At 38.0% G+C, this 125032-nt stretch overlaps 1 protein-coding gene, 1 long non-coding RNA gene and 1 pseudogene across 8 annotated transcripts; 1 reads left to right on the forward strand and 2 right to left on the reverse strand.

Annotated features, from left to right (window-relative positions):
* Positions 1-6658: 6658 nt before the first annotated feature.
* LOC120103327 (small nucleolar RNA SNORA17) lies at positions 6659-6779 on the reverse strand (annotated as a pseudogene).
* Positions 6780-46634: 39855 nt separating this feature from the next.
* Rasef (RAS and EF hand domain containing) lies at positions 46635-117799 on the reverse strand. 6 transcript variants are annotated; one of them, XR_015619504.1, is made up of 17 exons: positions 117311-117799; positions 98089-98235; positions 96591-96681; positions 80480-80575; positions 77984-78061; positions 74010-74125; positions 72661-72729; positions 70945-71029; positions 69990-70078; positions 66975-67209; positions 66540-66677; positions 66305-66445; positions 62541-62622; positions 61249-61363; positions 58179-58298; positions 54773-54849; positions 46635-48218 (listed from the first exon to the last, which is right to left on the reverse strand). XR_015619504.1 is itself a non-coding variant. In XM_087548036.1 (17 exons), exons 2-17 carry the CDS (start codon positions 98115-98117, stop codon positions 48113-48115), a joined length of 1671 nt encoding a protein of 556 aa, XP_087404162.1. In that variant the 5' UTR covers positions 98118-98235; positions 117255-117799; the 3' UTR covers positions 46635-48112.
* LOC120102901 (uncharacterized) lies at positions 98054-101321 on the forward strand. Of its 2 annotated transcripts, none has more exons than XR_015620263.1 (3): positions 98054-98510; positions 98726-98979; positions 101111-101321. It is a non-coding gene; the product is annotated as an uncharacterized LOC120102901 (long non-coding RNA). The 2 variants fall into 2 exon arrangements; XR_015620262.1 differs by having other exon boundaries at positions 98060-98510; positions 100321-101321.
* Positions 117800-125032: the final 7233 nt, after the last annotated feature.

A 125032-nucleotide genomic window follows, 5' to 3' on the forward strand; every position in this document is an offset into this window, starting at 1 on the left:
ACAGAGATCTTTTGTCTTTACAGAAAATCCGTTTTATTAGTTGGGTATGATTCTAGATATAGGGTTGTTATGCTCTCTATCTTTAAAGTAATTTTAAACCATTGGGAAGCCAATTAATGGACATGTGTAATTGAACCTTTTACAAGACAATTTGTTCACAAAAAATGTCTAATAGGGTAGTTGGTCTGCTTCCTTAATAAAGTTTAAATAGCTTTTGCTTCAGGTCAAAGTGAAGTCTTATCTTCTAAGAGGAATTTATCTGTAACATGCATAATTACTTCCCATATTTGTGATTACTGCTTCTGTCAGGACAACAAATATGGAAACAGATACAGACGTGGCAGGAATTAGGAGGAGGGACAGTAAAGAAAAGCTTTTGAACCATACCTTGACTTAGTTTTTCTTTTATGTCTCTGTCTTGTGATGACCTGTCTGGAGAGCTCAGACTTCTGCTTCCTCTTGGGTTTGTTTGTTTTTTGCTTTTTGTTTGTTTGTTTGTTTTTTTATAACTTGTGATTACTTTTTCACTTGCTGTGGTGTCCAGAATGATATATACATGAGAGCCTAGGTTACCATCCAGAACTTCAAGGCTTTGTAGATGTCAGGTTTTTTTTAACTCTTTGTCACCTTAATCTGTTACCTGTGATCTGCAGTGGTTCTGTAGTGGTCTTTCATTTTGTACCTTTGAACTACTTCTATGCTTCTATTGGCCCTCAACTGGAATTCTGACTTATGATTTTCATTTCTGTCTGTTCCCCCATGTTGTACATAGATTCTATGTCCCCTTCAAGGCTCTTACCACACAGTTGCTAATATTAAATTAGGTAATAACATATATGAAACACACACACACACACACACACACACACACACACACACACCACTTGGGAAAGCAAACACACACAAGGAAACACATATACTTATTAAATTACTTGTCATATATGGTTGTTTTACAAGCAAAGCTCAGATTTCCCAATTGTTTCCTTCTCTCCCCCCATCCCTTGACTCTACTCTTTCTGTGGGTACCTTTGAGCCCCATAGCAGTTGGGTAAAAAATTAGCTATGCAATTCTATTCATTTTTCTATTTTCCTTTTATTAAAAGGAGAATATTCTTATACAATTTACTCTGATTACAGGTCCCTCTATCCCAAATCCTCTAAGGTCTTCTTCACCTCCTCTGCCATCTTAACCCCTGCCCTTTCTCATGTCTTTCCATTTCTGTGTCTCTTCTTTCTCTGTCTCTGTCTGCCTGTCTGTCTGTCTGTCTCTCTCTGTACATCTGTCTCTCATAAGAAAATGGACAAGCATCTAAAGAAATATAAAGACAGAAAAACAAACAAGTGAACTGCAATAGGACAAAACAAACAAAAGAAAAATAGTCAAAGAAACAGCACAGGGAACACATAAAGACACAGAGAAACATGTTCACAGTATAGAACCAAACGCCATAATATTGTAGTTAGGATTTCTATAGCCACAGTGAAAAACCACGATAAAAAGCAAGTTGGGGAGGAAGGGATTGATTTGGCTTAAGCTTCCACATCACTGTTCACCATCGAAGGAAGTCAGAGTAGGAATTCAAGCAGGGAAGGCACCTGGAGGCAGGAGCTGATCAAGGAGTATTACTTACTGACTCATTGCTTGTGTTTTATAGAAAAACAAACTCAGGGTTGGCAGCACCCTTGATGTTTTGGGATCTCTCCCTTGAATCACTAATTTCAAAATGGCCCACAGTCTTGCCTACAGCTTGATCTTATGGAAGCAGTTTTTCAATGAGACTCATTTCAGATGGCTTTAGCTTGTGTCAAGTTGACATAAAACCAGATGAATCACATAAGATATGCACAAAAGATCTGTACAACAAAAAAGAAAAAAAGAAAGGGGAAAAAAGCCTTGGCAAAGCTGTATGAGACAAGAACCTCCAAAAATGCTATTAGGACCATATTATGTTAGACATTTATGGTTGGACATGGGGCCTACCATTAAGAGTGGCTTATGTATCCAGTGAAATATGATTAAAGAAAATTAATTTTTCATTTTTCATTAATTTTTCATTTGTAAGTGGTATCATTTGGATATTTCTTCTGAATTAAGGATAGAGCCTTGTATCCCATTCTCCTCCATGTTGTGTACTATGACCCCATCTGTCCTAAACCTGTGTAGGCCCTGTGCATGCTGCCACAGTCTCCATCATTTCATATGTGCATTCTGCTATGTTTAGAAGTCCTTGTTTTCCTTTTGTTACACTCCATAACCACTTGTGCTTGCCATCTTTCTACCTCTTTTTCCTTAGAGTTCCCTAAGTCCTGAGGGAATGGATTTGATATAGACATCCAATTACAGGCTGACTATTCTAAGATCTTGCTCTCTTCATATTGCCCAGCTATAGGTCTCTGTATTTGTTTCCATCTACTAAAGGAGGAAGCTTCTCCAATGATGGCCAAGGAAAGCATTCATCCATGACTATGGCAGTATAGCTCTTGGTGTCATTTTATTACTGTATTCTTTTAGCATAACAATAGTATTTAGTTTGCCCCCTCGATCCCTATTTTATTCTTGGCCACCCAAGCAGTGTGGAAACATCACATGGTTTGGGCCTTAAATTCAACTAGATAATGGTTGGTTACTCTCCAAGCAAGATTTGTGCCACTATTATAGTGTTTCTTCCAGTAGTCTGAACACTAGTCAGTAAAAATAAAGGCTCTAAGTAGGCATCATATCAACTTTTCATGTTCAATGATTTGTGTGTGTGTGTGTGTGTGTGTGTGTGTGTGTTTGCTTTTTATTGGTTCTTTGTGAATTTCACATCATACATCCCAATCCCAATCACTTCCTCTTCCCCTCATACTAACCCTACATCCTTGCAGCCTTAACCAAAATAGAGTGGAAGGGGTAGTATATCACAGTATATTCCACAGTATACCCCTCTGTTCATACTTCTTTACTTGCAAATGTTCATTCCAATGACTCATTGGTCTGGTACCAGTCCTCTGGCTTCTGCTTTTCTATCAATATTGGAACCTCACTAGAAGTGATCTTAGTTATCCTGTTGTTCTGTGTCAATGAGATCCTGTAAGTTTGTATCTGTAGGATTTCATATATTCCAGCAGTTTATCAATGGGGTAGATGTTGGGGTGGGCCCATTCAAAGCCCTGGATCTGCTCTTAAGATATATCTGATATGGTCAGCCCACACGCTCTCCCCACCTCCCACCCTCATCACCAACTCATGAACAACCCCAGGAATCAGGACTAGCTCTGCTCTGCTGATCAGCCAATGTGCTGAGCCCACGATTCCAAGTATTGCAGCAAGTATACAACAGGTTCAGTTCTTCTCACTCTCTTTAGTTCTTCTGCCTGCCATAGGTAGGGAGGGACAAGGGAGAGGAGGAGGGAATCTCACACTTGTCCATAATGTAACACATCAGAGAAGAAGCAGAACTGCCTCTCCCAGGCTCATATCTTCAAACTAGCTGACCTGCAACCATCATGTACAGGAATACTTCTAGGCTGGGCAAGAAAGGTGTAGAACCTGTTCCACCTAGTGCTCAATAGGTGAAAGGCAGGAAAAGCTCTCCTACCTTGATGACATCAGGGCCAGCTCTGCTGTGAACATGTCCATCTCCTTGCATGCCTTTTCTCCTTCTTCTTCCCAGGGTTCTTTTCTACATCCTAGGAAGTTCCACCTTCTACTTCCTTCCCGGTTAATTAGCCATCATATTTGTATTAAAACCAATCAGAGAATGACTTTGGTAACTAGGAAAGGACAGAGAGGCAATTTCACACAGTGTACCCCAACATGTCTCACAAATGTCCAATGAAGACTCTTTCCCTTCAAATTGTATATATTAAAATTTGTACAATACAAAAAAACTATATACACAATTTTAAAAGTTACAAGATGAGGTAAGAATTACATTCACAATGTTCAGTTCACTTGTATTTGGCAATCTTTAGAGAAACAACTCTACTATCTACCCTATATTGATGAGTTCAGAATTCTATCTCTAATTCAGCTTCTATTCTAATTCATATTATCAACCTAAAACCTATTTTTTATACTTTCTTCCAACATTTATAAAGCAAGTTCTGGACCATCTAACCTTCATTTGCTATCCTTAAAACATCTCTTTAGATCCTAAATCATTTTCTTAGATCCTTCAAAATTTAAGCCTAAATTAAGAATATGATTATTTAGTTTTCAACCCCATCAGAGACCTGAGAAGGAAAAATATTGTCTGAGCATACAGAAAGCACAGGGGTGAAGCTTCCAAAAATTATAGAAAGGATAAACAACTGAATGTCTGGGCAGTCCCAAATATTCTCTAAATATTTGAGCATCATCTTCAGACTTCTGGCCCAGAATATCAACTTCCACGTAGAATGGGGGTACTCCCAGGTGTTGGTTGACATTTCTCAATGTCAAAAACCCTTAAGTCAATAAAAACAAAAAAGTCATATTTCGTAAGTCTCTGAGATTTTTGAATACCATTTATTTATAGCATACCTGAACAAACAAGTGTTGTTTTTATCTAGCTATTTATAATCTATTTAACATAAGGTGTATTTTTCTGTGATAATCTAGCATATAACATAACCATGTATTTGACTGTGTGACTATTCACTTTACTTCTTAAATATCCTAAGAAGGATTACAATATTAGTTTTAAAAGAACTTGAACTAAAAATTCACTGTCAAGTGAATTGCAAAAATCTAATACCTTATACAAATATTAAAAACTTTTATACCTAGTATGTTTTGACAAAAATAACCTTAAATTTTCTATCAATATGCAAAGATTTGTAGTAATGAAAAACTTAAACTTGTATCAATATACAATAGTCCATGTAAATTTAAACAAAATAATCTTTTTTGAGGGTAACAGCTTTCAATTAAAGAATAGATTCAATAATCTATCCTTTTATTCCATCATTTCTATGATATTCCCTCATCCCTCTTCTTAACCCCTTCCCCCTTACCTAAGAAAGAAAAAATAGAGAAAATGAAAGGAAAGAAAAATATTTTTGGGTCTGAGTTCCTAAACTTTGCTTTATGCCTAAGACCATAACTGTTTGTAGCCAGCCCCTTTATAACAACAAACATTCATAATCAACTGAAAGACCTAAGAACCATCTACCCCATCAATTGGGAATGGGACAACATATTATTTTTTAAATTGCTTCTTACCATTTTGTGGCAATGACAGTTTTTGGCGACCCTAAGAAAATTAGGATATTGGCCAAGTCATGGGAGAATCAGGTGTATCATTTGTTACCCAGTTTCTGTATGCTCAGAAAATTAAGGCTTAAGTGAAGTCCTGACTGGATCAGTGTGTAAGGCTGGAAAAACTGAGGTCATCTGAGACCAGCAGCCTTCCTAGTTGTTTTAATAGAGAGTTTAGCATTATACATTACCTGTCTGTTTGGTTCTGATTTTTCTCCTTTATGTAGCCACGATCTTCAGATCGCAGTCAAGTCTGATTCTTATTATTTTTGATAGAGTTCATTTTTTTCTTTGTTTGTTTTGTGTTGACACAAAAACAAAACCTCTCTTCCAGAACAATATACCTTTTGTCAAGAATTTTGAAGTCATCGTAATTGTAGATTGCTCTTATATAGCAGTCTCTTTTCTATCCAGGTCTGCTCCTTTTTGACGTCTTTCAAAGATGATGTTCAATATCACCATTACATTTGATCATATAACTCTTTACATATTGATAAATCAAAGCATGACTGTATGGAATCCAAATATCTTCCTCTACAGTGATACACACACACACACACACACACACACACACACACACACACACACATGCATATATGTGTGTATGTATATATATGCATATAGATTTACTATCATTTATTATGAGAGTGTTTCTCTGTATAGTTCATGCTACCTTAGATTTGCTCTGTAGACCAGGCTGTCCTTGAGCTCAAAAAGAAACTATCTGTCTCTGTCTTTGGCTCACAAGTACAAAGATCAAAGGCCTGAGTTTATTTAGCACCTATGTAACTTTGAAAAGATTTGTAATAATTTTTATCTCCTTTTCCTTACTTTCCAGATTACTCTTTATGCATATATCTTTTTTCCTTTTTCTCTTTTAACATTATGCCCTGCTTTCAACTTTATTTAAACTCTTTTCCATCTTACTGCCAAAGCATACTCCATTGTCTTCTGGTGAAATGCATTCCTCCTATTTCCAACAGTTCCTCTCTCCTTCCTAGGAAGCCCCACCTTCTACTTCCTGTCCAGATAATTGGCCATCAGTTTTTTTTAAGCCAATCAGAAAATGCTTTACGTATGTGAGGAAGGACAGAGACAAAATTTCACACAATGTACCCCAACATCTGGTGCATTATGACATTGGCAAGGGTCATTTGAGACATAGTCTTGCCACCCTAGATTTCAGTGGCACGTGACTTGTGTTTATCTCAGTCTAGTTCTCTGTCTGGGTTCCATGGCTAGGTGAGTTTGGTGACTCTCTTGGGTTCGGTCCTCACCAGACCATCGGAGTGGTACTATATGAGGGTTATCAGTCTTGGACTAACTTTCACCCAGGGCCACACCCCAGACAGATAGTAGTCATCTCAGGTGAACTCCCTTTCCAGCCCATAGTACAGACTAATGGTCTTCTCTGGCTTCTTTTTTTCCCCATGGAGGGTTAAGCTACTAATCATTCAGATATTCACAGGTCAGAACCCTGAGCATTGACATAGTCTCTTTCCTCTCGACCACCTACTGACACACATGACACAGCAGCTATACATGCAGGGACAGGAATATTGACAGGAATGCCTCTATGGGCAGGTATTGTCTTTAACAAAAGAGTCTATCGATTTGTAAAGTGCAGTCAATAGCCTTGGATGAAACATGATCAGTTGTTACCCATTCCTGGAATTCAAAGCTTCATTTGGTGATGAAAAATGTCCAGTTGGGGTTCTGTTCCCCCTGATAGTTAATGCTTTTATTTAGATTGCCTTCATATATGTATATATTTTAGGAAGCTCCCATTGTATTAGGTTTCCTGTGCCAATACAACTCTAACCATTTTGAATTCAAGTCCATTAGGAAAAAGTTGCTTTGTCTCTAATTTCCAGAAAAACATTTGGTTGTATTTTTCTAGATTTGAATTCCTAATGTTCCTTGAACCAATTGTTGTAGTAAGATAATTCAAGCATTGATACTTCCAACTTGCTTGTGGGATTTAAGGGTAGATGGAATTTCTAGAAAAATTCTTCAGGAATTGATGGATAATAGAAGAAGAAAATGTTGGGGCAAATGATGATATAGTACTATATATAGGTAACAAGATTGTTTTATTTTTATTTTGTTTATTTAAATTAAATACTTTAAGATGTTTAAAATATAAAACAGATAATAGAAACTCTCAATAATCATGTAGATTCTAGCAATATAAAATGTACTTGATGGATCATTCCCAGAATATTACCAGGAAAGTCACTGGACAGAACTATCTGGTACTGTTTGGACTGAATGAGTTAGCTGAATTTCAACAAGATGTCCAGTACACAATATAAAGTTTAAAAAAAGCGATGATCGGGCTTTACTTATAGATCTTAGATTTGGGGCTCATATACATGATGAGTCTTATTCAAACTTGTACAATTTGTAGGAATAGAATGCAAATCTCCTATCATCCATAGATATCTTCATTCCAAGTTGATAGTATTTTATAGAGCAAATGTTTCTTTTTTCATATTTTACTTTTATGTGTAGAGGAATTTTGAATTTATGTCTGTATGTCACTTTGTGCAGTGCAAAATGAGGCCAGAGGAGGGCATCAGATCTCTAAAAACTAGAACACTCAGGAGCTGCCACGTGGGTTTTTGGAATCAACCCTGGGTCTTCTAGGGGAGCAGCCAGTGCTCTTAAACTCAGAGAATTCCAGCTCCATGCTTTAATTTTAAATTATGTTTTTCTAATCAAAGTCTACAAATCAGAATTTAGGACACTATAATGTATTGGTTCACTGTATTGGTGCAGGAGACAGGTTCCTGAAGACATTCATCAATGTTTCAGGCTCTAAGATCAACAATTAATAAATGGGACCTCATGAAATTACAAAGCTTCTGTAAGGCAAACTATGGTGTCAATAGGAAAAATCAACAGCCTACAGGTTGGGAAAGGATCTTCACTAACTCTACGTCTGACTGAAGGCTAATATCTAAGATTTACAAAGAACTCAAAAAAGGCACCAAGGACCCAAATAACCTAATTTTAAAAATGTGCTATGGAACTGAACAGAATTCTCAACAGAGGAATTCCAAATGTCAGAGATGCATTTAAAGAAATGTTCAAAGTCCTTATTCATCAGCGAAATGAAAATCAAAATTACTCTCAGGTTCCATCTTGTACCCATGTGGTGGTTTAAATATGGTTGGCACTATTACGACGTGTGACCTTGTTGAAGTAGGTCTGACTTTGATGGAGGAAGTGTGTTCCTGTGGGAGTGGGCCTTTGAGACCCTCCTCCAAGGCATGTGGGAGACATGTCTGCTCCTGGATTCCTTTGGGTGAAGATGTAGAACTATCAGCACCTCCATGCCATGTCTACCTGGAAACTGCTATGCTTCCTGTGATGTTGATAATGGACTGATCCTCTAAACCTGTAAGGCAGTCTCAATTAAATGTTGTCCTTTAGTTGCTTTGGTCATGGTATCTGTTTACAGCAGTAAAATTGAAACTAAGAGAACCTATGTGAATGGCTAAAATCAAAACCTCAAGTGATAGCACATGCCAGTGAAGATGTGGAGCAAGGGGAACTTTTCTTTATTGCTTGTGGGAGTGCAAAATTGTGCCACCTCTTTGGAAACCATTTTGGCAGTTTCTCAGAAAACTGGAAATAGTTCTATGTCAAGACCCAGCTATACCACTACTGAGCATATACCCAAAGGATGCTCTATCATCCCACAAAGACACTTACTCAACTATGTTCAAAGCAGTTTTATTTGTAATAGCCAGAAACTGGAGACACACTAAATGTCCCTCAACTGAAGAAAAAGTGGTACCTCTACACAATAGAATACTATTCGTCTACTAAAAACAAAGACATCATGAATTTTGTGGGCAAATACATGACAGTATTAACCTGAGTGAGGTAACTCAGATCCAAAATGACATTCAGGGTATATACTTATTTGTAAGTGGGTGTTAGCCAAAAACTACAAGCACCATGCTAAACTCCACAGACTCAAAAAATTTAAACAAGAAGGAAGTCTCAAACAAGGATGCTTGAATATCAATTAGAAGAGGGAATAAAATAGTCATAGGAGTCTGGAAAGTAGAATGGAGGAAGGATAGGAAGGTGATGGGAGGACAGCAGAGATGGCTAGATTTTCATGAAAATGAATGGAAATCTACAACTGATAAGAGTGAAGAGGTGGGGGCATCTCCAGGATCAGAGATAAGGTGCATGCCCAAGAGTCAGTGGGGTGACTTTAGCTATTACTCTCTACATTGGGGATATTGAACCTGAAGAGGCCACCTACTGTAGCCAGGCAGGAAACCCAGTAGAGTGAAAGAGATACCAAACCAACCATAAAATATTCAACCCAAAATTCGTCCTGTCTACAAGAAATGCAGGCATGGGAAATGGATCAGAGACTGGGGAAATGGCCAACCATAACTGGCCCAATTTGTGATTCATGCCATGGATAATCACCAATCACTAGCACTATGAAAGATACTCTGTTATGTTTGCTGACAGGAGCATGTTGTCCTCTGAAAGATTTCATACAGCAGCCAACTCAAAAAGACACAGACACCCTCAGCTAAGCAGTGGATGAAGCTTGGGGACTCTCATAAAAGAACAGGAGACAGGATTTCAAGTTCTGAAGGGGATGAGAACTCCACAGGAAGACTAAAAGAGTCAATTAACCTAGACCCTTGTGAAATTCAGAGTCTGAACCACCAACCAAAGAACATACAGGAGCTGGACTCTAGGAACATATGTAGCACATGTGCAGGTTGATCTTCACATGGGGCCCGGACAACTGGAGTGGGGACTAACCAAAAAGCCTCCATGCAGGATATGTTCTTATATCTGGGCTGCCTTATCTGGCCTCAATGGGAGAGAAGAGCTTAGTCTCCCAGAGACTTGAAGTGCCAGGGTGGGGGAGATAGCTAGGGAGACTCCCACTAGTGCAGAGAAGGGAATAAGAGAAGGATTGTGGGAGTGGGTGACCTGGAGGGGGTCAGTGATGTAAAGTGAATAAGTAAAAAAATCAATAAATTAATTAAATTTTTATATGAATAACTTATCAAAGAACTGAATAGGAAGTGCAAGCATTTTAAAAGATAATGATCACAGTTCTGGGGATACTAATGAAAAAGGACCATGAGTTCATGTCCAGGATCAGCTAAATAGGATACACTAACTTAAAAATAAATTAAAATAATGGCAAAAACAAAACAAACCAAAACAAACCAAGACAAACAAAAACCTAGTTATTTGATTCCTATTCAACACAGCCTTCATTTACCTACTTCACAGATTTCACAGGAATTGAAATTCACAAGATGTCTCATTATCTTATATATGATAAAAAACTTTATTTTTATATCATTATTAGTTTGGAATGAGGATAGAACCTAGGTCTATCCTCAATAATACTTCTATCATTGTTAGAATTTATAGATTAATTTTTCTATCCATTTATTATTTTACTTTATATGTACTGACAGTGGCAGCAGGTTGAGAGACTCAGCTCCATGGTGTTGCTACTAGCAGCTTAGATTGTTCTCTCTTTTTTCAAGTAGGTACACTCAGGCAAAACCAGGACTTTGTTACCACAGAAAAGAATGTCATTATCAGTTGAGATGAAGCATAGTTCAAGTTTATTAAAAGACATTTTTAACACATGTCTTAAACACAGGGCTTAATACAAAAAGATGCTCAAGGAGAGAATAAAACACATCCAAGTGTGACTGTAGGCTTCTCAAGGGAGAGTTGTCCATAGTTGCCTTCACAATAGGCATGCATATATATATATATATATATATATATATATATATTCCCCCCTTAGGTCTCTAGTTGCATCTCTAATAGTAGCTAAGAGCCCTTGTCCTTTTCAACAGTGCTCAAAGAGTGTGCTTTTTAAGGGTAAAGTGTTCTGAAGAGGTTGTCAAAATTGATATAAAGGTAGAGAAGTGTCAAAATGGATAGTTGCAAGTCATTCTGGGGATAGGTCAGTACAAATGGCTTTAGGAATCTGAGGAGAATGTGAGAACTCAATATTTCGTGTCATTCTGGCCTCAAGTGGGCACAAATGGCTTTAGGTGTGGTATAGAGTCCCTGTAGACACTTTTCCTATCAGTCATCTTTGAGATTTCCTGGCTATGTGACTGTCCACATGAAAATCAAGCCAAAGTCTCACGTTCCCTTGGTTTTCTATGTTTTATCCTGCCTCATATACTATTTTAGACATCATCAAAAATATAAAAGTGGATAAAATAAGCTTGTTATCAGGAAGGTCATTCTGTACCAGATGAGGTGAGGAAGCAACAAAGCTGTCTATGATCCACACAAAAACACCAGTGTGAGTACAGCTCACCTAAAGCAGAGATGAGGAGCAATTGATTTTACCCACAATAAAAGAGAAATGATTCATAGAAAAAAATGTGCAAGGTTCTGTTTTGATGAAAGATTGGAAGTTATGAATGTACCCGATCAGTTCAGTTTCTGAGAAGCTAAAATGCATTTTATGTTGCCAGTGAGGACATTCAAAAAGGAGAAAGACCTATAACCACCTCCAACCACAGAGTCTTATAATGCAGAGTTAAGATCACTTAGGAGAGAGTTTCTCATGTCTGCCTGCAATTCTTCTACTTCTTTGCAGAGAGGTGGGAACTTGTAATTGGCTCTGAGCAATGGAGTTATAGTCAAGGTTGTTGGGTAGAGATAGTTGTAGGAGGTAGGGGAGGAAGCAAAATTAATAACTCGTAGCCTCTGGTCCAGATGGAACATATGACAAAAGGCCAGAGAACGCATACTACAGGTACAGTTTTACCTCGTAGGTTTTCAATTATATCATAGAGCACTGTCATTGTGGACCAGTTACAAGTATTATATGAGATACAACTGGTAAGGTGAATCGGTTGTTTCACTCCAAACTCAGACTATCTGCCTTGATACCTGGATATTCATGTCCTCAGAGAATGACTTCTTACTGACCGGGGACACATCATGGATGATGTAGGGAGTCAGGATAACCTTGGCCTCTTAAAATAAATTGCACAATGTGCATTCTGTTTCTACTTTATGAAATAATATGAGGAGGATTCTTATAAACTCCTTTGAAAGTCTGGTAGAATTCTGCATTAAAATCATTTAGCCCTGAGGGGTCTTTGTTCTGCTGGTTTGGTTTGTTTGTTTGTTTGTTTTTTTGTTCTGTTTTTTAGTTGTGAGACTTTTTAATGTCTGCTTTTATTTCACTAAGGGTTATAAGTTTATTTAAATTGTTTTGTCTGACCTTGACTTAACATTGGTGTTATCGATCAAAAGAAAATTACCCATTTCATTTATGTTTTCTAATTTGGGAAAATATAGTATTTTCAAATATGTTCTTATGGGTCTCTGGATTTCTTTGGTGTCAATTGTTATGTTCGCAATTTTCTTTTTGGTTTTGTTAATTTGAATATTCCCTCTTTGCCTTTTAGTTAGGTTAGATAAGGGCTTTTCTATGTGGTTGGTTTTCTCAAAGAAACACATATTTGTTTCATTGATTATTTGTATCTTTTTGTTTTTATTTTATTGATTTCAGCTTTCAGTTTGATCATTTAGTTCCATCTTTTGGGGGAGGGGTGAAAATTCAATGCAGTGGAAACTTCCTAGAATCTATATTGGGTGATTGTAATGAAGACTCCTAGTAATTGGGGATTACTGAGTCTCAACTGACCATCTCTTATAGCCAGTCAAGGCTTCCAGTGGAGGGACTGGATTGTATTCAGATGAATTGTTGGTCGAGGAGGAGCCATGTAAATCTGAAACAATAAAGGCTAAGAAAAAGTCTAGCTCTCCACAAATTGACAGTGGGGTCCCCATTGCTGAAGACAATGTCTACCAAACTGATTAAACATGGAGAAGTCAAACTGGTGCCTACATGGCATCTTTATCACTAATTTCTAGTCTTTTTGGCAGGCTGTGGAAAGAAAAAATGTGGACACCAACCAAGCCACAAAATCTCAGACACACAGTCTTCCCTGACTGCAGAATACTCTATGATAATGGTGACACAGAAGTTAGAGGAGTAGCCAACCAATGTCTGATTTGACTTAAGGCCCACTCCACATGAAGGAACACATATCTGACACTGCCTGGGGAACAAAGAACCAGAGATTAGATAGCCAAGAGGTCTAGATGTAAACCAAACATGACTGGTCTAAAATAACAAAAAAATCAATAAATAATTCCTAAAGATCTTCTACTATATTAGTAGTAGAATGGAGTAGTAGCTTTATCTACTCATCAGAGAGTATTTCTCTGGTAGGAGATACAAACACATGCAGAAACCCACAGTCAGATATTATCCAGAATTGGAGGTCTCCATCAAATCTCTCCCATCGAAGCTCAGAGACTCCCACAGAAGATGAGGCAGAAAGATTGCAAGAGTTATAGAGCATGAAGAACACCAGGATGAAATGGCCGTCTGAGTCAACTAAGCAAGGCACATACGAACTGTCCAAACTGAAACAGCAAGCACAAGGCCTACAAATGTCTACAAAAGGTCCGCTGCACATATGTTATAACTATTAGCTCAGTATGTTTAAGGGACTCCTGACTAGCAGAAGGAATGGATCTCTGACTGTATTGCTTGTTCTTGTGAGTTTTCCTCCATTGATATGAACATTTTTGCTTCATCTCATCCTATTTTAATTTGTCGTGTTTGGTTATTATCTCTTAGAAACCGGTTCTTTCCCAATGAGAGGCAGAAAGGGAGTACATCCAGGGGAGAAGGGAGGTGGGATGAATTGCAAAAAGATGGGGGGAAGTAAACTATAATCAGGATATGTTGTAGGAGAAAAGAATCTATTTTTAGTTTTAAAAAGAAAAAGATGTGGGGAAACACTGGCCTCAGGTAAAGTTGAGATGGAGGTTGGTGCTAAAAATAACTGGATTTTAATTTCTTTTTTTACTGTGCAGTAGTTTTAAATCATTCCTCTTACGCATCCCAATCATTTTTCAGAATTTCAGTTTGAAGTCCTAATAAAGCCATACACTCTGGTATGGCCAATGGAGTTGCAGCATATCATTGGGTCACAGTATATATACTTCAGTGTGGCAGAAACAATTATGAATCACCTGAAGCAAAACAAATCCTCAAAGATATGCAATATCTAAAATCAAACTTAAGAGGAAAAAAAAAAAAAACATGCTTAAGGCTGGGTGCCAGCATCACTTTTAACCTCTAACGTATTTTTATCATCTAACAGCAAACTCTGCCCAATCAACATTTCTAATGGGAAATTGATATACTTCTAACTAAAGCAGTTCCAGTGTACCACTATAATAACCTACTCCTTTTTATTGAATTTCTTTTTAATGATTATTTTCCCCATGCCAATCTAGTCTCTGCTGCCAACAGTGGGAGGGAAGGAAAACCCAGAGGCCTTGGAAACATCATGTTTATGCTGTACTGCCACCTAGCGGTGCTAGTGAAGACATGGTCTGTTGCTTTCATGGGAAATAGAGCCCAGTATTCTTCCTTCTAGAATGGAAACTTCACTCTGTGTTAACTACACACAAAGGCAGAGGGTTTTAGTAAATACGGAAGATTTTAGTAAACACTAGGAACATGTATTTCATGATGGATTCTTCTTTTCAAAACTATTAGTAAAACAAACACTGGTCTGGGAAAGATTGTTAACTGTGACTGAAATAAGAAATGAAGAACATTGTAAGACCAAGTTTTACTATGACTATTTACAGTACAGAAACTTTGTCACATTTTAAGCCAAATGATGATGGGCCCCTATTTCAATTCAGGAGCACATAAAAACTCAGTGTAGGCAACCACGTATATTGAAATTCCTTTTTTTAATACCTTCTTTGAGATAAAAAGATGGAACTTTTTGAAGGTGAGTTGGTGTTTCCATACCTCCACTGCGGGCCCTGTCTAACTACTAGAGACAGGCTCTTCGGGTTCCGTCTTCCCATTATTGGGCACTTTCTCCTAAGATCACCTCCATTAAGTCCTGGGATCCTCTCACATTCCAGGTCTCCGGGACTTTCTAGAGGTTCTTCCCACCTCCAAATCCCCATCCCTGGCAGCTGCATATTTCCATCAATTCTCTTGGCCCTGTGGGCTTCTCTCCTGGCTCCCCCCCCCCCGATACTTGCCTCTGCCCCATCCTGTCACCTCTCTCACCCAGGTCCCTCCCTTCCTCTGCCTCCATGATTACTTTGTTCCCCCTTCTAAGTGAGATTGAAGCATCCTCACTTGGGCCCTCCTTTTTGTTAAACTGTTTATGGTATCATGGGTATTCTGTATTTTTTGGATAATATCTACTTATCAGTGAGGAGTACATAATATTCCTGCCCTTTTTTTAGCTCCATCTATTTGCCTGCAAAATTCATGATGTCCTCATTTTTCAAAGCTTGATAACCTGCAATAAATGCAGAAACAAAAATGGAGCAGGACAAAAATGAAGGAATGACCTACCAGTGACGGTCCTAACTTGAGATCCATTCTATGGATGGGCACCAAACTCTGACACTATTCCTGATGTTATGTTGTACCTTCAGACAGGAGTCCAATATGACTGTCCTTAGAAAGGCTCTACCAATGCTGCCTGAAACAGATGCAGATACTTACAGCCAAGCACTGGACTGATGTCAGGGGCCCCGATGGAAGAGTTAGAGGAAGGATTGACAGAGCTAAAGGGGATAACAATCCCATAGGAAGACCAAGGGTGTCAAATAGCATGAACCTCTGGAAGCTCCCAGAGACAAAGCCACCAACCAAAGAGCACGCATGGACTTGTCTGAGGCCCCTGGCACATATATAGCAAAGGACAATCCTGTCTGACCTCAGTGGGACAGGATGAGGCTAAATATGTAGAGATGTTTTGGCCCAAGGAAGGGAGATGCCCAGGGATGTGGAGGGGGAAAGAGAAGGGGTGTGGAGGGAAGACTTCTGGGAGGGAGACAGAGAGGGGGACAAAAAATAAAGCATGTAGTGATCAAAAAAATAAAAAGGATGTGGAAAGAGTAATGGCACAAAGCCACAAAGTTTTGAAGTATTCTGTAAAGTAAAATCTTACTGCCTATGCAAGTGCAGAACTCAAAATTAAGTAAGTTAACAGTCCTATTTCTGAAAAATGTGGACCTTTGAGGATGAGAAAAACTTAATAACCGCTAACATAACTGCTTCCATTTGAAAATATTTACTGTGGTTCTACCACTATTTTAGGACTTTGACTCAATTTCAACATAGCTCATATGGAAGATACTGCTATGTCACCATTTTACAGATGGGATTGTGAAGCACAGAGGGAAACAACCTGGGTCCAAACTTAGATTGTCTTTCTCTTATAAACTCCAAGTTTAAGAGAGTTAAACTTGGGACATTCCAAGTAACAAATACGTAGTTCTGTGTCCTGTTCAATATGGTATCACTGTTGCCTTTGCATGCCTTTTCTTTACTTCTTGGGAGACCATTCCAATGAGATTGTATAGCTTTTGACAATGGTCATAAACCTTTATTAGTGTTCTCAATCCAGCATCTTTTTCTTCTGGATTGCTCTTGTTTGGAACTGAAACATCACTCATTTGTCAGTTCTTACTATGAATTACACATAAGTAAGTTTTCTTAGGTCAATTAATATCTCATGTCTGAGGTGTGTATTCAATACATATTTGAATAGGATAATTGGATTCATTTCTGAGATATCAAACCAAAGTCTCTTTCATATTGATGAGATTCTGGACAAAATTTCTTACCTTAATCAACACACCTGGTGTGTGAGGAATTTTTCCTCTATATATTTCAATAATGAGAATCTTACTTGTGAAAAAGAAAAACACCTCAGCCAGCAGAAACAAAGCTCATCTGCAATGGTCACTGAACTAAGTATCTGTTTGTTGTACCTGGAAAAATGATCATTAAAGCTCAGGCTACAATAATAAGCAAATGTGGAAAAAATGAAGGGACATAAAACTTCTAGGTCCATTTCTAATATTAAAGTCTATTGAAATATGGGTACTGCTTCTCTTGTTCAGAAGAACTGAATGAATAAATGAACAAAAGCATCAACAAATCAATGAAGGAAGAAACACATGGATAAACAATATCAACCAACCAGACCTCCTAGGGACTAAACCACCAACTGAAGAGTACAAAGGGGGTGCCCATGGCTCCAGTTGGCTATGTAGCAGAGGATTGCCTTATCTGGCATCACTGGAGGGGAGCCCCTTGGTTCTGTGGAGGCTTGATGACCCAGGATAGGGAAAAACTAGGCTGCTGAGGCAGGAGTGGGTAGGTGAGTGGAGTAGCACCCTCATAGAGGTAGGTGGAAGGAGGAGGGGATAGGGGATTTGTGGAGGGTAAACTGAGAAAAGGGATAACATTTGAAATGTAAATAAATAAAGTAACCAATAAAAGAGAAAACAAGTTCTCCAATAAGGATTTAAAAAGTTGCCATTGACATTCTTACTTATGTATCTGTGCTATGACCAATCATATAGATCGTTTCTCCTGGTATCCAGGTAGTTTCTGAGACTGTGAGGTACATGATTCTGTTAACAGGACAAACCTGGCCTCAAGATGGTAGGCTCTAGCCAGGTATGTTTCAAAGAGACAGGGCACTTTGCATTATCTCAAGCAATGGATGCCAGAGAAGTAAATTTGAAGAGTTGTCAGAACAAAGGAGACTAGTGGAGCTAAAGAGAGGGAGAACTTCCAGGGCCAACAGGATTTCATATCAGTAACAGAGAAGTCAAGTAAATTGGACTAAACACGCAGGAGTTAAGACAGGCAGTTTTAGGAACCACTATACTTTACTTGGCTGTGCTTTCTTTTGTTTTGGTCTTGTTTTTTTGTTTTTTAGTTAATATCTAACTCTAAAGAAAATAAAGATTTGGGGCTGGGGATTTAGCTCAGTGGTAGAGTGCTTACCGAGGAAGCGCAAGGCCCTGGGTTCGGTCCCCAGCTCCGGAAAAAAAAGAACCAAAAAAAAAAAAAAAGAAAAGAAAATAAAGATTTGAGAGCATACCCCAAGCACCACAAAATCTGAAAATGGCAAAAATGCAGGTCGCAGTAAGACTGAGCAAGCCAGTAATCTCTGTCATAACTCAAGGATTCCTGCGTTCACGTCTCATTTAGATTATGAACTATCAACAGAGTCCCCTAAGAGGCGGAAGGTTTTTGTGAGAGATGGAGGAGGACAGGAAGTCTTCTTTAGTGTATAAAGCATGGGTATATTCTGTATGTAGGAGACATGAAGTGTAGCTGTGGCATTAAATTATTATGGGGATGAAATGATTGAAAATTATGTCTATTATTGGAATAGTATGTGTGTATGTTGGGTATGGAAATTTTCAAAAACACTGATGCAATATGTCCTTAATTGGGGGTAGCTTCTTCTTTGTTCCTTTTATTCCTCCCTCTTCATTTCTTTCTGACAAAGAAGCACCTTAAAAACTAAGGTTTTATTAATATCAAATAGTCCATTAATGGGCTGATAACTTTAAAATTAAAATCCTAATAAATGTTCTGTGATGTTCAGGTTGGAAGGCATTCACATAAGAGTTTGTTGAGGTACTACCCTAACTCCAGGTTTCCCCAGGACTAAAACAAGATAACTATCTCCATTTGATTGGGCCCAAGCCATCTCCCTATCCTCTCCCTGTTGCTCTTTACTGATTCCCCACCTTTTATTTCATCTTTCTATGAGACTATAAAGGAAATGGATATGATTTGCCATAGAAATGAATTTTGCAAGAACTTTCATTTTATTTAATTGTATTTTGTATTTAATTTCTTCAGACCTAATCATCTTGGATAAAGATTCCAATAAAAGTCAAAACAGAAATCTAAGGAACACTATCATTCATTTGGTAATTCAAATGTTGACCTTCAGTTCTCTGAGACCAAATTCAATTACTATTTGAGTCTTAAGATTATTAATGTCTATGGGTATAGGAGGCTGTCATTAAGAATCATTTTATTGTTATGTTCCTTTGGCATAATAATAGTATGTTTTCCCCTAGGTTAATGTACTATCTAGTGTCAGGTTGCAGGACACTTTGGCGAGGTCAGACATGTATTCCATCTTATTTAGTGAGCTGTAAATCTAACCACACAGTGCTTAGTTATAGGTGACATTATTGCACCTGTATTTATTACAGACTAGTCACTATTGTAGCTGGGAGATGCTGATGATTTTCTCCTCCAGTAAGGTGCAGTACCTTTTAATATAACAAACAGCAGTCAGTAGGGATGAAGTTTCTAGGTAAGTATCAGCTTGGCTTTTCCATGTTCCATGAAAATATATATATTTCACAAATAAGCTCGCTCAGCCCTCCTCATCAGAGAGGTTTCTTGCAGTAGATGGGAGCTAATGCACAGACATACAACTGAACAACATGCAGAAAGTGAGAGATTTTGAAACACTCAATCCTAATAGAAAGTCTTTATCAAATACCTACCCTCAGAGCTCAGTCAATTGTACAGAAGAGGATACAGAAAGGCTGTAAAAACCAGATGTCATGGATGACATCAAGGAAACAGTGCCTTGCAGAAACAATAGGATTGATGCTCAGATGAACTTACAGATACTCTCAAGGCATGTACAATACCTGCACAGGTACAAGTCAGATGAAATCACAGTACTGAGATGGGGAAGAAGACATAGGCTTCTATCATTACCAGTAAGTTATCTGAAATTGATATCTGGTATCAAAGAAAACTCAATATCCTCAAAAGGATTCTCACTGGATATATTAACTAAACTTCGGTGTAGGCCTTGTATCCAGGAGTAGTTTGTCAACATAAAACTAACTTGTTGGTGGTTTTATAAACTTTTGTCTCTTTTTGCTTTGTTTAGACATTCTTTTTGTATAATTAGTCCTTTGCTTATTTATTTTAATTTCTGGTTTTGTGGATTTTTTTTGCATGTCTGTCTGTTTTTATTTTATTCTTTATTCTGAAACAGAGACAGAAAAAAAAAGAACATAAAGTTGCCTGGGTAGGAAGGTGAGAAAAACCTGAGAGGAATTGTTGGAGAGAAAAATATATTAAAAATATATTGTATCTCAATTGACAATTTTTAATAAAATAACCTTAAAAGGCAATTAATCAACAAACATGTCAGAAAGAGTATTAATGTCTCCCTTCTTCATCATTTGTCCTTAAAGCAATCCCTGTTTTAAAAACATAACACAGATATCATTGTAGATATCATCTGTTCTTACTTGCTGTCCTGAAAAGGACTATACCTATTCACAATTTGATGATTGAAAGAGAAATGTCCCCAGTGCTCACTTGAATATTTGTTTCCTCATCAGTAGTATGGGTTGGGAAAAATTATAAAACTTTAAGGAAGTGGACCCCTGCAGGACATAGTACATTATAGGAGGCTGACTTTAAGGATTTATATCCAATGAACCTGGTACCAGCATTTGTCTTAGGTAGAGTTTCCATTCCGTACAAAATATAGTGACTAAATTCAACCTGGAAGAAAAGGGTTTATTTCATTTTAAATCTTGGAGTCCATCAGCCAAAGACAAGGAAAAACTCAAGGAACATGGAGACAGGAACTGGAACATGGAGGAATGTTTACTGGTTTGATATGCATGGCTTTCTTGCCCTGCTTTGTTATAGCACCCAGAAATACCATGATATGTGTGAAACCCCAACAATGGACTGGGCCCTCCCATATTAGTTATCTATTATGAAAGCAATGCTCCACAGGTTTGCGCAAAGGCAAGTCTAGCAGGGGCATTTTCTCAGTTTAGGTCCCTACTTCTTCATAATGACTCTTGCTTGGGTCAAGATAGCATACAACAGCCAGCATAAGAGGTAGGTTATTTATCCCTTTATTTACTACAGTGTGTGTGTGCTGGACTGTTGTTTAATGTTGACCAAAGTGCAGCTTCATTCTTTATTATCAAGGCAAAGTCAAAAGTTGCTTGTAAAATGGAGCCTCTTGGAGCAACTACTATTCTATACAATATAGAATAACTTATGACTAGGTAATATGACATCAGTTTCTCTGGTCTTTTTCATAAAGATACTGAAGAAATTTTTCCTGTTGTAATTGCTAGAAATATGCTGGTACATATAAAATTATCATTGTTGTTCCAAGGTCAAGACTCTTCCTTATAGGGAGGCACTCCGCCTAAAGGATAGCTTATTCTGCTAGAGTCCATAATTCTCTCTGGAATGAAAGGTGACTGTAATTAGAATATAACTATTCTGGTAGACATTTTACAGAGACATTTGTTTCCTTCCCTTGCTATCAAACTAGTGAATAAATACACCATCTTAATATGGAATTTAGCCCAGGATTCTCATTCTCTAAGGAGACAAGGCTGCAGCAATGTGCTAGAGCTTGGCTCTAGGAGAGAGTTCACATAGTATTGGCAGATGCCATGCAGGAAGAGCTTCAGTGAGAAAGTGAGCTTCCTGGAGATGGCTGACCATTTTGCTTGGCTGCAATGGGTATACCCTGGAGAGGTTCAACCCCAGAGGCTTTGTCCCAGGAATGTTACTTGATACTGATGTGCCCTTTCTTGTTTGTCATTGCCATATTCCTCATTTACTGGGCTTGGGGAGATCCAGTGTGATTACTTCTTGGGTGACATCCTGTTCTGTTGGGCAAATTTCCTGTTGTTCAACATGAAGATAAATGTTCTTGAGATAATGCTGTTTAGATGAGTTAATGACTTTATGGAATTACTGTTTTGACCTAAGTAGTTTTAGGAAGCTAGTTTGGTTTAAATATATTTGGGAAGTTTCGGCAGTTGATAGAAAGTTTAAAGTGAGAGTCAAAAATAGAGTGTGCTCTTGCCTCATAAAGTAGCAAGGGTTGCATAGGATAGCAAAAGAGAACAGTGAACTTTCATGCATTGTAAACATATAATTGTAGGAGCAGGAAAAATTGGCTAGGAACAAGTTAATGATCAAGGAAAAATTGTTCTAAGTTGCATTTGAGTTCTTGGCTTTTGTATCTAGGGATATGACCACAGGTTTCATTGTGCACCTTGAAAAGGAAGAAGAACAGGTAATTCTATTGTATATGTAAGAACAGAGAACAGAGGATCAGCCAGTTTAGTTTATCAAGACTTCAAAAATAAAATGTAAGATAGATAATGGTCTGTTTCTTCATAAATTCAAATTGTTATCAGCTAAGCCTAGAAAAGAACTTACTACTAGAGACTGTCTTGCTTAAACTGTTCATCTATGAGAAAAAAGTTATTGCTTTGGAGATATTATGCACTTGTGTAGAGAAAAATAGAATTGTTAGGTATGAGTTTCAAATAAAGAATATAGTCAATAATTTTATAATATTTTTGTGTAATAATTTTAGTCTGTTTATGAAGAATATTTTTGTGTTGAAAGTTTTTTAGAGAATATATAATATAACCTTTGGCTATGAGGTAATTTTGTTCTTTCATAGAAAACTTTGTCTTACGGGGTATAAAAGGCCTAAGGAAAAAATAAAGTTGTTCAATTCTGCTTGTTGAAGTTCTGCTTCATCCACTTTATGTATGAATATGTATATGTCTGTCCATCTATCCGTATGTATGTATGTATGTATGTATGTATGTATGTATGGTATGTGTATGTGTAAAGCTATTAGGGCTTTGTTCTATCCAACAAATATGTATATGTGTATGTATGTATAAATGTATGTATATAAAATTATTGGGAGTTTGTCAGAACTTGCTTGATCAACAATGTGTATGTTTGTTGCCCCAGAGAATTGTTTTGCTCCCTCAGAAGAAGACTGCTAAGTGACTAATCACCAAGTCTAAACTCAGCCTTCCTTGGTTTACCCTGTAATGTTGAAGGTGGCCTTTGCACAGTACACTGGAGACAACCATGGGTTTCTCTGTCAAATGATGGACAGAACCACACCTTGACAGGACTGCTTGATTATGCATGCTATTTATAATCTATTTAAACCCAGATATCTGAGGACTCCAAGATGGCTTTGTGTAAGTTGGAGAGGAGGTAAGGGATCACTCACTATTCATTACACTTCCAAATGCATTTCCTTTCTCACATTTTCACTATTACTTGTTTTAATTGTCTTATTGAAGACAGGTGTGAAGCACTAGCTTATTGTAGCTGCACAGGTTCAGATTTTGAATGTAGAAACTCTGGCAACATTATTTACAGTTCCTTTAGACTTTAAGGAATACAGAATAGGTTAGGTAGACTGATACTACTTGAATGATTAACCAGCATGTGTAGAATCAAGCAGGAGTGTGAACCAAAGGAAGAGACCCAAGGTAAAGGCAGAGATGCCAAGCTTCATCCTGTACTCATCTCTACCTGTGAGGAGAAAATGCTTTCAAGCAGAAGCAGCTTATAAATTAAGAGTTATAAACTGAGACACCGCCCGAACCTGAAGGGACAAGATCAACAGTTGTCTGCACCCAAATCCCATGGGAGGGAGAGGAAAACCTTCAGAGGGGCAGAAATGCTTGGGAAGCCTGAAGAGACTACACTCTGCCCACATTTCTGATGCCAGAGGAAAACACCTAACGTCATCTGGGACCCCAGTACACGGGGACTCCCAGAAAAGGCAGCGCAGGCCCTGCTGGTCACCGCCCTCACAGAGAGCTCAAAAGCAACCACCCACGAGAAAACTTGAGCCGTGGGACCACAGGTAAGACCAACTTTTCTGCTCCAAGTCAACTCTCTGGTGGTCTAAGGACACACAGAGGCAAAATTCCTCTGGGACCAGACACTTCCGTTTTTTAGCTGGAGCCCCAACCTCTCTGGTCCCAGCCCAGAGCTCACTGCTCCCAAACCCATGGAGAGAGAGCTCACCGCCCAGACAAGTGAGCACTCCTGAGACTGCAGAGCAGAAGAAACCACCAATACTGCCCACCCCTACCCACATCCCTAGCCAAAGAGGAAACTGTATACATCCTCTGGTAACCAGAAGATAGGGGCACTGGAACTGCAGGCCCCCACGCTCCAGACACCCACAGGACATGAAGGGACCAGATCAATAGTTCTCTGCACCAAATCCCGTGGGAGGGAGACCTAAACCTTCAGACGGGCAGACATGCCTGGGAAGCCAGAAGAGACTACACTCTGCCCACATTTCTGACTCTAGAGGAAAACACCTAATACCATCTGGGACCCTGGTGCACAGGGGCTCCGGGAAAAGGTGGTGCAGGCCCTCCTGGTTGCTGCCCTCACAGAGAGCTGAAAAGCAGTCCCCCATGAGCAACTTGAGCAGTGGGACCACAGGTAAGACCAAATTTTCTGCTCCAAGCGACCTGCCTGGTCGACTCAGGACACAGGCCACAGGAACAGCTGAAGACCAGTAGACAGGAAAGACTACACGCCAGAACGCAGAATACTCTGTTCTCATAATTGGCTGAAAGAAAACAGTGTCTACAACACTCCTGACATACAGCCTAGAGGACGGTCTAACCACTGTCAGAAATAGCAGAACAAAGTAACAACAGAGGCAATCTGTGGGCGAGAGGCAAGCACAGGAACCCAAGCAACAGAAACCAAGACTAAATGGCATCATCAGAGCCCAATTCTCCCACCAAAACAAACATGGAATATCCAAACACACCAGAAAAGCAAGATCTAGATTTAAAATCATATTTGATCATGATGTTGGAAGACTTCAAGAAAGACATGAAGAACTCCCATAGAGGAACGCAGGAAAACATAAACAAGTAGAAGACTATAGAGAGGAATCACAAAAATCACTGAAAGAATTCCAGGAAAACACAATCAAACAGTTGAAGGAATTAAAAATGGAAATAGAAGCAATAAAGAAAGAACACAGGGAAACAACCCTGGATATAGAAAACCAAAAGAAGAGACAAAACCGCAGATACAAGCATCACCAACAGCATACAAGAGATAGAAGAGAGAATCTCAGGAGCAGAAAATTCCATAGAAATCATTGACACAACTGTCAAAGATAATGTAAAGTGGAAAAAGCTACTGGTCCAAAGCATACAGGAAACCCAGGACTCAATGAGAAGATCAAACCTAAGGATAATAGGTATAGAAGAGAGTGAAGACTCCCAGCTCAAAGGACCAGTAAATATCTTCAACGAAATCATAGAAGAAAACTTCCTTAACCTAAAGAAAGAGATGCCCATAAACATACAAGAAGCCTACAGAATTACAAATAAATTGGACCAGAAAAGAAACTCTTCCTGTCACATAATAGTCAAAACACCAAATGCACAAAATAAAGAAAGAATATTAAAAGCAGAAAGGGAAAAAGGTCAAGTAACATATAAAGGCAGGCCGATCAGAATCACACCAGACTTCTCACCAGAGACTATGAAAGCCAGAAGATCCTGAACAGATGTCATACAGACCCTACGAGAACACAAATTCCATCCCAGGTTACTGTACACTGCAAAACTCTCAATAAACATAGATGGAGACACCGAGATATTCCATGACAAAACCAAATTTACAAAATATCTTTCTACAAATCCAGCCCTACAAAGGATAATAAATGGTAAAGCCCAACATAAGGGGGCAAGCTACACCCTAGAAAAAGCAAGAAACTAATCGTCTTGGCAACAAAACAAAGAGAGGTACACAAACATAACCTCACATCCAAATATGAATATAACAGTAAGCAATAATCACTATTCCTTAATATCTCTCAACATCAATGGTCTCAATTCCCCAATAAAAAGACATAGATTAACAAACTGGATAACCAATCAGGACCCTGCATTCTGCTGCCTACAGGAAACACACCTCAGAGACAAAGAGAGACACTACCTCAGAGTGAAAGGCTGGAAAACAACTTTCCAAACAAATGGTCTGAAGAAGCAAGCTGGAGTAGCCATTCTAATATCAAATAAAATCAATTTAAACTAAAAGTCATCAAAAAAGATAAGGAAGGACACTTCATATTCATCAAAGGAAAAATCCACAAAGATGGACTCTCAATCCTAAATATCTATGCTCCAAATACAGGGGCACCTACATACATAAAAGGAACCTTACTAAAGCTCAAAGCACACATTACACCTCACACAATAAGAGGAGGAGATTTGAACACCCAACTTTCATCAATGGACAGGTCATGGAAACAGAAATTAAACAGAGACATAGACAGACTAAGACAAGTCATGAACCAAATGCACTGAGCTGATATTTATAGAACATTCTATTCTAAAACAAAAGGATGCATATTGTTCTCACCACCTCATGGTACTTTATCCAAAATTGACCATATAATTGGTCATAAAACAGGCCTCAACAGATACAGAAAGATAGAAATAATCCCATGCATCCTATCAGACCACCACGGGCTAAAGCTGGTCTTCAATAACAATAAGGGAAGAACGCCCACATATACATGGAAGTTGAACAATACTCTACTCAGTGATAACCTGGTCATGGAAAAAATATGGAAAGAAATTAAAGACTTCTTAGAATTTAATGAAAATGAAGGTACAACATACCGAAATTATGGGATACAATGAAAGCTACGCTAAGAGGAAAACGCATAGCTCGAAGTGCCTGCAGAAAGAAACAGGAGAGACCATATGTCACCAGCTTGACAGCACACCTAAAAGCTCTAGAACAAAAAGAAGCAAATACACCCAGGAGGAGTAGAAGGCAGGGAATAATCAAACTCAGGGCTGAAATCAACCAAGTAGAAACAAAAAGGACCATAGAAAGAATCAACAGAACGAAAAGTTGGTTCTTTGAGAAAATCAACAAGACAGATAAACCCTCAGCCAGATTAACGAGAGGACACAGATAGTGTGTCCAAATGAACAAAATCAGAAATGAAAGGGGAGACATAACTACAGAATCAGGGGAAATTCAAAAAATCTTCAGATCCTACTACAAAAGCCTATATTAAACCAAACTTGCAAATCTGCAGGAAATGGACAATTTCCTAAACAGATACCAGGTACCGAAGTTAAAGCAGGAACAGATAAACCAGTTAAACAACCCCATAACTCCTAATAAAATAGAAGCAGTCATTAAAGTTCTCCCAACTAAAAAGAGCCCAGGTCCAGACGGGTTTAGTGCAGAATTCTATCAAACCTTCATAGAAGACCTCATACCAATATTATCCAAACTATTCCACAAAATTGAAACAGATGGAGCACGACCAAGTTCCTTCTATGAAGCCACAATTACTCTTATACCTAAACCACACAAAGACCCAACAAAGAAAGAGAACTTCAGACCAATTTCCCTTATGAATATCGACGTAAAAATACTCAGTAAAATTCTGGCAAACTGAATCAAAACAAACATCCACCATGATCAAGTAGGCTTCATCCCAGGCATGCAGGGGTGGTTTAATATATGGAAAACTATCAACGTGATCCATTATATAAACAAACTAAAAGATAAAAACCACATGATCATTTCATTAGATGCTGAGAAAGCATTTGACAAAATTCAACACCCCTTCATGATAAAAGTCCTGGAAAGAATAGGAATTCAAGGCCCATACCTAAGTCTAATAAAAGCCATATACAGCAAACCAGTAGCTAACATTACACTAAATGGAGAGAAACTTGAAGCAATCCCACTAAAATTGGGTACTAGACAAGGCTGCCCACTCTCTCCCTACTTTTTCAATATAGTTCTTGAAGTTCTAGCCAGAGCAATCAGACAACAAAAGGAGGTCAAGGGGATACAGATCGGAAAAGAAGAAGTCAAAAATATCACTATTTGCAGATGATATGATAGTATATTTAAGTGATCCCAAAAGTTCCACCAGAGAACTACGAAACCTTGATAAACAACTTCAGCAAAGTGGCTGAATAAAAGCCCAACATAAGGAGACAAGGTACACCCTAGAAAAGCAAGAAACTAATCGTCTTGGCAACAAAACAAAGAGAAGTACACAAACATAACCTCACATGCAAATATTAATATAATTAACTCAAATAAATAAAATTAACTCAAATAAATCAGTAGCCTTCCTCTACACAAAATAGAAACAAGCTGAGAAAGAAATTAGGGAAATGACACCCTTCATAATAGTGCCAAATAATATGAAATACCTCGGTGTGACTTCAACCAAGCAAGTAAAAGATCTGTATAATAAAAACTTCAAGCCTCTGAAGAAAGAAATTGAAGAAGACCTCAGAAGATGGACAGATCCCCCATGCTCATGGATTGGCAGGATTAATATAGTAAAAATGGCCGTTTTACCAAAAGCTATCTACAGATTCAATGGAATCCCCATCAAAATACCAATCCAATTCTTCAAAGAGTTAGAGAGAACAATTTGCAAATTCATCGGGAATAACAAAAGACCCAGGATAGCTAAAACTATCCTCAACAATAAAAGGACTTCTGGGGGAATCACTATCCCTGATCTCAAGCAGTATTACAGAGCAATAGTGATAAAAACTGCATGGTATTGGTACAGAGACAGACAGATAGACCAGTGGAATAGAATTGAAGACCCAGAAATGAACCCACACACCTATGTGCTCTTGATTTTTGACAAAGGAGCCAAAATCATCCAATAGAAAAAAGGTAGCATTTTCAGCAAATGGTGCTGGTTCAACTGGAGGTCAACATGTAGAAGAATGCAGATTGATCCATGCTTATCACCCTTTACAAAGCTTAATTCCAAGTGGATCATGGACCTCCACATCAAACCAGATACACTCAAAGTAATAGAAGAAAGAGTGAGGAAGCATCTCAAGCACATGGTCACTGAAGAAAACTTCCTGAACAAAACATCAATGGCTTATGTTCTAAGATCAAGAATGAACAAATGGGATCTCATAAAACTGCAAAACTTTTGTAAGGCAAAGGACACTGTGGTTAGGACACAACAACAACCAACAGATTTGGAACAGATCTTTACCAATCCTACAAGAGACAGAGGGCTTATATCCAAAGTATACAAAGAACTCAAGAAGTTAGACCACAGGGAGACAAATAACCCTATTAAAAAATGGAGTTCAGAGCTAAACAAAGAATTCACAGCTGAGGAATGCGGAATGGCTGAGAAACACCTAAAGAAATGTTCAACATCTTTAGTCATAAGGGAAATGCAAATCAAAACAACCCTGAGATATCGCCTCACACTAATGAGAATGGCAACTCAGGTGACAGCAAATGCTGGCGAGGATGTGGAGGAAAAGGAACACTCCTCCATTGTTGGTGGGATTGCAGACTGGTACAAACATTCTGGAAACCCTTCTTGAGATTCCTCAGAAAATTGGACATTGAACTACCTGAGGACCCAGCTATATCTCTCTTGGTCATATACCCAAAAGATGTCCCAACATATAACAAAGACACATGCTCCACTATGTTCATAGCAGCCTTATTTATAATAGCCAGAAGCTGGAAAGAACCCAGATGCCCTTCAACAGAGGAATGGATACAGAAAATGTGGTACATATACATAATGGAATATTACTCAGCTATCAAAAACAATGACTTTATGAAATTCATAGGCAAATGGATAGAACTGGAACATATCATCCTGAGTGAGGTAACCCAATCACAGAAAAACACACATGGTATGTATTCATTGATAAGTGGATATTAGCCCAAATACTTGAATTACCCTAGATGCACAGAACACATAAGACTCAAGAGGGATGACCTAAAGGTGAATCCTTCACTCCTTCTTTAAAAGGGGAACATGAATACCCTTGGCAGGGAATAGGGAGGCAAAGTTTAAAACAGAGGCAGAAGGAACACCCATTCAGAGCATGCCCTACATGTAGCCCATACTAATACAGCCACCCAATTAGATAAGATGGATGAAGCAAAGAAGTGCAGGCCGACAGGAGCCGGATGTAGATCTCTCCTGAGAGACACAGCCAGAATACAGCAAATACAGAGGCGAATGCCAGCAGCAAACCACTGAACTGAGAATAGGACCCCCGTTGAAGGAATCAGAGATAGGACTGAAAGAGCTTGAAGGGGCTCGGGACCCCACATGAACAACAATGCCAAGCAACCAGAGCTTCCAGGGACTAAGCCTCTACCCAAAGACTATACATGGACTGACCCTGGACTCTGACCTCATAGGTAGCAATGAATATCCTAGTAAGAGCACCAGTGGAAGGGGAAGCCCTTGGTCCTGCCAAGACTGAACCCCCAGTGAACATGATTGTTGGGGGGAGGGCGGTAATGAGGGGAGGATGGGGAGGGGAACACCAATATAGAAGTGGAGGGGTTAGAGTGATATTGGCCAGGTAACCAGGAAAGGGAATAACAATCGAAATGTAAATAAGAAATATTCAAGTTAATAATGATAAAAAAAATATCAGAACAGAAGAAAAAAGTATAAAGTTATAGTAATAAACATAATGAGGTATTTGCACTTGAACTTACATTTAGAATAATGAAATAAAATTTTGAATTCATAAAAAAAGTTATAAACTAAAGAAAGGTGAGCTCACAGTCTATTTCCTTAATTTTTGATAAATTGTACAATGGTCAACGGCATGCAAGGAATACAATTTGATATCTTTCCCAATTTAGTTTAAATAAATTATAAAGATTTTTATTTTCTTCCCCATACTTCTTCCTGATTCCTTTGAAATATGAGGAAACTAATGTGGCAGCCATTTAGATCCAAATGATAGTGCAACTGTTTATAAGATTACTCAGGAAACATTAGTGTTCAACAAATGTTCACTGATTCAATTATCAGTCAATGGTCAGGCAGAAGCTAAGTCACAAACCATGCTATTTTCTGAATTTTACTGAGTTAAGTAACTATTTCTTTAATAATTAGCAAAAAGTACCTATGGCAAATTTAATAATATTTTGTCACTAAAATCACATTGAAATCATCCATGAGATTCTCCCTAGAAGATTCTTTGTTCCTATCATGGTTGTTGCATAAAGATAGGAACTGTGCAAGTAAAAAAGTTGGTGGGAAGATATTATGAAGTCCAACACTAAAGATGATAAAGAACTCTATGATCTACAACAAAAAAGCAAAATTGGTCACAGGTTCCATGGGGTCAGCCCAAAACTCTTGCATCTGAGACTCAGAAAATATTATACAAGAGGGAGGACTAGAGGAGCAGGAAGTCTTCTAAGATTGAGTGTCCTAGAAATGGCTGCCTGTATGCCTGGGCAATGACAATATCAATAGGTAGAATAACATTGAAGGGGATAATTTTACAGAATCCCACCCTAGACAAATAACTATACATAAATAATGACTGCCCAGAAAGGTAGAATCAGCCTCTCCCAGGGATAAGGCTGCTAGTTGGCTGACAAATACAAAGTGGTCAGCCCTGAAATTATATACACAAAAATAAAAATAATAAGCCCTTGTATTTACATATTAGTGTATTTATCATATATATGTATATATATATGTGACACAGTAATAAAGAAAAAGAGGTTGTTGAGCTCAGACAAACATGGAGAGATGGAAAGAATTGGAGGGAGAAGAAAAGAGAGGCGTTGGATAGAAAAGAGGAAGAAGAGAAAGGATATCTACTATCTCCACTACTTTTCAAAATTGTGCTATAGCAATAATACAAGAGAAGGAAATTAAAGAGATATAGATTTGAAAGGAATAAGTCAAACAATCCCAATTGGCAGATGACATGATACTATACACTAGAGATCTTTAAAAAACACTATCAAAAATTTCAAAAAATGATAATCAAATTTATCAATGTGTATATACAATCAACTAGCACAAAATAATAGCTTGTCTATTCAGCAAGAATAAACATAAAAAGAAGTAAATCATGAACACATGGCCTTTCAAAAGCTGAAAATAACCCAGATGTCCCCCAGCTGGAAGAATGGATACAGAAAATGTGTATCCATTTGTGTGGTACACAAAACCCAGACACTATTACTGAGGCCAAGAATGTGTGCTCACAGGAGCCACATATGTGGTAGAGAATGACATTGTCAAGCATCAATTGGAGGAAAATCCCTTGGTCTTATGAAGACTTGTTTCCCCAAGGGTAATGTCAGGGCATTGAAGTTGGAGTGGGTGGGTGGGAATGAGAGCATCCTCATAGAAACAGGAGGAGGGGGAAGGGGGTATAGGAGAGGGGGAAAGGGGAGAACATTTGAAATGTAAATATGTAAAATATCCAAGAGATAAAATTATTTTTAAAATGTGGTACATTTACACAACTGAGAACACCACAAATTTTGCAGGCAAATGAATGCAACTAGAAAATATCATCACTAATGAGATAACCCAGACCCAAAAGAACATTCAGGGTATATACTCATTGATAAGCAGATATTAGCCCAAAAGTTCAAAATACCCCTGGTACAACTCATAGGAAGAGCATATGAAGACCATACAGATGATGTGAAGCTTAACAAGAAGGAAGCTAAATGTGGATGCTTCAGTCTCACTTAGAAGGGGGAACAAAATAATCATAGGAAGCAGAGGAAGGAAGGGACCTGGATGGGAAAGGGTAGGGGTAGGGAAAAGTGGGGCAGGATCAAGTATGGGGATAGATAGAAAAGAAGCTCTGAGGGCCAGGAGAATGAATAGAAGTATGCAGCAGTGTGCTGTGGGGAATGGATGGAACCACTAGAAGTTCCCACACACCAGGGATGTGGGATGCTCCGAGGACCCAATGGGGATAAAATTAGCCGAAACGCTGAAGAGTAGTGAGATAGAATCTGAAGAGATGCCCGCACTAGATAAACATGGCTCCAGTTGAGGGATGGGGTGACCCAACTTCAAAATTTTTGACCCAGAATGGTTCCTTTCTAAAGGAAATGCAGGGGAAAAAAATGGAACGGAGACTGACAGAAAGACCCCCTCACCCAGAGATCCTCAGACACTAAATTTCTACACTATTGCTGATACCATGATGTATTTGCAGGCAGGAGCCTGGCATGGCTGTCCTCTAAGAGGCTCTGCCAACACCTGACTGAGGCTAATGCATATACTTACAGTCAGCAATTGGGCTATACCTGGGGATCCCTATGGAAAAGTTAGGGGGAAGAACATCAGTATCAAATAAGGAGACTCCTCAGAGTTCCCAGGAACTAAGTGATGACCCAAAGAGCTTACATGGGCTGGTTCGTGGCCCCCACTACATATGTAACAAAGGACTGTCTTGTCTGGCCCCACTGGATGTAGAAGTGTTTGGTCCTACAGAGGCTTGATGTCCCAGAGAAGGGGGATGCTAGAAGGGTGAGGCAGGAGCAGGTAGGTGGGTGGGGGAGCACTCTCTTAGAGGCAAAGGGAAAGGGGGATGTAAAAACTTGTAAAGGGGAGGTGGGAAGAGGGACAGTATTTAAAATAAAAATAAAATATTTTATGAAATAATAATAATGATAATAATAATAATATCCTAAAATTCATATGGAACCAGGAGAGGCCACATAATGTGATAACAATCAAGAGCAAAAGGAAGAGAAAAATGATGGAGAGATTACTATTCAAGATGTTAAGATATATTACAGGGCTATAGAAATTAAAACAATATAATCTTGATACAAAACAAAATATGGACACCAATGGAACAAAATTGAATACCCAAGTATGATTAAATATAACTCGTTCTATTTAATATTTGACAAAGATACCAAAAACATAAGATGAAGTAAATAAAAAGAAAAAAGAAAAAAAACTTCAGCAAACAAACAAATGTTGCTGGGAAAGAAAACTGTATGTCCATATGCAGAGGAAACTTAGCCATTCAGCTTGCACAAAATAAATCTCCAAATGGATCCAAGACCTAAACATGAACTCTGAAATAGTGAATTTGTTAATATAAATCATAAGAAGTACCATACATGTTAGAAGTGTCAAAAAGAGTTTTGAAATAGGACTCCATTTGCTGCACAATTAAGACCAACAATCAACAAGCAGAACTTCATAAAATACTTCTGCTGAGCTAAAGAAACAACTAGGTTAAGTTGAAATGGAAGACAATCTTTGCTAGCCATACATCTGCTAGAAGATTAATATCCGGAATATATAAATAATTCAAAAACCAAAGCTAAAAAAATTACCATTCAATGAATATACCTTGGACCTAAACAGAGACTTCTCAAAAGAAGGAAAAAGAAATACTACAATATGGTAAATCTCCAAATGTCTTCATTGTTTTTATCAATTAGCAAAATGCAAATCAAAACAACTTTGAGACTTCATCTTACCCAGTAAGAATAACAAAGATAGACAAAGCAACAGACAACAAATGCTGGAGCAGATATAGGAAAATGGGATCTTCATTCATTGTTGGAGGAATTGTAAACTGGTCCAGAGAGTATGAAAATCAGTGTGGAAATTTTTCAAATAGATCAAAATAAATTTTCAGTATGACCAAGCGATACTATTCCTTGACATATGCTCAAAGCACTTGATGTCCTACTCCACAAATACTTATTCAGCCATGTTCATCGCTGCTCTTTGCACAATTGTTAGTAAATGGTAACCATCAAAATGTTCTTCAACCTACAACTATATAATGAAAATGTGGTACATATACACTCTGGAACACTATTTGGCTATTTAAAAAAAAACTCATGAGTTTTGCAGATAAATGGATAGAACTGGAAATGTTCATATTGAGTGAGGTAAGCTAGTCCCCAAAAGACAAACGTTACATTTTATCTCTCACTTGAAGCTCCTAGCTCCATATGTTCAGATGTGAGTACATTAAACTGGACGAACTGAAGAATCCAGCAAGTAAACCAGGACCATGGGCAGGAAAGGAAGATTGAGGAGCAATAGTAAGAGGAAGAGTAATATACAAGTGACCTGATCAGGGAAATGGGAAGGGTGCTCTTAAGAGAGGGGGAAGATAGAAAATACAAAAAAGGAGGGAATGTAAAAGTGAAGAGATATGAAAAAAAAAACATGGGAGTTGGAGATCCTCAGACCTTCCAGTTCCCACCATTAATGGGAGCAGAGCCCCATATCCCACTTGCAGCTCCACTCCCCAAGTATTCTGACACATCCAGGATCACAGGATTGCAGGATCACAGGTTTTCAGGAAGGACAAGCTCCAGTCAGAGACAGGGAAGACAGATAACACCAGAGATAACCAGATGGCGAGTGGCAAGCATAAGAACATAGGCAACAGAAACCAATTTGACTCGGCAACATCAGAACACAGTTCTCCCACCACAGCAAGTCCTGGATACCCCACCACATCTATAAAGCAAGATTCAGACTTAAACTCTCATTTCATGATTATAACAGAGAACTTTAAGAAGAACATAAATAACTCACTTAAATAAATATAGGAGAATACATGTAAACAAGTAGAAGCCCTTTAGAAGGAAATACATAAATGGCTTAAAGAAATACATGAAAACACAAAAAAATGTGAAGGAAGTGAACAAAAGCATCCAGGATATAAAAATGAAAATAGATTCATTAAAGAAATCTCAAAGGGAGACAGCCTTGGAGATGAAAAACCTAGGAAAGAGAACAGGAGTCACAGATGCAAACATCACCTACAGAATACAAGAAATAGAAGAGAGAATCTCAGGTATAGATGATAGAAAAAAAGATATTGACACAATAGTCAAAGAAAAATACAAAAGACAAAAAGCTCCTCTCTAAAAACATTCAAGAAACCCAGGACACAATGGAAAGACTGAATCTGAGAATAATAGGTATAGAAGAGAGTGAAGATTCCCAACTCAAAGGGCCAGCAAACACCATTAACGAAACTATAGAAAAACAAAACAAAACAAAACAAAACTTTCCTAACCTAAAAAAAAAAAAAAAAGAAATGCCCATAAACATATAAGAAGTCTACAAAACACATAACAGATGGGACCAGAATAGAAATTACTCTCATCACATAATAATTAAAACACCAAATGCACAGAAAAAATAAAGAATATTGAAAGCAGTAAGGGAAAAAAGTCAAGTAACATATAAAGGCAGACCTATCAGAATTACACCAGACTTCTCACCAGAGACTCTAAAAGCCAGAAGATCCTGGGCAGATGTCTTACAGACCCTAAGAGAACACAAATGCCAGCCCGGACTACTATACCGAGCAAAACTCATACTTACCATACATGGAGAAACCAAGGTATTCACAGACAAAACCAAATTTAAGCAATATCTTTCCACAAATCCAGCCCTACAGAGGATAATAGAAGGAAAATTCCAATACAGGTAGGGAAACTACACTACTTGAAGATTTTATCACCCCACTCTCACCAATGGACAGACCACAGAAACAGACACTAAACAGAGACACAGTGAAACTAGAAGTTATGAACCAAATAGACTTAACTGATAAATAAAGAAAAATTCACCATAAAACAAAAGAATATACCTTCTCAGCACCTCAGGATACCTTCCTACATATCCACCATATACTTGGACAAAAAAAAAAAAAAAAGATGACCACATGGTCATCTCACTAGATGCTGAGAAAGCATTTGACAAAATTCAAGATCCCTTCATGTTAAAAGTCTTGGGAAAATCAAGAATTCAAGGCTAAAGCCTAAACATAGCAAAAGCAATATATTGCAAACCAGTAGCCAGCATCAAACTAATTGGAGAGAAACTTGAAGCAATCCCACTAAAATCAGGGACTAAACAACGTTGCCCACTCTCTCCCTTCCTATTCAATATAGTACTTGAAATCCTAGCTAGAGCAATGAGACAATAAAGGGAGATCAAAGGGATAAGAATTGGAAAGGAAGAAGTCAAAATATCACTATTTGCAGATGGTAAGATAGTATATTTAAATGACCCCAAAAGTTTGACAAGAGATCCCCTAAACCTGATAAACAACTTCTGTAAAGTGGCTAGATATAAAATTAACTCAAACTAATCAGTAGCCTTCCTCTACTCAAAAAATGAACAAAGAGAAATTGTGGAAACAACACCCTTCACAAAAGTCACAAATAATATAAAATACCTCACTGCGCTGTAACCAAGCAACTGAAAGATCTGTATGACAAGAACTTCAAGTCTCTAAAGAAAGAAATTGAAGATCTCAAAAGAGGGAAGGACCTCCCATGCTCATGATTGACAGGATTAATATTGTAAAAATGGCCATTTTGCCAAAAACATTCTACAGATTCAGTGCAATTCCCAACAAAATTCCAAATCAATTCTTCATAGAGTTAGAAAGAGCAATTTGCAAATTCATTTGGAATAACAAAAAACCCAGGATAGCAAAAACTATCCTCAACAATAAAAGAACTTCTCGGGGAATCACCATCACTGACCTCAAATTGTAATACAAAGCAATCATGATAAAAACTGAATGGTTTTAGTACAGAGACAGGCAGGTAGGTCAATGGAAGAGAACTAAAGATTCAGAAATGAACCCACACACCTATGGTGGATTTTTTTACAAAGGAGCTAAAACCATCCCAGGGATAAAAGATAGGCTTTTCAACAAATGGTGCTGGTTCAACTGGAGGTCAGTATGTAGAAGACTGCAAATCAACTCATGCTTATCACCCTGTACAAAACTCAAGTCCAAGTGAATCAAGGACCTCCACATCAAACCAGATACAAAAAAGAAAACAAATAGAAGAAAAAGGGGGAAGAGCCTGAAAAACATGGGCACTGGGAAAATTTTCCTGAACAGAACACAAATCAGTGGCTTAGGCTCTAAGATCAAGAATTATAAGGCAAAGGACATTGTCACTAGGATAAAACAGCAACCAACGTATTGGGGAAAGATCTTTACCAATCCTACTTCTGATAGAGGGCCAATATCCAATATATACAAATACTCAAGAAGTTAGACTCCAGAGAATCAAATAACCCTAGTTAAAAAATGGGGTACAGAGATAAACAAAGAATTCTCAGCTGAGGAATATCGAATGGCTCAGAATTATCTAATGAAATGTTCAACATCTTCAATCATTAGGGAAATAAAAATCAAAACAACACTGAGATTCCATCTCGCAACAGTCAGAATGGCTAAAATCAAAAACTCAGGTGACAACAGATGCTGGCAAGGATGTGGAGAAAGAATAACACTCATTCATTGTTGATGGGATTGCAAGCTGATTCAACCACTCTGGAAATCAGTCTGGGGGTTCCTCAGAATCATAGACATAGTACTACCTGAGGACCCAGCTATACCATTCCTGGGCATATACCCAAAAGATGCTCCAACATATAACAAGGACACGTGCTCTACTATGTTCATAGCAGTCTTATAATTGCCAGAAGCTGTAAAAAACCCAGATGTCCCTCAACAGAGGAATTGATACAGAAAATGTAGTACATTTACACAATGGAGTACTACTCAGCTATTAAAAACAATGACTTCATGAAAATCACAGGCAAATGGATGGAACTAGAAAATATCATCCTGAGTAAGGTTACCCAATCTCAAAACACACACACACACACACACACACACACACACACACACGGTATGCACTCATTGATAAATGGATATTAGCACAGGAGGAGATATGGAGACAAAGTTTGGAACAGAGTCCAAAGGAAAGGCCATTTAGAGACTGCCCCACCTGGGAATCCAGTCCATACACATACACCCACCAAACCCAGAAAATATTGCTGATGCCAAAGTGAATGCCAACAGGAGCCTGATATTGCTGTCTCTTGAGGGACTCTACCAGAGCATGGCAAATATAGAGGTGGATGTTCACAGCCAACGATTGAACAGAGAATGGAGTCCCCATTGGAGGAATTAGAGAAAGAACTGAAGGAACTGAAGACCCCATAAGAACAACAATACCAATCAGTCAGAGCTCGCAGGGACTAAACCACCACCCAACATGGACACATTGACAGACCCACAGCTCCAGCTGCATTTGAAGCAGAGGATGGCCTTGTTGGGCACCAATTGGAGAAACCCTTGGTCCTGCCAAGGCTTGATCCCCCCCCCAGTGTAAGGTAATATCAGGGCAGGTTGGTGGGAAGGGGTGGGTGGATAGAAAGGAGAACACCCTCATAGAAGAAGGGGGAGAGGGAGTAGGATAAGGGGTTTATGGACAGAAACCAGAAAAGGGGATAACATTTGAAATGTAAATAAAAAGTACCCACACCCCCAAAAAACACTCAGAATATACCAGAACATTGCATTAATCACATGTATTCTATCGGACCACCACAGACTAAATAGCAACAAAAACAACAGACAGCCTACATAAACATGGAAGCTGAAAAACTATCTACTCAATGATAACTTGGTCAGGGAAGAAATAAATAAATTAAAGACTTTTTAGAATTTAATGAAAATGAAAGAACAACATACCCAAACTCATAGGATACAATGAAAGCAGTGCTAAAAGGAAAACTCATATCTAAGTGCCTCCATAAAGAAACTGGAGTTATCATACACTAGCAGCTTAACAGCTCATCTGAAACATCTAGAACAAAAAGAAGCAAATACACCTAAGAAGAGTAGACAGCAGGAAATAATCAAACTCAGGGCTGAAATCAACCAAGTAGAAACAAAAAGAACTATACAAAGAATTAACAAAACTAGGAGTTTGTTCTTTGAGAAAATAAACAAGATACATAAACCATTAGTCATACTCATCAAAGGGCACAGAAACAATATCCAAATTAGCAAAATAAGGAATGAAAAGAGAGATGCAACAACAGAAACTGAGGAAATTCAGAAAAAGTCATATTCTACTACAAAAGTCTATATTCAACAAAACTTGAAAACTTGAATAAAATGGATGATTTCCTAGAGAGATACCAGGTACTAAAGTTAAATTAGGATCAGATAAACCATCCAAACAGACCCATGACTCCCAAGGATAAAGAAGCAGTCTTTAGAAATCTCTCAACCAAAAAAAAAAAAAAAAAAAAAAAAAAGCCCAGGGCCAGATGATTTTAGTGCAGAATTCTGTGAAAACTGCAAAGAAGATCTAATACCAATACTCTGCAAATTATTCCATAAAGTAGAAACAGAAGGAACACTACCTAATTCTTTCCATCAATCCACAGTTGCACTGATACCTGGACCACAAAAAGATCCAACAAAAAAAAAGAGAACTACAGAACAATTTCCCTTATAAATATCAATGCAAAAATACGCAATAAAATTCTTGCAAACAAAATCCAAGAACACATCAAATGATCATCCACCTGACCAAATACATTTCGTCCCAGGAGTGCAGGGATGTTTCAGTATATGGAAATGTATCTAGGTAATCCACTATAAAAACAAACTCCAAGAACAAAACCACATGATCATCTCATTAGATGCTGAAAAAGCCTTTGAGGAATACAGCCCACATTTGTGTTAAAAGTATTGGAGAGATCAGGAATTCAAGGTGCATACCAAAATGTAATAAAAGCAATATAGAGCAAACCAATAGCCAACATCAAACTAAATGGAGAGAAACTTAAAGCAATCCCATTAAAATTAGGCACAAGACTGCCCACTCTCTTCCTACCTATTCAATATAATACTCGAAATTCTAGCCCGAGCAATTAGAAAACAAAAAGAGACCAAAGGGATACACATTGGGAAAGAAGAAGTCAAGGTATCACTATTTGCAGATGATATGACATATACATAAACAACCCCAAAAACTCTACCAGAGATCTCCTACAGCTGATGAACTTAAGCAAAGTGGCTGGGTATAAAATTATCTCAAACATATAAGTAGCCTTCTGCTCCTCAAAGAATAAACAGTCTGAGAAAGAAATTAGGGAAAAGACATCCTTCACAATAATCACAAATATTATAAAATACCTTGATGTGACTCTAACCAAGCAAGTGAAAAGTGTATGACAAGAATATCAAATCCCTGAAGAAAGAAATCAAAGAAGACCTCAGAAGATGGAAATATCTCCCGTGCTTATGGACTGGCAGGATTAATATTGTAACAATGACCAATTTATCAAAAGCAATCTAGAGATTTAATGCAATCCCCTTCAAAATTCCATCTCAGTTCTTCATAGAGTTAGAAAGAGCAATTTGCAAATTCATTTGGAACAAGAATAAAACAGGATAGCAAAAATTATCCTTAACAATAAAAGAACTTCTGGGGGCAATCAGCATCCCTGACTTCAAGCAGTATTACAGAGCAATAGTGATAAAAACTGCATGGTGTTGGTACAGAGACAGACAAGAAGATCCATAGAATAGAATTAAAGACCCAGAAATGAATCCACACAGCTATGGTCACTTGATCTTTGAAACAGAAGCTAAAACCATCCAGTGAAAAGAAGACAGCATTTTCAACAAATGGCGCTGGTTTAACTGGAGGTCAGACTGTAGAAGAATGCAAATTGACCCATCCTTATGTATCTTCTTATACAAAACTCCAGTTCTAGTGGATCAAGGACCTGCACCTAAAATCAGATATGCTGAACCTAATAGAACAGAACGTGTGGAAGAGCCTCACACACACAGGCATGTGGGAAAACTTCCTGAACTTGCTTTCTTTTGTAAAGCAAAGGACAGCAACCCACAGATTTGGAAGAGATATTTACCAACCCTCCATCCAATAGAGGGCTAATATCCAAAATACATAAAGAGCTCAAGAAGGTAGACTTCAGAAAACCAAACAACCCCATTAAAAATGAGGTGCAAAGCTAAACAAAGAATTCTCAGCTGAGGAATATAGAATGGCTGAGAAGCACCTAAAGAAATGTTCAACATCCTTAGTCATCAGAGAAGTGCAAATCAATAGGATCCTGAGATTCTACGTCACACCAGTCAGAACGGCTAAGATCAAAAACTCAGGTCAGAGCAGATGCTGGGAGGATGTGGAGAAAGAGTAATACTCTTCCATTGCCAGTGGGAGAGCAAGCTGGTTAAACCACTTTGGAAATCAGTCTGGCAGTTCCTGAGAAGACTGGAAATAGTTCTGAGGACCCAGCTATACAACTCCTGGGCATACACCCAAAAGATGAACCAACATTTATCAAGGACACATGCTTCACATGTTCATAGCACCCTTATTTATAATAGCCAGGATCTAGAAACAAACTTGATATCCCTCAACAGAAAGATGAATACAGAAAATATGGTACATATACACAATGGAGTACTAAGCAGCGATTAAAAGCATTGACTATGAAATTTACAGGCAAATAGATGGAACTAGAAAATAACATCTTGATGAAGATAACCCAGACACATAAGAACACACCTGGGTGCACTTACCAATAAGTAGATATTAGTCCAAACCCCACAATGCCCATGATAGAATTCGCAGAGCATATGAAGCATAGAAGGAAGGAAGACCAGGGTGTGGATGCTTCAGTCCTGAGTTGAGTAAGAAATAAGACAATTGTGGGAAGTGGAGTGAGGGGGTGACCACAGAGGGAGAAATTAGGAGGAAAAAATAAGGGTGGCAGTTTCAGGAAGTGGAGGAGATACAAGAGGGGTACAGAGATCAGGAAATCAAACAAAAATATTTAGGAGGGGGTATGAGGAACTGGGGATAGCCACTGAAGTATCCCAAACACCAGGCAAATGTGAGGCTCCGAGGACCCAAAGGGATGACTTTAGCCTAAATGAGCACAGAATAGGGAGATAGAATTTCTTGAGACCACCTGAAGTAGATAGGCATCTGGTTGGTCGAGGAATGGGGCCACTCACCCATCTCAAAGTTTTTAACCTAGAAATGTTCCATTTCAAAGGAAGAATTGAGACAAAAAAATGGAACAGAGACTGAAGGAAGGGCCAGCCATTGGCTATCTCAGGGGATCCATTATGTCGGCAGACACCAAGTCCAGCACTGTTGCCATGGGCAAGAGACTCTTTCTGACAGGAACCTAGTGTGGCAGTTCCTGAGAGGTTCTGCCAGCAAGTGACAAATAGTTGGAGCCAACCATTAGACTGAGCTCAGGGAACCTGGTGAAGGAGCTGGCAGAAGAACTGGAGGAGCAGAGAGGGATTGCAACCCCATTGGGAGAACAACATAGGCTGGCCTGACCACCCCATTCTCCCAGAGTCTAGTGGGAATCCCCTTCGTATATTTATGTCTGTGTATCTCTCTATGGATGCAGTAAAAGCACAGAGAGAAACTTAGTCCTTAAATTTTGCTTTATTCAAAGAATGATCAATTTGAAAAGACAGAAAACGAACAACCTAAAGAATTGTCTTCCTTCTCACATTCAGAACAAAGGGAAGAACAATGGCTGCTAAGTCTTGTGTTCTTCTCCACTTGTGAAATAGTAACTCAGAACAGGTTCATCATTAGCAACATGTAGATTCCTTTCTACAATATGAAGTTCAAATGTGGCATTATAAAACAGAAAGGTCTTCTGTCAATTTTGTCCCCTATCAATGTGGCTGAGGGACTGTCGGAGAAGTCACAGTTAAAAGACTTTTATTTACATTATCTCTTTAGAAAATTATGAAACAAATTCGTAAATAAGCCTGACACATAAAAAAAATAGCAGAAAAAGAAAGAAAAATGGTGTTCCTAGAATTTTGCACAAGAAAGATTTTTACCCTACAATCACAAATATTTTTTACTCCCCTTTAAGTTTCAAATAGGAAAACATAGCTCAGATTAAAAATCTGAATAGAAAATTATTATTTCAAGGCTTGCGAATGATATACTTCTCTGGGGATTTACTCCTTTGTGAACTTTTGACTATCTCATGTAGTATAATCATAAAGGTTACTTCTGCTTAGTAAAGCCCATTATGTACCAACACTTTTATTGTCTTACAGATTTGAGGTCTCAGCCAGAGTCCTCATTTTCTTCATCCCTCCACTGCTTGTCACTGGTTAGTGAAGATCTGAGCTCAGTCATGATTCCATTCACACCCCTCCATTCTGATATTCAAACCTTCCTTTTCCTCCTCTTCAGTCCCTCCCTATACCATATTCTATAGTATACGATATCCTAATTTGAATCTTTTGAAACACCAAGAATGTATTCGCGAGAAGGTCAATTAATAGAGGAGATATTCTTCTATATGCTTCATTTCCTATGCTATACAGAAAACTTACAAGTTTAAGTATGCATGGCTGCAGAACCTCTGATCCTAAACCAAAACAAGCAATGATGCTTAAGGTTTCAACCTGAGGGAGATCAATGTACCAGGAACAATTACAGACAATTATAAACATGAATTCACTTAGTTCTCAGGAAAACTCCATGAGAAGTGTCTGCTATTGTGCTTATTTCACTGATAAAAAAAACCTGGCATTTAGATGCCCTGTTCATTGCTCAGTTGCTCTTCTGTAAAATGAGGCCAAGCATGCTGACTGCAGAGTCCATAACTGTGGCCATTAAGACATATTGTTGCTTACTGAATAAATACACTGAATGGTTATCCAATACCAAGTGTTCATTCCCCCATAATCCCTAAAAATCTGTTTATAGAGAAGCAATACTGCACAGACTCAGCAGCACTGTGTGTGTATAAAAATAATTACAGTATAAGAGTTCATGAATGATGCCATGAAGCAGAAAAGACATGGGAGGAGAACAGAGGTGAAGTAGAAATGTAAGTACAGTACACATATGAAATTCTTTTCAAAAATATCTAAGAACATATATAGCATATCCAATAATATTACAGAATTCTACTATTGGCCTTCCAGTTTCCTCAATGAGCTCCCTGCTGCCCTGTGAGGAGGCACCAAATGCACACATTCATTCATTCTTTTCTCCCACTGCTAGAATGGCATGACCAGAAAAGACAAGTGCAATAGGAGTACTGTCTCCGGCAGAAACTGTGGAATCAGTGGCTTCCCAATACCCACGCGAAGGCTCAAGAAACTGCCCAGGGGCCAAAAGAAGAACTTTATTGTATTTTTAAGGCACAAATTTTGTAGTTCCTTGAATATCTACACTGTAATGCAATTATATTTTATGACATCATTATCAATTGTTTGAAAAGATATAAACAGTATGATGAAATACAGCTCAAACTGAAAAATGCAAACCATATGAATCAAAATCATATACATAACAGTGACTCAGTTCTCACTTGCTTAACTGTCATACACATACTTAATTTCTTACACATATATACAACAAAAACCTACAAAAACAATATTCTGAGGCTAATCACTACATAAATATGAAATTGGGTCTTTACTATTAACCTCAGTTTTATCTTCAGAGGAAGGAAAACAGTTTTTATTTATTCAAATCATACCTAATATTAGTTAAATGTTGTATAATATTGTATAAAGCAGCAAGAAGAAAAATAAATTATGAAAGTAAACAGACCTAGAAGTTAACAGTGAAGAAATGCCTACTTCTACAATATTATTTTTGATAATTAATATATTATCCAATGTGTTAGAGTGTATTTAAAAGGAGGATATAGCATCATTGGGTTTTTAAAAGTTGCCTAAGGAAAAATGAACACAAAATATGTTATTTGCAAGAAATGTGTAAATATATCAAAGTAACTTTAAGCTGAAAACATTATTTTTGTCTTTACTTAAAATATACTTTAAATTTGAGAACACTTTCAAGAAATCAAAATACACTCTCCCAACAAATTAGATAAAAATATTTTAATTATTTTCTCCTTAAACAAGTTTGTTAAGCTGAGATAGTAGTCTTTAATTTGAATATTTTATATTCGGATCACTGAATGTGTAGGCTTATTGGTCACATTACCTAGACAACTTTCTGATAAACACAGCTGCTCTGGTCCCTCAACTAGAGACAAAACCCCAGGCAGAACATCTGCATTAATAATACACAATTTGTTACAGAGCATAGAAGACAAAAGGACTTCAGGGGAAATAAATAAATAAAGAGAACATGGAAACGTGCATGCTAGCAGAGTCTGTTCAGTGAGTGCAATCTATCAATGTGTAAGACAGCCTTGTCTAGAAAACCCACTCCCGAAGGTAAAACTAATGGCAAACTTCTAAATGTGACACATACTACAAAAATGACCACCAGTCCAACCTGTGTGTCAATTTCTTTGTCCATTTATCACAATGAATGTATTCTTTTTTTTATCAGAAATGTAACTTTTCAACTGAAGCTGGAAACCATTAATCATAAAATAGCAATTCATAGGTAGTTACTGAAGATTAAGTTTTCTTGTTAAAACCCTAGAGTCTTTTTCCATAGGAATAAGGTATGGAACTTTTGTGTACAATTGTATCTAGTCAGCTCCCATTTAGAAAAAAAAATGAAGCTCAATTTAAGTTTGAAGGGGTTGTTTAAAGGAAGTGTTATTTTTTTAAAAATCTACTACCCTGTGTATGCATGTGCTTATATCATTGGTCACTAGAATACACACATGAAGGTCAGAGAACCATGTACACGAGTCAGTTCGGCCCTTCCACTGTGGTTCAGGCACCAATCTGGAGTTGGCAAGCTTGTGCAACAAGTACTTTTACTTTCTGAGACACCTCACTAGCCCAAACAACTGTTTTAATTCAACAAAAAGAATTTTTTTGAACATACACTACACAACTTACATAAGTAACAGCGAGTATTTATGTTTTGGGTAAGCTATTCAAAGCCTAGACCTTTATGAACCAAGATATGTAAGTCTCTTACTAAGAATATTCTAATTGGTTCATGCCACTGGAAATTTGTTTTGTTGGCCCATCCTGAGTCAGGTAGTGGAGCCTCTGGCTCTTGGAAGACATTTTGTTCAGGAGGAATGGAAGACACTGCTGGTTCCAGGAGAAAAACCAAACTAGTGATGAGCAGTCACAAGTTACATTATCTAAAGGCCAGACTCAACTTTTTAAAGGCTGGTTCTCTTTTAAATACAGCACTTCCCAAAGCTATGCCTAGTAACGAGCTTGCATTGCTCCTCAAGGAGGAAGTTAATGCTTGAAGTTAGGGGCTGAAGGACTGGCATAATGGTACAGATAATACATTTAAACCACAGGACAGTGTGAAATAGCAAAATATATTCATCTGGCAAAGTATCGTTATTTTAGTTACCATTATATTTTCCATGAAACATAATTCACATTCATAACACTTATCCTTTTCAAATACTAAGTTTGGTGGCTTTTACTAAACTTAAAATTATATCACAACTACTGTCACAATGACTCCATGAGACTGAGGACATCCTCCTAAGAAGGCACAAACCCCCTAGCCATTAGTGCAAACTTCCTACTTCTCCCAGCCACTGGCAGGCTCTATGTGAGATACATTTTGGTGGCATTGTTCTTTAAACAGTATGTGTTATACATTTCCTTACTAAAATTTTCACATATGGTTTAAGCCACAGACTTCACAAGTCCTCTTGAAATTGTATTTTTTGTTATATATATATTTTCAAACATAATGGTTTTTTTTCATGAAAAAGTAGTTTTTGTTGTCACTGAATTCAAAAAAATATTTTCATTTTATCAAATAAATTATATTCATCATTCCGAAATTTGAAAAACCAATTCTTCCATAGCAAAAGGTAGGATTCACAGGCTCCTTCATAACTGTGGACCCCTGAGCCCTTCCTGCTTCTTAAAATGCTACAGAATCTGAAAGGCCCTGGAGATCAACCTCCTTGTTTTACAGAGGGGAACGCTCTAATGTGACCTGGCCATGCCCAACATTGTCAGGCTAGGTAAGAGCAAAGCTGATATGCAAATGATAATATTCTTGCTACCTTATACTAGCCATAGTTTAAAACTGTAATATATAATATACTGCCAGTCTTTAAAGCACTGACTTCCATAATACAGATAAAGTATTAAACTCTTTTGTCCAAAATTTTAAGTAAACACTGTCACATGATAACTACAAACTACAGGTTTTCTTATGAAGCAATTTTATAAGTGGTTTCTCAACAGCTTTGATCTGAGAATGTTATTTTATTTTACTATATCACATTAAAAACATTAACACATTTTCTCTCAGTGAACTGTAAGGCCAGACGTCCCAAATAGCTCACTGAGATAGAACAAAGCAAGCCTGCGGTTGCTGTGAAGAGGGAAGAGCAGTACATTTTGCCAGGCTATGATTCTTCAGAGGCCAATGTCATTATGATGCACTGTTTCTTTGAGAGTCAGTGTCCCACAATCAGTAACCTGGAAGCAAAGAGTTTACGAACAATGGACAGCTGGGCTTTAGCCATTGCAACAGTTCTTCATCTGCAGTGACTTTCTGGAAGTAGAAGTGGCCAGACTGGTGATGGATTTGCTGTCATCATTCTCTGCCCTTTTCTTTACTTCCCTGGGAAATGGGAGGAAAAGATTAAAACCAAAGGAAATTACTTATTTACTTGCCTGCGAAAATTAATTACAGTGCCAATAGAAAATTAACACAGTTTCCAATGTAAAGCCTTGGTCATTCTATCATAAAATATGCCCCGTCTGTGCTGAAATGTAGGCTGTCTTCTACAAAGCTCTGAGGAAGAGATAGATATCTACATCTAACTGCATGGTCACAAGTATGTTTCTAATACACGTGTACAATGTCTTGTAGGAAACAAAGGTGCTTCTAGAGGAAGCTGACAGTTGAAGAACTTCTGTAGTTGTTTGAGTTAAATGTTTCTCATATTGCCAAGCATTTGAAGACTTTGTCCCTAGTTGTTAGACTGGGGTTTGAGCAGAGCTTTGACCTTGCTGGAGTCTAGCATTCAGAGCAGATTTTGAGGTTTCAAAACCTGGGTACCATTCCATATTTGCTCTCTGCTTCCTGTTTAAGATATATCTTTTTAGATATATCTAAAGAGGCATATCTATCTAATTCAAGGGGAGAAGAGAGCTGAGGAAGCCCTCAGTTATGTTTCCAATCTCCAGTAACCAATGCTGATTGCTGCTATGCATTGCTGCTATGATGATGATAATGGACCAAAACTTTTCTTTCTAAGAAATTCCCTTCTTATGGTGTTTTATCACAGCAATAGAAAATTAACTAAAACAGCCTCTTAAAAGTAAGTATCAAGGTTTCCTCTTTCTTAGAAGCCATGGATTATTGATAGCGCTTCATCTCGAGGTAGTGTAAACTCTATTAGGTCCTTTTCAACCCAAAGTGGACAATTCTAAATATATCTACAAATAGGAAACACTAAAATGGCTCAGTAGAAGTGTGTGCATCTGTGTGAGAGGGTGTATATGTGTGTGTGTATCTTGTATCTGTGTGTGTCTATGTGTGTGTTTCTGTATATGTGCATGCTAACAAAAACTAAGGAAATCATAGATTTGAAAGGGAGTCAGGAGAACATAGAAGTAGTAGAAACAAAGATAGAGATAAGGTAAATACAGGATTTAAGTATGTAATTCTCTAAAAATATTAAATAAATTAAAAAAAAAGAAAATGACGTTCACCTGCTGTCATTTCAGCAGGGAAATCCCAGATTCAGAAACAGCATGCACAAAGGCTAAGTAAGGCCTAAAAGAACTTGGATTTTACTAGACACAAAGTTTGCTGTGTCTACAAATTATTATGCAATTAAAAAAATGGTTCAAGTAGAGAGGTAGGTGAAGCAAGGCCATGAGGATTGTTAGCCACATGGGAACAGTCTGGACTTTATACTTTACATAAAGTACAAGGTGGGGCCTATGAGCAAAACCAGAAATTGCAGTCCTAGTTATAAAGATTATTCTAGGGCTAGGTATATCTCAGTGGTGGAAAACATGTGCAGTTCACAAAAGGTCCAGTTCAGCACTGGTAGAAAAAAAAATGGAAAAGCAAAATCAGGCAACCAAACGAACACACATACAGTGATTAGGGAATGTAGAGTGAAAGGATGACGAAGGAAATCTGAGTACAAACATTTGCTTCCACAGAGGAAAGTGTAACACCCAGCCCAATTCAAGGGGTGGAGAGAGGAAAGGATAATTCAGGAGACATACAAACACCAATCAAACAACAGTTCTCTGGCAGTAAAGGCAAGTCAAGGTCAACCTGTGTGACTAGGCTTTAACTACAGCTGTGTATTATGGCTCCAAGTCATATACATAATGTTCTTACATATAATGTTAAACTAAAAGTTGAAGATAACATGGCCCTCGGTTTCTAAAATCTACCAAAAAGGCAGGCATATACTATGTTGAGGACACAGTGATAATAAAACTAGAAGTCCAAATTAGGTCATAATACAATAAAACTTACAACAATGAAAAACCCCAGTAAGTGACTCATAAGAAGCCATCTGATCTTATAACCTAAGAGCCTACAGAAGCAGCTATGGCATGACTGTAACATGACTGAGGTGACCTTTCCATCAAAATGTCTTGCCACCAGTTGTTTTTAAAGACATTTCTGTATATGTGTCTTGCATGTATATATTTCTGCACCTATACACATGGTGCCAGTGGAGACCAAAAAGGGCATCAGATTCCCTAGAACTAGAATTACAGATAGTTGGAAAACACAATAAATGGATACCAACAATTACAGCAAATGTTCCTAATCAATGAACCGTTTTTCCACCCTTGCACACAAGTTGTTCTAAATAAATAAATCTGGTATCTAAACTACACTGCAGCCCACATAGGAACTGACAAACAGCAATGGCCTTTCCATCTTTATACAATAAAAAAGAATTTAGCCTATAGTTTGGATATGACTAAGATACTCTATCCATGTGATTTACTGTGATCCCATGAGGCAACTGGCAACTGTACTATTGAATAGAATGCAGGCTATTACACAGAAACATATAGACCCTGAATGGGATTTTGAGACCATCATATCCAGTTCTCATTTTTCATTTTAAAGAATAGAGATGTCTACAGTAAAGCAAAGATATGTGGGAAGCACCAGAGCTCCAGGACTACAAAATTTTATATATAAGAAAAGATGTTGAAAGCCAGTGAGAGATTCTGAAGTATAGCACCTTTCACACAAGCCTGAGATCTTAAATTTGATTACCAGAATCCAAGTAAAGGTGAAAGGAGAGCGCTAACTCCACACATGTACACCATGGCATGCGCATGCTAACACTCACAAGCGTATCACACACACACACGCACACACACGCACGCATGTACACACACAAATACAAATATAAGCATGCATGTGTGACATATAACAAATGATGATGATAAAATCATTTTAAAAACTGAGCTTTTGTGTCTCACTTTACTATTCCCTTCCAGTATGTGGGCAGCAGCTTGTTGCTATAAACAGGTTGTGAGTATTTCTTCTCTGAATGCTTGTGCCCAGAAGTGTTTCAGATTTTGGAGTTTTGCATGTTTGGGAATGTTACATACATTTTTACCAGATGAGAATCTCTAATTAAAAAAAAAAAAAAAAAACAAGACAGTCTAATCTGAAATTCTCCAAAATTAAAATGTGTTGATCATCGTAACAATACCCACAAGTGTTTAAACTAATTATAAGGACAATGCCAATTCTTATAAGTCTTGGTCAACCAATTCTTTAAGATCTTTGGGTTCTTTCCTACCTATATGTGCTCCAGAAGCTTCATCTTCTCTACCCATGCATTAACATAAAGACTATCCTTTTAAAAAGTTAAAACCTACTACCTGCAATGAGTTATATACAAACTCTGTATTTTGTTGAAACTCTCCCCTTCACTATATGTAACTTGTTTAGACAAAAGTGTTGATGCTCCCCCATGGTCTCAAAGCGCATAATCTTCATTTGGGTCAATAGATAAAATTGTGAAAATGGCTACTTTCCGGTACATGTAACATTAGATCTGGACAAAACAAAACAAAAAGTCACATGTTTGGAAGACTGAGTTTAAATATCCCAGTTTCTGCATATTCTAGGTTATATATAACACAAAGCTGCTTTGCTTTAAACAGATGTTATTGGTTGAGGTGGGAGTCCTTGGACTGTTGCTAAAGCTAAAACTATTCAATGACACCGAGTCTGAGCCTAGGACACCTTCTGTTCCTTGCCACAACAGATGTTCCTTGGACCTCTGGAAGACCTGAGGCCTGTTTCTTAATTTCTTCAAGTCAGGGTAGTTATCTTTGCCAAGACCACACTGGAAGCATTCTGTTGATAGGAGTGTGACTTAATACATGCTATAAACTCAAGTCACTAGTTAAAATATAGCAAGAAAAACAGGTCACTTTTCACACCAATGACTCTTAACACTGATTAAAAACATCAGAAAAAGAATTGCATACAGAAAACTATGTTGTTGTTTGTCTGTAATTAGATATTACTGTCCCTACTGAGATTCTCTCGGGTTTTTGGTTTTAGTAGATACATAATTCCTTTATTGTAGCAAGCAATCATGTTTCCATTCGTGGCAGACTGTATTAGTTAAGAGTTTCTATTGCTGTTTTAAAACATCATGACCAAGAGTAACTTGAAAAGAAAAGAGTTTATTTTAGCTTACAATTCCACAACATAGTCCACCATCCAAGGAAGCCAGGGGAGGAAAGTGGAGGCAGGAACTGAAGCAGGAATCATGGAGAAACGCTGCTTACTGGCTTACTTCCCATGGTTTTCTCCACTTGCTTTCTTATCTACCCCAGGACCACTTGCCTAGGATTGGCACCACACACAGTAGGCTGTGCCCTCCCACTTCAGTCACTAATCGAGACAATGTGCCACAGGTTTGCTTACCAGCTACACTATGGAGGCCTTTGCCTGATTGTGCTGTTCTCTTTCCAAAGTTTTTTGTCAAGTTTACAAAAGAAAGAAAGAAAGGAAGGAAGGAAGGAAGGAAGGAAGGAAGGAAGAAAGAAAGAAAGAAAGAGCAAAAGGAAATAAAGAAAAAAAGAAAATAAAGAAAAAGAAAAGAAAAAAGAAAAAACAAAAGAAAACATCCTAGGGAGGATAACTGCCTCCTTATCAACTTAAAATACAAACACACTACTGTTAAATCATAACCTTTCCTTTCTTTTTCATCCCCAAAATCTCAATATTAGTGTAATAATATAAACAATTCCAACTTTTAAAATTCTAAAGTTTTTAAATTCAAACTTCTTTAAAATTGTCTCTTTAGCACACATTTCAAAATTCTATGTTTCTCAAAAATATCCACTCTCTCTAAAATTCCAAAGCCTTTAACAGTAGAATCATATTCAAAGGAGGGTAGACACACAGCATGGCTCACAGACTAAGGGCAGCTACATGCTGAAGCTGCTTCTGCCTTTGATTGTCACCCCTATGGTATTAGCATCTCCAAAATGCTGGGTTCCTGCAGCAACTGGGCTGCATTTTCACCAACAGACTCTCCATGGCTTTCATCGGGGACTCTGACACTGCCACAGGGTACTGAGCTTCAACTTCTCTCCAGGACCCCATTAATCTCGGGGTTTCTACTGCAACTGAGGCTGCACCTTCACCAATACCCTCACTTGGCTTCTCATAATACCAAGCCCCAACTGCTCTCCATGATCCTTTCATGCCATAAAAACAAGTACTACCTGGGAAACATATTCAATTTGGTTGTCAGCATAAGGTATAGCCTCCCCTGGTTACAGACCAGAGATTCTATGTGCAGACCCAGATTTCACCTTAATACTAATCTTTCATTAGTCACCACTAACTTGTCAGCTCAAGCTGACCAGTGCTGATTCTCCGCCAAAAGGCAAAGGTTTCATTTTAGTGTTTCTGGTGTCTTCTTAATCACAGCCCTAGCTGAAAAGAATTATATATTCTCCATTCAAAATATCACATGAACAGTCATGATAGAGTCTTGGAAGAACTCTGAAACTTCACAACTCAAGATCCTATCATCGGAATTACCCTCAATATTCTCTTCCAAGCTCTCAAAGAAAAGTCCATTAAGATTTGATGATTAAAGGTTTTTCCATTCTTTCACAGTCCTCCACAAAAGAATATGGTCATGTCTATCCCAGCAACAGTTCACTCTTTGGTACAAATTTTCCTTAGTTGGGTTTTCAGTTACTGTGACATAATTACCAAATGGAATGTGGGAAGAGAAGAATTTATTTTAGCTTATAGTTCCACACCACACTTCATCATGGGATTCAGAACACAACCTGGGCAGAAACTAAAGATCCAGTGGAGGACTGTCACCTATTGTCTTTCTTTTCACAGCTTGCTCAGCCTGCTTTCTTATATATAACCCAGAACCAAATGCCCAGAGGTGGTAACACACATACTGGTACCAAACCAATTATTAATAAAGAAAATGCCCTGGAAGTTTGCCCACAATGAGTTTGGTGGGAGTCTTGTCTCAATTAAGTTTCCCTCTTCTCAAATAGCAACAGCTTATGTCAAGTTGACAAAAACCTAACCAGGACACACACCAAACAAAAAACAAAAAAACAATGTACATATACAATGCACATATACAAGTTTTCTAATGATGAATTTTATTCTAGTCCACATGCCAAATTGCTACATGTTCTCCACCTTTGCCTTCTTCTAATAATTACATAGTGAGCAAATCAGACAGTGATGCAAACTGGTATGATATGCAATCTGAGATTTTGGTTTTCTGTACCCAATTTGATCAGCAAAATGCCCCAATATATAGTTAGATTAATAACTGTTGTTATTACTGTTATGTTTATATTTTGGTTTCAGGGGATGATTCAATTAGTCAATTATTATATTTCTTAGTGATATTTTGGGAAAAGTTTAAAAATACTACAACTATATCTCATTTGTTTGGTAGGAAAATATTTAGACAATGTTCACCATGAACAAGCAAAATTATTAGATTTTATAATAGACACATGTAGTGTTTTCATTACCATGGCAGATAAAAGTATGCTTTGCAGCAGATATTTTAACTGAATGCTATAATGAAGGAATCTGACATATCCATTAAGTAAGGGAACATTTGCTTTCTGAGATTTCTAAACACAAGTAAACTTTACCGAGCAAGATGGAGAACAGCTTCCACCACATTGGAGCCATCTTTCGCGCTTGTTTCACAGAATAATGCCCCATAGGTCTGTAGAAAAAAAGCACACACAATCCAATGAAGGCTTTGACAAAAATTTCTGAAATTTGATGTTACATTAAAAACCTTGTTAAGGACAAGCACAGTGGCACACACCTTACTTCCAGCACTTGGGAGGCAAAGGCAAGCTGATCTCTGAATTCAAGGCCAGCCTGGTCTGTAGATTGAGTTTCAAGACTATCAGTGCTACACACACACACACACACACACACACACACACACACACACACACACACACACACCTATCTTGAAAAATGAATGTGTATTGAATGTGTGTGTCTGTGTGTGTATGTGTGTGTGTATTTTTATAAAGAATGCTAAAAGTAACATCTACAAAAAGAAAACTCCAGAGATTCAAGACTTATGAACAACAAACAATAAAAAACTACTCTGACTGTCCACATGTAGTAGAATATGCCTAAAATACCAGTATTAAAAAGGGATAAGCAAATATTCAAATCCAACCTGATACATCGACCCTGGCACAAACAAGCAAAAGACAAATGCTAGGAATAGTTCCTAATCAGAAGATTTCTATTTTACATTTAAAAAGTCTAAAGTTTCATTATTATTTATAATAATCAAGCACATGTATTCTCTTCAAATAATTTGAGACAGATGAAAATGACAGTTTAAGGTAGCCATTCAGAAATTATATAAATATCAAAAGGGTGTTTGCAGTGTTATATCAGTTGTAACTACTAGGATTGCCTTGACTATATAGCAATATCTGGTCTCACTGAGGGGGAAAGGATGTGATTTCTTAGTCTAGTAGCTAGGCTTCCTCCTTCATACTCTTCCACCAAAGCTCTTGTGTTGCTGAAGTGAAATGTTCCCATCCATAGACAAATCCCAATGGTTGCTCATGTATAGTTGCTTATGCTCCCCTGCTTCTAACCTTTAAAAGACTCTCCTTTTTATTAAATTATTTTTTATTTATTTACATTCCAAATGTCACCCCCCCTTCCATGTCCCCTCTCCCTGAGTACTTCACCCTATTCCTCCTCCCCTTTGCTTCTGACAGGGTGCTGAAATAATCTTCAAGTGATTTTCCACAGCCAACAAGACAACGCTTAATGTTGAGTCGAATTAATCTTCCAGCTTTACCTTAGGTCATATTCTTTAGCTCATAAATCTCTTCCCTAGTGGCCCAAATTTCCACTGATCTCAGAACACTCATACCTATCCCTTCTAATAGTTAAATTGCCCTTATTAGACTTCAACTACTATTTTTTTATTTGATTCTTTGGTGATCATTAAGTTGTTCCTAATTCTGAATAGTATGTCTCAAATCTTTCTGTCATAAAACCGCACAGGTTTTTGTACTTGCAGCAATTCCAACATTCGAACAGTTATTTTTATATGCTATTGTAAATCAAGATGAAGACAGATTCTTTTAGTAAAGAATTTGTATCCAATTAGAGGTACAACCACATTAGATGAATATCACATAATTCAAGGCAAAGATTTGAAGGCCACTCTGTAGCACCTAGAGAGAAAAGTTGTCAATAAAAAAAAATTCCACCAGGTTTATATAAGCAAACTGACAGGAAAAGCTACACAATTCACAAACGCACATGTAGTAGAAACAGCACTGTTGGTGGTTATGCATGACAGGGATGACAGGAAGAAGTAAAATAAATCTGGAAAATGACAGGATTAAGTCATAGGATGTATGAGGAAGCAAGTTGAAAACTCAGACTGGAGCTAGCAAATGCCAAGCATAGATCCTAGGTGTGAAAGAGGCTAAGTAGAAAACCTCTGGTGTATGAACCAAAGAGGTAAGATCACATTAAAGAACAAAACAAATAAACTTTGCATAAAAAAGACTGTTCCTGCGACCAAAAAGTACAGGCAGAGGATTGTCTCATAGGTGAGGACTGTTTCCAGCAAGTGCAATGTACTGGATGAGAAACATCTCCAGTATAGTGAAGTGCATGAGAATACGATCTGTGTCCAAAACTGCAAATGACACAAGATAAAGAACTTCTCCAACACAATGAACTACACAGAGGAAAAGTACTTTCTCAAATACAAGGAACTGGAGAAGAAAGGATGACTGTTTCAACTCAGTAGACAGGTATGAACTGTTCCTAAAACAGCCACCTACACATGAGAGGACTATGTGTAACACAGTGAATGACTCAAGTTGAAAACTATCTCCAACAAAGTATAGGACTTAGGGTTAAAGACTGTGTCCAAAACAGTGAAGTATACAGGGGTAAAATAAAAATATCTAAAGGGTATATCCAAAATAATGAACTACACACACAATAGGACTGTTTCCAAAATGATGTACAACATAGGGAGAGGAATGTTGCAGCACAGTGAGCTACACACACACACACACACACACACACACACACACACACACACACAATCATATACGCACACTCAGTGGAAGACTCCAATATAATACAATTCAGAGTAGTGGAGTAGTGTGGGTTTTGATTTGTTCAGCTGTGATTGTGTGTGTGTGTGTGTGTGTGTGTGTGTGTGTGCGTGTGTGTCTCTGTGTGTGTGTATGTGTATAATGAAGTATTCTACCACAGCATTGATCTTCTGTGTCTAGTTTTTGTCACATTTAGCTTCATTTCCTATTAACTAATACACAGTTCTTTACCTTCTCATAATTATTTACCCCTATGAGCTCTTTGTTTTGATAACAGAAGTGAATATCATCATCAAATCACATTTCCATCAGACAACCTTGTTTGGCTCTGTTGCATGGTTTCCTACTATGAGCCAGAAGAGTCAAGAACACAAATCATCTTTCAACAATGAGAGCAACAACAGGATAACAATGCACACACTAGCATTCAGAGGAGGAGTGCACCTCATTCCCTATACAAACCCAGAGCTGCAAACAACTTCAGATAATTCCTACTAAGAATAATTCTTAAAGAAAAGAAGCAAGTCTTCAAATTCCTTTCCATCAGCCAAGATATTGCTACACTTCTATCACTGGCAAGACAACTCTTAGGAGCCAATCACCTCCTGTAAAATAACTTTGTTTTCTTTAGGATTCCTATACTACAGAAAGATCCCGACAGCCAGCAGTATCTATCCAGAAAAGTGGGAAACATTTCGCCTTATCTTCACAAATTCCAAACACTAGGAAAACAGTGATGGGGTCATCTGTCCTTCACTTGAGTTCCTAATTATAGTTAAGTAGAATTAGAGAAATCTACTGGTCTGAAGGGCAAATGCCCTATCAGACCGAGTACAGTTTTGTCAACGGCTTAAGTGTTTGTTCCCTGATTCTGAGAACAATGAGCTAGCATAATATTGCCTCATTTTGGACAACCCCCGACTCTTACCATGGCCAGTTTTTCTCCAAGATGTGATGAGATACACTTTTGATTCTCTGCAGTAGCAGCATCACGAAGATCAGCCTTGTTTCCTACTAACATGATAGGAACGGATCTGTGGGTTCCATCCTTTAGGAAGGAAAATAAGTAGAAATACATCAATCACTGAACCAACTATGATGCTGTGACAATGATAACAGTAGCTATCATTGTCCAGTTGTCTCAAGATGCCCAATTTAATATTCATAATCATTTAGTTGTAGAACAAAATTCATAGCTATTTTCATTGTACATGTCTTAGTGCTAATTAAAAATATTAAATTGCTCAAGTTTAAGATAGTATTTTTAAAACTCAATATGCTTTGAAGTAGAGTCACCCTTCTTTCTCCTTTACAACTGAGAGTTATGAAATTCAGAGAGGTGAAATAAGAATATGTAAAGCAGAAGAGTTGTGCCCAAAGAGACTATATTGACCCACTTAGGGAGGATCCCATTCCTGGATAATAGTAAAAGTAAAACAATGGTAAGTCTACATCAATGGCTTATCCCATGTGCAGAGCATAGGTAATTCTTCATCTATCCTAGAATAAAATTGGGTTCAAGGTTCCAGACTCATTACTCTAATTTACAACAAAGCAAAATAGTCCTAATAATCAATCTTAAGTCATAGATTCCAAAACCACTCAACCCATAGAGGAGCCAGAGGCCCACATCTGGATGTGAAGACCTCATAGAGCGTATTTCATCTTATCATGCTACAATGTAATTAAAAGTTGACTACACATGACAAAAGAGAAAGACAAGTTCAAGGTCCATAGCTAGGATAAGCATCAGTCCTACCACAAACACATAGGAATTAAACTAAAGAACATAAATGGCATGCTCACTCAGTTTCTACGTTCCTCATACAGGATCAAGACAGGCCAAACATCAGACTGTATTTGACTTTGTATCTTTGACTTAAGTCATATAAATGTATCTAATGCAAAATACAGCAAAAAGCACATGGCCCTCCTCCATACTTGTTCCACAAGTTCGGATGCTCATGAACTATGTTCTTTGGTGATCTCCTCAGAATTCAGTGAATACAAACAAATAACTAGTCACACTAGCCAAGGAGCTGAGTGTCTAAATAAGTTTCTAATGTCTTATAAACAGAATGTAGCACACCTTCAAGTACTGACAAACACTGCTTTCTCAATGAAGATCTCTTGGTCTCACTGCCTCTTCACATGCTTGGATTCTACCTTCTTAACTCTTCTACAACACTTGTCCCTTCTTGTCATGCCATTTCTTTAGTATACTTTTACTTTAGCCAACTGTCTTCACCATGTCTGCTACTAGGAATGGCTGCACTCTTTTTAATTAGTTAATAGGGACTCATATAATTTCAATGCCTCACCTTAGAACAAGCCTTAGGGAAGGCTCTTTCTTGCAATTCTCTTTCTACAATGATACTTACCTTATATCTCATAAAAACTCTAAGAGCTCATGTTCCTATCTTCCTTTTCAGACCCCATAAAAAAGATATGGAGGGCTGAAAAAAATCTCACTTATATTGTGTATAAGTAGTACCTCACTTAGTGTAATGACATTTTCCTTACTGGCCGCACTTGCCTTTTCTGCCCTTGTGATTTTCTGAGCATGCTCTTCAGCATATACAAAGCCTGAAAACAGAGACTATGTCCCAAATATTAATGATAAGATGTTTGTCAGAGTACTCTTTGCTCACTGAGTTCTATTCAGTAGTAAGAGGCTCTCTTGCTCACTCCTTAGGCTTCCTTTAATTTCATCAAGACAACTGCTATTCATTTGTAACTCATTCTTGTTCTTTACCAAAGTAATAGACGATGTTGAATCAAAAGGTTCTGAGCTCCACTCCATCTCTTCATATATGAACACAAACAAGTGTCATTTATTCCCTATGCCCCAGGGTACTGATAATATGTAAATTTTATTTATTTTTGTCTTATTTTTCAGAAGTTGTAGAAATAATGTAATATATAAATAATTTTATCAAGTAAAAAATTACAGAAATGAGGTTAATTGAATTTATAGTGTCTTTTCAGATAGGGTGGTTTATACATGGACTGACCCTGGACTCTGACCTCATAGGTAGCAATGAATATCCTAGTAAGAGCACCAGTGGAAGGGGAAGCCCTGGGTCCTGCTAAGACTGAACCCCCAGTGAACTAGACTGGTGGGGGGAGGGCGGCAATGGGGGGAGGGTTGGGAGGGGAACACCCATAAGGAAGGGGAGGGGGGAGGGGGATGTTTGCCTGGATACTGGGAAAGGGAATAACACTCGAAATGTATATAAGAAATACTCAAGTTAATAAAAAAAAAAAGATAGGGTGGTCTGGTAGAACAAGGACATATTTATGTTTCACATTTTAAAAATTCCAATCACACAATATCTCTTTGATTAATGCTGTAGTCAGAAAGAGAATATTAATCCACAGGTACACTTGAGATCAGACAGCACTTGTCTTCAGCCATGACTGTAACTTACTGTTTAAAATAAAAGTGTTATACTTGATTGGGAAGTTGTATTCACCACTCGTTTATATTTTAAAGAAAGCACCCTATTGGTTTATGATTGTCAGTAACACTTATTAATATACCTCCTATTTTAAAAAATTCTGATTGTGAAACTAAATGATATGAAAGGTCCTTAAGTGGAGACATAATAATCTTGACACTGAAGTCATTCATATCTGTGATGTCTAAAAATCCCACATTGCAACTAAAATAAGGTCAGCTTTCAATCTTAACCCTTACTAATACCCTGGTGGTAACTCAACTGTTTATAAAATTCCTGTGATACTGTACATCCAATTCTATTACTTTCATTTTTGTAAAAGTTGCTTTTTTAGCTACTTGAGTCCCCACTTCATTACACAAGGTTTCTTTATTTTATTTAGCAAAGAACCCAGAAGTTGATTTCAGAAACTACTTCAAGAAGTATCTTCAACTTCAGAAAAGTCCCTTGGTCCTAATCATCTTCACTCCAGCACAAAACAATGACATTTCTTTACAATCTATGACTCCCTTGTGTAGTTGTCTATTTCTTCCTTACCTCAACCATAGCTACCCATTCTCGTACATTAAGAAAGCTTTTCTCACAAGTAACATCGTACAGCAGTAAGACACCATCTGCTTTTCGGAAGTAAGACTTGGCGATACTTCTAAATCTGGAAAAGACAAAACAAAATCTCATTGCCATCCCACCATATCATTATTGCTGTGCACCCGATCTCTCCTGTGCCTTCCAGTCTTTACTTTCTATAACCAATTCTAACAAATAAAGCCTTAGTAATAGGCATTACTGATTAGTATCATTAAGAACATTGAAGAAGCCCATCCTTTTTCCATCAGACAATCCCATGAATGTCTCTCAAACCCAAACGTTAGCCACAATGAAGACGAAAGCATAATGACAAAATTCAACACCAGACACCAGCTACCAGGCAGGTGGAAATCTAAATCTTCTTCAAACTGAGGCAGAGAGTAACTGAAAAAGAAATCTGTTATTGAGCAATATGAACTTCACATGCACATGTGTGCATATGTTTATACATATACCCCAAATTTCTAGATGCTGGGTAATAGTGTTCTGAAAGGGCTGTATTGGGTCTTGTGCTTGTTTTGTTTGTTTGTTTGCTTGTTTTACATGAAAGGAGATAATTTATTAAGGGGCCGACAGAGAGGAACCTGGACATAAGTTGAATCATGCTTGTAGCCTATCTTTAAAGGCTAAAAAACAAGAAACACGGTGTAGTGAAATCTGTAGTGACCAAGAACAGGAATCAGTCCCCTATGTTCATCACTAAATCTTAGTACAATGAATAGAGCCTGGTATAGACACAGGAATCTCAAACACTCATTGTCTACTTCAATAGATTTTGACCTACAGAGAACTAGATAAAAATCAAAACTTGTGCTTCATACTTCTGGTCCTGGGCAAGAATTTTAAGCTATGGAATCACTAGAGTGTGCCTTATCTGGTGTCACTGCCCTTCAATCAAGAATAATTAACAGAGTTTCTTCAATCATCATTTACTGCTCCAAAAATAAGTACCCCTCAAAGTGATGGTGCATTCAGAAATGCTGGCTCCTCTCCACAGCAAAGTATAATGTACCAACCAAACATCATTTCAGTAGAAGATCAAAGGCCCTCTTCTCGTACAAATGATATATACAAATAGGAGCAGATATTGGAAAGATGAGCTTCATTATTACATATATACCTTACAGTTATACATTCAATATTTTAACACACCATAATATATTGCAAATAATAATAGTATAGCTAAACTATGAGGCTTGTCATTGTATACCTTAATCCAAAACACTATGAACAGCACTTGCCTTTCTTGTCCAGCTGTATCCCAGAGCTGAAGGACTGTTGGTTCACCATCTACCATCAGAGTTTTCATTTGGAAATCAACTCCTGAAACAGAAATACAGGTAATTCTGTAAGTTTGTGACTTAAATGATAGGAAAGGTAAAGCCAAAGTAGAAAGAAATACACTTGGCTTTCAAAGACTGAGGTTCAAATAAGTTAGATCACATATGTATAGATAGATGAGGTAGCTGAAGCCAGGCTGATTCAAGGAAGGACTGGCTCTATGGAATAGTGAAAACTCAGTTCTTTTTTCCAAGATGATTATACACAAACCCATATGTGTGCATGCAAAGCTGTATGTATCTGTATCCACATGCATACATACATATATATATATATATATGTTATATGTGTTCTGTTTATATATTTTAAGTATATACATGCATATAACATTGTATGTACAGGTACACGGATGCTCACATGTGACCACTACATACACAAAAACATGTATGTATATGTATATATATACATATATATGTATGCATATGTGTGTATGCATATGGTTGTGTATATCACATGCACGTCAGGGTCTCTAGCAACCAGAGCAATATTTTAGTTCTTTTATGAATTAAAATGAAGTAAACTTCCAGTTTTGTAATCTCAGAATTTATCAGTAAATTATAAATTTATAATTACAAATTGTAAAGGACCAATGTGATGAGAGCAATCAATTTGTTTCATCATTTCTCATTGTCTAAATAACTCTTCACATGAAAAACAAAAGCAATTGATAATGTGTTTCAAACCCCTTCTACTGATTATTTTGTAAATTTGAAAATAATGGTACTAAAATTTCTAGTTTTTGTTAGTTCCTTGTGTAGCTTTGGTACCAGGATAATAGTGGTAAGAAGAATTAGGAAATGCTTTCTCAGTTTCTATTTTGCAGAATAATTTGAACAGTATTTGTGTTAGTTCTTTAAAGATCTGGCAGAATCCTTTGCTTAATCCACCTGACCCTAGATTGTGCTTGGGAGATTATAATTACTGCTACTATTTCATCAGGGGATATAGGCTGTGTTAAATTGTTTATTTCATCTTGATTTAGCTTGGGTAAGTTACAAATATGAAAATACTCATTTCTTTTATGTTTTTCCAATTTGATGAAAATACAGAATTTTATTTTATTTTTACCTTTTAAATTTAATTTTTTATTATTTTGTTTGTGGACATATAAATTCTCAACCTGTTGGTCATAATTTCTTTGGGAGTCATGACCCTTTCACAGGATTATTCACTACAGGTCATAACAGTAGCAAAATTACATTTATGTAGTAGCAAGGAAAATAAACTTATGGTTGGGGTCACCACAACATGATCAACTGTGTTAAAAGGTTGTAGTATTAAGAAAGTTGAGAGCTACTAATGTGGAAGAATGATAATAGATCCAAACTATCACATAGAACAAAATGCAGATATAAGTGAATTAAGTTGCTTAATATATCACCAAATACCCCAAATAGACAGGAGAGTAAGGGGAATAAGGTCGAACTCACTGACACAGGAAAGAACTTTCTGAAAAAATACATCAATAAAATGGTTATTGTGATTAACAATTAATAAATGAAACCTCATGAAAAGCTTCTGTACTATAAGAACACTACCATTTTAGCCCACACGATGATTAAAAACTCCTCACCAATTATATAACAGATAGAGAATTAACATCTAGAATATATAAAGAATTAAAAACAATTAAACACCAGGAAAACAACTCAATTAAAATACATAATACAGAATGAAGTGAAGAGTTCTCAAAAGATAAAGCACATATGCCTGAGAAACATTTAAAGGGCATGTCCAATATTCATGGTCATCTGGAAATAGTAAATAAGAACAACTTAGAGATCTCATCTTACCCAGTCAGAATAGTCAAGATGAATAAAATAAATGACAGCTAATATTGGTGAGGATACAGAGAAAGGGGAACACTTAATCATTGCTGGTAGGAGTGCAAACTTGTACAGTCACTATGGAACTGAGTGTAGTAGTTCCTCAGGAAGCTGGGACTAGATCCACCTCAAGACACAGCTATAGCATTATTAGGCAGATAACCAAACACTGTATGACCTACTACACAGATAACCTGCTCAGTCGTGTTTTGCTGCTCTAATCATAACAGTCAGAAACTGGAAACAGGCCAGCTGTCTATCAACTGAGGATAGATAATAAAAATGCCAAACATTTATTACTTATTACAAAAAGTGAAGTTATTCAATTTGTAGGCAAATAGTTGGAGGTAGAAAAAGATCAACCAGAGCAACACCCAGACACCCCGAAATAAATATTCCACATTTTCCCTTATATGTGCCTATTAGCTTTTATACTTTCAATATGATATAAAAAGGCAATAAAATGACTCCTAATAACATATTGCTACATCAACAGATAAGTGTTTATGCTACACACATCAGAGAAGACTCTTCTTAGAGTAGATGGCTATTAACACAGAGATTTACAATTGGGTGAGGTACAGCAAGTGAAAGATTTTGGAGCACTCAGTTCTTAAAGAGATCAAGGCTCAGTAATCTATGTGGAAGAGGTGGCAAAAAAATTCTAAGAGCTAGATTGGATGGATATCTTCAAGGAGTCTGAGTCGTCCAGAGAGAGTAGAACTGATGAACACATGAACTGACAGAGACTGTTAGCATGCGTGGGATCGGCACATTTTCAAGCCAGATGAGGTCCCAAAACAGAGAATATTGGACATCATGAGGTCCTACCCCTAACAATGAAGATATTTACAATTGATACCTGTTGGCCAAAGGAAAATCTTTCTCTACAATGCTGTGTTACTAAGTATATTAGCCACACACTAGGGCAGGTCCCATGCCCAGGTATAGTAAACCAACACAGTTGAACGCCGTGGTTTGGGTGGAAGAGATTTTTGGTTTGGTTTGTTATATTTTGCCTTGTTTCTTCTTTGTTTTAATTTTTCTTTTCTTTTTCTTTCTTTCTTGGGTTTTTTTATATATAATGTGGACTTTGCTTTTGAGAGAGAGAGAACATGAAATTGGGTGGGTAGGGATATGGGAGTATCTGGTAGGAGATGAGTGAGGGAGCCAACATGATCAAAACATATGGTGTACAAAATATAATTAAAAATAGTGTTTAGAACAGATTCAATAAAAAGAACGAGAAGAGTGAAAAAGAAAAGAAACAAAGAAAAAATACTACTGCTTCAACTCACTTTCTTGTCAACATGTGGAAATCAGCACAAATACAGATTCAATTTTAACCTTTAACTCCCATTTGCCATGGTCATTACAAAGTTCTTAGCATTAAATCAAAGTGTCTGGCACTTCTTTCTGAATCTCATTTTTGAAATCCATTTTGGTCAACTTATTTCCACTGGTGTGAAAGTCCCTTAAAGATTCAGACTTATTCAGCTTTCTTCAGCATGTACCTTCAGCATTCCAGTAATAGCAGGCAGGCTATCTACAAAGGGTTTGGGAAACACATGCTGCACAGAAGACGCTACTACACCTAAGCAGGCTTTGTGTGATTGAACTGTCCACAGAGAGTTCCATCATCTGTTGGGTTTTTTTCCACAATAAACTTTAATTAAAATAACAGATTATTCTATGCACACATACACACAGTCTCTGTATAGATGAATTCATACACAGGTATTTTAATCTGTGAATTTGTGTACATAATTCTGAAAAAAAAAAAAGAAATCACGCTGGAGATTGCAATTCTACTGGGGTCAGTGAAGTAAGAGCCATACCTAGGGTTGCACTTGTGTTTCCCTGAAACTCATTCTTGCAGAGTCGCATGAGGAAGCTGGACTTTCCCACTGCAGCATCACCGGCCAGCACAATCTTGTAAGCCTTCTGAGATGTGGACTTCAAGGTGTTATTCACCATGTCTGTCTAGAAGGAAATTACCACACAGGTGATGACAGAGTCATTTGTCCTCTTAAATAGCATGCCATAAAGAAAGGGTTGTTGAAAGCTACATACTTCAGGTGAAAGAGCTGAGATGGTCTTTCTGGAGGAACTAACAGTGCTGCCCTCACCAGCAGACCCCTGGGGATGCCCGTGTAAGACAGAGGCCACGCTTTCACAATCGAATGTTTCTTCATCCCTCATATCAGGAACCTGTCAAAAAACACCAACCATTAAATAAACAAATCTTTCACATGTATGCATCACATACCAAAAAATATTAAAACTGTGCCACTGAGTCCACTGCCAGTGTGGTTGCTGAACAACCTCCTCTTCAAGGCAAATCTTTTCTCTCTAGTATGCTAAGGAGAAAAATCCATTCTAATGAATAAGCTTCCTATTTGTGACCTTAAGAACATAAGCTATATGCTGTTAAGACAGAGTTCCATAAAACATGGTGGAAGATTTCAGTCAAAGGAAAGCATCAGAGCATCATGGCTTCTGGCTTACATCTGTGTCTGACGTATCTCCCTCAAGGCTCTCCTCTGTTCTGTGCAAACTCTGAAATCCTTCCTGGGGCTTGTAGTCCACCTCAGAATCACACTCATTAGAATCTCTCAGAGTAGACAGGCCACTGTCAAAACAGCTTTCGGGGAGGCTGTCAACTTCATAATTCATCTTCTGCAGAGGGTCACAGAGAGCCAAACAGTCACAATCCTCATCTGCATATGAAGAATGGGATGACCTTGTGATAAAAGAGGAAACAATTTACCAAGGAGTTCACAATACACAAGAACATAACGGGGCAGGCTCATCAGTCATTTGCCAGAGATATAGGACAGAACGTTCCATTAGCATTGGCAAAGGAAGTGTACAAAGCACAATCAGTTCATGTTGCTCAGCTTTCTATGATGACCAAAGACCTCAAATGAGAAATCTTATATATGTTACTCATTTAAATTGGCTGATCTCTATCTTGATACACAGAATGAGTATCCTAGATACAAATACAACACTACTATTTTTATTACAGTACATTCACACCACATTCTGAATACTTTGTCTACTTCTAGATTATAATTCTTTTCTATTTTGTGTTATTTATTTGTTTATTTTTAAGACAGGCTGTTGGGAAATTTTTTCTTAGGCATAGGAGGGGCAATTAGGCAAAGCCTATCCTTATTCAATGTCCTGATCATATTGTGCTTACTTACAGAGCATGGGTGAGGGGCTACTGACAGGATCATGAGTGAACAGAAGAAGCTGAACTGGAAGGTATGAATAGCTTCCCCACAGCCACACAACTGGAGCACCTCTATTAGCCTTTCCTAATCATTAGGTACTCTGGTCTCTCCCCAAGACTTCAAGGCCATGTGCAATCAGTACAAAACAACATTCAACTGGTTTGGGGGCAATGACTGAATAGTTAGGTCTCTAACTTCTTCTTCTATGACAGAAAATAAACAGTCAATATCCTAAGACTAAAGACTTTCTGGAAGTAAGAAGAGCTGTATATTAGCATTAAAAAAAAAAGCACCCTGAGAACTTCATATATCGAACTAACTAACTCCAAGGAGGGAAGATTCTCACAGGCAACAGTAGTTTGTAGTTGGGTTCAGAATTAAGAACTGAAGATGTGCTTGCCGTTGAGATCCTGGTGATACAATGAAGATCCTATCCCTTAGAATATACTGGAGACAAACTCTCATTCCAGTACTAGACTTCATTTGTGGCATCATTCTTTCAAGAATAAATCCTAATGAGACTTCTGAAGTAATTTTGTTTTGTATGCTTCTTCTACATTCTTCTACATCTTGCTGATGATAACTGTTCTTAACTATTAGTACAGAAAAAGTAGCAGCAAATCTTCATTCTAAAAATGTATATTTTTAGTAACTTTATAATCACCTGCTTATAAATAAACCATTCTTTTAATAAAATTAATGAATCAGTAAAAAAAAAAAAAAAAAAAAAAACAAGACCATGCTTTTACACAATCTGTAATGACAGACATATCCAGTGGCAGCAAAACCATAAGCTAACACCAGGAGTGGTGGAATACTACTGACCATCAACAACTTGAAATCTGAGCAGCTATTACATATTTGTCACAAGACTGGACCTGATGGCAACCCCCACAGGACTGAGGAAAGGATGGAAAGCATCATTAAAAGGGGGATCAACTCATCATATATGCTTGAATGAGATTCTCTAGTGACATATATAGGTTCCCTCCTGGTCCTATAAGTATGCCTTATAAACTCATTGGTTTATCAAGTTGGACTATAATGGAACTGTATCTTTAGCCTTTCTTTGATGCCCAAGAAAAAGTCATGCAATATTAGGATAGTTAAGAACATGCTTATCCATATTAAAAGTACTGCCCCAACACACAAAAGAGGACAAAACTGAATTTAACAGCTTCAAACACATGGAAAGCTTTAATATATAGTATTGAGGCTTGGTGTTTTACAAATCTATTGTAATGTTAAGTATGCCCTCCCACCCCCAGCCCCAGACCTGGAGTCTGCTAGCCTCTGTGAACCTGCACCCAAGTTAACTCTGATCAGCCAATAGCTGGGCAGAAGAGACATAGGTGTAGGTGAGGTTTCATGGGCTTGCAAAAAAAAGAAGCCAACATGGGATAGAAGAACGTACAAGAGAGGAGAAAGGAGAGCTACCATAGGTTAGCTGAGCCATAAAAACGTGGCCATGCGGGTTGGCCAATTGTAGCTAAGAGCAGCCCAGATGAAACATAGTAATAACTTGGTTATGGATAGGAAGGTATATTCTAACAGCATGGCAGGTAGGCAGTTGCCCAACTATTGCGATGTTAAGGTATATTAAAATATAAAGGTAGTGTGTGTGTTTTTCATCGAAGAACATAAATGGTCAAAAACAGAGAAGAAACTGAGCTATGATTTTAAATATATTTACTACAGTATACTTTTTACCCTCTTTGTTTTTTACACTTTGATGTATCACAAACTTAACTTTTAGCTAGCAGCACAAGAAATGTGTACCCATGCACACATACACATACACACAGACATGCAGACACACTGACACACACACGCACAAATAATCACTGTTTATTTGATCTCTTAAAAGGCAAGTTAAATTCTAACTTTTGGCATGTTTCAATGTTTCCTTTAGTATTTAGTAACTCATAAACATAGCCATATTATTTATATGTTTTGAATATTAAATACTGACAGATCATGACAAAAGTCTCAGCACAATACACCATTCATAATGCAAGAGCACAGGGCACAGTTCAAGGTGATGTATAAATGGGTGTGCACGCAAAATCATTCAAAGCACATCAAGAAAATTACTGTCCTGTATAAAATTGTTTACTTACTGTTTTCTCACTTTTAACATTTCTAGACATTATTATAAGATCATAATAAATATTAATTATTACTTAAATATATTCCTTTATTTTAATTCAGCTCTAAGATAATTTGTCTTGCTTTTGACTTTGATCTAGAACTCAGATAATAAAAAGCAGGTGCTACATACCTATCGTAGCCCAGTGGTTGAGAAGAATGATGATTAAACTTGGGACTGCTGCTAGAAATTGTATTCCCTGGTGATATGTTATTCATACGCTGTAATACACAAGCAGTTGTTAATATGTGGACATTTTATATATCACAGACAGACATGCTTATGCATACCCACACAATTTAACTCCCAATACACATAAAAAAATCTATGACCCACCCCACATGAACAAATATGAACATGAAAAAATCATTTTGAAAGTTTCAATAAGCATAACAGACAAAGTTTCTCTTTCTCATCAGATCTCACTGTTATATAGCTCTACTGCACTCTATAAAAGTCTGCTTGCTCTTTGGGCATGCCAGGACGGGACAGCACTACATCAGGTTCGTCAAATTCATCTCCTCTAGAAGCAAAATTGTGTGAGTGATATTCCACATCCTAATCTGACACTAAAGCCTCTTTCCTAAAGCTGTGCCACAAAAACACAGTACGAGGCTTCATTGCAAATGCAATCTGGGCAAACTTGTTTCTGCCAGGAGGGTTCAAAAGCGCACACCCAAAGCCCAAAGTCAAGTGTGTGCTGTAGAAATTATCACTAGCCAGAATCATAGCTATCTCATCCTCACTGGCAACATTTTTTTAATGACCACAGAATTTCTCTCATTTTCTTTTATTTGCAATCCTTCTTTGCAAACTAATCAACTCATATATCATTAAATGCTCTAGAAAAAAAATCACACATTTAGCATCTTTCCCTTAGAACATTTAATTTAAGAATTTGGATAGCATCATTTATTTATTCAAATGGCCAGATCATATTATTAATTTAAAAATATTATTCTTTTATTTTCTGTTAAGATTGTCTCACTATAAGACCAACATGAAGGTATCGTAAAATATCAGATGAGTTTTCAAGCCCCAAAACACTTTATCAAGACAAAGAACAGAAAAAGGGGACACTGAATACCAAGGATTTGGTGAGCTTGCTGTAAGTGTTTTCAAGGGCACTTCTAAGGCCGTCATTACTATCATGAAGCTTCCGGTTAGCTGTTCTGTATGGGAAGAATTAGACAAACATATATAAGAAGCACTGGGGGATCAATGTTCCCACTTTTTTCAGGCAGTGGCATTCAGAATGTACAGATATGTCACAGTTCTTGCAATTTTCTGATTCACTTCAAAACCCAGAAACAAAGTCAGAAGCAGATATAAATGGCAATGAACGGATTAATTAGTTTACTTTCCTGTAGATCTGGGAGCATTTTAAGAACAAATGGTGGGCTGAGGCACTCACTCTTCCCTCTGATAACTCCTGTGTCAACAGGCTTCATGCAGTTCTTTATCATCCAGCTCTCACAGCTCAGTCCCAGGCAGGGATAATGCAGTGTGCTATGTACCACACTGGCTATTCCTACATCCTATCCTCTTCATGTCCTGATGGGATTTTATATCAAGCAAACACTTGGCTAGTGATCTCAGACTAATTAAGAGCTTAAATATGAACTTAAGAATCTCACAGGATATAATGAAAGTCATTTAAAAACCACTTCCCTTGGCTAAAAAATGAAGATCTCAGAGCCCTTTCCCCACAGAGTATCTAATTTTCCTGTTGGTAGCCACTTCATCCTTAATCTCTCAGTTCTGTTATCAGTTCTACCAGGACGGAGAATTCATTGAACTTCCATAGCTCTCCATGGGGAAATATATACTTTTCTTTTGTTGTATTTCCTCTAAATTTGGTGATATACATTCATTTCTTTGTATATTCTATATTAATATATATATATATATAGTGATATATATGTATATATATATATGTATTTACTTCTATGAGCAACTAGTTTCTATCATCCTCCCCTACTAAACTCATGAAGAAAGATTTTTTTTCTATTCACTATTCCATCCCCAATTCCAGGGGTGCCTCATACATGACAGCTGTTAACTGAGAAAGCTATTGACTAGGTTAATGAGTAAATGAACTCATAAGTCTATAGAACACATGACCTCTGCAGTTTCCACAGCTGAGACTTATTGAATATTAAAAACTGGAGAAGAAAAATTTGCTAAGCCAACATTATTTCATTTAGAAGATTGAAAACCAAAGAAAATACTGTATATGTGAACAAATTGAGGAACACCAAGGTTTCTTGAAAAAGAACCTCAGAGAATAAAAGTACTACTACTTATTTTGAAGTTGACAGTTTAGGATAATATTTCTAAAGCAATAGTGTTTTAAACAAAAAACCAAAGTGTGTGTGTGTGTGTGTGTGTGTGTGTGTGTGTGTGTATACATATATATATATATATATATATATATATATATATTCAGCTGTAGTCAGCATAACAAACTAAGAAAAAATAACTAAACATTATCCTATGACCTCATTCGTGTGTAGACCTGAGGAGCTCTCCAGATACACAATAGAGAGCCTTGAGGCTGAGGGCTATATTCCTCACAGATATAACAAACACATGACATATGCTTTTCTAACTTGCAGAGATTTTGAGAACAGACTTCACTGAAAGAAATAATTCAGTTAGGGGTGAGTCAGAAAAGGAAGTGGCCATGCCAAATGTATGGCAATGAGAAGACAATTACCTAAACACTGGACATGGCAGGTTGTGTTACAGGTTTCATTAACACAAATGGGCTAAAATGCAGTGAGCATTTCATAGAACTTACTGGAGGACTTCAATTTGCCTCTCAAGATTACTTCGATCTTCATTGAACTCTCGGATTAGTTCCAGATCCCTGCAAAATTATATGTTATATGTTATATGAGATAGCAGGTGTGAGCATGGGACATGGGCAAACTCATCAGTATCTCCCAATCCCCAAGAGCTATCAGGCTTCATTTATAGAAACCTAGTCATTTGCTACTGAGTTAAAAGCCAGTTGCATAGAGAAATTTTAGTTTCTTAGCCAAAAAGATGATCCCTATCAGAATGTCTGTAAACTAGCTTATCAACTTCTTGTGTTTTAAAAAGTTCTTTATTATTCAAACCAGTGATCTAACCATCTCTCTTTCTCCAAGCTAGTCTTTCTTCTCTGTGACCCTGCTTCTCTGATTTTCCTTGAACTTACATATTTAAGACTTTTTGTTCCTCCCAGCTGTAAAGTGGAAATAATAAAGGTCCCTACAAGAGAGGATATATGTGGATGAAGCCATAGACACTAATAATGTGCCAAGGACGGTCCCGGTAGGTGGCACTGCTACTTGCTTCAGCTGATATTGCTGTCCCTGGATCCTTTGTTGCTTGGCCAACACAGCAGATCTTTTCTCTTGTATTCACCTCCTGTGGCTCCTTAACAAAGGCTGAAACTGGCCCTGGTGTTGCTGGCCCTCCTCAGTGTACACTGCTTAACTTTTTGTTTTGACTTTCTCAGCTGAACTTAAAATTTTTAAAGAGCAGTGGCATATGTTTCTTTTATATATGTTGAAACCACACCTCATTATATGTAAGGATTCAGACAGAATATATGCAGTAAAAGTTGTACCACTTAATAATACTATAATGCCTTAATTCTGAAAGTTTGAAAATAAAAATAAATAAAACCTCTTTCCCCTAAATGTCCAAATTTACTCACTCTGTATATGCATATAACTGTATCTCTCATGTAAAAGTGTCTATCTCTGATTACGTGAACTTACGTTGTTAATATCAATACCTCAAAACTAAAGCACTGAATAGTTAATGGCTCTCATTCTTGTTTTAGGCCAGAATTCCTATCTGACAAGCACTTTTAATGGAGGTTTGTTTTTATACATTATTTTCCTCCCAAAGCCACTTGAAACAAATAATTTTTAAGCCACAGTATTTTCCTCCCAAGGCCATTGAAACAAATAATTTTTAAGCCCTACACTGGCCTAAGATACCTGTAATTCAAACGGTTACTCTTTACACACACACACACACACACACACACACACACACACACGCAGAAATCTGTCACTCAAGGTAGCATTCTTACAAAGCAATATATATTCCCCAAAGGTAAAGAATGACCCTCTATTATGAATAGTTTCATACCGTTCAGAATTCATAGTCTGGTCAGCATAATCACTTTTCAAAGCATCTAGTTCACTCTGAAGAAAGGCTAAATTTGTCTGTGTCTCCAAAAGATCTTTTTTGAGTTTTTGATTTTCCTAAAGTGAATAAATCATGAGGGGCATTAGACTCAGGCTTTTTTGCATCTAAAATATGTAGGCATAATATTATTTCGCACTGTGTAAGGTTTATCCTTGTAATATTCAAATGCTGATTTCTCTACCCTCATATCTTCTTTCAATCTGGACACGACATTTCAATGCTTTTGTCAAAAATCTCCTTTCTCAAGTTTGTGTAAACAATGCTTACCATTTACTCTCTGCCTTGTCAATAAAAGCTGATCACACAATGGCTGCACATAAGAAAGAATAGGGTGGGACTTCCGTCAGCTAGGGGAGGGAGAGAGATAGAAGAGTAAGATAGATTGAGCCTTGAGGAGAGGGAGAAGAGAAGTCACGGAAAAATACATCTGAAGTTCAGAGAGCCAGAAATATACTAAAACTCAAGTATCTCAGGATTTTGTCTGGGAGGTAGCCAGTTAACCGAGAGGATTAACATAGATCAATGACTTCCCAGATATTTTGGCAATGCTTGACTGAATGAATATATATTGGTGCCTCTTTGTCATTACTGGAGAACTAGCTAGGATAAAGAAAAACAGCTGCTGTATTACAGCTTACATTTATATTAAAATTACTGTTACACACTATATAGTGCAATACCATAAAAATAACACCTACCTTTCCTTAGTTCTTAATATTTTCCTGCTCAAAAAACCAATTATATATTCAAATGTTGTATATTATTAAACTTTAAAGCTGTTCTTCATTTTGTACTCAACATCTGTCTGTTCCAAACTATAACTGGCAGTAAGCCACTGACGTTAATGGAAAAATTAAGCAAGACCTTAAGTATCCGGACATCTTCCCAAAGTTGGTTATGTTAGTTGCTTTTAAGAATAAATACCATCATCTAACTTTTTTCTTAAAAATATAATTAATAATAAACAGTTATAATTATGAAATTTTACATTTTTCTTTAAAAGAAAAATTACTGGACACTTGCAGTTCAAATATTTGACCATGCAAATAGATGGTCTATTTTCCCCTCCCAGAAAACCTCATGAATATGAAATTACAATAGAAATGAAACCATTAACGATTAAAGAATTGGCCAAGGAAACTATGAATACTCAGGTGACTTAAACACATTTCTAGAAAACATAAACCAGATACTGTATGCCACCTCAAAGAAGAGACTCAGGAAAAAAAGGCAGCAGGATATATTTTAGGAGTGCACCCCCCTCCCACAAATTTTTGGCACAGTTTCCAGGTGTAGGAGGGGCATGGAAACTTTAAGAGGTAAAGTGAAAAAACCTGTTCATTAGGTCAGTTGGAATGCTGTCCTTGCAAATGATTTCTGGAGGTCACTTGTTATTTCCTGTTTATCTTTGTGGCTCCTTTTCCAACTGTCTATCCCCAGCTCTGCAACAAAGTTAACACCACCACCCCACCTCACCATCTTGAATGCTTCCCATTGTGAGCTAAATAAAACCCTTTCCTTATAAAATTAGCCTGCCTCCAATATTTAATTATACTAATAAAAGGCACCGTGGCAGCATTCAAATGCTTATGAGGTCCTGCTGTTAAACAGAGAAAAGGTCAAGTAGCCAAAGGGAGAATGTGAAGTAGAGCTAGGGACCTAGAGAGATGGATCCACGGTTGAGGACACTTGATGTTACAGAGGACCTGTGGTCTACTCCCAGAACCCACATAGTGACTCACAACCATCTGTAACTCCACTTCCAGAAGATCCAAAGGCCTCTTTTAGCCTTCATGAATACCAGATTTATTCATTTTTATTTTATTTTATGATAAAGATATGTATCAGCACAAAACAACCATAAAAATGAAATAAAAGTAAATATTTTTTAAAAGGTGAGGGGACAGGAAAATAAATTAGAACCAGTTGGGCATGGTAGAATCTGTGTTTAATCCCAACACTGATGCAGAGACTGGTAGATGTCTTTGAGTTTGAGACCAAGTTCTCCTACATAGAGTTTCTTATCTAATCATTTAGACAAACTTTCAAGTGTGTGTGTGTGTGTGTGTGTGTGTGCGCACGCGTGCGCGTGCCTGTCTGTTTGTCTAGAGTAACATATTAGATCACAGTGACTGGCTCTTGTCTATCATATTTTGGTAACAAATGCCACATTCAAGAATAATGAACAATGTTAAGAATTTGAATATTCATGTAATAATGTGCAATAGTTGAATCAATAATTGTTCTTTGAACAAAAAGATTTCAAGAAGGAGGAAAGATAAGATTATCACAGTTATGCTGTGTACTGCTTCACTTTTCCCAGAAGCAAGAAACACTGAGTGTAATGACCCTCAGGGTTCATTAAGTCAAGAAAATATGTTATAATGAACGTCTCAAAGTAAAGAAATTTTAGGTTGATATGAAAGTACAACAAAATTAAGACAATCCAATAAAGACTGTCATTTCATGACCTTTGCAATTAATATTTTCAGGGGGAAATAAAGAAGTTTTACAGAAAAGATGACATAGCAAAGATGATTGAGTGTCATTGTGTTGCGTAGTTTTAAATCAACTTGACCCGAGCTAGAGTTTTTGGATCTGGCAAGCCTGCAGAGCATTTTCTTAATTAGATTAATATGGGAGGACTCAGCTCATTGTAGGTGGTTCTTTTCCTGACCTGAAGTCCTAGGCTCTATAAAAAAAGTAGGCTGAGGACCCAGAGGCAGCAAATTACTAAACAGCAGGGTTCCATGACTTCACCATCAGCTCCTGCTTCCAGGTTCCTGCTCTATTTGAGTTCCTGCTCTCACTGCTACTGATGAATTGTTAAATGGATCTGTGACTGAAATAAAACCTCTCCAAATTGCTTTGGCTCACAGTGTTTCAGCAACAGCAACTCTATTTAAACAATCTTTCAAGAAGAGAAACTAAAAGCACAATCAGAAAAGCCAAGAAAGCACCAACTCTTCATGAAAGTCATGATCCAAGTGTAAAGCCAACTACAATGAAATAACATCAGGCTAAGACTGTGAGGCTAGGCCAGTTCTCTCTGAAATTGAATAGTGTTTATTCAATAGAAAGCTAGGCAATGCCTACTCAAGAGACAAAGTACGCAGAACACTTTTAATCTTTGAGATTAATCTAAAATCAAAACAAATAACTTAGCAAAGGTAAATGTCATTGATGTTTGCAACAGAGAAAGGAAATATAAATGTAGGAACAGATAATTTTAAAAGACCAGAGAGAAAAGCTGAAGGCAGAGGAAGGCACACATACAAATTCACTGTTAGCCAGATAAGCTAGTTTTCAACATCATGTGTGCATAATTTTAAGTAAATAAACATAAAAAAATAATAAAACCATGCAAGTGGTACATAATTGAAGGGAAACATCTTTTATAATACAGTTACTCAAATATATTTCAAAGACTTTTTATAATTATAGTATCAGTTTCTCTTTAAGCCTTTATTCCAGAAACAGAAAAACTAAATACCACAAGCATGCTGTCTGTTGTAGTTAGGTTTCTGTCAACTTGATTCAAGTTAGAGTCATTTTGGAAAAGGAAATCTCAAATGAGAAAACATCTCCTTAAGACTGACTTATAGACAAGTCTGTTGGATATTTTCTTGATTAATAATTGATATGGAAGCCTGCGATATGAATGGTGTCATCTCTGGACAAGTGGTCCTAGGCTGTATAAGAATAAAAGCCATGGGAACAAGCCAAGAAGCAGTGCTCCTCATAGGTTTCTGCTTCTCCTCCTGCCCTGACTTTTCCTGATGATTAGTAACTCAGAGCTCTAAGATGGGATAAACTTTTGTCCCCAAGTTGTTTTGAGTCATACTGGTTTATCTTACCTATTGAAGGTAACTAAAACAGGAAATAAATTTTTTCCAGTGAAGCATGATTCTTACCGTTGTTAAATCATAAATTTGTTTCTTTAATGAAGTCACATCTTGCTTTTGACTTATTTTTCTTGACTGCTCTTCAAGCTGAAAAAGGAAACAAAACTCATTTAGAAGTGCTTTGGTGAGGTTTAGAGATATTCTTGAACATGAATGTGGGAATTCTAGCAGTTTTCAATTTTTAAAACTTTGAGATTTACAAATCATTGCATGGCATAAAATCTATAACATTAAAGCATTTGTTTTAAATAATACAAACATTTGAAGGGGGACTTTTATTATTGAATGTATTTTCTTTAAAACACTAGAAAAGCCCTTTGCAAAACCACTCCACTATAAAGCAATTCTTGCTTTCCTTGTTTGCTAAAGGAATATAGGCATTCCTTTTTATCCTGTGTGTTGTTTCCTAAAACAAAATTGCAAATCTTGACTTGCCAAATGAAGACTTAAGGGTGTATGCTGGGGCTGACCACAACAACCTGTTTACAATAAACAGAAAGCTCTTGGATAAAAGGTGTGTGGTAGGGCTGAGACACATCACCACCAGGTTTGTCCAGTACACACTTCTTGGGGCTCACAATGTGATCAAATTTCCTACAACACATCTGTGCTTAATACTTTCTGTTTCACTTTGTAATCTTTGCAATACTCTTCTTTCTGTACTAGCCAAAATGCTTACAATATTTTGTCATGCTCATGTACTTTAGCTATGAGCTGTCCTCCTCTTGACAGAAAGTATCATGTGATATGACTAGCATGTGCCTAACCATTACTACCAGATTAATATTAATCAGGTTTTAATGTCTGGTAAAGACTGGTTCATTTTCCAGGCATTGTTTTCTACTGTATCCTTCCACAGACAGAGAAAACTTTCTTTTCATATACATTTTTGAGTTGACTCTCCTATAGAGCAAGAGGCAAGCAGATCTGGTTATAGTCTTCTATATATGAATATCAACTTATTGGTTCTCCAATATTAGCACCTTTGCGAGAATCAGACGGTTGTGGCTTTGTGGACCTACTTATAGACATGTTAGTCCATTAACCTGTGTGTCCTTCTACATGCCACTTCTGTGTTGTTTTTGTTACTATGCATGTGTAGTATAACCTGAATTCAAAACTGGTTATTATGATGTATTTTTGAAAAAAAAAGAGAGATCCATGATGACTTCACAAGAGAAAAATTATAAAGAAATAACTCAAGAATCTCAGAATTTGTTGTAAAAATTAGTGACAGCCACAATAATCTGTAAATAATATTTATAATTTTTGAGAGTCCTTAAAATTCTCTCCTATAAATTTTTTAATAAGCTACTTATAAGCTATTTAATAAGATCATCAGAAAATGGTTCATATTTAAAGTTTTTAAATTATTAGAATGATCTTAATAATCTATAATTGATGAAATATCAATTACTATGGTTAGGCAGGATAATTCATTATTAAAAGTGTTTTAGTTTCACTGTGTCTTTGTTTAGTTTCTGTTTCAATGACCTGTCCATTGGTGAGAGTGTGGTGCTGAAGTCTCCCACTTTTATTGTGTAGGGTACAATATATGTGTTGAGCTTTAGAAAAGTCTCTTTTATGAATGTCAGTGGCCTTGCATTTGGGGCATAGATGTTCAAAATTGAGACATTCTCTTGGAGTCATATACATTTCTTTTGATATATATGAAATATACATCAGCTATTCACAGTACTTACAGAAATAACCACATGTAAGATGTAACCTTAACCCTGAGACAGACCAGCTTGTAGTATCAGTAAGAGGGATTTTTCTTGTTGTTTTTTTTTTTGTTTCTGTATATGGAGATGTCAATTTGATAGCACAATATCAATTACACTATAAACATCTGAAACAAGGCAGGTGCAGGCCTCCAAATCTCCCTTATCCTGCTGCCTCACTCCACAGTCACTTCTAAACACGTGTCAACAAATCACAGAGCACAAAGATACTGTTCATTAGTACTTAAACATGCTCTTGCTCATATTTCTACAATTTTTTGTCTTAACTCTCAATGATCAGAAGATAGATAGACATGGAACTTTCTACTTAAAAGAACATTTTTTATCTCACTTAATATTTACTTACATGGAACTTTCTACTTAAAGGAACATTTTTATCTCACTTAATATTTACTAATTATCTGCTATGCAGCTTGAAGTCAAGTAAAAAAAAGTACAGGAATGAATACATGTCTTACCCAGAAAATGTTTCAGTAAAGTACAAACTTTCTACTGGAAACAGAGGATTCACTCAGAGCACTTAGTGAATGAAAACTAAAGCAACCAATATAATAACTGCCCAAGGATAAGACCTTTTATTAATCACATGTTAAAAGTCAGATGGGCCTTTAAAAATAACTCTTCCAAGGAGATGGACCAACTAATAAATGTCATTCTTTCTTCTACTTTAATATAATTCTAATTGTTTTCCAACTACAATGGCTTAGATACAGTAAGATACTAAGGATGTTTCTAGAATATCTAGATGCCATATACACACCTTTTTTAACCTTTTAATGGTCACTTGTAAATCTCCTACTTCTGTTTCATACTGACGTCTGAGGTCAGTGAGAGCTTCCTCAGCTTTGCGTTTTTCCTAGAAGGAAAATAAAAAATATCATGTCAAGAATTTCTGTTCTTAAATATCCTTCAAAAAAGCATGAACAACAACAACAACAACATGAAGCAATTTTATATCAACCTAAACTGACCAAAATGCTCCTAAAGAAGAACAGTAAGACTAGATAGAAGAAGAACGCCAGAAAGTTTTAGATGTGTAGCAGTACTGGACTTGAAACCTAAAAAAACAGAGGAAATGTAGAACATCAAGATTCATACATCATCCTGAAATACAGACTCTAAGACTCTAATACTGTATTAATACCACAACACACCAATGAATCTGTAAATTACTACTGTCAAAAAATATAACATCTATGGGATCCACTGAATGCCTACATACTGTGTTGTCTCAAGACTCAGGAAGGAACAAACTTTTTTTTGTTTTTTTACCTAAATTGAAATCACATCATTAAAAATTTCTATGCAGTCAAACTGCAACCAGGAGCAAAGTCAGGTGTTTCAGCCTCCTCCTCTTGCCCTCATCCATAGACAGCTTGATTCCAAGGATATCCATCATAACCTGGCTCCTAGGTGAGACACACACCTTCAGCCCAATACTTGGCATAACTGGGACCCCCATAGGGTCCAGCAGATGCAGGACTTATCTACCCTGCCAGAGACACATCATTCCTTAGGAACAAAAATGTACCTGTGCAGAGATCAAGATGCTCTGGCAACCCCACGCCCACATCCAGGAATATCTTGACCCCCAGGATGTCCAAAATAACCAGGCTCAGAGGACGGACAGGATCCAGTTAGAGACAGCAAGGCCAGTTAATACCAAAAAATAACCACATGGCAAGAGCCAAGCACAATAACATACGCAACAGAAACCAAGACCTCTTGGTACCATCAGAACCCAATGCTCCCACCACAGCAAGTCCTGAATATCCTAACACACTTGAAAAGCAAGATTCTGACCAAAAATAAGGAAGACGTAAATAACTCCCTTAAAGCTATACAGGAGGAAACAAGTAAACAGGTATAAGCACTTAAAGAGAAAACACATCAATCCTTAAAAAATACAAGAAAACACAAAAAGGTGAAGGAATTAAACAGAACCATCAGTATCTAAAGTTGGAAATAGAAACAATAAAGAAATCATAAAGGAAGGCACTGTGAAATGAAAAACTTAGGAAAGAGATCAGGAATTTCAGATGTATGCATCACTAATGGAATTCAAGAGATAAAAGAGAGAATCTCAGGCATAAAGGATACCATAGAAGATATTGACACAACAGTCAAAGAAAACAAATAAAAATGAAGACACAGCATACCAAAACTTATGGGACAAAATGAAAGCAGTGCTAATAAGAAAATTCACAATTGTGAGTGCTTCCATAAAGAAATTAGAGAAATCCTTACACCAGCACTTTAACAGAACATCTGAAAGTTCTAGAACAAAATGAAGCAAACACACCCAAGAGGAGTAGACAGCAGGAAATAATCAAATTCAGGGCTGGAATCAACCAGTTAGAAACAAAGAGAATGGTATATAGAATCAATAAAACTAACAGCTGGTTCTAGAGAAAATACACAAAATAGATAAACCCTTAGCCAAATTAACTAAAGGGCCCAGAGACAATATCCAAATTAACCAAATCAGAAAGGAAAAAGAAGATATAACAACAAAAACTGAAGAAAATTTTTAAAAATCATCAGGTCTTAGTACAAACACCTATACTCAACAGAACTTGAAAATCTAGAATAGATGATTTTCTAGACAGATACCTGGTACCAAAGTTAATCCACGATCAGGTAAACTATCTAAACAGTGCTATAATCCCTAGGAAATAGAAGTAGTCATTAAAGTCTCCCAACCAAAAAAAAAAAAAAAAAAGCCCAGATGGTTTTAGTGCAAAATTCTATCCTTCAAATGAGACCTAATACCAATACGCTTCAAACTATTCCACAAACAATACCTAATTCCTTCTACGAAGGTACAGTTATGCTGATACCTAAACCACACCAAGACCAAACAAAGAAAAAGAACTTCAGACCAATCTGACTTATGAATATCGATGCAAAAATATTTAATAAATTTATCACAAATCAAATCCAAGATTACATCAGAACTACCATTCACCAAGATCAAGTAGGCTTCATCCCAGGGATGCAGGAATGGATCTATATACAGAAATCCATCAACATAATCCACTACATAAACAAACTCAAAGAAAAAAACCACCTGAATATCTCAATTAGAAAGATCAGGAATTCAGGGCACATATCTAAACATAATAAAATCAATATACAGCAAACCAACTTAAAGCAATCCCACTAAAATCGGGTACAAGACAAGGCTGTCCACTCTCTCCCTATTGTTCAATATGGCACTTGAAAGTTCTAGTGAGAGCTATTAGGCAACAAAAGGAAGTCAAAGGGATACCAATCAGAAAGGAAGAATTCAAGGTGTCACTATTTATAGATGATATGATACTATACATAAAGACCCGAAAAATTATATAGGAGAAATCTTACAGCTGATAAACAACCTCAACAAAGGGACTTGATATAAAATCAACTCAACAAATCAGATAACCTTCTCTACACAAAGGATATATGGGCTGAGAAAGAAAATAGGGAAACAATACCCTTACAATAGTCACAAATAATATAAACTATTCTTGATATAACTCTAACCAAGCAAGTCAAATATCTCTCTGAAAAGTACTTCAAGTCTCTGGAAAAAGAAATCAAAGATCTCAGAAAAGGGAAAGATCTTCCATGCTCATACTCAGAATGCATCAGAATGGCTAAGATCAAAAACTCAGGTGACAGCAAATGCTGGCAAGATATGGAGAAAGAGGAACACTCCTCCATTGCTGGTGGGATTAGAGGCTGATTTCCACTTAAGAAATCAATCTGGCAGTTACTCAAAACCTGGATATAGTTGTACCTGAAGACCCAACTATACTACTACTGGTATTCAACCCAAAAGATGTTCCAGCATATAACCAAGACACTATGTTTGTTCATAACAACCTTATTTATAATATCCAGAGCCTGAAAACAACCCAGGTGTCCCTCAGTGGAAGAATGGATACAGAAAATGTGGCATACTTACACAACGAAATACTACTCAGCTATTAAAATTGACAACTTCACAAATTTTGTAGGATAGAACTAGAAAATATCATCCTGAGTGGTGTAACCAAGACCAAAAAGGACATACCAGGTATATACTCACTGATAAGTGGATATTAACCCAAAAGTTCGGAATACCCATGATACAACTTATAGACCATATAAAGTTTAAAAAGAAGGAAGGCCAAAGTGTGGATGCTTCAATCCCACTTAGAAGAGGGAACAAAATAATCATGAGAGGCAGAGAGAGGGTGAGGGAGAGGAGAGGAAGGGAGAAAGAGGGCAGGACCATGTATGGGAAGAGACAGGAGAGGAATACAGAAGGCTAGCAGAAGAAATAGAAATAAGTTACAGTGGAGGTGGGAGACTGGGGAACCACTAGAAATTCACAGACACCAGAGAGGATCCCAGGACCCAATGGGGATGACATTCACTGAAATACACAAGAACAGCAAGATAGAACCTGAAGAGACCACCTTCTATAAATAGACAAGGCCCCCAGTGGAAGGATGGGGCCACCCACCTATCTCAAAATTTTTTCACCAAGAATTATTCTTGTCTAAAGGAAATGCAAGGACAAAAAAGGGAACAGAGACTGAAGAAAAGGCCATCCAGACACTGCCCCACGTTGGAATCCATTAGCATCCAGCAACCAAACCCCAAAACTATTGCTGATGCCAAGAAGAGCTTGGAGACAGGAACCTGGCATGGTTTTCATCTGAGAGATTCTGCCAGCTCCTGACTAAGACAGATGCAGAAATTCACAGCCAACCACTGGACTAAGCCTGGAGACTGCAAAAGAAGAGTTAGGGGAAGGACTGAAGGAGATGAAGGGGATTACAACCCCATAGGAAGAATAATAGTAGCAGTTAACTGGACCCCACAGAGCTCCCAGAGACTAAACTAACAACCAAAGTGTATATACATGGGTGAGGTGCCTTATTTAGCATCAGTGGAGGGGAGGTGCTTGGTCCTGTGGAGGGCCTGTTGCCCCAGCGAAAGGGGATGCTGTAGAGGTGAGCCGGAAGTGGGTGAGTTGCTGGGGAAGAAATAGAGGCAAAGGGAAGGGGTGGGGGATGGAGTTTGCAAAGAGGAGACTAGGAACAGGGACAGCATTTGAAATGTAAACAAGGGGTTGGGGACTTAGCTCAGTGGTAGAGCGCTTGCCTAGCAAGAGCAAGGCCCTGGCAAGGCTCTGGGTTCGGTCCCCAGCTCCGGGAAAAAAAAATGTAAACAAAATAATTAATAAAAGAAAAAAATTTCTATGCAAAATTGTGATAGGCTAGAAGAGTTCCTTAACATGGTTCAGTCTGAGAAATGTTGTTAAGTGATTTTTGTTCTCAGGTAAACATGGTGAAATGCACTTATACCTCCTTACATCAAATAAGGTGGCTACGACATCAGCTGGCATTAATAATAGGATCATTCATTGTACTACAAGCAGCTGAGACACCATTCCGCAGTATGTGAATGTATGTTGCACATTCTGATGTATCATGTTAAGTTTCCGTGTAAAAGACAGTGACAGAATGGCATACCAGGAGGCCTAAATCTTCTATTCAGAAATCCTCACTAAGGTAGAAGGTATGGCCTTGGGAGGAGAGGAATTAATTTATGAAAGAAAACTACAGTGGAAGACTGAAAACTTCCCAGACTGCTGGCTACATAGAGGAAAACAGAGTCATCCAGAAAATTAAATAATATATAAGGGATCCATAAAAGGTAATAATGATCCCATCTCTCTCCATACAGGAATTGTATATTACAGATCCATTAGCTGCCTTTCTCTGTCCCAAAAGGGAGTCTGAGTCTCCTTGCAGTCTGTCCTGAAAAAGAACTGACAGAAAAGTACCTGCAGCAACAAGGAAAAAGCAAATCAAGCCACTCTTTCATCTCCACCCCAACACACACACACACACACACACACACACACACATACACGCACACACTCACACACACACGCACACACTCACACACACACACTCACACACATACTCACACACTCACACACTCACACTCACACACACACTCACACACTCACACACACGCACACACTCACACACACGCACACACGCACACACGCACACACTCACACACACTCACACACACACTCACACACACACTCACACACACTCACACACACGCGCACACACTCACACACACGCACACACTCACACACACGCACACACTCACACACACGCACACACTCACACACACACATACACACTGTGTTTGCAGGACAAAGTTGATTAACTGTGCTGTGACCTTGCAGCCAGTCTTCCTTGAAGCTTTGAAATAAATATATGGTAAGGTCAGGCCAGGTCAGGCTAGATCACAATTTGTTGGAAATAAGATAATAACAATTCAAGACACTAGTGAAAACAAAGCAGGGTTTTAATAATATACAGTTCCACTGAAATACCCAATAACAGAGAAAAAGCAAAAATGGCTGTTGTGATGATCACCCTGAAGACAGTGATATTTATTTATTTATTTATTTATTTATTTATTTCAAGTAACACATTTTGAGAAATTCCTGTCCGTTTCATTCATAGGCCATGACTTGCCTCCTTACCAAATGCACTGTCATAGTTGGTTTAAGGCACAAAGTCTTTTCTAGTGAATAATTTAAAGCTGGAGATTACCCCCTTTTCTGACTTTGATTCAGTCATCTAGCAAACTAGGTGTAACTTCTCAACTCTGAATTTTGAGATGAACAGATGCCTCTGGACAGCTGGAAGTGAGCACCCATCCCCCTACTTATCAATAACCCTGTGGAACTTTTAAGTTTGACATAAAATGGACCATAGCACTTCATTTCTTACAATTCCCTCTTTCTTTTCTCTTTTACTTTTATAATGTTCTTTTCTGAGACTCTTTTAATTTTTTTTTGTTTCTCTTGTTAATTCATTGGGATGGATAATATTCTATCAATGGCACTGGTGATTGTCTTATCAGGAGCTATATTCTCACAAATCAAAACTTTACACATTCTACAAAGTATGACCCAAACATAACCCTTCTCTGTTGGTGTCATATTAAGTATTATACTATTTTCCCAAGCCCCTCATTTAAGGTCAGCCCTTAAAGGAATTTAATCTTTGTTAATTATAACAAATAGTCAACCTAGTACACATTCTTGTTTACTATTGGCCAGTAGAATATTTCCTATTCTAATCTTATAGCTATTTGACTTTTAGCATTAGTTTGAAAATCCCCTGGTGATTTCCATAGAGTCAGCATAAACATCAAAATCTCAGGTATCCAGGCTGGAGAGATGGTGCAGAAGTTAAGACCACCAGCTGCTCTTACAAAGGACTGGACTTTGGTTCCCATCATCCACATGGCAGCTCACAACAAAATGAATCACCAGTTTCAGGGAATCTGATGCTCTCTTCTGGTCTCCATGGACACAAAATGTGCACACAATACACAGATACACATGCAAGCACAATATACAAAATAAAAGTATCTTTTTAAAAAACAAAATGTCTTTGCGCTGTATATAGCTTCACCAAGCAAATTGAATTCCAAAGTTAAGGTTAAAGGCCTACTGAACCAACTTGCAGGTCCCAAAGGAGTCAAGTAGTGGCTTAAATAAAGGTTCCCCTATCTACAATACCATCAACAGTCAGCCCAGGAAACAGTTAGAACCCCTTTCTTGCTTCAGACATCTAATACATTGGTAAAGACTGAAAAAAAAAAACCCAGAGTCAACAATAAGACACATTCAAAAACTGGGTTATATATCTGAACAGATTTTTATAAAGATATTAACTAAGAAATCATCTTAAAATGTTCACCATTTTAGAAATTAGGAAAATGCAACTCAGAACAACTTTGAGATTTCATCAAACCCCAGAAATAATGATTAAAAACAACCAAATAACAACAAATGTTAGAGAGGATATATGGAAAACAGAGCCCTATTTCATTGTTGTAGGGTTTGCAAACTGGTGTAGCCCTATGGAAATCAGTACAGAGAATTCACAAACAGATAAAATAATTCTGCCACATAACTCATGTATCACTATACCAATTCTTGGCATATGCCACAGAGAGCTGTTCAGTCATGTGCATTGATGATCTATTCCTAATATGTAGGAAAAGTAAATAACCTAAATGTCCCTCCTTTGAAGAATGGATAAGAAAATGTGATTCATATACATGATTCAAGATGATTTAGTTCTAACGAAAAAAAATGAAATCATGAAATCTGCAGGTAAGTGGATCAACATCGAAAAGGTAAAACTGACTAAGGTACCCCAGACCCAGAAAGAAAAATGTATATATTCTCTCTCATCTATAGTTCCAAGATTCAAATCTTCAGATGTGAGTGTATAGCCTGAAGTAAAAACAGGGAGTAGGAAAGTAAAAATGTACCAAATAAAACTTGGTCCTAGAGAGGGAAATATAGCAGTGCACAAGTGACATAAGAATGAAAATAAAAGAAGAAAAGACAAAAATAGCGGTCTTTTAAATAGGAGAAAAGAAAGGAAGTCAGTACAGAAGGGAAGCAAGGGGACAAAATAATACTAAGAGTTATTGAGCCACAAAATGAATCATTATTTACCCCCAAAGTACATATAATGAATATATATTCATAATACATATAAAATTTGAAACTTCACTATGTCACTTGGACTGGCAAAGCTCCCCACTACAACCATTGATGATCCAAATCTCCAACACTAGGAATAAAAAACCGTCTTTCAAGCCAAGGCAGTCATAGAGACTCCAAAACCAATATAAGCTATTGTGTTGCATTTACTTACCTCCTAGAGTGTGATTTAAATACCTACTGCTGAAGGAAGATACCGTGCACTTTATGTATATGACTTTAATCCAAAAATCTCTTGCTAGAGGATAGCTTTTCTATTACTAGAAAGTGCTATAGAAGCTGCCAAGAAAGGGAAGCAACCAAAAATCCTATTCTACTGTACCTTTATACAACAATGACCAGCATGACATGGCCCTAAAAGTACAATTGTGACACACACATTTTAAGTGGTAACCAGCTGCTGTGTAATTGTACTGAAGGGCCACTCAACAAAGAGGAAATCATGTTTTATATGGAGAGTTATCCAACTACCCAAAGCTAATGAGGTCACGGTCCTTAGGGGAGAACCTCCTACTACCACTTTACTAACCCAGCGTGACTGCTAACTGCATTCTAAATATTCATTCTACTACAATACAAAAGAGTAGCTACTGCCTCCCCCTAACATGCCCCCCATCAAAGAATGGCCAAGGAACAATAAAGTACAGAGAACCACAACTGGTCAAAATACAAAGAAAGTTGATTGTAGGGTACCCAGTCACAAGGGATACCAAAACACAACTCCTGTGTCTATAAGGCACAGGAAAAATCATGCAGAAGAGAGATGAAATATTGAAAAAGCCAGAAAACTATTAAGTCACCTGAAAGTGTGTCTTCTAGAAAGATGAGAAGCTAACACCAATAAGCATGCTAAAGTAGGAGGGGGAAATTTCATGAGTCCCAAACTCTAAATAAAAACTACAATGGAATAATGAGAGGAGACAGTATTCCGCAGGAATTATCTATTTTACTGTTTAGTACTAAGTGGACAGGCCAGAAATCATATATGCACAAACAACACTAAACAGACTCAACATGTAGTATTTATGTACATACAATAAGCACAAGTATGTACCAGTAACAATTAAAGAAGAAGAGGACATGAATTTGAGAAAAAAATGAGGGTTGATAACATGGTAGGTGTTTGACTGACAAAAGATAAGGGGTAAATGATGTCATTTCATTTTAAACTTTTTCTAAAAAGTAATAAAAAGATTGATGTTTAGTAAAGAAAATCTTAGAAAACACAAATACATTAAGAAAAAACAATCTAGTATTCAATAATATTATAATATTTTATATTTTTAATATCAATATTAATATAATACAAATATAAATAAATAATTGCCTTTCCACTGTCTATTATTTTCTTAGTAAAAATGACATCATTGACCAAAAGCAAAGACCAAAATATAAAAATCTTCCACCTGCCAATAACCAGGCCCTAATTGCTAGTCATCTGACCCAATGACTTTTGATATCTTTTATAAAAGAATAATAATCTCTAACTCCTAATGACCCCTGGCCCTTGAATTAAATAATTAGTCCCAGTAGAGATCAATGGTGCTATAAAATACTACTTAACTGGCTAGTGAGTGCTTGCCTCCTGTGTACATAAATATGACACCAGAAAAACGGTCAATTCTGGTCTCACAAATTCCTTTACACTTGTTCCATGGCAGGCTATCTCAGCACAACAAAAATTACATAATTATCTTTCCAATAAGCTATAATGATGTATACAAATATAATTCAGCAAACTGAATTCAACATTACAAATGTAATATATAATAGTAAGATGAGAAAACATTATCCACAAGAGAAGTAAAATGTCTCTGTTCATAGATTGTTATCATCAACCAAAAGAACTTGCTGGAATCCATCAGATGTTACTCAGTGTATATGTGTGTGTGTGTGTGTGTGTGTGTGTGTGTGTGTGTGTGTGTGTATACACATATTATATATATACTAATATTTTATATTTTTCCACAGATTTACTAGTAACAATCAGATATAAAAATTTAAAACCTTTTCAATATATCAGAATAAAACAATTTAGAAAAATCATGTGAAGAATCTGCATACTGAAGACTATCAGACACTTCTGAGAAGGAAGGTAAAGATAATAGTTCATTTGTAGAGAGTACTCAGTGGTATTACAATGTTACAGTTCTACTGTAACCTACAGATAACTGGGAATTCAAACCCTCAGTGGGATTTTGTTTTAGAATTTGCTTTTATAAATCAATAAAAGTTGATTCTATGAAAATTAAGTAAGTAAAATTGGCAAAGCAATGAAAGTAAATTGGTAAAAGAAGGAAAGTAAGGACTGAAATAAGGAAAGTGTAGACTTCAAGATTCACTATGAAAAAAAGAGATTCACTATGAAGCAACAGATGTAAACACAGGGAAACGATGACCCAGGCACAGAGCAGAGCTAGGGCAGAACAAACTTACACAAACACAGCTTAGGCAAAACACAAGTGTTGTGCACCACAACAAACAAATGCTGCTTTTAGCAAGCAGTACTAGAATAGTTATATAAACACACAGAAAAAAACAATGATCAAATAATATAGCATGTACATGCATCATGTACATAAAGAGACTGTATATAGTACAATGTGAATTGAGAGTATAAAACATAAAATATATCAAAGGAAATACAAGGTCAGGAAAAAAGCCCAGAATAGTGGAAATAACTCTGAACAATAAAAGAACTGGGGGAAATCACCATCCCTGACCTCAAGCTACACTACAGAGAAATTATGATAAAAAAGCATGGTATTGTTACAGAAACAGGCATGTTGATCAGTGAATAGATTTGAAGACCCAGGAATAAAGCCACACACTTACAGACACTTAATCTTTGACAAAGAAGTCAAAAATATAAAATGGGGGGAAAAAGGAGGCATCTTCAATAAATGGTACTGTTCTAACTGGCAGTCTGTGTGTAGAAAAAGGGAAATAGATCCATATTTGTCACCTTGCACAAAGCTCAAGTCCAAGTGGATAAAGGACTTCAATATAAAACCAGATACACTGACTCTAATAGAAGAGAAAGTAGGGAAGAGCCTAGAATTCATTTGCACAGAGGGAAATTTACTAAACAGAACTCTAATGGCTCATGCTTTTAGATCAAGAATCAATAAATGGGACCTCATGAAACTGAAAAGCTTCTGTGAGGCAAAGGACACTGTCAATAGACATACCGGCAACCTACAGATTGGGAAAAATTTTTCACTAACCCCACATCCAATAGAGAGCTAATATCCAAAATATATAAAGAACTAAAGAAGTTAACCACCAAAACACCAAACAATCCAATCAAAAAAATGGGGTATAAAACTAAACAGAGAAGCCACAATATAGGAATCTTGAAGGGCTGAGAAGCACTTGACGGAATAAGATTCCTACCAGAGGGAAATACAGACTGGAGTAGCCATCCCCTGCTACCAGACAGTGCTTCCAGAGGATAGAGGAACACATCAACCCACCCACAAAACCTTCCACCCAAAATGAATATTTTCATCTGTAAGTGCTTTGGTCATTACAGTAACTGATACACTGTGTATTTTATATCTATGTAAGTATGTAGGGTACCATGTATTTCTCAAAGATACATTAAAGAAATTCTTTCATTCGGGTAAAAGGAAATGTTCAAAGTCCTTAATGATCAGGGAAATGCAAATCAAAATGACCCTGAGATTCCACCTTACACCAAGGAGAATGGCTAAGATCAAAACCTCAGGTGATAGCACATGTTGGTGAGGATGTGGAAAAAGAGGAACACTCCTGAATTGTTGGTGTGATTGGAAAGTGATACAACCTCTCTGGAAATCAATCTGGAGGTTCCTCAAAGATTGGAAAGAGATCTACCTCAAGATCCAGCTATACTACTCTTGGGAATATACCTAAAAGATGCCCCATCATGCCACAGGGGTAGATGTTCCATGATGTTCATAGTGGCCTTATTTGTGACAGCCAAAAGCTGGGAAAGCCCAGATATCCCACACTGAAAGAACGGATACAGAAAATGCTGTTCATTTACACAATGGAATATTACTCAGCTATTAAGAATGAGGACATCCTGAGATTTGCAGACAAATGAATGGAACTAGAAAATAGCCTAAGTGAGGTAACTCAGACTCAAAAGGACATGCATGATATGTACTCGCTAATAAGTGGATATTAGTCAAAAAATACAGAACACCCAGGATACATCCCACAGGATCCATGAAGGTTAATAAGCCACAGGATCCAAGGGAGGATGCCACAGTCCCACTTGAGAGGGAGAAGAAAGCATTCAGGGGTCAGAGGGAGGGAGGGACAGGAAGGAGAGGATAGGAGAGGGGACAGGAAGGAGAAAAGGGAAACATGATCAGGTAGTATGGCGAGGGGTTGGGGGAGGGAGGGCAGGACTAAAGCTCTGTGGGATATGAGAAAGAATTGAAACAGGCAACCTGGGGAGATAAGAGGTGGGTGGGCCCTCTAGAGTGTACCAGAGACCTGGGAGGTGAGAGATGCTCAGGACTCAAAGGGAAGGGACCTTAAATGAAGTGCTCTATAGTGAGGAGGAGGAACTTGCAGAGTCCACCTCCAGTGGAGGGATAGGACAACAAGTGGAGGGATAGGGCTGCCATCCCAAGTCAAAAGCTCAGACCCAGAAATGTTCCTGTCTGAAGGAACTGCAGAGACAGAAACAGAGAAGAGCATGAGAGAAAGGAGGTCCAGTGACAGGCCCAAAATGAGATACTGCTCAAGGGCAAACCTGGGGCCCTGACACTATTACTGATGCTGTGGTGTGCTTGCAGACAGGAGTCTAACATGTCTGCCCCCTGAGAGGCCCAATCTGAAAGAGTCTGATGCAGATACTAGCACCCAACCAATGGACAGAAGCAGAGGACCCCTGTGGTGGAATTGGGGAAAAGCTGGAAGAAGCTGAGGAAGAGGGCAGCCCCATGGGAAGAGCAGCAGTCTCAACTGACCTGGACCCCTGAGTTCCCTCAGACACTGAGCCACAAGCCAGGTAGCATACACTAGCTGATATGAGACCCCTGACACATATACATCAGAGAATTGCTTGGTCTGACCTCAGTTAGAGGAGATGTACCTAACCCTCAAGAGACTTGAGACCCAAGGGAGTGGGGAGGTCGGGTGGGGTGGGGTTGGCGGTGGTGGGTGGAAACATCCTCTTGAAGAGTTGTGGGGAGAAGAGATAGGATGGGATGGGAGGGGATGGGAGGGGATGGGTTGGGGGCAGACAGGCAGGTGGGGCACAGGGGGATGAACTCTGAACTGTAAAAAATACTAAAGAATATATATATATATATGTATATATATATATGTAGAGAGAGAGAGAGAATATCAGATAAGAGATGTTCAGAGAATTTAGACAAACTCAAGCTCAAGGATAAAAATTTATTTTTTGATTAGCAACATATTGCATCAAAGCATATATACACAAATGTATGTACATGTCAGTAGGTTAGTCATTAGGGAAATGTATCCAGATTCTTCCACAGATCTACCATGTAAGTAAAGGACTCTCACCTTTGGCTGTACAATTTCCACCAGTGTCTTACAAAGGAAAATATCAGCAAAGAACAAACTATTCTACATTAAGAATTCTAAAAAGAAATAAAAGGTATTTACCTACATAAATCTTCATACATGAGTACTTACACCATCTTGTACTATTCTAAAACTGAAGGGAACTGAACTATTAAGAGATGCATGAACACACACCATGCTTCATATTACACAATGTAAAGTTACTACTTTACTATAATACAAATGAGTACTGATACATGGCTAAGTCTTACAATAATTATGCTGAATAAAAGCAGGCAGGGAATAAATAGCAATCCTGTAGGACTCCTTTGACATACAGTTTTAAAGTTTCAAGTGAATCTAGAGTGACATAAAAAAATTCGCAGAGTGGTTGTCAGACAAAGACAAAGGTGGCAAAATGGGCAACATAACAAAGGAATATGAGAAAATGGTCAGTATCTCAGTTATGACAGTTTTATTACATTCACAGAGACGTACACATACACATGCACATACACACACACATACACAAATACACACACACAACACAAACACATACACACAAACACACACACAAACACACACACACCACAAACACACACACATACACACACACATACCACAAACACATACACACATGTATGTGCATGCCCACAGTTGCCATATTCTTATAACTTATATAAGTAGAGTTTACTGAAAACAAATTATAAGTCACTGAAACTGTTACAATGAAAAAAATTGTTCATTTCATGCAAAAAGAAAAAGTCATGGGGAAGAGAGAGTCCCTTGGCTAGAGAATGAGGTGAGGAAATTGGTACAAGATGGAGACTCAATTTTGCAGAATGTAGTTAAGTAGAAGAGTCTGGAAAAAATCACCAAGGCAGCTAGACAGTAGTGACTTGAACCTTTAATGCCAGAACTCAGAAGGTAGAGACAGGTGGATCAAGGCTGCTTGGACTAGAGTGATTTCCAGAACATCCAGAGATGATAGATAGATGATAGATAGATAGATAGATAGATAGATAGATAGATAGATAGATAGATAGATAGATAGATAGATAATGATGATAGATAGATAGATAGATAGATAGATAGATAGATAGATAGATAGATAGATAGATAGATAGATAGATAGAATCACCAAGTTAAAGAAACAGATGAAATAAAATCAGACTCACAAGCAGTGAAGTGATGCCACTAGGAGTAGGTATACAGGATGAAGAGTCCAGGAGGCAGAAGGATGCTATGGTGACTGGAGGAAACTAGGGAAAGTTTCCAATGAGCCAGCATGTGTGAATCCAGAGAAAACATGATTAACAGTGTGAGGTTGGTACTGTCAAAGGCTGGCAAACACAGCTTTTCCCAGTGCCAAAATGTTCTCCTGGCAGGAAAGTCCTTGAATGGCATGATAGTCTCAGGGTTTGTGTGCATTGAAACTGACTGGGCACAAGTAGAATACAGAAAAGAAACTATAAGTGATATGTTTCCTTTTTATTTCTAGAGCAAAGCCAGGAAATTAAGATAATCTAATCAGTAAAGCATGAAATAATAAGAGGGAGAGGCCATGTTATTATCCACATTACTAACAATTGATATGGCAGGCACTGGAAGGAAGGAGAGGTGGTCAGTATAATATGTGACTATGACAACTGTTTGACTCATTAATGGATGTAAAAATTCAACAGTGGTAGAGAGTTTTAAAGAAAGACTAAAAATGAATTTACTGTTTCCAAACACAATTGGACTGTGTTATAAATGTAAATTTTGAAGATGATCAAAATACATTGTCTGAAATTCTCAAAAAATTAATAAATATATTTTATAAAAAGAGATAGGACAATAAAGGGATCTAAGTATGTCATAAAGACAAGTAAGGTAAATTATCTGAAAGGAAACTATGAAGGCACAGAAAAAAATCATAACCACCATGGTTGTGCCTATCACAGGCAACAGTTCTCAGTACTTTGCATACATCATGATGATTAATCCTCCTTGAGGCTGATAGGTGGCATAATTGTTCTGTAAATTTGACTGACAAGAGATAATTTTGCCATCACCTCCTGGCCTTGGTAAGGGTAACCTCAGGACATAGACGTAAGTGTGTCAGATGCCAGCACTTAGGTTTACACTCTTATTGCCTTCTCAGCATCAAAACAAAATTTAAGTCGTAATATTTCTTACTCAGAGAAATGTATAATTTTCTACCTTCAGCAAACATCAACTGCCCAAATATATTTTATACTGAAAAACACACCTTTCTAGGGAAATCACTAAAGATAGCAAGACACTTTCAACTGGAGAGTTCCTCCAATAATAAACAAGACAGGAGGCCAGACTTTAAATTAATTGCAATTCAGATTTAAAGTTGGGTAGTGAAACCAATATAAGAAGAGATGTTCAGCCATCTTCTCACCAAAGCCAACTCATAGTTCAACAGTCTTCCACTCCATGACATTCTTTTCAAAAAGGCCTCTTGCTTCCCATGAAAGCTGACTCCTTTCCAACTCACTTGAACATCATGCCATGCCTCATGTGGTATGCCCTTCACTTACTTGGTTATCATCTCTGTACCTCTCTAACTCATGAGCACAAAACACTTCTGGTGATAAAAATCTAGTACATTGATATTTTTACATAGAGTATTAAATAGTGAGGCCTGCTGTATCCACTCCTTAGTACCCAGAGGAATCCCCGGAGCTCCACAGAAAAGGTATTGCTAAATGAATGAATGTTTCATCCACAAACTCACATCTTTTCGGGTCTCATTTTCCACAGCTTGAATCCTCTGATCCATTTCCTCTTCCAGCTCACTTAGCTGAATGGCCGCCTTGTCCTGGGCTCTGAAATTAAAAAAAAAATGCATTGTACACTTGGACTAAAACTGTGAAGAGAAATTCAAAACTCATCAACATCAGGCTTTGAATTACAGAGATGATGTATCTGATATTTCCCAATCTATCTACATAAATAAACTAAGCTTGTCAATGTGACTACTCGAGTGTAAAATGACATTAAACAATGGAAAGAGATTGAATATTAGGCTGAAACAAACTAACTAAAGCCAGAAAGTTTCTGGGAGACTGTCATTAAATCTGAAAATATTGTTGCCACAACTAAGAGACAAACCAAGACGAAGGGAAGAACTTCACGGCATCAAACAATTAGATCTAATTTTAAATTTCTATTATAGAATTTTCACACTAGTAGGCTAAAGTTAAAGTTAAAGGTGGAAGGAACACTCTCAGGAATGGTTTCTAATCACTGCTTTCAACTATCAATATCCTTCTGTATCTTATCTATGAGTTAATTTTAGAAGAACTTTTATCTAGAAGGTATAAATGGCCAGAGAGAAGAAATAAAGTGTGATTTGGGGCTTCTGCCCCATTCACCAAATGTATATATGTATATGTCTGTTTATCTGTTTATATATATGTACATACATATATGTATAGGTATATGTGTATGTATGTAAGCATGCATGAACATTTGTGTAATTGATGAAACAAGTGATCACACCCAGTGTATGTGTGTGTGTGTACGTCTGTGTGTTTGTGTGTCTGTGTGTCCATGTGTCTGTATGTCTGTGTGTGTAGGTAACTTCTCCCTTGCTTCCTTTTCTTTTCTCCCTGGCTCACAAAGAGTTAAGGAACTCCTAGCCTCTCCTCTCTCTGGAGAGGGACCCTTGAGCCAGAGAGAAAAGAGTTCAAGTAATAAAGCCTCTTTTTCTTAATCCCCTGCTGCTATCTGCAGGAATCAAATCACCCAAACCCCAGTAGCTTTTGGCCACAGAATAGCAAAGAGTTAAAGATGAAAAAAATTGCCAGAAGTATTGGCTATGTAATCACCAATAGAAGAATTGTTGCCAAAGGTAAAGCAGCATTGGTCGTCATCACCAACTCCATACCCCTTTCACTGCCTTCCTCTGTGACCTAGGTGTCAGGATAAGCCCATAGCATCTGTCAAGTAGCTAGATAGAAACAAGCATTCTGAAATTTTTAGGATAGATTATCAGTTCTGAGGAGTTGACATTATAAGATGGCAATGATCTACAAATAGATTGTTTAACCCTGCAATTACTACCTGACAAAACTTACCCTGTTTGAAATATTCTAGAATGTTCTAGATTCCTAAAGTTCAGGAAGTCCACTTACATCATAATATGATTGTGCCATTCAATCCTTTTACCACCAAGTCACAAAACAAGTTAAAGGACCCTTTGTGTCCTCAGGAAAGAAGTGGTTTGATACCTTTTCACTGCAATGGCCAAGTTTTCCATTTCTGTGCTCTGGAGTCTGATCTCACGGAGAAAGTTCCTTATCACATGTTCATATGGCTGGATTAGTCTTGGTTCCACAAGGTTAATGTTCTGATACAGGGTACTAACTTGTTCTTTTCTGCCAAAAATATGAAAATTAAATGGTATCAGTTTAAAAATATAACAGAAAATGTATAGGGAAGAGAAAGACAACCAAAAAACAAGAAACAGGAAGGGTATAAAAATCCATAGACTGACTCAGAATGAAGAGAACAGCCAAGGCAGGGAGCCTGTGTTTTCTGTGTTGGAAGATGGCTACCTGGAACTCCATTGGAAGAGCGGTGGAAGCAACTTAGAATGAAGAGTCTTCATTTTACTTGTTAAATATTGAATTGTAAAGAACTTGAGAAAAAGGTAAACTAGTTATCAAAATCTGTGTTTCTCAAATCCCTAACAAAATATGTATTAATCCTTGAACTTTGAAGAATTTATATACCTATTTTGTGATCAGTGAAAATTACTCAAACGCATTCACTTTTGTGGATACATTCATATATCTTTTTCTCTCTTGTGCTTCAAACACTAAATGTTTGGAGTTTTCTCACACCAATTTATTTTCCATTTTCCAGGCACCAATTAAATGTTCAACATTTTCATTATGTTAAAAACTACTGAAAGTTGGCACAAGCTCCCAGGCTCTGATCCACATGCTGCCTCACTTCAGATGCCAGGCACCAGTTCAAGTGAAGTCTTTTCTAACTAAACAGCTGTACATCATCAGCTCCCATGAAATACGTGTGGGTTTGATAATTTCATAAAATGGCTCATGGAACTCAAGAAAACAATTTACTTTTAACCACTTACCATAAAGACTGGCAAAATGGTAAGGGCATAAAGGGATGACACTAAGGTCCGAACAGTGTTCATGCCCTGACTATATCACTTATTCTGTTTATACTTTGATGTGTTCACCAACTCAGAAGTTCCCCAAGCACACTCTTAAAGCCACAAGTCAAACTCAAGTCCAGCCCTTTTTTCTTCTCCAGAGTCAGGGATGAAAGTCCAAGTTCTAGTCCTCTGATACTGCTTTACATTTGTTTTTTGTTTGGTTGGCTTGCTATCCTTTGCTTGTCTGTAGTCATCCTCCATTCTGAAGCAACTTACAGCCTAATGGTGTCATCGATTCCATTACATGATAGAAGATAAAACATGATTAGACAGGCTAGTGGCTTTCCACCCACAGAAATCAGCAGCTAATGACCAGCATGGAATTGGGAGTTTTTTGAGTAACAAATTCTTTAGTCTTTATAGAAACACATACTGTGCTCGCTAGTTTTATATCAGTTTGACACAAGCTAGAGTCACTGGAGAGGAGAGGGAACCACAGTTGAGAAAATGTCTCAATAGACTGAGGCTGTAGATGGAACTGCAGAGCAATTTCTAGATTGATGTGGGCAAGGGATCCTGGGTTCTACAAGAAAGCTGGCTAAACAAGCCATGGAGAATAAACCAGTAAGAAAGACCCCTCCAATGCCCCTGCATCAACTCCTGCCTATAGATTCCAGTCCACTTTGAGGTCTTGTCCTTACTACTTTGGATGATGAAATGTTATATGGAACTATGAGTGAAATAAACCCGCCCTTCCCCATGTTGTTTTTGGCCATGATGTTTTATCACAGCAATAGTAACCCCAGCTAAAACACACACTCTGTGTGAATTTAATAACCACTGGACTGTCTACAAGCACCAACATTTTCCCGAACAGATGGGCTGTACACTGATCTCCGTTGACAGGCTACATCAGAGACAATGCAGTCTATCCTTCCTTCTTACTCTACTAGAGGACTAGGAGTATTGTAATTTGACACAAACTGTGACTGTGACAGCACATGATAGTAGCAGGGATTTCTTTTATAAAAGCAAATAACATATATACTGACTAAAAGACACAGCAGGTATTTGAAAAAAAATTTATTCCTTAGATCTGAAATAACTTATCACAACACCAGCACAAAAGAAACGTTACGAGTTTTCAGTAGAGTTAAATATGCTAAAGATAGCTAGTTCTCACAGAACACCAAATCCTCTCATTCACACTGCACTGTTGAAAAAGCAGCAGTAGCACTTGGTTATTTCTTCTACTTGCTGCTCTCTGACACTGATTTCATAGCTATTCCCTGAATAATGCGAAATATCTCTTGTCTCCTGACCCTGATATGGAAAGATTACTCTTGATGTGCATGTATTACACTGGAAATGGTCCTGAGCAGGACAAGAAACCAAGAAGCTCACAAACCTTGCACAGTCATGGACAGTACCTATGGACCACAGTTTGATGACCACACATCACTCAAATACCCTGAACAGGAAATTCGCATCATCATCTCCATCCACTTTGACCAGAATCTGTTGAGGGCAGTATGTTTTCATGTTTGTTTTAGATGTGTCATTTTATGTGTATGAGTGTTCTACTCCAATGTCTATCTGTGTATCCCAGGCATGTCTGAAGTCCACAGAGATCAGAAGAAAAACCTGGGTAGCTAAGACAGGAAGATTATAAGTTTAATCAAGGCCATTCTACCTAAATTGTAGCAAATTATTGTTGTTGTTGTTGTTGGTGGTGGTGGTGGTGGTAGTGGTGGTGGTGATGGTGGTGTTTAATTAAAAGGAAGAAAAAGAAATTCAAAACCTGAAGGTTGAAGTGGGTGAAGGGCAGGAAGAAAGGGCAGGAAGGGTGGGTCAGGTTACAGACTCCCTGGACAATGCTGAGAAAGGTGTTTGGTGACCTTGCAGTTGTCAGAGTCCACTCCCTCCCTCTGGCAGGTGCAGACCATCTGCTCCTAAACCCAAGACAAACTTGAATTATTACTTTACTTTATCAGTGTCTTGTGACGTTACATGCACACTAGGTTACAGGGTATGGATCTTAAACGCCTCCCCAACTTGCCCTTGAAATCCTTTGAGAACAAGAAATCTTTTGCTCCTAAGATCCAAAGGTCTACCTTTCCTTTCAGGATCCCATTGTGCTGTTATTCTCCTTGTCCTGCTGACCTGAGGAAAATTGAAGACTCTGTCCCTTCTTGACCCCATCAACAGTATCCCTGAGTGCTGTGTCTTACAGTAAAATTCTTATCTAGACCTGACCACTTGTCCTCAAACTATAAGCTGTGATGCTGTAATCCTTCTAATAAAGCTTATCTACTGGGTAATTCTTTCTACAAAGAATTGGGTAACTTCCTTTCTACAAAGCCGCCATTATCTGAAATAGACAAGAAAACAGCAAGTAGAAAGGCAAGCAGGAAGAATTAGAATAAATGTTCTTTGTTTAAAAAAAGTACTCTGCTACTGTTCCCACACTCTGCTACTGTCCCCACCCAGCCACAGATTGTGGTAATAGCAGCAAGCCTAGCTCTCCACTGGTGTCAGTAGGAAGCCAGACTGCATGGTCTCTCATGAATGTCCCAGGAAGTAAGACTTCAATAAGAAGAGGCTTTGGCTATGGTAGGGAAGATCATACTCACCAGATCCCAGATTAATTGCTGTACAACTTGAGTATATCATCTATTGCAATGTTTATAACCACAGAACGTATATTTCTATTAACATTTTGCAAATCAGGCAGAACTAAAATTCTGTTATAAGATAAATCTTAACCCTAATGATCCCAAATTTATGAGTTGAAACCCTCTCAATAGGATCTCAAACTCTAGCTTAGTGGGTCTCAACCTTCCAAATGCTGCAACTCTTTAATACAGTTCATCATGTTGTAACCTTCAACCATAAAATTATTTTTATTGCTATTTTATACTTTTGCTGCTGTCATGAATTGTAATGGAAATATCTGTGTTTTGTGATGATCTTAGGAGACCTTATGAAAGAGTTATTCAACCTTCAAGGATGTTGAAAACCACAAGTTGGGAACCACTACTTTAGCTACTAATATTCAAGAGTCTTTAATAAAGGAATTAAGTTAAAATGAGATCATGTGGTAAATTATAACCCAGGCTTACTAGCGGACTTATAAAAGGAGGTGATTTGGACATATATATATACATATATATATATATATGTATATATATACATATATATATGTGTGTATATATATATATATATATATATATATAGAGAGAGAGAGAGAGAGAGGACCGTGTGTAAACAAAAGGGAAGATAGCAGATATAAACCCAGAAAAAAGGCACCATGACAAACAACCCCTTCTGGTAATTTGGTGCTAGAGTTTTAGATTCTAAAGTTGTGAGAATTTTCTGTTGTTTAAACTAACTGTGGTACTTGATACTAAAAATGCCTGGGCAGCCCATAGGATCCAAGAACACAGAAACTGAATGGCAAAATTATAATTCGTTTTTGTACTAGAGACATCATAATTAGCCACTAATATACTATCACTTCTCAACTATGTTAAATACCTGCACTTTGGCAGAATAACTGGGATTCAAAGTTAATCCCAGAATTTTGAAACACAGTATGACATGAGTTGCATATTAACTCTGCTGCCTAATCAAGAATAGCTTAAAAATATCTCCATGTTGCTTTAAATTCTTTGTAACTTTTTCTTCTAAATTGTTCAATTTATTCAGAGGCTAATCATATTTTTTAAAAAATCTGTTCAAATTACATATTATTAATAAAGTCATAATGGTAAGCCACATTATATGATATGATATTAAAATCTGTCATTACCCCTCCCATTAAAGCTCAGGACAAATACTAGTTTCAGGAATGATCCACATGATTAGACAATAGTAAAGCACCGACAAAATGTCTTCTCTGAGACTGTCCCAAGCAATTTCTACACAGCTGGACCCTTCATGACTTTACCTGGAACATTTAGACTAACAGGATACAAAACCTAAAGGTATACTATGTGGTACAAATCTGTCAAAGAAATCATTCTGTAGAGTCCTTCTTTACCAGCTAAAGTCTCAACAGGTCCTTCACTTTCTGTAAATGTTTAAAGTAAGAGCAAATTATAATGACATGAAATCCCTTCGATCATTTTTTGATTTGTGCTTAGTGCAAAATTCTAGAGACAGTTGATAGTGAAATATATACATAGACTACTTATGAAAAATCTACTGTTGATAGAAACTGTGTATGCTGCACAATCAACCATTATATCAGAGTAACCTGTATCCTCATTTGTCCTACTTCATACACCAGGAACTTGTCTAAGGTGCAAAGTCTTGGGTTCACTTCTCGGCATTACACAAACAGGAAGTGGTAGCACACACCAATATACACGGAACTCAGGAGGTGAATGTAGGAGGATTGGGAACTCAAGGCCATCCTAGGCTATAAAATGAATTGGGCCCTAGACTGGATTCTCCAAAGGATCTGCGCAAAAGAGAAGAGAGGGAGTCCAACTCAGTTCACCTGGCTCACTGTTTCTCTCTGGGTAGCAAGGTTTTCACATCACAGCCAGGAAAAAGATGAGCTGAATGTTTCCTGCACAAGCAAGGTATCTGTGGAGTCATTAAAATTTCTTACGTCATGACTTAATGTCATGATAGTCTTGTGTTCCAGGGGTGTATCAGTAATCTGCCTCCCCAAGTACACTCACTCTTGATGTCAAAGGGTAAACTAGCAGAGAATATCACACTGCTGCACAGAGTTCTCAGTGTCAGGCACAGGGGTGCCAAGAAAGGTGTCAGGTAGCTGCTAACATTAGACGCATGCTACCTTCATAGACAACAAGGGCTAGTCTCAGCCAGTTCCACATGGATGCACAAATGGAGAGTTCTTTATAGATTAGGTAAAGATTAAGAGCCAGGTGATGTGTTAGTGAAGACCAGTACATAAATAAGTAAGTAAATAAAGTTTACTTCTGTGTTAATAGAGCCATTAACAAGGATAGCAATCTAAAGCATGCCTGAGGTATCAGATGAGAGTCAAGGGGAAAGGCACAATGAACTATGGATGAGCCTTAAATACTTAATATCTAAGCCTGTACTTCTTTTTAAGTTCAAAAAATCAAAACATGATTTGTATGAAAGTACTAATGATTTATTACCAATGAAAAATGACAACTTAAAATGTTAAAATGATACTGTTGGATTAACATTTTAAGTTGCAAGTATTACTATTGAGGTTGGGGTAAAGCTACAGATCCTTGAAAAAATGTCAAATAGAGCATGCAAAAGGTTTCAAAGGTCACACTTTTTTTTTATAAAACAAGCATTTCACTTAGATGACATATGTTTGTGTTTGCGTTTGTAGTGTACTGGTACTCCTGCAAATGTCTGCATGCCCAGTTTCAGGACACTCCTACAGAACAATCACATGCAGACACCACAGTTCCAGAGGAACAGAGTGACCCAGAATAACGAGAAATGCTGCTTGAAAAACTGGCCCTTGTGGTACAATTCCTGCAAATATAGCCTCACACTAGAAGTCTGAACTATTTATTGAAATGACACATTATATAGATCCTGGTTCTGTGTACAAAATCAAACTGTACTAAGTGTCTATCTTATTCAATTTAAGGAATATCAAAAAAGAAAAAAAAAACTTGCAGTCTGATCCTAACATCCAAGCACAGGAATTCAATATATCCATGCAACTCAAGGAGGAAAAAAAATCAGACTAAGTTCTATCCTCTATAAGCTCATAAAAGTTGAAAAGTTCTGTGATGATAAGTCAGTAGAGAACAGGTAAGTGTGATTGGGCACAGTCAGTACTTGGAGCATATGAAAATACTAACAGGCAGACCTGGGCTTCCCCGGCTCTGTTCTGCTGCTGAAAGATCTAAGGAAGAGCTCATGAAATGATTAAAACAAGATGTAAGTCAACAGAAATCCAAACGTATCACAGCAACACATTTTAAATACCTAAGTATGTATCTGTGCCTCATTCTCCCAAAAGTTTTAATAAGGAGAGTTCTTGAAAGATGAGAAAATTAACTAGATTCACTCAAACAAAAGGAAGAATTCAAAATGCAAATGGCTTCCTATTCAAAACCACTGACATTTAGTATTTGGGAGTTAGCCAATGAAAACAGCAAAAGAAAAAGAACAGAAGGCAGTGTGCTGCAAGAGTCACTGGCGTCTTCTGACATCATAGATTAACAGAGAGCAGCTTGTGCATTAGAGTTCAGGCTGACTTCAATGCTATCAACACCATCAAAGCATTGTGTGCAAGAGCCAACCTCTAATCTCCCTTGCTTCTATTCTGGCATCCACACTGGGACAGTGAGTTTAACAAAGGAACTGGCACTTACGCATACTGTAAGGTCAAACCTTTAGTAAATGTAAATATTCTGTTTTCCTGCTCCTCTTTCATAAAATAATTAGACACAGGCAAAAGCAGGAGACAAACAGCTCCTCAGAGCTCACATGGTGTCCAGAAAAGTTGGGATATTATAGGTAACAAGCGCAGAGGGCAGGAAAAGTCTAGCCTGACCCTGAGCAATTGAGCAGTCAGAGCTCTGTCTCCGTGATTCAGACAGTTGTCTGTCTAAGTTTTCAAGTCATGTTTTAATTAAATGATAATATGTTTACATTTTGCAATAAATCCTTCTGACACCAACAGACGAAGAAAAACAAAAACATTTATCTCTTAATAAAATAACAAGCATCTAACTTCAACGGGAATGTTCTCTTAGTCCAAAGCAATCTCATCTTCAGAGAACAATCAACTGCTAATGTCTGCAAATTTTAACTTAATAATCATAGTAGCAAGAATAACCCTAACCACGCACCTATCAACACTGAAAGTCATACTATGAACACAGCACAGTAGAATAGGATCACACTGGAGAAAGCAGTCCTCCAAACAGAATGAGGCACAGACATGTGTGGACAGAGTCTGCCTCAGTCCTGAGGAGCTGGGACTACACACACCTGTACTATCCTAGATATCTTTACATATGTTAGAAACAATATTCTTTTAAAAAACATTTGGATTCAACCATTTTATAAAACAACCTATAATAAAAATAATTTGTCAGAGTATAAATTATATTCCAATAAAATTATATAATTTGAAATATATTAATTATCCCTACTTTCAGTATCTTGACACAGTAGCAGCAAGTGAATATTATTGCAGTACCATTTGATCAAGAGGTTTTGAATAAACCAAATTCTGCTCCAGTGGTAGACATGTAGGCCTCAACTAACTAGCCAAGGCCTTTAACACTATGTACTGACTTCCAGATAAAACAGAATCACACTGCTGACCTTCAACTCCTCCCAAAGTCTCCGGTCCAGTCTCCTGCCTTCCACCCAGCTTCAAGCAGTTTGGAACAGCCTCCATAGCAAGTTAATTCTTGGAAATCAGCCAGATTCCTTACAAAGCCAGAGTAAGCCAGGTAATACATACAAGTGTGTATTTACTCATGCACAGGTTCTGCTTCTCCCTAAAGAACTCCAATTGTAAAGTAGTGTAAGTCACTATATGCTGTCTGGAGCTAAACTACACAAATTCAACTTCTCAGGACATGGTTACATTTTTTACAGAAACTGGACTGAAACCTCAATTTCTGTTGATCATTAATTCAATACCCTCTCACTTTCTAAGATTCTTATTTTAATTTTAGCCACTATGCCAACTTGGATAACATTTGCAATCTTTAACCTAAAGTCACCGCACTGTATCTTGCAGGAGACATGTAATGCCCTGTCCTTTTACATCAACACAAAACCCTCAAATTTTAACTCAGAATCCATCAAATGCTCTGTAAGCCTTACTTCAAGCCTCATTTGAGTCTGTATCCAAACAGGCCACAATAGCTGTATATAGCAGTCTATGAATGAAAGTCACACTGGATGACACCTCTTGAACCCTGGTTTTCAAGTGGACAGAGGCTAACTCTTGCCTTCACTGAATTCTCTCAGGTGCTTGTGTACTCACTCTGGTCTTGAAAACACGACTAAGCAGTCACAACCCAATACCTCCCTCCTTCAATCTATCTTCACCTTAAGGAAACCAAATAGCAAAATCCTTTATTTTCATTTTTATTCTCAAACATCTACTGGTTCTTAGAAAACTGAAATTTGATTGTTAAGCAACTAACATGACTTCCTTATTACGTGGTTTTTTACTTAGACTGTCACCATTTGTTTGAGTATTCTAGTTACAGAAGTGTACTGACATGTCCTGAGACAGAAGCAGGTTAGAAAAACAGGGAAAATAAAAAGGAGGCTCTCATTTTGGCATCTAGTCAAAACCTCTCATTTGCTGAAAATGAGAAAGTCCAGCACTCCAAGGCTAAGGTTTTTCGCCTATTCCCAGCAAACTGTGACCACTTTTGACACTCCACTCCCACATCAATAGACAGTGACCCCAAGACTAAACATCAAGCACCATTTTGTTGGACCATATTGGAGATTGGTTCTAATGCTTTGATTCAATTTGGAATTTGCATGTCCAAACACTAAAGGTCATTGTCCCCAATTGGTTTTTAATCAATCAATAAAGATGGCAGTGGCCAATGGCTGAGCAAAGGGAGGTGGGGTGAGACCCTTAGAGAAGCATGGGCTATGAGGCAGTGGAGAGAAGAGAGATCCCCAGATGCAGGAGCTACAGGAGAGGAAGCCAACCAACCATGTGAGAATTCCAGTGAGTGCCCACTGGCCACTTCTCCAACTGGGCTTAGGGCAGCAGCAGAAGGTTTAGGCGTGCCTAGTCATTGAGTTAGCCAAGGCATTTCAAAAGTAAGCTAATGTGTGTGTGCCTTTCAGTCAAAAATCCAAAAAGTTCCACAGGTGGAAGCATGAAACAGGCTGGGAGCACAAAGCAATGTAGCCAAACTCACTGCTGACTGAAAAGGTGAGTGACAACAACAACAAAATCCAAAAGAAGCACTTAACAAATGTGAAACTAGATATTCAGAGCAGAAAACATTACCAGTGTCCATATTCTAGATACCTAAGTCCCATCACAAAAAAGTCAAACAAGATGAATCACCAAGACAACACGTCTCCTCCAAAAATTAGCCGCTTTGTTGTATATTTCCCTCAGCTTCTAGATAATGCATAAAACAGCGATTACAAGACAGTGACTGTAAAGATGTTCAAAAATAGAATCGATTTCTAGTGCCTAACTAGAAATATCACGCTACTAACTAGCATTCATGGGAGCGGAGTATACTGTGCATTGCTGAAGGAGAAAAGTAATTATCAGTATCACCCAGCTATAAGCCCTGTGACCTGCTACAGTGACCTGTCTTCAAGACACACTACTGTAATAGTAGCACAACCACTTTTTTTATTAGACCTAAGGCCCACTCCGTAATATGAAACCCATAATTGACATTGCTAATGTGGCCAAGAGCCTGAGACTGGATAGATTAACTGGGGCCTAGTGGAAAACTTACTACTATAATTACTCTGTTAAGGCACACAGCAATAAAATAACTCCTAATGGCATGCTGCTATATTCATAAATCAGTGTAACAATCAACACACATCAGAGAAGCCTCTTCTTACAGTGCCTGAGAATTAACACAGAGCCTCACAAGTAGGCAATGTACAGAGTGACTGGCATTACATCACTCTATCCTAGATGAGATATTTTCATCAAATCCTTCAAGGCCCAGGAAGCTATGCAGAAGAGGAGGCAGAAAGATAGTAAGAGCCGGAAATAGGAGCCATGCGAACAGTGTCTTTGGACACCACAGGAGTGATGCATGTATGAGCTAAAAGACTGTGAGACCATGGACAAGGCCTACAACGGTTCAATTTAGACAAGATTCCAGCACTGAAAGGGGTAAGTGGGCACAGGATCCAACCCTACTCAAGTAGCTATCTACAACTGATATCCATTGACAAAGAGAAAATCAGCTTTTTATAATGCAGACTCACTAGGTTAGGTATATAACTACACTTCAGGGAAAGGCCCAGTTCCCAAGAGTAGATGGCTAAGGTGAAATGAACTCACTAGTATTTCTATTTTGCTTTGTTTTCAATTCTTTTCATCTCATGGGTGTTTTATTTTGATTTTCATTGTATGGGTTTCTTTGTGTTTCTTATTCTTTTTTTTCCTTGCTTTTTTGTTTCTTTCCTCCTTGTTTTTAAAGACAGAAAGAACATAAGGTCAGATAGATGGGGAAGAGGAGAAGATCTTTCAGCATTTAGGAAAGGGGAAATAATCAAAACACATTGCATAAAAATTTTTCAACAAAAACAAAAATGAAAATGGCAAAAAGTTTAAGAATATGAAGGAGAATAAGAACAAATGACTTAAAGACTGTGAAAACAAATGAAGGAAATAATATTAACAATTCAAGAATAGATGTACTCCAAACTGTTTAAAGGTGACCTTACAATTCATTACAGTAGTAAAATGCCCACTCCTCCAAAGAGATGGAATAACAGGGATCCCTCAAATTACATAGGTTATGGCTATTACTTCTGGTTGCTAACCACAACTGGGCAATCCTACTGTTGAAGACAGGACACATTTTGGTCAGAGATGTTAGAACTAACCTCAAAGTTTCCTAATGACATATACAGTATACTTAATATAATAGGAAGTCACTACCCTGGCAGCTGAGAAAGAAAAGTCTTCCCCAGCTTTATCCCCTGTATTCTACAATACAAACTTGCTAACAAGAGATGCTTACTGGTGAAACAATAGCACAACGACTTCAGGGAAATCACCTAATTTGTGATCAGACCTGATACCCACCACTAAAAAGAGAATCCATTCCCTAAACCTATTCAAACAGTACTACCAACTAGGGACCAAGTGTTCAAAGAGTTAATGCACATGATCAAAGAGCTATGTCTGAGAAGGTTATAAACAGTAGGAGTGAACTTACTTCTGTTGATCTGTGTAGTAGTTTAGACAAAAAGTTCCCCATAGGATCAGCTATTTGAATACTTGGTCCCCAGTTGGTGGCACTATTTGAGTAGGTTTAACAGGTGTGGTCTTGCTGGAGAAAATATGTCACTGGGGAACAACTTGGCTGTTTCAAATCTACCCACCCTTCCCAGATGTTCAAGCATTAGACCTCAGCTTCTTCTCTAGCTGCCATGTCTGCTGCTTGCTGCCATGCTTTGGAGCCATGGTTGATCTTATCCTCTGGAACCAAATAAACCTTTCTGTTTGGAGCCAGGCTAACCCAAGACTTTCTCAGGGCATGAGGAAGTACAAAGAGCATGCTATATCAATGCCCTTATACAGAGGCAGACTTGACAGGGTAGTGGATGTGACTGAAGTCATAGCTTAAAAGTTAAGGTTTCAGTTCCTGGAAACTGAATTTTCCTTTGGATGAGAATGGCGTTATCAGTTCCAAAGCCACTGTGTTCTTGATTTGGTGATGCACTTTAGAACTCTTTGTGCAGCATTGCTTGATTAGCTTCCAGTGAGTCTGTCCCATTTTTTTCTCCTGAAAACTGTATAAAAGATAGTGTGTTTCTTAATAAACGTGCTTGGTATAAGCCATCAACTTGTGCAAGAGCTGGTCACAACTTTCTTGTCTTTTTTTATTATCTCTTCCCCAATCCTCCCCCTCAGGAACTTGTCACTGAAAAATGACCTGCTGGTCTACATCACACTTCCTTCTATGAAGTCAGAGTGTTTTATCAATGTAACAGAAAGGTAACTAATATAAATATCTTCCTCCCTTTTTTCCTCAGTATTGCTCTCCTCCTTCCCCAGATAAAGTCCTGACTCATTCCTGTTACCTTTCTAGATGGAAGGGTTTATTTGGACTTGTGGTTTCAGAGGGTTAGAGTACATATGGTCAGAACAGAGGAGGTAAGCAAGGCAACTGAAAAACCAACTGAAAGCTCACATCTTGAACCCTAAGCTGTAAGCCTCAAGAGCAAACTCAAAATGCAAAGCTCTTCAAATTCTCAAAGCTTGTCTCCAATAACACTCCTTCCTCAACAAGGTCTCGATTCCTAAGCCTTCTCAGAAGTATGACCAACTGAGGACCAAGTATTCAGATGGCAAGATTACAGGAGATATCGCAATCAAATTACTGTTGTGGTTTTAAAAAAAAGGCAGAATGTTCCCGAGAATACCCTGGCGGTCACTCGTTAGCTAGTTCCAGCTCCAGCGGGTCACTGGAACTAGCACTAATTTATCTCAGTGGCTCCATGCTGCCCTCAAGTACTCTCTGTCTCAGGCTGTCCTTAGGCTGTTCCAGCACGGCACCCTGCCCTCATTCACAGCTGCCTTTTCATGTTGTTACCACGCCAGGCATACACATCCCAATTTCGTGGAGGGCCCAGTGCCCTTCCACCATACACTCTCTTGAACTCAATTAAGTTGCCACATGAATGAACACACCACACAATAACCTCTGATCCAATTGATAAGACATTTTGCCCATCTAAACAGCACAAAATCCTGTGTACACCCATCCCTTATAACTAATCATAACGTCCTGTATTTATGCTCAGAGAAGAATCTTAACATCTGCCATTTACTCCCAGCTCCTTCTGGCTCTGGCTCCCTCTCTCCTTTCTCAAACCTTTCTCCTGCCCTTCCTTCCTTCTTGTCCAATGACAGGCTTCGTTCTATCCTATACTTCCCTTCCTGCAAAATGACATCAATCTACAAATCACCATAGTTACAAATACATTTTTGCTGAATGCACGTATTGTCAAACTTCCTCTGCCATATTTATCTTTATATCCATAGATTAGTGCTGTCATCAGCCTTGATTTAGAAATCTTTACCCAGTGAATAGTTGTTTCAGTAGATTCATGTTCAGTCAAGGTACTGAGAAAAACAGTGTTGAGTGCTCATCATTAACTGAGATACTAACATTACCCCTTCCAACACTCAGTACACAGCACTTAAAAGATGACACATTAATGTGAAGAGTTCAACTATAATCAGGAAGACTGAGCGATCTGTCAGACACTGAGCCACCAAGCAGGCAGCATACACCAGCTGGTCCACGACCCCCTGACATGTAGACAGCAAAGGGCTACCTGCTCTGGCCTCAGTGAGAGAAGATGAGCCATACCTCGAGAGATTTGAGGCTGCAGGAAGTAGGGAGGCCTGGAAGGTTGGTGTGGAGTCGGGTAGGGACATCCTTTTGGAGATGGGGGAGAAAGAATGGGGATAAGGAATTGTCAGAGAGCAGACTTGGAGGATAATAACTGGACCGTAAAAAAAATTAAAGATAATTTTTAATAAAGGCTATAATATATTCCAGCATACAACGTAGTCTACTCTGCAACATATGGAAAACTTTTCTTGGGGAAAGACCCTGACCAGTTAAGCTTCCAACCTTTAAAAGTGAGCCCAAGAGTTTTTCTGCACCTACAAAGCAATTTCAAACAGTAATTGATACTAATATGGTTCAACAGACTAACTGTCCACCTCATGACAGCACCCAAAGTTGAGAATATTGTCCCTGTGTGCTATAATGTAAAATATGATACAAGAGGAAAAGAATAATAATAATTGATTACTATTACTAGTATTGAATACTATTACTAATATTTTTCCAACATTGATCTGTATAATTGAATGCAAGGTTTTGGAATGTAGTGTGATACTGGCCTCAAACAATAATTTACTGATATTTTAATTATTTTAGATCTAGAGGAACTAAATGTTTACCAAATGAAAGGACCAGAATTATCTATATTTAGTATGTTTTATATTTTACCTTTTACAATCTATTTTCACCATGAATTTGATTTACTCTTAAATCATATATTTTAATGATATTCCATTATTACAGCTCATCTTTTGTATATACTAGAACTCCGAAATTAAAATAGTTATTTTGTGAAACATGAACTGTTTTTGAAAAAAAAATGTTATCTAAAATTGAGGGAAAAAAAGAAGGTAGCCTGTTTTGTGGGCATTATATGGTTGTGATGCTCAAATTCACATCATCTGTGGCTGCCTGCATAGTTCTTACACAATACTGAGCCAGCTGACATATAATCATAGATGTATAGGGCCTTATAGGACCTCACACTACCCAGGAGAGCAGTTGGGGGTTATGGTAGGAGTGGGGTTGTAAGGGGAGACAAGAAATCATTGTCCTCAGTAATATAACCACCGGTTAATTAATCATGCTCCAGTGACAGTTGTACTGGTAGTAGTTTTTGTTTCTTTGGTTGGTTTGGTGGTGGTGGTGGTGGTGGTCGTTGTTGTTGTTGTTGTTGTTGTTGTTGTTGTTTTGTCAACTGAACACAATATAGAGCTAAAGAGAAGAGGTAACCATATTTTAAAATGCTTCCCTAGACCATCCCACAGGCAAGCCTACAGGTCACTTTCTTTACTGGTGATTTATGTGAGAGGGCCCTGCCCACTATAGAGGGTGCCAACCCTGAGGCACTGAGGTACATAAAACTTAGGCTAGCAAACTAATAAAATGCACCCATAACCAGCACTTCTCCATGGCTTCTGCGTCAGTTCCTGTCCCCGGGCTACTGCCTGGAGCTCCTTCCTCAACTTCCCTCAGCAACGGACAGTGACCTGAAATGTGTAACATGAAATAAGCTCTCTCCTCTCCAAGGTACTTTAGAATTTTATCACAGCAATAGGAGCTCCAACTAAGGAAACAGTTTCACATCTGTGCTCACATGAGTGGACCTCTTTAAACTGAATAGATCACAAAGAAAAAAGAAAAAAGACTTCCAAGTGGGATAGGCACTTGGTAGAATGAGGAGTTGGTAGAATTGGGAGAATAAGATTGGTGAGAAGGAATAAGGCAACTAGACTGAATTATATACAGGTATGAAATTGCCAAAGAATCAATCAACTTAGAGAAAAAGACATGAAAGGGAGCATGGACAAGAAAGCGTAACCTGTGTTAATGACCCCCTAAATCCAGAATATCTAAGAGAAAAGCTGTAATTCTTTATATAGGTCGTCCCTCAATTTCCTAAAAGAAAACAAATGTAAGCATGCATTGGCATACACCCCAAAGATTTACATTCTTTTACAGTGTGGTATAGATTGGTCTGATGCTGCTGATATTCAAATGATAAATTCTGTATCACAAGACCTGGCTGTGTATGAATCTGATTTGAGCAGATTCTCACATATTCTAGCTTTTGTTGTATAAACTTTGCCCCAAAAGTTACCCATGATTGGTTAATAAAGATGCCTAGAGTCTGTTGCTAGGGTGAAGAGACAGGTGGGTCTTCAGTTCCCAGCTTGGGGTCTAAGGCAGAAACCAGAAGTGAGAACAGAGAAGTTCCCTAGGGGTAGCATGGACCATGAGTACATGGTCATGAGGTCTGACCTGTTGGAGTAAAAGCAGCCTAGACATGATAAATGCAGCCTAGAACATGATAAATGATATCAGGGCTATGGACAGGGAAGCAGGCAATGTACCACAGAGTGCTTTTAGGTTTATTATCCATAAAAAGGTTTGGGTCTTTTCTTTGAGATCTCAGATGGGGTAGAAACTCCCAATAATATTTACCTCAATAACAGTGCAATTTAATGTCTTCTCTAATCTCAAAATTATTGTGGACCATGGAGTTTAAACGTAAAACCACTTCATATTTTGCTTGGATGATCTAAAATGCAGAAGCTGTCAGTACTAACTTGCTTTACCTCTGTGGGAATGAAACATTCTTTTTTTTTCTTTTTTTCTTTTGTCTTGGATATTTTTAATTTACATTTCAAATGTAATCCCCTTTTCCTGCCCCCTCCCATAAACTCCCTATCCCATCCCCTCTCCTCCTTCTTCTATGAGGGTCTTCCCCCACCCAACCACCCACCCCTTTCCGCCTCATCACCCTAATATTCCCTACACTGGGGGATCTAATCTTGGCAGGACCAAGGGCTTCTCCTCCCATTGGTGCCCAGCAAGGCCATCCTCTGCTACATATGCAGCTGGTGCCCTGGGTCAGACCAGGTATAGGCTTTGGGTAGTGGTTTAATCCCTGGGAGTTCCCGTTGGATGGTACTATTGTTCTTATGGGGTTGCAAATTCCTTCAGCTTGGAAGGAAACATTCTTTTATCTAGTATATTTCTGTTTTCAACTGGATATATCCAAAGACAGGGATGGTGCACCCCCAAATAAGACAGAAGACCAGTCTAGGAACAAGCTAGAATGCTAAACCTTTCTGGAGGTTTCACTATTACTGTAGAAGAACACACAATACTTTATATCAGAACAACCCCAATATATCACAGTAAAATTAAAAAGTACCATTTTCCTTGAAGATTAAAATTCAAAGCTGTGGGACTAGTGTAATGGCTCAGCTGTTAAGAGCACTGGCTGCTCTTCAAGAAGAACTGAGTTTGGTCCCCAGCACCCACATCAGGCAGCTTACAACTACTTATACCTCCATCTCTATGCAGATCCAATGCCACCAGTCTCTGAAGGCAGCTGCGCTCATGTGTGAATACCCAAAGACAGATAGAAACCATTTAAAAGAAAATAAATCTCTTTTAAAAAATTCTCAAACCATTAAAAAAATCTTATTTGCAAATCACAATTTATTCGCAACTGGTCTGCAAATACTATTTAAAGAAATATCTGAGAAGCGTTATGGGCACACCATAAGCTTATTAAGGACATGAACTTCATCGTTCCTTGACATTTCCTCCAGAAGCCTGAAAAAAAAAAAATGCTGAAAATAGTGTTTGGCATCTGTGGTGCATTCAAAGGAGTCCACAGAATGAATTTGCCTAAAATAATGCAGCAGAGCATGGATAACAAAAGTTGTGGGCTTTTCATCTTGTTGTGACTTTTTTTTTTTAAATCAAGTTTAGATGGAAGAATGAAAAAGTGAACAACACTTTGAGGAAGTAGAGTGCCAGTAACCCAACTTACCAAAACAGTTTATTGCTGCCATGGCAACAATCAGGCGGCTCAACTCAGCTTGGTTCTTTTTCACTAGACCAACACAAGAAGGCAAACATTGTATCTGTTAACCTCCCATCGGAAGGGCTTGGGACAGGTCTATCAGGTGACACTGACAGTTTAATAACCTCTGACAGCATTTGGAAAGATAATCATCCACTAGGTATGGTAAGTCCTGGTTTGTCAACTGATTCTAGAAAAGTCAATATACCCTTGAGAGGTTAAGTGTCAAACATCTGCCTCTGAAATCTGATAAGGAAAAAAAAAGGGAATGGTCATACTCATACATGGAATCTCTCCCTACTTCGTTTTCTAAATGGTTAATTAAAGAAACAATAGTGACTAGATGTGCTGGAAAGATGTCTGGAAGAAAAGGCACAGCCTACAGCAACAGTGTTTAAATGTTTCTACTTCTCTAGCTGAGGTACTGTGGGGTTTGTTTGTTTTTCCCCCACGTGTATGCAAGGGATTAGTCCTCACACCCAGTTTTTCAATATAATGAGTCATACAACCTCCCTGCACAAAATTCCCTTACCTGAGGGAGAAACTAGGATGATGAAGCCTGTGCTGTAAAGCTATCTAAGGGAGCCTTACACCTCCCAGGATCCTTTCCTTTCTTTGAGAACCTAAGTCTCAGATATACAAACTCCCACTTAAAACGACACCTTTCAGATCTTAATAACAACAGACAGAGCTCAATAAAATCACAGCCAAATTCCAAACACAAAGCAGAAAAACTTCCAGTGAAAAGCAGAAATGAAGTGAAAATGAGAGTGAAATTCTCACCCTAAAATCGCCCTTTGTACTCCTTCCCTTGTTGGGAATAAAGTTAGTAACTTGGTAATAAGTTATTTTTCTCTTATCTGTAAGGTCATGTTGTGATTGTGTCATTTCATCTACTGAATACAAATTATTTTTCAGATTAGAAGACCCGGGATCAAATTTCTGTTTTTAATTAACTAAGAAAACCAATTGCAACTTGTGATTTTAAATTTCTAGTGTTCTTTCTCATTCAGTCGTAAACAGACAAATCCACTTCCCAAAGTATCCTTAAAAGGAGCGACGTAGTGCACATCAATGAGTATGTGAATCCAGTAATGCTGCAGCTTCCTTTTCGGCCTTAACAAACAACAAATGTACAACTATTATTATATAGAATGCCAAACTGGCAACCTACTTAGGCTATATCTTCTTAGTGCGGCAGTGAGAGAGCAGAAAAGGTGACCGGTGAGGTCATTGTGAGCCACCCAGAGTGTGCCAGCTTCTGCTGCACCAAAGGCTACAGGTGTCAACTACCACAGCCTTGCAGCAAACTCCTAAACTATCAGCAACTCCAGATCTCTTTTCCCTTTCGGAGAAGTCACCGCCAGTTGTTGAACAGAAAAAGCAACTCACAGATTGGGTGTCACGGTTGCGAAGCGCACGCCTCCCGCGCTCGCCCGACCACGCACCTGGGAATGAGCTGGGCCTCCTCTCCGAGGCGCGTGTGGAAGTCCCGCCAGGCGGGGCCGGGGCTCTCCGGCTCTACCGCGTCCCAGAGGCCTTGGGCCTCTCCGCTGTCCTGGCCGAGCGCTCCGCGGAAGCCACGCGCGAACTCCGGGAAGGTGATTGCGCCATCGCGGTCCGTGTCGAGCCCCAGGAACACTGCCTCTGCTTCGGCTTCGGCCACGTGCAGCTCCGCGCACAGCGTGCGGAACTCCGCACGTTCTAGGCGCCCGGAGCAGTTCGTGTCATAGGTTGTGAAGACGGAGCGCAGCCGCGCAAGTTCCTCGGGGTCCGCGTCCGCCTCCATGGCGCCGCTGGCCACCGCCGGGCTCCGAGCTCCGAGGCTCGGCCCGTGGAGCAGGTCCGGCCGGTTCCGCCACCTGCCACGGGATGTCCGGGTGAGGCGGGGCGCAGGAGAGCGAGGCTCTTGCCTCCAACTGCTGCTGCCGCCAACTGCTGCCTCGAGCCACCTAGTGCAACGGGCCACCTCCCTGCGAGTAGGCTCCACCCTACCCAGGAGCAAAGACACACAGCCTGGCTCTCACCCAGGCTTTCTTCTGCAACAGCTGGACCATCTCTTTGCTAAGCTTTGGGGGACTTACCGGAGGCACCCTGCACAGATCATAGAGGTCTCTTACTCAAGTTCTCCTCTGCACCCTAGATACTAATCCTGCCTGCCTGAGCATGGAGTGCAAACACACCCACCAAAGAGGAAAATTGGGTAGGGATAAGAGTTCAAATTGGCTAAAGTTTTTGGTCATGTATTCTCTCTTAATTTCAGACACGTGGAAAGCCTGTCTATGTATGATTCTTTTTAAAATAAATCAAAGAAAAATGTACCTGAAGACCTTATTCTCTAATTTCATGTTTATTATCATGTTGATCTCTGATATCCCTAAATAGAAAAACACTTTGTCACTCCATGATTTCTTGGCCTTTGGGAAAAAATAATACCAAAATCACTTAGAGAAAGCATTCTTTTTCATTTTTGTATTGAAAAAAAAAAACAATTTTAATCGTTTTCGCCTGTCCTAACCTCCCATATTCTCCCCTAGTCACCTCCCTCCTTCCCCAACTTTGTATTCTCTCTCTCTCTCTTTCTCTCTCTCTCTCTCTCTCTCTCTCTCTCTCTCTCTCTCTCTCTCTCTCTCTCTCTCTCCCTCCCTCCCTCCCTCCCTCCCTCCCTCCCTCTCTCCCTCCCTCCCTCCTCTCCTCTTCTCTCTTTCCTCTCTTCCCTCTTCCCTCTCTCCTCTCTCTCTCTCTTTCTCCCTCTTTATCTCAACAAAATAAACAAAACAAAATATCCAAACAAAAGGGAGAGGGAGGCTTTCTGAAATATGAAAGGCCTGTGGCTTAGACTGGAGTGTAGTTGATAGGTGCAGGAATATTCCATTGGAGAAAACTGATTTTGCATCTGCCATCACCTAACAATTGCATATAGTTTCTTAGTGGTAGGAATTGGCATCCACTTCCCCTTTTCACACTGGGATTTTTATTTTTCTGGGTTGAACATGTGCAGATATCTTGTGTCGCCACAGTCCTATTACTTCATAGAGGATACCACTCCTGTTGTCTGTGAAGACACTATTGCCTTGCAGTCAATCTCTGGCTACACACAGATCTCTGAACCTCAAGGAGAGGGGTGTGATAAGGATGTCTAATGTAGGGCAGAATGCTCCACAGAATGTACTGACTGTGCATTGTTCAGTTGTGGGTCTTTGTGTTATTACCATCTATGGCAGGAAGCATCTCTGATGAGGGCTGAGCAAGGCACTGATCTATAGGTGTAGCAATATATAATCAGGAGTAATTTTATTGCTATCTTCTTTACCAGAATAATAGTAGTGGAATTTCCCCTAGGTCCATGACCTGTCTACTTGTAGGTTCTTGACCACTTTAACAGTTTCAGGTATGAGTTCTGTCTCATGGAGTGGTCCTTAAATCCAATCAGGTCACTCCTTAACATTTCTGCCATGACTGAGTCAGAATATCTTGCAGGCAGATTGCTGTTATAGGTCACAGGATTAAGACCACATTCTCTAAACAAGATTTAGGATATTACATACATATTCCTCTGGTCTTAAACATTTATTTTGACAATGCTAATTGTTTCCTTGACAATAACTCCTTAATACATAGTGTCTTTAAAAATGGTTCTACTTAAATTCTTGCCCAGATAAGCAGAGTTGCTCAAACACCAGGAATGTTGAGGCAAGAGGATTGCCATGAGTTCAAAGACAGTTTTGGCTATAGAGCAAGACCTAATCACATAAAATTAATAATGACAATAAAAATAGTTACAACAAAGTAAAACTCCCCTTGTGTTTCCATTTCCAGGAAATCCTCAGTTTGTCTGAGGCTCATTTAAAGACTTCTTTGTGTCAAGTTCCTGGACTCTGAAATACATTTGGATTGCTTTTATGGTAGCCTTGTTATTCAGTTCCTCTACCTTTAGGGCTTTATTTTATGTATTGCCATTTCTTTTCATTGTAACACTGTACATTGGTTATTCATTACTGTGACAAAATGCCTTACCAAAGCTATTTAAGAAAAGGAGGGTTTATTGGCTTAGGGTTTCCAGGTATGCATTCCTTGGTGACAAAGAAGCCATGGCAGCGGAAACGGGCAATAAGACTTGTCTTATGGCATCCACAGGTAAGAAGCAGACTATGATGAATGTTTCTGCCTTAGCTTATTCTCTTTTCATTCAGTCCTGGACTCTGCCTATAAAATGGTGTAGTCTACATTTTAGATGCATCTTACCTCCTCAATTAATCTAATCTAGAAAACTCCTTCACTGACATTCCCAGAAACTTATTCTGGGAATAATTGTATATAATGTCACTAATTCTATATAATGTCAACTTGGCAACCATTAAGCATCACAGATCTACCCCTGGTCACCTTGACATCCAAGCACAGCAATTTAAGCCATAACCTTTCACAATTTGTCCCCATAGGCTTATGGCCATCTCACAATGCAAGATAAATTCAGTCCAACTTCAAAAGTTTCCCTAGTCTTTTACAATTCTAAAGAATAATACTTAAAAGTCCAACATCAGAGTATCTTCTGAAACTCAAAACAATCTCCTTACTATGAGCTGATATTTAAGAAAAAGTTGCACAATCCTCATATACAATGGCACAGAGGGAACAGTCACATTCTAAAAGGGAAGACAGGGTGTTAAGAGACTCCTCACATCTACACTCACCCCATTCAGCAGGAGCTCCCATTCAGACCCTAGATTAGGCAAAAACCTTACCCAAATACCTCTTTCCCCAGAGAGATCCTTTCTTAACTGGAAAAGAAAATTAAAAATGTCTTACTTTCTGACTTGGGCAGAAAAACAGCAGCAAATGTCCTTACTGCGTAATTTTTAAGAAGAGAGTAAAGGGAAGGCTGTGTTAGAATGGCCTGGGATGCAATGGTATATTTTGATTGGCTATGTTAATTAGATGAACTAAATGGAGTTTTTTCTTCTTTTTTTTTTTTTTCCTCCGGGGCTGGGGACCGAACCCAGGACCTTGCGCTTCCTAGTCAAGCGCTCTACCACTGAGCCAAATCCCCAACCCCTTAAATGGAGTTTTTGATTGCTGGATTTCAAACTTTGGTTAGCTGGACCTTGGTAATTAGCCTCAGGAGGAAGAAGTAGCCAAAGAAAAAGAATAGACCTTGGTATCGAGCTTTAGAAACATATTCTGATAATTTTTGAAAGGCAGAGGGAATGGGGGAGAAGGGCAAGGCTTGAAAGAGCCACACTGGCCAGAGTCCCTTCACAGGGGTCATCTCAAAAAGTGATTCAGCCAAAGCAAAATTAAAACTCAGTAAGGTTTCTTACTTTCTTAGCTTTCTAAGAAAGCTTTTGTTTTGTTTTTTTTGTTGTTGTTTTATTTTGTTTTGTTTTCTACTCCTGTAGCTCTAGGTTTATAGTGGAATCATCTATGCTTCAAACAGGAGCAAGCAATGTCTAGAGATTTCTTCAGTGAAAATTCCATGAACTTTGACATCTCCTACATCTACAAAATGTACTGCAGTTTAGGCTTCACCTTTGAAGCTTCATGCAGTGGTCTTCAAGAGCCTCCTTCAGTCATGCTAGCCCTACCATACACTGCCTGGTCTCAGACTCCAGGACCCCTTCAGTTCTACATCATTCATGCCAGTAGAACCAGCATAATGTGAATGACACTACTAAGTTATAGGGCTAGCTCTGGATAAAGCCTGGGTTTCTAGGCCATGGTTATATTGACTTCTGTGTACCAACACTGAAAAACACTTCCTTAGGTGGCTGTTCTGAACAGGGAGTCTTTTAGATTTTAGTTTCAGTTTAGGCTTCTTTTCAAATGGTCCATTCTTAGGTGAGGCCTTTCCCTCATGCTGAATTCACTAGAATCTCCATGGATCTCTATGCAGAGTATTCAAGGACTTTTTAGTCCAGTTCCAAATTCTTCCACATTCAACTCAAAAGCTATTTCCATTGGTCAGTTTTATCAGAGCAACAGTACCAATTTTCTGTATTAGTTACTTGGCATTTCCCCCTGTTATGGACACAAGACTTTTCCTGGAGAGATGCAATATACTTGTTTATTCACCCCAGATAGGGAGCCTATGACAGACCAAAGTATGGATACCACCAAAGTTCAATTTAGTGAGCCACAGAGTTTAATTGTAGTTATTTATAGGAATATAGGTGAATGGTTATGCAGAGAAAATCCTTATCCTGTATGGAAGCGTCCTTTGTCAATAAAAAAAAAAAATGTTGTTGGCCTATTAACTCAAGCAGGAAATAGAAAGGTGGAAGATCCCATACAGAGAGATGAATTCTGGGAAAATACTCAAGTCTGGGAGATTTGTCCCAGACACAGAAGAAGACCATCATATGAAACTGAGGACCAAGTAACCACCCACATGGCAGAACTTAGATAATGGACAATAAATGGATAATTTAAACATAAGCTAGTTGGAAAGCAGACCGAAACACTTATTAATATGTAATTAAGTCTCAAAGTTATATTTTGGGGAGTTTATGCAAACTGTGGGAAATCTGTAAATTGCAGCATTACTTACAAGAGCATAAATACCTCAAAGACACTTGTTTCAATAAGCTCACTCCTGCACTAGTGGCAGCTCACTAAAGTTGGAAACCTGAAACACATTGCAAAGCCTATGAGCAATCATCAGGTTTGAGGTTTCCCTCCCAGGTGGCTTAGTTGCCTATATCTGTTCCTGGAGACCTGACTTTACAGCTTCAGCTCTCTGAAAATGACGCAGTAATCTTTCATATTTACTCTTGGGAGGGAAGTTGCTAGGGAATGTGTATCGTTTCCAGTATTTCCTGAAGTCAGTTTGAGTTATTCACTCTGTCACAAGGAGATTCCCTTCCCTGAACATTACAATATTTCTATTTTAGAGGAAACTGCCACACAGCATTATGACAATGGAATGCAAAATCACTTTAAGGAAGGAAAGATTTATTATGGTTTACAAGTCCAAAAGATACAAACCATCATGTTAAAGAAAGTACCTCAGTAAGAAAGCAGCAGAAAGCAGTGAGGCAACTGTTCAGACAGCCTTTGCAATCATAAAACAAGGACAAGTGTTTGTGCTTTGTTTTTCCCCGTTTTCATTCGGGCTAGAAGTGGTATTTCAACCTATGGAGAGGTAGCACTGCCTGTTTAAAATGAATCCTCCCACCACAATTAATTTAATCTAGGTAATATCTCACAGACATGGCCAGAGTCTTGTCCCTTCTGGAATCTAAATCTTGTCAATACAGTAATATTAACATCATACTCAGCATTTCAGATTTTTATTGTTAATCACTGGGTTTTTTTTTTAAACACCGGAATTATAGAGGGGTCTGCCTGGCACATTCCTTCTGAGAAAATGCCACTAAACTTAAATCTCACAGCTGAATTTCTGAAAGAATCTTGCTCCTTGAATGGTGCACTGAGTGAGGTCATACTGACACTTCCTGAATGGTAGAATGGCCATGGTCACACTCACAGAACTCTCTGGGATCTAATACCTACACAGCCCCATCCAAAAATGTAACTAGTAAATTATGATACTCATTCTACCAGAAGTTCTCATCTCAGCAACCTGATCCCTAACTGAATGTAGTAATGTGTAGTCTGAAACCTAATACACCAGTGGGCTTTATCATTATTGCAATAAACTTTAATCGTAAGCAGTAATTCCATGTACTTTCTCGTAGATTCTAAAAATTGATTTTTCCATGCAATGTGAAAAACGACAAGGTTGGAAATACCTTTACAGATTTACATGGAAACTGATTAAGCTGTATCTTTGTAAGCTCAGTCTCATGCAGGTAGATAGCAGTGAGTGTTTGTGTTTTGAAGACAGATGAGTTAATGTTTCTGTACTGCTTAGGTTGAAGTGTATTCTTAAAGATTGTTCGAGCAACTTCATTCATGATCGTCACCCAGTATTTCTTACATCTTTTTTGATCCAGCCTTTTCTCTAGACATCAAGAAACAGAGATAGTAAAAATGTCATATACATTTTATTTCCACTACATTAACATACACCAGACAAGCTAGATGAGTTTGTTTTTTTGTTTGTTTATTTCCTAGTAACATAGCCAATACACAGTTATTTTAAACAGTAGCCATTTATTTGTGCCATAAGTACTTTGTCACCCATTTGGGCAGGGTTTGGCTTCTTGGTTTTAAGAGTTGCTTTCTCTAGTCACTTATCAAGCTCCTATAACATGAAGAGAGGTGCTGAGTCATTGCTAGCCTGTGCTTTCAGAAGACTGACACTGGCTATTTCACATTCTGACAGCATTCCAAGATGGTAAGTCCCATACACTGGTGTACTTTAAAGGTCAGCCTATGTTTTAAAGATCACTGTTGGTGCTGTTTCACAAACCAGAACAAGTCATGTAAGAACACCTAAGTCAATGTGAAAGGGCACCACATAAAGTCATAGATGCTGAGGTATTTGCTTCTCTGTATAGCATTACCAAACAACAGATCACAGCAAGGACACTGTGACAAGCACTAATATATCTTGTCAGGCTGACTTTCAGATCATTTCACTGCCACAGCTGAGTAGTCATGTTCAAGCACTTGTTATTCTGTTATTCAGGAGCTAATGGTCCCTAGTCATGTGGCAGTGTTGATCCTCCTGTCAATTTTGCACTACCTGGAAACCGTTTTTGACATTTGTCTTAATTCAAGAAAAGGAAAATGATATCAGAATCTAATAGATAGACTAGACACTGTGGACACTCTATAATGCTCAGATTAACCATCATAGAAGTACCTTGTGAAGATAGAAATAGAACAAAGATTTAAAAACACCTTAACTCAAAACATATTCCATTGTGTTTTAATTAATGAGCAGGGGAATTCTCTGGATAGGCAGTCCCAGTCCTCAGCAACCTAGTGCTATTGTATAAATGCAAATCTTTCTCCTTTTAGCCATATTTATCATATAAGTAAATTAATAGCTCTTTGTTAACAGGATGAATATTGGCATAAATCTGGCCTTTTCTCTCTTTCATCTAATGACAATATTTATCAGTGTCAGTGAAATAGAATCTGGTTCCCACAGTTTCATTGCAATCTGTCACTTACAAATTCAAGGCTTAACAACCTCTTCTCTCATATCATGTAACAGGCTGCAGGAACCTTTGGGACATCACCAGCCTTGCTCTATGGAG

The sequence above is a fragment of the Rattus norvegicus genome, chromosome 5 (assembly GCF_021556685.1).
Source record: "Rattus norvegicus strain SHRSP/BbbUtx chromosome 5, alternate assembly SHRSP_T2T, whole genome shotgun sequence".
Classification (NCBI taxonomy): domain Eukaryota; kingdom Metazoa; phylum Chordata; class Mammalia; order Rodentia; family Muridae; genus Rattus; species Rattus norvegicus.

What these genes read in the sequence shown, in the direction of transcription:
- Rasef (XM_087548036.1), bottom strand. Translation starts at nt 98,117, where the DNA reads ATGGAAAACTTGGCCATTGCAGTGAAAAG. An exon ending in AGGCAAATTGAAGTCCTCCA is followed by an intron (nt 71,030 to 72,660) that starts GTAAGTTCTATG and finishes CTTCCCATACAG; the next exon opens with AACAGCTAACCGGAAGCTTC. An exon ending in CAACCACTGGGCTACGATAG is followed by an intron (nt 67,210 to 69,989) that starts GTATGTAGCACC and finishes TTTTATCACAAG; the next exon opens with GTCATCCCATTCTTCATATG.